A 101313-nucleotide genomic window follows, 5' to 3' on the forward strand; every position below is an offset into this window, starting at 1 on the left:
TAACCACTGTGTATTCATCAGCTATGGCTGTGTAACAAATGAGCCCAAAACTTAGCAGCTTAAAACAACCATAAACAGTTTGGATCTCACACCATTTCTATAGACTGGAAATTCTGGAGCAACCTGGCAGCAGAGGGCTGGGGGAAGGGGTTCTGCTGTGAGGTCTGTCATGAAGGGGTTCATGCCTTGAGGTCAACATGCCAGCCAGGGCTGTAGTCATCTGAAAGCCTTGGCTGGAGTGAGTTTCTAGAGCAGCTCTGTCACATGCTGGACAAGTCCAGCATGGTTGTTGGTGGGAGGCCTCCGTTCCTACCCACAGGGGTCCCTCCTCAGGCTGCTTGAGTATCCTCAGAATATGGTGGCTGGCTTCCACCAGTGTGAGCCATCCCTGAGAACAAAGCTGAAGGATGCATGCCTTTTTTTGACCTATCTTTGAAAGGCACACCCCTTCACTTCTGTCACATTCTCTTCCTTAGAATCAGGCCCCCAGTCAAGGAGAGAAGATAGGAAGCTCCCACTTCGGGAGGGAGGAAACCTGAGGCCTTGGTGGACATTAAAAAACAAAACAAAACAAAAACAGGGGCTCCTGGGTGATTCTGTGGGTTAAGCCTCTGCCTTCGGCTCAGGTCATGATCTCAGGGTCCTGGGATCAAGCTCCACATCCGGCTCTCTGCTCAGTGGGGAGACTGCTTCCTCCCCCTCTGCCTGCCTCTCTGCCTACTTGTGATCTCTCTCTCTCTCTGTATCAAATAAATAAAATCTTTTAAAAAAAACAAAACTAAACTAAAACCAAACAAAAAAAAAAACACGACAAATACTGTCCGTGTTGGAAAACAGGGAAGGAAGCAAAATAGGAAGGAAAAAGGAGACCCTGAGACAGTGAATAATCCACACACAGGACCCTGGATCACTACTACTTGCTTTTCATACCATCCACCTGGAGTGAATCGCTTCCAAGGTCTTCCCTGAGGAAGGAGTTTGCTCGCTGTGATGTGAGTTTTGTCCCTTGGGGTGGCACGGGTCCAGTCAGGGACCTGACGTGCTGTCCCCGATCAGCCATGCCTGCTCCCCATCCCCCAACCATGGGGCTTGCCTTTGCAATCCTGAGCAAGGCCAGTCGCCCTCTCTGAGCCTCCCTCTCGGGCTCTGGATGAAAGGAGCGCCTGCCTCCCAGGTTCCCTGGACTGAGCACGCTCTGTGATCTCTGAGCATTCCGCGCTGTGCCCCTTGCCCTTGGTTTTGGGTGACGCCAGATCCCACCAGAGGCTTTTTGTCCTCCCCTGTTCTGCCCATTTAATTTCCAACACACGGTGCTCTGGCACAGCAAGAAGAACCGGGCACAGAGGCCAAATCCCCAGCCTAGAAACAGTGGTGCCACTGTCAACGCCTCCAGCGACGGCATCCCCACCCAGCCCCACTTAACAGTGCGAAGCCTGATTTACTGTGAGCAGCTCATCTCATTGCTTCCATAGCAAGTTTAGTTTGCTGGGGAAGCGAGTTGGTGAAGTTTTTTTTTTTTTTTTTTAAAAGATTTTATTTATTTATTTGACAGAGATCACAAGTAGACAGAGAGGCAGGCAGAGAGAGAGAGAGAGAGAGATGAGGAAGCAGGCTCCCTGCTGAGCAGAGAGCCCGATGCGGGACTCGATCCCAGGACCCTGAGATCATGACCTGAGCCGAAGGCAGCGGCTTAACCCACTGAGCCACCTAGGCGCCCAAGGAGAAGTTCTAATAACACGAAGCCGCAGATAATACCAAAGAGAGTTTGCATTATGGTAACTTTCCAATTAAAATGGATTACTGGAGGAGAAATGGCAGCAGCAGTGTCTAGACAACATATTACTAAATCCTTGGAAAGGAGATGGAAGGGAGTTCGGGGGAACACAGGGAAGCCAAAGGCAGGAGTTGGAGGCACCCCGGGGCGGTGTGTCAGGAGGTACCCAGTGTGGGCCGCTTACCACGGGTGTCCCATCTGCTACAGAGCACATGCTTTCTGGCATTTGGGGGAACCGGCCCTGTAGGACCCCAAGGCCTTTGGGCTCTGGACCTCTTTAATTAAAACACAAATCATGCCTTCAGTTTCCCCCGGGGCTGATTGGCCCACAGCTACCTGAGAGCCAAGGAGGAAGGCCCCGGTGGGGAGTCCAGAGACCATAACAGACAGACAGACAGACAGGTCTGGACTTCTCTGCGGGATGCAAAACGGTCCCTCCCCATCTGTGCCAGTGACCCTGACTCCTGACCACTGCCCAGTGATCCGCGTGAGTCCATCCAGAGCCCCTCTCCCGGGAATCTGAGCATGAGACCAGAGAGAGCCAGGACTGGCGTGGGATGAGAGCTGGGGCTTGTTCCTGCAGGCGCTTCTCCTGGAGAAGGCCCTGGGCCCTGTCCGCTGAAGCCCAGCTGGTCAAGTCTCTTGTCATCCTGAGAGGCACCCCAGGGTCCACGTCCTTTTCCTTTGCTTAAGCTGACTAGCCGACTAGCTGTTTTCTGTTGCCTGCAAACAAAAGAAGTTTAATGAATCTATCATTTCTTCTCTGTGGGACCAAGGGGAAGTCACTGCACCCCTCTGAGCCTGTGTTCTCGAAGATGGGGATGCACGTATAGCTAGCTTGCGAGGTCGGTGGCTGTGCCCACTTTGGTACAATGATGTGTTGGTAGATCTCCATTTAGGTCTCTTTCGGGTCTGGAGTTGGGGGTTTTTACAAGTGGGTCCTGAAGAGGTTGGCTGGACCCTTCTGGGGCAGGAAGATCAGGAAGCCCGAGGACCATTATTTTTACCAGCATCATGATCTCACAGGGAATAACAATGAGCATCTCAATACCACACTGAGGGTCCTTGCAGAAATCCCCAATGCTCCCCCTCTGCTGGGGAAGGCTCTGATTTCCTGCAAAGGGAGAGAGGCCCTGAGCCAGGCCCTCGTGGGCCAAGTGCTGGCCATGTGCTGCCCCCTGCAGGCCTTCATTCTTATCAAATAGTCGAAGAAAACACCTGTGTGAGCAGGTACAACTCCCACGCACAGTGCTCAGCAAACACAGACCCCCAGTTTTATGCTCCCAGGTCCCTCGCCATCTCCAGATGGGTATGGAACTGCCACAGAAAACAGTACCCTTTATTCTGGGGATAAAGGAAAATATGAGACAAGAAAGAACCAAGGATAAAAAGATCACCACTTTCTTCATATTCAACAACACTCCACTTCATCTCACTTACACACACACACACACACACACACACACACACAGAACTGTGTCCAGGGCAGCCTTGAGGGGAAGGGAGAGGGGGTCATATTCATGCTGTGGGTCATGAGTCATCTTCTTATTATCTCATTGTTGTCATGATCTTTCAGGCAGGAAATACAAATCCCCATTTTACAGATGATGAAACTGAGGGTCAGAGTAGTTCACTTGCCCAGGGTCAAGAAGTTCCTAAGGATAAAGTCTGTACAGGGTCCAAAGACTTCCCTCTTCGACAATACTCTTTAACCTTTTTTTGAAAGTAGAAACTGTGTCCCCAAATGAAATCCTATGCCCAGGATATAAAAGGAATACTAAAACCAAAGCTCTCTAGTTGAGCAGGGTGGTGATCATCTAGAAGGAGAGAGATGGCTTGTCCAGCAATACCCACGCAACTTCCCATGTCTATGCCCTCCCCTGTCCTCGAGCAGTCCTTGGGCACAGATGCTGAGACCCTGTCTGGTTTAGGGGAGAACTGCTGCTTCCCTCCCAGGCATGTTTTATTGGAGGTCCAAGATCAAACCAACAACATTTTCCAATTAACTGACAAGAAAGAGCTCCAGCTTTGGGGATCTAGGTGGAAATTCTGGTTCTGCCATTTATTAGCTGTGCAATTTTCTCAGCTAACTGGAGCTTTCCCAGGATATCACAGTCCAGAGCCAGCCAGTAGAAATCTCACGCAAGCCACATGTGTAATTTAAAATTTTTCTAGTAGCCACATTAAAGGAAAGGTAAAATGTAAACCAGTATGACCCATATTTCTCTTTACCCTACTATGTTCAAAACATTACATTGGCATGTTATCAATATAAAAAATTATTAATGAGCTATTTCATACCCTTTTCTGTACCGAGTCTTTAAAATTCCATGCATACTTTACATGTTCTGTGCATCTCAATTCTGACTTTCAACTTATATTGGAAATCCTTGATCTTTATTTAGATTTCATAAAATTTATAGTTGAAGAAGTAAATTCACATAGCCAAGTTGTTCCAAACATGCTTAAAAAGTTTTCCAATAATTGGATTGACTAACAGTTTTTAAATAGAAATTAAAGTTAAATAAAATTGGTCTGGCTGGCAAGAAACAGAGACCCTCTCAAAATATCTTCCTATAATGGTCCGGGAGTGGGAAGGCTTCAGAAAGCTGTCGCAGGGACACAAAGATAGGAATTAAAGTCCAGCCAAGCCTCAGAGGCCCATGTTGAGTGGAAGGACAGAGCCAGGCAGGCCCAGCTGAGCCTGTGCTGTGGATACTAGGGGGGCCACAGATCCCCAGAGGCCTCTGACCCCTTATCCAGGAATCCCTAGGGCTTCCTTCCTGGGGCTGTTTCCCCAGTGAGTACTGCTGTCATAGGAAACATTCACGTCCACAGTGCCCAGAGAATATTTGTAGAAAAGACTAATTTTAGAGAATGAGCTCGTCCCCTGCTTATCTAGTTCCCTTTTTTTCCTTCAGTCTTTAAAAACTGATAAAATGGGGTGCCCGGGTAGCTCAGTCAGTTGGGCATCTGCCTTCGGCTCAGGTCATGATCCTAGAGACCTGGGATCGAGGCCCACATCGGGCACCCTGTTCAGCAGGGAGTCCACTTCTCCCTCTCCGATCATGCTCTCACTCCTCTCACTCCTGCTCTTGCTTGCTCTCTCTCTCTTTCAAATAAATAAATAAAATCTTGAAAAACAATCCCTGTGATAAAACACATAGCATAGGGCGCCTGGGTGGCTCAGTGGGTTAAGGTTAAGCCTCTGCCTTCCGCTCAGGTGGTGATCTCAGGGTCCTGGGATCAAGTCCTGCGTCAGGCTCTCTGCTCAGCAGGGAGCCTGCTTCCTCCTCTCTCTCTGCCTGCCTCTCTGCCTACTTGTGATCTCTCTCTGTCAAATAAATAAATAAAACCTTAAAAAAAAAAACCACATAGCACAAAATTTACCATTTTAACCACATTCATGAGTACAGTTCTGGGGCAGTAAATGTAATTACGTTGTCCTACCATGCCCACCGTCCGTCTCTAGAGCTCTTCCACCTTCCCCAATGGAAATGTTGTCCCCAGTAAACACCAGCTCCCCATCCCCCACCCCATCAGCCCCTGGCCTCGGCCATCTTACTTCCTGTTTCTGTGGATATAAGTCTTCCAGGTACCTCATTCAGATAAAATCATATAATATTTGTGAGACTCTTTTCAAGCCTGATTTATTTGACTTAATATGACGTCTTCAAGGTTCATCCATGTCATAGTACATGTCTGAATTTCTTGCCTTTCCAAGGCTGAGTAATATTTCCTTTTGTTGATAGCCTAGGCTTTGTTTATCCATTTATCCATGGACCCTTGGGTTGTTTAACCTTCGGCTCTTGTGACTAGTGCTCCTAAACACGTGAATATACAAATATCTCTTTGAGACCTGGCTTTCACTTTTTCAGGGGTCCATACCCAGAGGGAAATTGTGTATGGCAATTACATGTTTGATTTTTTTTTTAAGATTTTATTTATTTTTTTGACAGAGATCACAAGGAGGCGGAAAGGCAGGTAGAGAGAGGGAGAGGAAGAAGCAGGCTCCCTGCTGAGCAGAGAGCCCCAATGCGGGGCTCAATCCCAGGACCCCAAGATCATGAACTGAGCTGAAGGCAGAGGCTTTAACCAACTGAGCCACCCAGGCACCCCTATGTTTGATTTTTTGAGGAGCTACCACACCACTTTCCTCAGCAGCTGTGCCATTTTACATTACCACCAGCAACGCAAAAGTCTCTGATTTCCCCACCCCCTTGCCAATGCTTATTATTTTCTGGGTTGCTGGGATTTTTGTGTTTTGTTTTTTATAATAGCCATCCTAATGAGTACGTAGTAGTATCTCATTGTAGTTTTCACTTGCATTTTCCTACTGATAAGTGATGTTAAGTATCTTTTCATTTGGTTAACAGACATTTGTGTATCTTCTTTGAAGAAATGTCTATTCCAGTCTTGTGCCCATTTTTAAATCAGGGTGTTTTGCTATTGTTGCTGAGTTGTCAAAACTCTTTATATATTCTGGATATCAGCCTTAATCAGGTATATATAATTTGCAAATATTTCTTCCCATTCTGTGGATTGCCTTTTCACTCTGTCAATCGTGTCCTTTGATGCATAAGACTTTTTAATTTTGATGCCACCTTCTGTATTTTTTTCTCTCCTGTCTGTATTTTTGGTGTCATATGCAAGAAACCTTTGCCAAATCAATGTCTTGAAGTTTTTTCTTCTATTTTCTTCCTGGAATCTCTTAGTTTTAAATTTTACATTTAGGTCTCTATTTTCATTTTTGTCTATGGTATATGGGAAAGGCTCAACTTCATTTTCTTGTCCATGTGGATATCCTGTTTTCCCAGTGACACACACAGTGTTGTGTGTCAAAAAGACTGTGTTTTCCCCCATTCAATGGCCTTGGCACCCTTGTGGGAAACCTCTGGAAGGGGCAAAGGGTGCACTGAAAGGCCAGTCCTCTGGGTGGAGGACAGGCTCCACTGTGATGCTTGCGGCACCCTGCACAGCCTCTTTGCCTGTCTCCTCCTGTAAATAAAGCAGGGAGGACTTGATCGTCTCTAGGGCTCTTTGAGGAAGTCAGAGGTCAGGGAGGCAAAGAGAGTGTGACTGTGGCAGGAGTGAGGCTCTGAGCCTTTGCTAAGGAAACTCTCCATGATTTTCTGCAACTCATCATGTCGTTCTCCAACCCTTGTGGCTTTAAAGCAGTGATAAATTACTTGAACTAAAATTATTAGAATAATAACCCCTTACTCTGCCTCATGTAAAGGACTGTCACATCCATGGCTCAGTTTACAAATGAGGAAATGGAATCCCATGGAGGGGGTGTGACTCACACCTAGCTAGGCTAATAAATAGTGTCGCTGGTCTCGATTAAAATGAATTCCAGTTCAGCTGCCTAAAGGGCTGTGTGTCCACCCTTGGATAATGAGGCAGTTAGGAGAAAGGGGAAACAGAAGGAGAGAGAAAGAAAAAAACTAAGAAATTTGAATCATCCATTGATTTAATACAGGTAATTTTCCAAAAAGTCTAAAGGAAATGGAAAATCAAAAGGTGGACCCGAGATGTAATAAAATAATGCACAACTATTTATGGTAGTCCTGATTTGGTCCAAAAGGAAAGCCCAGTAACACCCTCGATGGCCATTCCAGCCCTGAGCCCCTCTGCCTCTCTGTGCCAAAGCATTTAGCTTACGAGTGATCTCAAGCTCACCCCTTCCCTAGCCGCTCTTTATCTGGCTGATTACTTCCCCCCAGGCCACACCCAAACTCCACCATGGCCTTTCCCGGTAAAATGCTAAAACCCAGGGCTCCTGCGTGGCTCAGTGGATTAAGCCTCTGCCTTTATCTTAGGTCATGATCTCAAGGTCCTGGGATCAAGCCCCACATTGGGCTCTCTGCTCAGCGGGGAGCCTGCTTCCCCCTCTCTCTGCCTGCCTCTCTGCCTGCCTCTCTGCCTACTTGTGATTTCTCTCTCTGTCCAATAAACAAATAAAATCTTCAAAAAAAAAAAAAAAAAAGCTAGAACCACAAGGTGACAGGTAAGGCTATGGATATAAGTCTGCACCATGTGGGAAAAGTAGAGACAGAGATTATGGGAGAGAGACAGAAAGTTAAGGAAATAGGAAGAGATGAAGACTAACACAAAAACCTTTATTTTCAAACAACATCTTTTTAAATTTTTTAGTTACATTAAGTTAGTTAACATACAGTGTGTTATTAGTTTCAGGGGTAGAATTTAGTGATTCATTAGTTGTGTAGAACACCCAGTGCTCATTCCCTCAAGGGTCCTCCCTCGTGCCTATCACCCAGTCAACCCATTCCCCTCACCTCTCTCCCCTCCAGCAACCCTTAGTTTGTTTCCTCGAGTTAAGAGTCTCTTATGGTTTTTTAACAAGGGTGTCAAGAACATTCAGCGGGGAAAAGAAGAGTCTCTTCCACAAATGTTTCCAGGACAACTGGATATCCACGTGGAGAAGAGTGAGGGTGGGCCCTTCCCTTCCTCCATGCTCAAAACTTAATGCAAATGGGTCCACAACCTAAAAATAAGAGCTCAAACTTCATAAAACTAGCAGAAGAACAAAGAGGGGTAAATCTTCATGACATTAGATTTGCCAATGGGCTCTTAGGCTTGACACTAGAAGCACAAGCAACAAAAGAAAAAAACTGATAAATTGGGCTCCACAAAAATTAAAACTTTTGTGCATCGGAGAATATTAGCAAATGATAAAAAGACAACCTACAGAATGGGAGAAAATATTTGCAAATCATATGTCTGATAAGTGTCTAGAGTCTATTAAGAACTCTGACAACGCAACAACAAAAAGACAAAAAGCCCACCTCATAAAAGGTCAAAGGATTTGAACAGACATTTCTCCAAAAACGGTGTACAAATCAGGGCACCTGGGTGGCTCAGTCGGTTAAGCATCTGCCTTCGGCTCAGTTCATGATCTCAGAGTCCTAGGATTGAGGCCCTCATTGGACTGCTGGCTTAGCAGGGAGCCTGCTTCTCCCTCTGCCTGCTCCTTCCCCTGCTTGTGCTCCCTCTCTCATGAGCAAATGAAATCTTAAAAAAAAAAAAAAAAAGGTATTCAAGTAGCCAATAAGCCCATGAAAAAATGTTCAGTAGTATTGGTCATTAAGAAAAGGCAAATCAGGGGTGCCTGGGTGGCTCAGGGGGTTAAGCCACTGCCTTCGGCTCAGGTCATGATCTCAGGGTCCTGGGATCGAGTCCCTTGTTGGGCTCTCTGCTCGGCGGGGAGCCTGCTTCCCTCTCTCTCTCTCTCTGACTGCCTCTCTCTCCGTCTACTTGTGATCTCTATCAAATAAATAAATAAAATCTTTTAAAAAAAAAAAGAAAAGGCAAATCAAAACCACAATGAGATACCACTTTTCACTCACTAGGATGGCTGCAATCAAAAGTATAACAAGGGCGCGGATTAAGGCTTACACTTGTCATGGTGACAGACGAGTGATGTATGGGTGTGTTGTATCACTATATTATACACCTGAAACTAGTAAACACTGCATGTTTAACATATATAAACTAATAAAACAATACAAACTAATAAAACACTCTATGTTTAACATACATATATATGTATAGTATTTTATTAGTTTTATATATTTATATTTTTATTTATATAAATATATATTTATTATTATATATAAAATATATATAATATATATATAAATATGTGTGTGTATATATGTGTGTGTGTGTGTGTGTGTGTATAACAAGTGTAGTGAAGATGTGAGGAGTAAGACCTCTCCTAACATTGCTGGGATGGGAAAAGGGTATGTTTAATGGCACAGCAGCTGGGGACAACAGTCTGGCACTTCCTCAGCAAGTTCAACGTAGAGTTATTGTACAATCCGGCGATTCAGCTCCTCGGTGTAGACCCAAGAGAAATGGAAACACAGTAACTTGTACACAAATGCTCATAGCAACACTGGCCACAATAGCCACAAGGTAGAAACCACCCAAATGCTCATCGGAAGATGAATTGATAAACCACTGATAGGTAGTCATACAGTAGACTGTGACATCGCTGTCACCAGGAGTGAAATGCTGGTAATTTGGAAGAAACATTATGGCAAGCGAAAGAAGTCAGACGTGACAGGGCACAGATTATCTGATTCCTTTTATATGAAATACCCCAAATAGGCAAATACATAGGGACAGAAAGTGGATGAGTGATCGCCAAGGGGGCCGGGGGGGGGGGTCGGGGGGTGGAGAAAGGGGCAGAGAGGGAGGACATCTGGGAACAGGGTGTTCTGCTGGGGACAGGAGGGGCTAGAGAACTTTGGAAACCGCAGACAAGTGGGAGATGCCTCACATTGTGAGTGCACGAAATCCCCCTGAAAGGTACACATTAAAATAGGTAAGCGAATGTTGAATGTCACCTCCATTTTTTAAAAAGTGACCGAGAAATAGTATATTGAGGCCAAGCCAGTGACAGGGACCTGGAGAGAGGGGTTGAGAGGGAAGAGACGGAGCAATCAGGAAAAGCTGCACACCATTACAAGAGATTCATTAGTTCTGTTCAGCAGGTTGCCAGCTAAATGTAATATGATCTATATACAAAGAAAATGCCTTATTCTACACAATGAATATTTAATCATGCATGGGTCAGCCAATTTTACAGAGGTAACTAAAAGCAGTCTTTTGTTTATTGCTCAAAAATGATAGCGACCCGCTGACCGGAGCTACAGACATAGTGACGTATTGAAAACATTACCTACTAACATGTTATTAAGGAGGAATTAGAGGTTGCTTTCTTCCTCTCCCCTTAGAAGCTTATCATCCCTAAGCCCTCCTGTCTGCTCACATGCGGAGCACAGTTCCAAGGGGAGGCCACCACCCACATGAGGTTAGAGAGCTTGACCAGCACCTCTTGATCTACAAACTTCCCCCCAAATCCATAAATTGAAACAGGTGAGCTGGATATTGAAGACCCCAGAAAGGAAACACTTCATGATGTGTCTTCTCTGTGGAAAGTTCTCTCCACTGTCTTCTCAATCTGGCCAGTTGCCGATTCCTGTCAAATCCTCTCCTGTGACCCTAGTCAGGGTACCCTGTTTCCCTGATTTGGCTCTCCACTGCCCCTTAGTGTTGTTCTTCCTGTTCCCAACTGCCGCTTCCAGTCAGCGAACGGGAGAAGAATTAGGCACAAACAAGCCAGCTGCAAGAGATTGGGAGCAGGGGACAAGAGTCGAAAAGACTGTTGCACCCGAGCAACTCCACGGTCTCACTTTTATTAGACAGAAACAAAAGCCAACAGAAGAACCGATGAAGGTCAAACATTAGTCACATGTCTTGTGGGCAAACAAGGAGGAGGATAAAGTTTATAGTTAACCAAGCACATTCAAAGGACTCATCTAACAACAGGTGCTTCTGGGAAGAGAAAGGAACAATAATGGAAAAGGGATCAGGCAGTATTTCGTTCTACCCTGAGCTGACCAGGCGGGCGTTCCTGGCTGCTCAGCTTCCCGGTCGTATATCGTCCTTCTCCCCAAAGACCTGTTGCCAGTATATGTTTTTCTTAAGGTCCTATCTAAATGTGCTTGGTAACTAGTAAAATCCTCCAGGGGTTCTAGTTTAAGGAACACATTGTTCCGAGGGGCAGTTGCATCTCCCCCTTGTTTGTGAAGAAGTAGGAAAGTTGCTTTTGCAGTTTGATTCTTCAGTCGTTGGAGAGATTTTCATGTGCTTCTGAGGACTAAGCATAAAAAGATTATAGCAATAAGAATAATCATTCCACCTCTATCACCGAGACTGGTTTGTTTGATCCAAGTACAAGGGTTTAAATCAGATAGGGTATCATTGAGTAAAACTCACTCCTGAACTGATTGTAATGATAGTAATACTTAGAATAGTATCTTTAAGTTTTGATATCTAAAGTTAGATTATCGCCATTAATGGTTAGTAATAAGCCAGCAAATTTTGCTCCAAGATATTTGTTTCATTATAGGCATGGGGAGTAACACAGAAGAAACATTCCAGTCACATAAAATATGAAGTCTAAGCTTTATATTCTGAAGATCATCTCCTATATGTATCATGGCTGTTTCTAAATCAGATACGTTCATGTAATTTTTGATCTATGATCATTTGTTGATTCCAGGCTTTGCTAGCATTCCCATGCCACTTCTGTACAAATTGTGTAGTTTGTACAGTTTGATGCCAAAGCTCTTTCTGCAGTGGTAGCTGTAGCAGTAATGGCTATAATTCCTAAAATAGCTGTTAGAAGCAACCTAAGAAATCTTTTTGTTTTATGGACCCAGTCCTTCAATACTGTTAGAAGTATGTGCATCTGGAGAGCTTTCCCAAACACGGTGGTGTTTCACCGGTAACCAAATGCCTGTTCTTCTTCTACCTATGAGAATGATGGAGTTGTCTGTCTAAACATTATCTACACAGGTGAACATTTTACAGTTTAGACAGTCTATTTCTCTACTGCTATGATCAAAAGTCATTTTTCCAGTAACAAAAACATAGGGATCTCTAACACAAGCTTTTACCCATTCTTCATCCAGAAGGAAAAAAGGAAATGCATAGTTATTGGACTGATGAATGTTAAGAGCAGTTCCAAACTCTTACGCGATTTAAAGCAGTGGTGACCTTCCATAAATTCTTCTGTCCTCTATGATAATAAAAGGAGATGGCATAGAAAGTCCTTGCCCAAGCCAGAGAAGAGGTGCATCTCCTGACGTTAAGGTTTGTGGTAAATTGGGATCATCAAAAACTTGCCATTTTAAATTTTGATGAGAGGAGCAAGGTTCCCCAGTGCAATTGGTGACTGCCATCGCCTCAGGGGACCAGTCCCATACAATTCCATAGGAATCCTTAATACTGGGGTGAAAAACTCGACAATCCTCCCATAAAGGGCGAATTCCCTCATCAGACCATATCTGTGTTGGTTTGCATTCAGGAATAGGGAATAGTTGGTTATAGCTAGGACCCCGATATTCATAGGCAAGGAATCCTTTAAAGGAATCCTTTAATCCTTTACTTAACTGAACTTCAGCCAAGTAATTGTTAGCAGGAAGGTCCACCAACCATCTCTGACCATCAGGGACAAGGCAACTGGAATGATTGCCAACACATAATGGTCTATTTTGATATCCAAAGTTAAGATTAATATTTGTGCCCTCCTCTAAGGGCAATAGCAGCAATCTAGGATCTTAAATTCCAGGTACCCATTTTGAAGCATTCAAATAAATTGGTATTGTATCTTCTCCCCACTCTACTGGATGGAGCAGAGGAGGATTGGGTATATCAGCCCAGTAAGTGAAGTTCTTTCTTTGTGCCCAACATCCAGAAGACTTACAGCCACAGTGATGAGGGTGATCATATTACAGCAGATGCAGAAACAGTAGTAGTTCTGATATGCTGCTAAACATATCCTGCATATAAAGAATCAGCAGAGTAAATGAAGAAATGTCTTCAAACAATGCAATAACCACCACTGATTGATTTCTTTTTAATAACAAAAACTGGTGAATTCCAAGGACTCTGAGATTCTTCAGTATGTCCTTTTTCTATCTGTTCCTCCATAAGGCTTGCAAAATAAGTAATTTCTCTTGTGTTAAGGGCAGCCTTTGCTTGAGCTAACAAATCAGCTTTATAGGTTTCTGTTCCTACTCCCTGGCATAGCTTAATATCATCTGTCAATGTTCCCTTGCCTTTAAGGAGTGCTATCAATTTCTTACCATCAGAATTAGCATTCTCATAAGCCAACAGTTGCATAATGGTATCTGCAGCCTCAAGATTTATCTTTTGACAGCCTCTTGTAATCTTGCAATAAAATCAGTATAGGGTTCTTTTGGACCTTGTACCACTTTTTGAGAAGAAGAGCACTTATCTGAGATTCTATTCTCTCCCAGGCTCTCAAAGAGCAATGCTGGAGCTGCTCAATAGCTTTATCATTCATTAGTACCTGGTCTTGCACCTGGGCCCATGGCCCAAGACGCATGAGCTGTTCCACGGAGACGGAAATATTATGACCTCTCTTATGGGCAGCTGCTGTTTCTGCATGATCTTGCCACCATGTTTTAAAGTTTAAGAACTCACTTGGAGATAAAACTGTTCTTGCTAGCAATGACCGATCAGTCGGAATAAGTCCATTGCTTTCTGTGATGCCTTGCATGATTCCCGTTGTAAATGGAGAATTAGCTCCATAGTTTTGTACTGCTTGTTTTAGTTCCTTCAATAATTTGAAGGGAAATTGCTCCTGCTTGGCCTCATAAACACCATTAGGGTTGTTAGGATCATGTATTGGAGCTACGTGTTCTGTAATAGTAACCGGAAAAATTAAAATTTAAGGCATCCAGGTCCCCCGCTCACTGTGCTTCAGGGAGGCCTTTTTGAATAGCTGATAGCATGTACTTTTCAACTTTTTCATTAAATGGTGCCTTCTTACAGAACCGCGGAGCCAATGGCAACAGTGCCATGGGCACCTTTTGTTCTGTTATTGGAGGAGGAGGAGGAGGCGTTTCCTCCTTTATGTATTCCCTTCTGGTGGCCTTAATAGTTTCTTTCTCCTCCTGGATGGCACTTTCAGGACGTTCAGGTTCCTCTTTTTGTTTCTCCTGAACACTGATTATCGCTCTCCGAATCAGGGGTTTGTAAAGGCTCCAAAATGGTGCAAATGAGGGTCCAAGTAGGCCATATAATAACTGGAATTGGTTTTCCTTTAGTATATGAGAGTTTTCAACTCATGACCTATTTTTTCCCATGTTTGTAAATCTAAAGTCCCTAAGGAAACCACGAACAATGTTCTTTAATTACCTTTAAAAGCTCTGTAAGTTGGCCCTCGCTGACTTTTGCTCCTCCCGCCTTTAGGAGCCTTCTCAATAACAAAACTTAAGGGCGATAATCATTTGTGCTCTCTAGATCACCCATACCCTGTGGTAATGGCCCACAACTCACCAGCGGGGGGGGGGAGGCACGACCGTGCAGAATTCATGCTGGGGCTTCTTCTCCTGTTTTGTTTCTGATCAAATCAGGTCTGGTCTGGTCCCTCTTCGGGCACCACTTGCTGCTTCCAGTCTGCGAATGAGAGAAGAATTAGGCACAAACAAGTCAGCTGCAAGCGATTGGGAGCAGGGGACAACAGTCGAAAAGCCTGCTGCCACGAGGAACGCCACACTCTCACTTTTATTAGATAGAAACAAAAGCCAACAGAAAAACCGACTTCATCGGTTAAACGTTAGTCACAGGTCTTGTGGACAAACAAGAAGAAGGATAAAGTTTATAGTTAACCAACCACATTCAAAGGACTCATCTAACTAACAATGGGCGCTTCTGGGAAGAGAAAGGAGCGATAATGGAAAAGGGAAGCCGGCAGTATTTCCTTCCACCCTGAGCTGACTGGCTGTTCCTGGCTGCTGGGTTTCCTGGAAGCAGGCGGTGTTCTGCCCTGGGTAGGCGTGGCATCCCCAGCTGCCCAGCTTCACGGCCCTATATCATCCTTCTCCCCAAAGACCTGTTGCCAGTATATGCTTTTCTTAAGGCCATATCTAAATGTGCTTGGTAACTAGTAAAATCCTCCAGGGGTTATAGTTTAAGTAACACATTGTTCCGAGGGGCAGTAGCATGGTACAATGGTATGGATGTACTTAATGCCACTGGAGTGTACTCTCAGAAAATGGTTCAAGTGCTACATTTTATGTTATGTATATTTTACCACAATAAAAAACAAATTAACTGCCATGAACTCAGTCATGTGGATGTAATTTAATGATGATAATATTAAGGAAGAAGTGTCCAAAGATGACATGCAACATCATGTCCTCTTTATAAAGTTAAAACCACCAAATTTAAAAATACACTTTTTGAGAAAACCTATAAATACAATAAAAGTGTTTAATAAGAAAGCAAGAGGGGCCCCTGGCTGGCTCAATCAGAGGAGCATGGGACTTGATCTTGACATTGTGGGTTCGAGCCCCATGTTGGGTGTAGAGATTATTTAAAAATAAAATCTTTAGGGGCTCCTGGGTAGCTCAGTTGGTTAAGTGTCTGCTGTCAGCTCAGGTCATGGTCCTGGAGTCCCAGGATTGGGTCCCGCATCAGGCTCCCTGGTCAGTAGGGAGTCTGCTTCTCCCTCTGACCCTCCCCCTTCTCATGCTCTCCTGCTCGCTCTCACTCTCTCTCTCTCTCTCTCAAATAAATAAATTTTTTTAAAAATCTTTAAAAAAATAAAATATTTAAAAAAAACAACAAGAGAATGATGAATTCAGGATGATGGTTACTTGGACTGGGAAAGAGTCACCTCATGGCTTGAAATGTGCTATGATTAAGGTCCTGTGTTTTGTTGGGTAGGGGAGTACAGGGGCTTATTACATTAAAAGAAATAAAATGGAAGGAAGAGAAGGGAAGGAAAGAGGAGGGGAGGGGAGGGGAAGCGAGGAAGAGAGTTGGAGGGTGAGAAGGATGCATGGAGGAGATAAAGGGGGACAACAGGAGGGGGGTCTCACAAATGTCTAAGATGAGACTATATCATAAAGTAAGGATTTTGGTTAATCTGATTCTGGTCACTTGGTCACTTGGGGTCTTTTTCTTTTCTTTTCCTTTTTTCAGGAAATAGTTATTTGTTTCTGTTTTTTTATTATGTTCCATTAGCCAACCCTTTTAAAAGGCTAAACTGAGCAATAAACTTTTTAGTGATGCATAGACATGCCAAACCCATTTGTAAAACATAAATGGATGATTAACAGAGCATTTAGGATAGTGGCTGCTCTGGGGTGAGGTGGGGGATATGTCTGAACTTCCCTCTCTGATCCTGGCACTGCATTTATTTAAACTCAGTCATGAATGCACGGTTGCTCATTTTATTATTATTCCAACTATTCACATAGTTTGTATGCACTCTTTTGTATGTGTGATTTACTTCACAATTAAAAGGTAAAGAAGGGGGGTGCCTGGGTGGCTCAGCGGGTTAAGCCTCTGCCTTCGGCTCAGGTCATGATTCCAGGGTCCTGGGATTGAGCCCCACATCAGGCTCTCTGCTCGGCGGGGAGCCTGCTTCCCCCTCTCTCTCTGCCCACTTCTCTGCCTACTTGTGATCTCTGTCTGTCAAATAAATAAATAAATAATCTTTAAAAAAATAAAAGGTGAAGAAGAAAGGGAGCATAAATTAAGGAAATAGAATGCAAGGGAACAATAGAATTTTGAGTTCTCTAAAAACACTAGCACATAATCAAAGCTCTGACAAGACTGATTCCAAAAAATAGGGAAGGCACATATATTCAGAATGCAAAAGAGCATACATACACCTATAGATACAGTTTAAACCCTTAAGAGAACACTATGACCAATTCTATGCCAATAAATTTAGAATAGACTAAATAAGTAAAGCCCTAGAAAACTGTACCCGGGTAGTAAAATGGGACTTTCTCCGGGCACCCAGGTGGCAGTCAGTTAAGCGTCTGCCTTCAGCTCAGGTCATGATCCCGGGGTCCTGGGATCAAGTTCCATGTCAGGCTCCCCACTCCAAAGAGAGTCTGCTTGTCCCTCTGTCCCTCTCCCCACTCATTCTCTCTCTCCTTCTCGCAAATAAATAAATAAAATCTTTAAAAATAAGTAAATAATAATAAAATAGGACTTTCTCCATCTCCTCCTCAGCTAAAGCTCCAGAGACCAAGAGTAAGACGTGGTGGCTGAACATTTCCCCATTCCTCAACGAGATGCCAAACCGCCTGGCCTCCAATGGGGCAAGCTAAGGTTTGTGAAACCAGTTCTGCCAGCGTGGGCCTCCACCCAGGTCTGGCTGCTGAAAGGAGAGGTCTGGAAGAAAGAAGGGTATTTCTGGAGGTAAGTGTGCAGGGAGGTGCTTCCCCTTCATCTCAAACCAAATGAGAGGGGCTTCCAGGGGGTTGTAGGGGTTTCCAGAACTGGGAGAGTCCTAAAGGCTTGCCCACACCTGAAAATCCTAAAGGCAAGTTCACACAGATCTGCCAGGCAGCAGAGAGAGAGTAAGGAGAAAGGGCTGCATTAGGGGTACTCTGCTGATGGTGGCCAAAGAAACAGGCATTTACCAAGGGCAATGGTGAAGAGGTTGAGGGGGAAAGATGTCTGCTCTCCAGGAGACAGGACCAGACAGAGAGGGTCTGACCAGGAGGACCAGATGGCCAGCGGAGTCAAGATGGCATCACACCACAAGATTAGCAATCGGAGGTCTCGATGGAGTGGATGGGCCTAGGAGAAATCCACAACATTACAAGCAGAGAAAGAGCCAGCTTTAGACTTCCAGAAGCCTAGGGAGCACCATTCCCCTTATAAATGCACCTATCTCCTAAGACTGTGCCCTGTCCCTTACAACCCCTGGTCCAGACAGTCCTGCAGATCAAATACGGTTCTCTCTCTCTCTCTCTCTATCCATCCATCCATCTGTCCTAGCCACATGCTGCTTATCCTGGAAATGCAAGGAAGGTTTAATGTCAAAAAAAGTGACTAATATAATTCACCATAGTAACAGAGAAAATGAAGAAAAACTATGTGAAAAAATTGTGGTAAAATGCAAACCTATTTATAGTTTAATTCAAAGCACATGTTAAAGACAAACATATCTCTCTCAAATAAATACATCTTTAAAAAAAAAATCTAAAAAAAGAAAATTTGGATGGGATGCCTCCGTGGCTCACTTGGTTAGGCGTCTGACTCTTGGTTTTGGCTCAGGTCATGATCTCAGGGAGGTGAGATCAAGCCGGGGTTCGGGCTCCTTGCTCTGCAGGGAGTCTGCTTGGGATTCTCTCCCTCTCCCTCTGCCCCTCCCTCTGCTTGTGTGCTCGCTTGCTCGCTCTCTCTAAAATAAATAATTTTTTTAAAAAAAAGGGTGTTCTTTAAAAGTATGCAGCAAAGGTACTTAGTGTTAAAACATCAGATATGTTTTCTTTAAAATGACAAATCATGTTATCTAGAATTAAATCTAACAAAATACTCAAGACTTATAGGAGAAAAACGTAAAGGTGTACTGAAGGGCATAAAAAGAGACTTAAATAATAGAGCGATATGGCACGTCCATAGAAGGGATATCTCTGTAGCATTAAAACAATGATCTCCCCTAAACCATGTCTGTAAGTTCAGTGCCATTCCAATGAAAATCCCCAAGGATTTTCTCACAGAACTTGATAAGATGATTCTAAAGTGGGGCACCTGGGTGGCTCAGTGGGTTAAGCCTCTGCCTTCGGCTTGGGTCATGGTCTCAGGGTCCTGGGATGGAGCTGCAAATCGGGCTCTCTGCTCAGCAGGGAGCTTGCTTCCCTACCTCTCTCTCTGCCTGCCTTTCTGCCTACTTGTGTTCTCTCTCTGTCAAATAAATGAATAAAATCTTAAAAAAAAAAAGATGATTCTGAAGTAATATGGGAGGAAAGAGGGCCAGCAATAGCCAAGGTAATTTTGAAATCCAAACCTGGTGAATAAGGAATTATTATAAAGCTATCTTCTGTAATTAAAACGGTGGTATTACTCCAGGAACAGATAAACAAGCCATGCAATAGAATCTATAGCACACAGACATAAACCCGTAAGCACAGCTTATGTGTTCTAGAGGTAGAATTACACATCCTCATAATGAATTCTATAAACAATGAAGATAAGTAATGAATAAAAGAATGAATTATTCTACAAATTGTGCTGGGAAAATGACTAATTGTTTGAGGGGAAAAAATTAAATTGAGCCTTTTCCTCACATTGTATGCAAACACACAATCCAAGGTGAATAAAGATCTAAATGTGAAAAAAAATTAACATTTCTAGAAGAAATAGGAGAAAAAAAATTTCCATGTAACATCAGTATGGGAAGAAAATTAATCAAGATACATTAACTACAAACTATCAAATTTTTAATTTTGGAATATATTAAAATTTAGAATTTCTGTCTGACAAAGGCTTTTGTAAATGAAATGGAAAAGACAAGTCACAGATTGAAGAGATACTTTGTTTTATTTATTTATTCGTTTATTATTATTATTTTTTAAAATAGGCTTCATGCCTCATGGAGCCCAATGAGGGGCTTGAACTCTCGACTCTGAGATCAAGACCTGAGGTGAGATCAAGAGTTGGACACTTAACCGATGACCAGCACCTAGGCAGCCCCACAAAAGCTATTTTAAATAACAAAGGATCAGTATCCAGAATACATAGAGAACTTCAACAAATCGGTAAGGAAAAAACAACCCAACAGACTTGGGCAAGGCTTAGGAACAGAAGGAAACAGGGTGGTGAATAATCACATAAAAATAAGCTTTATCTGGGGTGTCTGGGTGGCTCAGTGGGTTAAAGCCTCTATCTTCCGCTCGGATCATAATCTCAGGGTCCTGGGATCGAGCCCTGCGTTGGGCTTTCCGCTCTGTGGGGAACCTGCTTCCTCCTCTCTCTGCCTGCCTCTCTGCCTACTTGTGATCTCTGTCTGTCAAATAAAAAATAATAATAAGCGTTATCTCCCTGATAATCAGGGCAACAAATGGGAACAAGAGGATTCTATTTCATACTGATCAGATCAGCAAAATCTTGTGAGACTGGCAATGCTCATAAGCCCATGGCACTTTTATGCTTTTTGCCAAGAGACTGTGTGTGTACAGTCCCTTCGAGGAGGAATTTAAGACTATCTAGTAGATTTGAAGATGGTCAAATCCCACAATACAGCAAACCCAGTTCTAGGTAGCCACTCTGAAAAGTTTCAGGCACAAAAGGAGATGGGTACAAAAATGTCCATTGCAGTCCCATTTGTGATGGTGAGAAAGTGGCAATGAAGATCATTGGGAGAATGGAGATCTGCAACTGTTGTTTATCCAGATGGGGAAATGACACACAGCAGTTCCAATGGACCAGATGCATACATACTACCTCTCACATTCGTCCCCTATGCCATCTTTTCGCCTGGATGAGGCAGGGGATGCCTAATGGGCCTTCTTGCTCCATCCACATTGATCTCTGGGAGCCATCCAACAGCCAAAGGCACACCTGACATTTTTTTTTTAAGATTTTATTTATTTGACAGACAGAGATCACAAGTAGGCAGAGAGGCAGGCAGAGAGAGGGGGGTGGGAAACAGGCTCCCTGCTGAGCAGAGAGCCCGATGCAGGGCTCCATCCCAGGACTCTGTGATCATGACCTGAGCTGAAGGCAGAGGCTTAACCCACTGAGCCACTCAGGCGCCCCCCCCCTTTTTTTTAATTAAAGATTTTTATTTATTTATTTGAGAGAGCTCGAACATGGGGAGGGTAGAGGCAGAGAGAGAAGCAGACTCTCTGTAGAACAGGGAGCCCAACATCGGGCTCAATCCCAGGATGTTGGGATCATGACCTGAACCAAAGGCAGATGCTCAACTGATTGAGCCACCCACGTACCCGTGACATTGTCACTTGACTGCTTAAAACCCTCTGATGACTGTGGCCTACAAAAAAAGCCCCAAATACCTGAGCCGAGACCACTGAATCCTCGCTGGTCATCCCACCCACCTTTCCAATCCAGGCTCGCAGGATTATTCATCGTTGCCCACACAGACCAGCTTTTCAGCCACCTTGGTAATAGGTCATAGGACTTGCTTCCTCTGCCTGCAGTGAGATCTCCTTTCCTCAGCCCCTTCTCACCCACGTTGATCCCCGTGGCGAAGGGCATCTGTCTTCAAATGTCCATACTCAAAGCCCAGCTCAAGAATCCCTGTGCCTCCACACACCCACAGTCCCGATTCCCCACTCCTCTGTTTTCTGTAACCCCTCTGGCCACCGCTCAGGCACAAGACCAGGTTCTCTTCGTGGTAGGAACCACAGCAAGTCATTTCCCACTCAGAGCCCAAGCTCACCCCTGAGCAACAGCACTGATCTCCTTTCCAGCTTCCCATGTAGGCTGGTGCCTGTGGAGAGCCCCGGATGAAGTACAGAGGCCAGTTTTCCTGCCACAACACTGCTGTTCCTTCCCAGCCTTGACAAGCTGCATCGCTGTGCGTAGCTGTTTTCCTCTTTGCTTCCTCTATATCCCTGCACCAAGTTCACCCTGGGACCTGTACCAGTTTAGACCCAAGATCCAGGAGCTCTGCCTGCTGGGCTCATCCTGCGAGAACTTCTGTAGGAGAGAACCTCACCCAGCCCCACCCCAGGAGGTGCCCATGCCCCAACACTCAAAGTCAAACTCTGCATGTTCTCCCCCTCTTTCCCACACACGTGGCCCTGAGCATCAACCCAGAAGGAAGAGAAGCGGCCTGGATTGCAGAGGGAGGAAGACCACCGGGAGAGCAAGACTGGACAGAGCCAGGGAGGAAGGAGTGGCATCAAAGGCATGTTCTCTTGGGCAAGTTTGTCCAAAAGACAGCACAGGGCTCAACCTTGTGGACAATGAATCAGAATGAATCAGAGGCAGTGCTATCTCCCTGCCCCTGGCCGGGGTAGCGGGGGCGGGGGGGGGCCTAGGCCTGAAGCCTTGTAAAGCTTTTCAAAAATACTTATGATGACATTTTTTTAAAAGATTTTTTATTTATTATTTATTTGACAGACAGAGATCACAAGTAGGCAGAGAGGCAGGCAGAGAGAGGAGGGAAGCAGGCTCACCACTGAGCAGAGAGCCCGATGCGGGGCTTGATCCCAGGACTCTGGGATCATGACCTGAGCTGAAGGCAGAGGTTTAACCCACTGAGCCATCCAGGTGCCCCTATGATGACATTTTTTAATGGAAGTTTGAAGCTATGGAGTGGAGTCTCTCCACCTGGCGAGCATGCTGGCAGGTTTGGGCATGAGCACCTGTGGGCCAGAGCTCCTGGATGCTGCTGTGCAGAACAGAAGGAAAGGCATTTGGATATCCCTGAGGATGGAGGGGGAGAGAATCAGAAAAGGAGAGGAGAGGGAGAAACCGGTCAGTGGGGGAAGGTTGGGCAGCTGGGAGCAAGGCAGCAAGGCAGAGTTTGAAAATACTTAAGAGTGGTTTTAAGTCACAGCTGGGTGATGCTTGGTCTGACCCCCAACTTTTGGGTGGATGGGAGAGTCTGCACGTTCCCGGATCTTCATGTGTGTGGATCTCTCTCAGGAGGGGAGAACCAACGATGGGTCATGGAGGGGGGAGGGTAAAAGAGCGGGAAGGTTTCTGGATCTGCACCTTGAGAGCATCGGGTCCCTTAGTGATCTATGGAATTCTTTGGAGAGGTGGTGAGGCTTCAGGATGGGGATCTACGACTCATTGATCTAGATCTTAGGTGCCTTCAGCTGACACCTGCATCACTCTTGTTAACTGCATACCACCCAGTAAACCAAAAAAGCCATTCACCTTTTCAGAGTACACGCAAGTGCACTGACCACATCGTAGGTGGTGTTTAACACCCCCTCCCTGCACCTGGCCACAGCCCATGGTCACTCGGTTACAGAGGCCACAGAGTTAACCCCGGTGAAAGTCCATCTGCAGATGGAGCAGTGAAGGCCCAGAGAGGGATAGCAACTTTCTCAAGACCACACAGCTAATGGGTGCAGAGCTAAGGGTTACTTTTCACACCACCAGGTTTGGGCTTGGTCTCAGGGTACTGCAGCTGCTTGCGGGTTAGGCCAATTCGGGTCTGAAGGTAATTCATTAAAGCATGTCCCCAGAGTCAGAACAGGAGACAAGGAGGCCTTGTTTTCTAAGTGAATCTCCCAGGGCTATAAGCTCCAAGCAGACACATTCCTGAATGTTTGCCACCACATTTAAGACCTGAGCAGAGAAGTTATAAATGGGCTTTTTCTCTCTGCAGATAAGAGAACCACAGGACATCAGGTCTGGGAGAGATGGACTAGTGAGATATTTTTCTGTCCAGATTCTCCATATCCTAAGAATCTGAATTATCTACCAGACACCCTTAGAGCCCCACAGGCAGGCAAGCTGTGTGTGTCTCTATAACTTCTTCAGTAAACTCGGGATAGATTTCTAAATTGTGCTTACTTCTTTCATCAGAGAAAAACAATAGGCATGCAATGAATGACATTGAATGTTTGGCAAAAGTCTAATTTATTTCACTCTTCAGCAATCCATTTCTTCTTTTTTAAAGATTTATTTATTTATGGGGGGGTGGAGAGAGAGAGAGAATCTTAAGCAGACTCCCCACTGAGAGCAGAGCCCAACTCGGACCTCAATTTCATGACCCTAAGATGATGACCCAAGCCAAAATCATGAGTCAGCTACTTAGCCAACTGAGCCATCCAGGAGCCCCAAGAATCCATTTCTTCAAGAAATGACCAAATGTTAATAACCATTAAAATTAGTTTCTGGATATGTAGGGGATTCATTATACTATTTTCTCTATTTTTAATGTATGTTTTAAATTCAATAATAATAAGTTAAAACTATATGCATATTTTTGAAGTCTACTTGTTAAATCAGTATCAAAAGGACTTCCTTTGTAAACATTTTGCCTCTTAGTAAAAAAAAAAAAAAAAAAAAAAAAAGAAGTGTCAAATTGTTCTTAACAAACTCCAGCCTATTGCCCCATGCTGGTATCAAAGCTCTCATTTTAAAAAAAAGTTAGTAAACAAAAACCAACCTCCTAGATACAGAGAATAGATTTGCCATTACCAGAGGCAGGGGTAGGGCATGGGGAGCAAAGTGGGCGAACAGGGTCAAAAGGTTCAAACTTCCATGTATAAAATAAACAAGCCCTGGGATTGTAACGTCCAGCATGGAGACAATCGCTAGTAACACCGGGTGGCATGTGTGAGAGTTGCTACAAGAGTAAATCTTAAAAGTTCTCATCATAAGAAAAAGAAATTCTATAACTATGTATGGTGATGGTTGTTAACGAGGCTTATTGTGATCACTTAGATCACTAATGTTAAATCACCTTGTACACCTGAAACTAATATAATGTATGTCATGATACCTCAATTTACAAAAAATAGCTCTCGTTGGAAAGATGAAATTAAAAGTGCTTCATTGAAAGTGGAAACTGAAAAAAAAAAAAAAAAAGAAAGTGGAAACTGAGACTCAGTGCAGTCGGGGGCACTGTATGACCCCACCAGGCAGCAACTGCATCTGTGTCTCTCTTTGTCGCAAGCATGTCCCACTGGGTGTGTGCAAACGCACGCACACACCAACACAAACGCGACCCTGGTGGTGGGTTGCTGGGTCCCGTGCTAATCACGGCCCCGCTGGGCTCTCGCACCCCAGCAGCAGCACAGCCGCCTCCGCTATGCACCGGCCACGTGATGTTAGAGTCCCTCCCTCCCCATCCCTGTCCTCTGCTACCCTCCGGGCTCCTTGAAGGCGAGGATGAGGCCGGCCCTGAGCCCACACAGTGAGAGTAGGCACTCAGTAAATAAATATTAGATGATTTTTCAAGTCAAGCAGCATAGCATTCTGTGGTTGGAATCGAGAGTAGGGAGGAAGGCGGGAGAGAAATGACCCGGGAGGTGACACAAGACCCACTCTCCTCACTTCCGCTACAATACTTGTTATCCAAGGGGCCTCCATCTCTCTGTCAGCAAAAATGGGAATAAGGAACTTGATTATGAGGGCACCTGGGTGGCTCAGGCAGTTGGGCGTCTGCCTTAGGCTCACATCATGATCCTAGGGTTCTGAGATCGAGTCCTGCATGGGGCTCCCTGCTTGGTAGGGAGCCTGCTTCTCCATCTCTCTCTACATGCATTTCTGCCTACTTGTGATCTCTTTGTGTATCAAATAAATAGAAACTTTCAATAAATAATTTTTTTAAAATGGAAACAACTTGACTTTTCAGGGTTGTGGGGAAGAAGAGAGATGGCGGATGAGCAGTGCCGGGCACATAGTAGGTGCTAAATAAAAGGCTGCTTGTGACTCATACAATGACCCTGGGAAGAAGATAACGACTGATCCTGATCTTGGACCAAAGGTCAGTGTTTCCAGCCGGGGAATGAAGGGTTACCAGACGGACATTAGCCAGAAGTCTGAGATCTTTTTCTAAAAGCCAGGGAGGAGAGCAAATTCACAGGTGTTGAATGCTTTCTTATGCCGTAACTTTAATTAATCTGTATGTCAAGCTGGGAAGTGAGTGTTTCGTGATCCGGTCTACAGGAGGAAAGGAGAACATGTTGACTGAGACAGGTGCCGGCCGCTCACAAGATCTCAGGGCGGGAACTGGTGGAATTTCTGGCATCTGGGCCAGGAAGTAGTGCTGGGCTCCCAGTACTTTCCTTAGTCTCTTTAAATTAAATCAAGTCCCGGAAGTAGCTCAAACCTCACCCTCTTTGGGACCCAGTCTCTGTGCCTTTTTTTAACAGCAAACACAGTTCCATTCCAGGCTGGCCAGGTTCAGCTTCAACGAGGTCGTTGGCCAGGAGGTGCACTGAGCCCCTCTTTTCCCTCCCTGCTGCCCAAAGGACAGGACCCTTCCTCTCCTCCAGGCCTGGAAACTTGCTCACCATGGGTTCAGCTCTGAGTACTCCAGCCTTGGACACCCCTCCCTCCTCTCAGAACATGGTGTGACGAACTCTGAGGAGCTCAGAGTTTGGAGAGGGACCTTGCCCAGAGGGACCGTGGAGCAAGAGAAGGGCCAAACCTGGGTGGATGTTCCCAGCTGCCTCTTCATGGGCCATGGGATGCTTGGTCAAATGACTTCATCCTGCTGGGCCTCAGTTTCCTGAAAAATGGGGACAATGGTGGCCACCTCCCTTCTTAAGGGTTGCTGTGAGAATCTTTAAGATAAGATGACAGTGTGTAGAAAGTGCCTGGCCAGGAGCAGGTGCTCGGTAAATATCATGTTCCCAGTCTGGAGCCAGAGCAAGGTTCTGTGCACCACCAGTATGAGTCTCCTATTTTTCTATACGATGATTCACTTTTAAAACCCCATCTCACATGAGTATAAAGGCAGTGGCCCTTGGAAAGATTTTATTTCTTGGTTTCATCAATGTTTGTTGAGTGTTCACCATGTACCAGGCACTGTTGTGGGCTCTGGGGATACGGGAGTGAACCCCCAAACCCTTGTTCTCACAAGAGTACATTCCAGAGGGGGAGAACAGTGAACAAAGAGAGATAGAGTGTGACATCATGGACAGCATCCAAAAAAAGGAAACCAAGGCACAGGGTAGCCTAGAGACACAGGGTACCTGTTTCATTCAGTGGGAACAGTAGAAGCGGACTCACCCCAAAATAAATAAGGCTTACACCTCAAGGCTTTTTGCGTGGTCGGGTCCCTTCCTGTTCCCATTCTAGATACTGCCGTACCAAATTTCTTATTCCCAATCAGGGATGCTTTTTCCTAAAGAACACTCTCAAAAATTAAATAAGCTTCAGGCAGGCCCCACAGAATCTGGTTCTGGGCCCAGTGACCTGGAAAGCCCTCTCCAAGAAGGTGATACAGGAACCTAGACCTGAATCCATAGAAAGGAACCATTCAAATGAGCAAGACAAAATTCTCGGCCCCTCGGAAGCCAGTGATCCTGAAAGGCCCCAGTCTACCTACTTGGCTGAGTGGAAAGGCTGCATCTGAAATCCCACCTCCAGCCGGGTCTCCTTGGGGAGCCCCCTCCCCACAGGCTGGTGGCCTGTGCCAGGCCTGAGCATGGGTCAGAGAAGGCGGGAGCGCAGGGAGGACAAGGGGTGTGGGCCAGCCGTGGGCCCCGGGCAATGGCAGGGACTCAAGGCCAGGAGGAGGAAGGAACCCAAACAGAAATGTCAGATGCCGCGGGGAACTTAGAGCAATTGGAAACTTCACGCACTTCTGGTGGGAAAACAGTTTGGCTGTGTATTTTGCACATGACTCAGCAGTCGTCCTCCCTGGTATTTATTCTAGAGAAGTGAAGCCCTATGTTCAAACAAAAACCTGTACATGGATGCTCAGGGGAGCTTTTATTCATAACAGCCAAAAACTGGAAAAAAAAAACAAAAATGGCCCACATGTCCAAGAGCAGGTGAATGCATGAGCAAATTGTGCTCTTTCCCCACTGTGGAATCCTCCTTAGCATCACAAAGGCACAAATAATGGGGACACCCAACAGCACACTTGAATCTCACAGACATCATACTGGCTTTTGGAAGAAACCAGACACAAGAGAGTTCATCTGTAGGATACCGTCATGTGACATTCTAGCTCCAGGAGCAAAGGGCAGGTGACTGTGAAGGGACATGAGAAAATTTTATGGGGAGAAGGATGTGAATTGTGATTGTGATGGACACGTTGTCAAAACCCATTTTATTGGATACTAATTGCTCTTCAGAACGGGTGCATCTTCTTATATATGTTACAGCTTAATTGAGTATGACCTAAGAAAGTTGACATGAAAGTTACATCACCGTGTAGTCCAAGGGAAAGGCCCTCCTCGAGCTCAGCCTTCTGCCCCCTTCACTTTACACATCAGGAAACGGAGGCCCAAAGAGGGGAATGACTCTCCCAAGGTCACACAGCAAGTCTGGACCATTAACAATGAGCAACTAAAGGTTTACTTGAAGTTTACGGAATGTTTTCCAAACCTGCTCTGACTTAGTGTCCCAGATACTTTGTGAGGCTGCAGCACTGTCATTATGCCCAAGTTCTAGACTAGCACACTGAGGCCCAGAATGGTTGGAAGGCTCACCAGAGGTCACAGAGCCAGCTTCGTGATGACCTACCCTGTTGACGGAGTGGGAGTACAAACCCAGCTACTCTGCTCTCAAAACCCGGTCCTTCCCTCCTCCTCAGCACACCTCCTCTTGCCGACGGAACAGGCTGGAGACCCTTCACGGAAGTCCCCGGAACTGGACACTAAAGAAGGGACAGCATGAAGCTCCCGGGAGCTTTCCACGGTGGGGCTGCGGGCTGGGCCTGCCAGGGCACACCCAGGGGACAAAGGGGGGGTGGCAGGGACAGCCCAGGCTTTGCTTGGAAAGATCCGGTTTCCCCTGGATGCTTTTTCCAGCACGGCCTGGCCTGCTGGAGAGATTAAGATTATAGGGAGCAACATGATGCCGCTAGAGGAGGAAATAGTGGCTTCCAGGGTATTTGTCTCTCAGAAAGGCGGTTTGTTTGGGATCTGACTGCAAGCCACAGGATGAAGCCACGCCAGGCCCCTCGGGCGGGGAGAGGGAAGGAGGCCAGACCTAACAGGACCGGGGCTTTCAGAATCCCCAAAGGACCATGGAGGGGCCTCCAGGGTCCCACGTAAGCCTCCATTTCATCTGAGGCCGGGCTGCATTAACAGACTGCTGGTTTGCTGACCATCCATCTGGCCTTGACCTTGTACAGCCAGTCTAGAATGGGAGCAACGTGGATTTGTTTGCTCCAGAGTGAGAGGGCCTGGGCCCAGAGGGTAGGGGGCGGAGGGGAGTAGCCAATAGCAAGAAGGCTGGAGGAACTTTAAACAAAAAAGTAAAATGTGTAACATGTAACCTTAACTGAGGTTCTCACTGCCCCAAGCCCAGTGAGATACCGACTGTATCTTCAGTAAGGTTCCTGCTACCCCAGGGACTTTGGAGTGGGAGACCAAAGAGAAAGACTTAGCCCGAAGTTTGGGTGGGCTCCAAGGAGTAAGTAAGGGAGCAGCAGAATGGAAAAGTAGCACTCACAGAGGCAGGAGTCTGGAGCTAAAGTGGATGGGGACAATTTGCAGAAATTTGTATCTTAGAGGCTTTGTGTCCCCTGGGGGCTGAAATGAGAGTTTCAGTCTTTGTCATTCAGGTTTCCAGGGGCCGGGGCTCTGACATCCTTCCAAGTCACATGTGTTCATGCTGGACACGGCAGTGGGGGTGGGAGGGGACACAAAATTGGATGTGGCCTGTCTCCTGCCCTCATGGTACACCCAGCAGAAGTCCATAGTTAAGGCAAGCTGGCAGCAAGCTCTGGGGGGTGGGGACAGAGAGAGCATGGGGGGTTGTGCAGGGCGCAGGGGTGGAGGAAAAGGGAGAGAGGTGAATTTTTTTTTCAACCTGGCCACAGCAACCTAAGGAAGCCTTCTTTTTTTTTTTTTTTTTAAAGATTTTATTTATTTATTTGACAGAGAACACAAGTAGGCGGAGAGGCAGGCAGAGAGAGAGAGAGAGAGAAGCAGGCTCTGCACTGAACAGAGAGCCCAATGCAGGGCTCGATCCCAGGACCCTGGGATCATGACCCGGGCTGAAAGCAGAGGATTTAACCCACTGAGCCACCCAGGCACCCCACTAAGGAAGCCTTCTGAAGGAGATCACATTTAGGCCAGACCTTGCCAAATCAACAGGATATGGCCCTAGGGCTATGCGGAGAAGGCCCTTCAGGAAAACTGGCCTAAACACAGAGGGGTGAAGGCCCAGAGCACTGAGAAGGTGGGGCACTGGAGGCATGAAGGGGGAGCCCTGCGAGAGCACGTTGGCCAAAGGATTAAACTTCCCCCTTGTGGGGCATGCTAGGATCTTGCTTAAAGATTACAGTCCCGGAAAGGAAATGCCTATGAAATAGACCCATAAATAAACACAATGTTTTAAATACTGGTAGTGCTGCAGAGATCCCATTTCAATAAGGCTCTTTCCAAGCCCAGCCCAGAGAGCACTAGCTTGGTCAGGGCAGCGATGTCTGGGATCCGAGGGGAAGTGTGAGCAGAACCAAGGGGCGGAGGAAGGTGGGGCGGGGAAGAGCACACCTGGCCAGAGGAACAGCCTGTGTGGAGACCTCAGGGCTGGACAGAACACAGCACCATTCAGGAACTGGAGTGAGTTCCTCCTTGCACCTCCTGCCATTGCGCTGCACACCAGTCTGGGCCTTGTGTGCATTCCCGAATTCATAGTCTCCGACCGCTGCTAATTTGCTCCTGTGCTCATTCCTCTCCACAACTTACACTGATCACCTCGGGGCATCAACTGCAGACCCTCAGCTGCCTTTCTGAGGCCAGCTGGCCCTACGGCCACCAGATGCACACCAGCTTTGCTTAGTTTTGTGAAAGTGTGCCTGCCTGAGTCCTGCTTGGGTCCTCCCCACTCTCCCCTTCCCGTCCTACCAGGATGGCGAGACGTCCACAGGAACCCCCTTGTGCAACACAGGAACATCCATGGGCAATCCTGGATCAGAGGGGACTAAATAAGCCGTACCCCTTCTTGTCCAACAGCCTGTTCTGAGATTCATCTCATGAGGTTCTGTAGAAGGCTGCAGGAGACAGAACAGAGGCAAATCTGTCTTGTATCCAACAACACGCACACAGATGGGCTTTGCAGATGGCTGGGTCCCAAACCCGCAGCCTCTCTGTTCAGCTGCTACTCCCCTGACTTGACCACATTTGAACACCCACTCTGGTCCCCATGTTGACTTCTGTTCATAGCCAGTTGGCATGTTTACCAAGAATGACTTTCCAATGGCAGGGACAACATGATACATGATTTACTTTTTGTTTGGAAATTGCTTGCTCAAAGACTAACTGGCCACTCCACCAAACCTATCTGGTGACCTGTATTTTCACAGGCTGCTCCAATGCAGCTTGAGGTCCTGGTGTAGAGCACAGAACCACTGCCTGGGCACTCCCACCCAAGTTCGGCCATGGGTAGGTACTAGGTGACCCTACACAAATCCCAGGCCTCTTTGTCTCTTTCCTGTGAACTGAGGAAGGATGGACATTCTCCAGGGTCCTTCATGCCCCAGTCAGAGAATTATGCCCCCGCTCCAGTACCCAGAGAAAATCAAGTTCAGGTCTGCCTGACAAACCACCACCCAGTTAACGTTCTCCCTGTAGATCACTCCTTTATAGTACTTTTAATACCATGTATCTTTAATACTCTGCTTTTTGACTGGGATTTATGGGAGATGGGAGGTGGTAATTATGTGTATGTCCCCAAAATTCAATGCAACATTTTTTAGCAAAACAGGGTGTAGGAAAAGAATCAAGACACATTCCAAATACAAGTCCTAGAAGGTCCAAATCAAGTTGTATTTTGAAAAACATGAGAGCAGCTGGGGTGCCTGGGTGTTCAATTGGTTGAGCAGCTGCCTTCTGCCCAGGTCATGATCTTGGAGTCCTGGAATCAAGCCCCACTCCAGCTCCCTGCTCAGCAGGGAGTCTGCTTCTCCCTCTGCCTGTTGCTCCCCATGCTTGTGCTCTTTCTCTCTCTCTTTTTCATTCTCTCTCAAATAAATAAATAAAATTCTTTAAAAAAAAGAAAAACATGAAAGCAGCAACAAAGTCGGGGTGCCTCTTGGCTGTCACTGGCCCCAAGACAGGCCAGATTCCTATGTGGAGCAACTGCTTGTGACTGTCCATATTAAATAACAGGGTGACCAAGAAACTGACCCTGAAGCATTTGCCAACCTCACATGATTGTTTCTTGCATATAGAAGCATTGTACCATATTTTACAGTTAGATCTAGGATGTTGGTTGGGATTGGGGTTGACAGGTATGAATAAAATGTTCCCCCTTCAAAAATAATAGAAAAAACAAAAACAGAAGGAAAGGAAAGGAAAAGAAAGATGTTCCCAGAAGCATTTTTATGGAACAGCTCATTCTCCGAGACAAATTACTGACATTAGCCAGGAGGTATTGTGAACTCTTCACATTTGCATGGTAGGTAGTAGTATTCTGGGGAAATGCAGTGTATAGTAAAGCCTTGCAAATATATTTGGTGTTTATTATGTAAATAAGAGTTTCGTTTTTAGCTCAGATAATCATCTCCATCAATGTCTGGAGAGATAGTTCTAAAGTCACGTGGAATGCAAGACAATTCTTCATTGTGAGATGGACTCAGGCACTGCAAAATATCTAGCATCCAGCCTCTTCCCAGGCTCCCCAGTGCTGGCAGCACCCCTGTCAATACTGTGGCCACCGGAAATACCCCTCCCCCAGCATTTTAATCCCCTGGTGCTTTCCAACCTTCATGATGAAATGATCTGAAAGAATGCAATGGCCAAATGCACTAGGGTGGGTGAGGGCAGAGCATGGGGATGGCTTCAAGGACCCCTCCCTTCTTTCCATGGGCATTTTTCTTTTTCATTGAAATATTCACATACCGTAAAATTCATCCATTGAAAGTGGTTTCTTGTATATTCAAAAAGTTGCACACCTCTTACCACTAACTACAAAACATCTTTATCAGCCCAAAGAGAAGTCCTTGTACCCATTAGCAGCCCCACCTCCCCCTCCCCCACGCCCTGGCAAGCACCAATCCAAGGTTCACCTCTGTGGACCCGCCCACTGTGGACATTCAATACAAATGGAATCACAGAACACCCGTGGCCTTTTGGGTCTGGCTTTTTCACTTAAAACAGTGTTTTCAAGCTTCACCCACACTGTAGCATTGATTGGTACCTCATCCGTTGAAAGGCTGAATACTATTTCATTATATGGATAGACCACCATTCATTGGTAATTCATCCGTTGATAGACAGTTGAATGAGGGCTACTTTTTACTATTACGAATAATGCTGCTATGAACATTTGTGTATAACTTTTTGTGTGGTCATACATTTTCAATTTTCTTGGGTACATACCAAGTTGTTAGTGGGTCATATGGTAATTCTACACTTAAATTTTTGAGGACCTGCCCTTTGTTTGTTTGTTTGTTTAAGGGATTACACTATTTTAAAATCCCGCCAGCAAAGTATGAGGGTTCCAATTTCTCCATATCCTCACCAACACTTGTTCCTGACAAGGCAACACGTTTTGGAAAACAGCTAACCTGATAGGTGTGAAGTAACATCCCATTGGGGATTTTGTTTACATTTCCCCAATGACCAATGACATAACAGATCTTTCCAGGTGCTTTGTGACTATTTGTAGATGTTCAAGTCTGTTCAAGTCTATTGCTCGTTTTTAACTGTGTCATTTGTCTCTTGTTGAATTGTAAGAGTTCTTTATATATTACTGATACACATCCCTTATCAGATGTATGATTTGCAAATTTTTGTCCCATTCTGTGGGTTGCCTTTGCACTTTCCTGATGATGCCTTCGGAAATACTGAAGTTTTAAATTTTGATGAAATCCAATGTACTTCTCTTTCTTTAGTTGCACATGGCATGGGCCTTCGAACCAGCTGTGCCAGCAGCCCCACCTCCCGGTGCAAGGCCAGGGAATGGAGGCTGCTGGGATTTGAATGGGGGGCCACACCCTTCCCATTTCAAAGCCTCTTGCTGGGATTTCATAAACAGGGTTTAATTTCTTCAGATTAAAAAAAACCTCTGTCTCTGTTCCAATAAAATGTCCCCCAGAACGGGCAGCACCAACCCTACTAGTCATCCATACCTCAGAGGCAATGACCCTCCTGGCCCTTTCTTGAAGAGCAAACCAAGCTGAGGGTGTGAGGACTCTGAGCCCTGAGTGGACACTACATGAGGCAAGGGACACCAGAGGGGCAAACTGGACAGTGAGAAAGGTCAAGATCACTCTTTTGCAGAGGGAAGTCACCCCAAGCTGTGTTCTCCATGGGCCTCAGCTGGGAACCCGCCCCTTCATTACCTCAGGCCACGCTTGGGTTTCACAGCAAAGGGCCAGGCTAAAATGTAAATATGTCAACAGGTTGGGGACGCATTCCTGGATGGGTGATGCTGGACTATGCTGGGGAAATAGAGGAAATCCTGCAGCTGGAGAAATGGAGGCCCAGTGACAGCAAGGCACTCACAGTGAGTCCCTAGCTGGGGAGGAACCACACTCTCCTGCTCCCCCCGCTGACCTCCAGTGAGCATGTTGGCTGGAATGAGGTTCATGGGTCTCCAGCAACATGCAGGCCTGTGGGACATGAGTGGCTTGCTTGGAGATCAGACACAGGGAGGTCCATGTCCCAGAAGGTGAGCCCCTTCACAGAGCACCGGGGGGCCAGAGTAGCACCAGGACATGACCCCTTAGCAGGTAGGCATCTTGCCTCTTCGGGACAACCCTACGATCTGGTTGACTTAATAACAGTAACAGCGACCATTCCCTGGTGCGTCCTTGAGCGCCAGGTACCATGCTAAAAAATGTACATGCACATGGCACAGATCCTCCCGACAGCCCCATGAGTGTTTTCCACGAGGACACCCAACGGTTAAGTGACTTGCCCATGATCATGAACCATTATTGCTGAACAGGCTTTCAAACCCAAGCATGCCAACGCCAAAGTCAGGACTCATCATGGCCATACTTTCCGAGGGTCTCAGCTCTCCGGCTGAAGATCCTCGTTGGAGTGGATGGGTAGACTACTCCCATTAGCCGGCTTCATCAGGCTGAGCTTGGTTCTGGAGCAGTCAGATCCCTACTCTGTTCCCCCAGTGGAGGCCTGGGCTCTCCTCCGGTGTCACAGCGCCCCCTGCTGCTCACTTCTATACTCTTTGGCAAGATCTCTTAACTGCCCAAGGGCTGCCTGTTAGAAGCTCTGGGGGCTCCCCAGATGGGAGCCCCACTCCCTCACGAACACCCTATCCTCTTAAAGGTCCTCCTGGGGCCGGGAGCAAGTAGAGAGAAAATATGAATGTTTGTTTCTGGGTGCTGAGGTCCCCAAATTCCTCTAGTTTGCCAGCCTCCCATCACAAAGCAGGCTAGAGGAACCTGCACACACTGGAGGTCAGCGACCCCACTCCCGCTCTTCACATTCCTGCAGATGTGTGTAAACCGATCTCGGTTCCCTCAACTGCCAACGGATGACCAAAGCGCCCACTTCCGTACTGGTGTATGGCTAGGGTCCAGCACCTCATACTGAGTTCCTCCCATTCCTGAGCCTCAGCCTCCTCATCTCCTGAGGTTTCTTGGGCACCTGGCCTTCACCTGCATTACCTCACTCAATCATCATGGTAATGCACGAGGTGGAATAAGGAAATTGAGGCTCCGAGGAGTCAAGTAAGTTGCCCAAAGTCACACAGCTGGCAATATATGGAGCCAGGATTCCAAATCAAGCAGCCTGGCTCCACCTGTTGGGCTCATAACCACCATGTCACAGTGTCTTCCAGTGGCCGGATGCCTTATACACTATGAAATGTGCAGACTCGGCCTGGGGCTGGGGAGATCTGGAGGAGGAAGAAATTAGAAGAATTAGTAACTTGAAGAATAATGCTGCAGTAGGAAGACACCTGGACTTGTATCCATCTTGGCAGACTTCCTGGAGGAGGTGGGGGCTGAGCCAAATCTCTCGGTGTTACAGGGTCCAGTGGTCAGTATGACTGGTGGAAAAGGGCCTGGCTGCCCTCCATCTGCCTGTCTGGAATGGTGGGGGGGGGGCAGTTTCCCAACTGCACAGGAACTTCAAGACAACAGGCATGGGGGAGGCTGTCACACTAATGAACACACTAGCTGGGTGTCTCTGTGGGCCAGGCACAGTGCTAAGTGCTTCGTGTGGGTTATCTTGCTTAGTGTGGGTTATCTTTTTTAATTCCCCAAGAGCCCTATGGGATAGGAACCATTAATACGGCCCCTTTACACTTGAAGAAACTGGGCTTTCCAAGACTTTGAGTGGCTTTCCCGAGTCCTCACAACAACAAAGAGGAGAAGGCAGGATTTGAACCCAGATAGCCTGACTCCGTGTCCTGTGCTACACACCCAAGTCATAGAGCTACACTTTCCCTAGGAAGAAAGCCCCTAGCAGCAATCTTCACTCACCTTCCATCTCCGTGTGGACAGCCTTCTTAGATGTTCCTCCTTGAGACTGCTTTCAGCTGAAGCAAATCAAGAAGAAAAAAGCCTTTCTTTCTCTCCGTGTCCCAGCATCCAGAAGGTGTCAAATGGAGGATGCTCCCAGAACGAATGGTCCTTGCTTGGGGAAAGACAGATTATCAATGTCTCTGGCGCCCCCTGCTGCCCTAACAGAGAACTTCATGGGACCACCGCATAGGGGATCACCCCTGTGGAGGCAGGCAAAGGAGGTCAGGAGCAGGGCTTCCCAAGCCATTTGTGAAGAAAGATCAGGCTGGGTTTTTTTGGTTTTTGTTTTGTTTTGTTTTGTTTGTTTTGTTTTGTTTTTTAACTTCCAGTCTGTTGCAGACGAAGACTTTTTGTAAGGTGCAATACAAATGGAATTAGGGGAAAAATTAAATGAAATGCTTAAATATTACACGCAGCCATGTCAGATTGCTATAAAATCTTCTCAGTGTGACTCAAGGTTCTCAGTAAGAATTTCCTGGGCCTGTCTTCAGGTGACAATGGTCTGCGAGCCAGCATGGGCCCAGGGATCTCAGTCTGAGTAGCACGGTCCAAAGGGCCACTGAGCAAAAGGCTGGGCCGAAATGGATGGCTAGCTAAGAAGAACCCATCCCCTGAGGCGCCGCCTCAGCAAACAGCAAGGGTTCCTGTGCTGTTCGGAGACTCGGGGCTGCTGCCAACTAGGGGGACAGCTGTGCACCTGCAGTTGGGAAAGAAGGAGTAGCTTTGGTCTGAGCCCCAGGGACAGCGTCCCCAAGAGGGTGCCCAGAAGCCAGGCCCCGGGCTCTGCCCTCCCCACCTGTAAGCAGGAAGGTGATGCTGCCCAAGCCAAGGAGGCCTCTGGAAACAGCTCTATCCTCTAACAAGCTGGGATGGAGGTCTGAACCTGATGTGAGACCAGGATGGTGGATGCCCTAGTTTGTCAGCCTCATCACCTCCCCTCCCTAAGCTTCCTCTTCCACAAATATTAAAAATGAGGGGCTCAGATTGTCTCTGAGATCCCTTCCACATCTTGTCCTGGAAGATCTGCCTGTCCTTGGCGGGGGCGTTGTGGGGAGTGCCGCAAGGCTAAGGCACAGCCGGGAGGAGAAACTGGAGTGGGATGGAAACTCGCTGGTTGTGCATTGCAGACTGGCCCCAAGGCTTCTTGAGGACAAGGAGGATCCAGGGCCAAGGAGACTAGACCAGCCTTCCGGGAGGGGTGCGCACAGGGCCACCCTGGAGGGCAGAGGTGTGGCGGATCTGCTGGGCAGAGGCATTTGCTGATACTGAAGGAGCACTGGAAGAAGGTGAAAACAGCTCTTTCCCCGTTAGCTAGCAGCCACACACAGTCACACTCATCTTGTCCCCTCCCCCGCCAGTCTCAGCTCCGCTCCCTCCCCACCCCAGCTCCCCATCCCCCCTCTAAGCAAAGTAAACCCAAGCGCTTGAAAGAGAAAGAGAGCAAACAGCCTCGGAGCAAGGAGCCAGCTTCCCATCTATTCCCAGCCAAGGTGAACAGGCTTCGAGTTTGTTGACAGAGAAAAAAAGTAATCAATTTTTCATTACCCAGTGAAGGCAACAGAATGTCTCAGGATGTCAACAGTTTCCAGGCAACAAAGATGAACCAAATACACAGGCCCCTCACCTAAAAAGATGTTTCCTTTACAATCATCAGTTTGGATGGGGAGCCAGGGGAAGACGAGAGCCAGAGGCAGGTGAGATGACTGGGCAGCCACAGGGCTGGATCCAGATGCTGGAGGTTTGTGGCCCTCTGCAGTGACCGTTTAGCAGAGCTTGTCAGACTATGACTCAAACTGAGCCTGCCTTTTGGAAGCATTTAGGCACAAGACGTCAGAGCAAGACCCAAGAGATCAGTTGGCATGACTTACTTATTCATCCCTTCATTCAAAACAAACATTTCTGAGCATTCCTAGGGCCTGGAGCTCAGGCCTGAGACCCAGTCTAGCTGCAGAGATGCATACGGAGACCACTTCTCTTCACCTTACCAATAAGAAAACCAGAGCCAGAGAGAAGAAATGACTGTCCCAAGATCACACAACCACGTGGAGACTGAGCTGTCCTTGAACCCGCAGCTGAAGGTGCTCTGTAGCTGTGCCCTGGTCCCCAGGATGCTCGGGACTGCGCTCTTGGCAGGGGGCCCCACCAAGTTGCTGGGCCCAGATAGAGTCTTGTCCAGAATCAACACAGGGAGCTTTCAAGAAACCTTGAGCAAAAGAGTTCAGATATTGAATCTAAAAACTAAAAGGAGATCATTAGAATCTCTTGTGGTGGGTATATTATTGTGTTTTGTTTTTTTAAGATTTTATTTATTTATTTGACAGAGAGAAATCACAAGTAGGCAGAGAGGCAGGCAGAGAGAGAGAGAGAGGGAAGCAGGCTCCCTGCTGAGCAGAGAGGTCGATGCGGGACTCGATCCCAGGACTCTGAGATCATGACCTGAGCCGAAGGCAGCGGCTTAACCCACTGAGCCACCCAGGTGCCCCTTATTGTGGTTTTTTTAACTCTCAAGGTGGTCTTAAAAGAACCTTTGCGGGGCACCTGGGTGGCTCGGTGGGTTAAAGCCTCTGCCTTCAGCTAGGTCATGATCTCAGAGTCCTGGGATTGAGCCCCGCATCAGGCTCTCTGCTCAGAAGGGAGCCTGCTCCCCCGCCCTCCCCTCTGCCTACTTGTGATATTTCTCTCTGTCAAATAAATAAATAAAATCTTAAAAAAAAAAAAAAAAGAATCTTTGCTGAGTAAACAGAAGGAAGGCTTTACTTGAGAGTAAACAGAGCGAGGAGCTGGGCGCACCTGGAGGGCTAGTAGGTAAGTCTGCTGGCAGAGGCTATAGAGACATCTTCGAGGGGGGCCGTTAGGTCGGGGGCTTATCTAACGTTCAAGCAGAACAGATCTCTCTCCCCAGCAGCCTCTGCTCCCACGAGAATCCCACCTCTCTAGGGAAGGAGGCAGAAACCAAGACTGAAACGAGAACTTAGAGATGCACCTCCTTTGTGCAGAGGTTTCAGGAACTCATGACTTGACCTTCCCAGGACCATTTTTATTTTTAAACACGATTACAATGAAATGTAGCCTTCATGATGGTTCATCAGACAGCAGCAGGAAAAATGTCTTTGGTCCAAATAGGCCACCAGCTTTCTGTCTCTGTCGACACTCATTCAGTATTATTCTTGGTGGTAGTGGATAAGGAAATGGACCTTAGTAGCTGTTGATCTTTTGCCCACAACTTACCACTTCCTTCATGGCCTTATTTACATGACTGTCTCATTTTCCAAGTAAAGACACATTACTGTCTGAAATCTTTGACCCATAAACTTGTTGGGCTTGAAAACCCAAGTGCAGCCACTGACTTAAAATTATCTCAAATATCTTTTCACCAGAAACAAACAAACAAACAAACACCCTCAAGTATTCCACTTTTCATTTAATTTATTGATTCCTTGCCTCTTTCTTGAAAAAATATGGGAGTGTAGATTGAAGTACTAATATGCAGCAAAATCATTAAAAGAGGCACACACACATCTAAAATGTTTTAATTAGTCCCAAGAAAACAAGGAGGAAATATTACCCATCTTGGGTCCATTTAACTGCTGAGAATAGGCATTGAGCCTGGCTCTGTTTGTCAGTGGCTAAAGCTGAGAGGCAAGCCTGGTAAGTCACAGAATGCTTGTTATGATAAAAGAGGCCTGGCTAGCAATTTCTCAGAGAATACAAACTTTCTCTTGGCCCTAAATTTTAGAAGAATTTTCACATGAGAACCTGTAACAACAAAACGGCCTCCACAAGTTTTATGGCAAAAGCAGAAGTGGTTTCCATGTGGCTGTTTCTTCCAACAACCTTGGAGGAAAGCCAAGGGCACGCCAGATAGCACAGCAGCTCAGTAACGTGCTTTTCTGCTTTTCGACAAGAAATGAACTTGAGCCTGTGAAGAGGAAAAGTCAAACATTCTAAATAAATGACACAGGAGGTATGACCATATTAGATAAAGTGCGCTTGGTTTCCTCTTGGCGGAGTCACTGGTGGGCATACAAACTTGCCTCTCCTTCCTGAGGTGTGGATTGACTTGCTCACTCCTGGGCCAACAGCCCACCTTCCCAGCCTGCCTGACTCACACACCCCACCCAGCCCAGGTATGCTCTAGTAAGAAAAGGTTTCCTTACCTAAGTAGCCATTCCTACGATTGGCCACTATGGGCCAGCACTGAGCCAGCATCCGGAAAAAAACTTCCAAAAAAAATTCGCTTTGTAATGAGCAAAGCCGTCCAGCATATAAGCAAGTCTCCCAATCCACTAAATCCATTCATCCTGAAAATCCCACATTTGGCTGTTTCCACAAATATTTAAAGGTGGAAAAATAAAATAGCCCCTCCAATAGCAGAAATGTTTTCTGTGATTCTCTTTGCAATTTTTAAAGGGTCGACACATCATATAAAAACAGCAAAGATATACTAACATTTTTTGAACAGGAACCATGCTGAGTGTCTGACATGTACCATATCGTGTAATTCTGCAAGAACTCGATTAGGTTGGTGTCATTATTATCCCTATCGTGTAAGTGAAGAAACTGAGGCACCCAGAGTTTAGACAACTCGCCTAAAGTCACACAGCCCTATTCAGCAGCAGAGTGGGATTTGAGTTAATCCAGGTAGTGTGACAGAGAGCATTTAACCTACCTTCTTAAAGACCTGTGGCATCTCAGTCCGCACTCCTCCCAGAACCAGATATTGTATTCCCCATCATAGCCTCAGGCTAAGAGCCAGCAAAGTTTTTCCTTACTTTCCTTATTTTGAGCTAAAATTGTCTCCCAGTTGGTCAGAGTTCTTCCCTCCAGAACTACATAAAATAAGTTTTTTCTTCTATTTTTTTTAAAGATTTATTAATTTATTTGGTTGACAGAGAGCACAAACAGGAAGAGCAGCAGGCAGAGGGAGAGGGAGAAGCAGGCTCCCCACTGAGCAGGGAGCCTGATGCAAGGATCAGCCCCAGGAACCTGAGCTAAAGGCAGATGCTTAACTGACTGAGATACCCAAATGCCTCAAGTTCAGTTTTTCTTCTATATTGAAGACCCTTCATTTTTAAAAAATTAACGATAGTGTTAACTGTTGCTCCCCAACAACCATCCCCCCCCTCAAAAAAAAACCCAGCCCTGTGCCTGGAACAAGTCAATTTACAGATGTGCCCCATCCCATTCCTGCTGGTTAACAGCAACTGCTTGAATCTCCTGATGCAGAGGTTTAACAATAGATTAGTTACTTTAATTGGGTAACCAGTGCCTGAGAGGACAATGCCATTACCAAACCAGACATAAAAGCTATTAAAAGTAATATATGTCTGTGGTTTTTTAAAATCCAAGCAATATGGAATGGATAACTGAAATGGAAAATCTCACTCCCGTCCTCTCCAACCCTTCTCAGAGGTCATCTTTTACCTTTTACTTGTTTGTTTTCCTTTAACCCTTCCAGAATTTCCTTTACACATACAAACAGATACATGTGAATTTTTAAGGGTCGTATTACATACACTGGTTTTCAGCTTGCTTGTTTCACTTAACAAAGTATTCTAGATACCGTTCAATAGCAGTACTCCTGTTAATTGTCACATGAAAGCCTCCTCTCAGGCAATTTTCTTCTCTCTTACAAAAATGCTTCATTGAAATTATACATGTATTTTTTGATGGATTTCTGCAAGTGAAATTTTCGGATGAAAGAGCACTTTTAATTCTTAGAGATGGAACCCAATCACATTCCTTAAAAAGTGGTAGTAATTTACACTCCCATCAACAGTCCATTTTCTGAATGTGGTCAACGTGGCTTATTATGCAACTGTTAAACCTTCCTTCAGTATTTGGAGACAGTTATTAATTCATTATTTCAAACATGTACAAGATGCATGTTTATTATGCATCTTGTACTTGTCAGGCACAGCGTGCCCTAAACCAGGAGTTTCTAAAGCTAACCATCAGACTCTTTCTGGGACTGGTAAAAATGCAGAGTTCCCACCACCTTTCGCCTCCCCCCAAGCTTTGGGTTCCTCAGCCCGTGCAGCGTTCAGGGACCCAGGAAACTGGATAGCTGTTGCTGTTTGTTTCTTTCGGGTGTTTTTTGTTTTGTTTTGTTTTAACAGCTGCCCATGTGACTCAGCTGGATGATGAGTAGCCAAAAGCAGAACAAATCACTTCTTCTTCTGGGCGAAAACGCTTTCTGGAAATGAAGGTGCTGGGAAGAGTCAGTATCTACTTGCCTAAAGTTATTTATACAGACAACTAGTTGGAATGATATTAACTATCAATGCCCAACCGCCCCTTCCCTCGAAAACCAGCTCTGGGGCAGGAATGGGTCATTAGTCCCAGTTTACAAATATGCCCCATCCCATTCCTGCTGGTTAGGAGAAAGTGCTGGAATTCACGGCAGAGGGGTTTCACAACGGACTAATTAGTTTACTAACCAGCACCCGAGCCCGCGGAAGCTCCACTGAAACAGACTTAAAAAAAAAAAAAAACAAAAAACAAAAAAACAAAAAAACTATTGTGATGTTAATGAGCATGCGCAAAAGGCTCCGCTGACCCGCGCGCGCCCGTAGTGGTCAAAGGGCCTCGGTGCAATTGAGAAGTTCGGCTTCCCTGGGCCACCCTCAGCTTTTAGCCCCCCTCTCGCCCCGCCCTCCCAGCACGGACTTTGATTGGCGAGCAGCGAGCTATAAAAGCTCGAGCTGGGGCGCGCGAGTATCAGGCACCTGTGCGGCTTGAGGGCTCTCTCCCGTTTGGTGCGTGAAGCCAGGGCGGGCGGAGGACTCTCTTCATCCCGCCGCCTGCCCTCGGTTGCCAAGCTCGTGCCCCTTCTCCATCATCCTAGACGACGTGGACGTGACGGGGGCCGTGACAGATCACTGTGTACGGAAGGCAGTTTGCGGGCCTCCGGGGGGCCACACCTTTGCTTCTGTTGCCTCACCGGCTGAGAATTCCCGGTTCAGCACTGAAGCCTGGCTCTGGCCTCACCTGGGGAAATTTCCGACGCCCTTGCCTTCCGTTCACGGAGCCGGGTCCCGCGGGTTCCCACCTGAGGGCCTGGCCGCGCGCACCTGTGCTTGGCAACCTGGAAGGTGCGTACTGAGTGGGGAAGGAAAGAAAGGAGGGATGAAGGGAGGTAGCTTGCCGTGGGGGGCGGGGGGGGGGGCCAGGCCTGGTTTTGTGCCCCTTTATGGGCTGCTACGATGATAAGAGCATTCGCTGGTCCAGAGACTTGGGTTCCAGTTCTGCTGTCCCATTCCCTGCTGCTGAGCAAGGGAATCTCCTTGGGCCCCGAATTCCTCGTGTGTAAAAGGGGAGGGTTGGACAATGTGATGAATGCATATTGAGCAATGAGTCAGACACTGTGATAAGTACTGAGGATACAGGTGAGCAACACAGACAGCCCAGTCCCCAAGCTTACTGTATGGAGGAGGAAGATACTGACCAAACTATCACAGACATGTAATTATGCATCTACTAGAAGTGGTAAGACAGGGAACTTTCAGCAGAGGATATAATATAGCCTGGGGTGGACTTCCTAAGGCCTGGAGGACTAGAATTAACTGGGGTAGGTGGTCAGTGACCTGGCGAGAGTGGAGAATAGGAAGTACAAAGATATGGAAGGTGAACTCGCATTTTTCTTCTATTGTAATTGGATGTCCTAATAACCCTCTAAGTATACAAGCCAGAGGAGGTAGCTCTGGTGAGTTAAACTGAGTAGAAGTTGGAGGGTTCTTTGGAAGCCCATAATTCCTTGAGCATTCCTGTGAAAGAAAATATGGGATGGCCCTGATCCCCTGACCTGCTATGTGTTCGGGAGGATTGTTTTTTCTGGTTTTTGTTTGTTTGTTTGTTTTGTTTTTTGTTGTTGTTTTTTAAAGACTTTATTTATTTGATACAGAGAGAGAGATCACAAGTAGGCAGAGAGGCGGCTGGGGTGTGGGTGAGCAGGCTCCCCGCTGAGCAGAGAGCCCAAGAGGCTCGATCCCAGGACCCTGACATCATGACCTGAGTGGAAGGCAGAGGCTTAACCCACTGAGCCACCCAGGTATCCCAGTTCGGGAGGATTGTTGACTCAGCTCTGGTTTCATGATGCAGGCTGTGGGGTGTCTGCGATCTGACTCTGAGGGGCCTCTCTTGGCTGCTTCAGAAGAACCAAAAATACCAACTGGCCCATCTCTACTTTAGTGGAATTATCCAGGCTTGTTTGCAAAGATAAGGTGGAGAAGAGGCTTCTACGATGACGGGAAAAAAATCAAAGGCTCATCACTGTACCTTACAAAAGCACATGTGGGGAAGGGATGCCATGTCGCCATGTCGTGGTAGAATGAGTGGAGACAATGGAGGTGGCAGACCCCGCTTTGCCTGCCATTAGCTGTGTGAACCTGGCAGGCATTCAGATTCTCTGAACACCAGTCCAGTGTGTGACGAGGGTGAATTCACTGCTTCTGACATGGTCAAGTTCAGAACGGGAAAACCCATTGAAAGTTATTTCTAAACTCTAAAGCATTATGCGACCAAGCCCATAAACATCTCCTTCACTTTGTTCCCTCAGAATTTTACTATATATGCTCCTTCAAATTATGGGGAGAAAGGATTTGATATATTTTATTTGAATTTGTAGCAATATACCAAGTTGTTTTGTTGCATAAATATTTTGAATTCTTTCATTTTAATTAGAGTGTTTCTCTTTTCCAAAAGGTGGTTTTAGAATTTGTTTGGTTCGCTCATCATTTTTAGAATAAAGAGGGAAAAAAAAGGAGTAAAACAGTTGACAGGAGCTTTGGATTTTTTTTATCCCATTGTGCAATACATTCAGTGACAATATGAATTAAAAAAAAAAAATGTTGTTCTTACATGGTTTGTCAGTGAGCGAGTCTGTTCCTAAAACTCTCCCCTACACCTAATCCTGGCTCCTTGCTGATGCAAGATTATAAAAGGGGTGAGTGTGCAGCCATGGACCTGGGTATGCTTTCAGGGGCCACAGAAGAGAGTTGAACAGAATCAATATTGAACAGAACAATGGAACTTTTTAAACAAAATATAGAGTATGTTTGGTGAACAATCAGTAGCATGAAACCAGTCACGAGAAACCAAAGCTGCTGGCTGATTGTAGAGGTCTGGCAGGGAGGGGTCTGAAGAGCACAAGGCTTAGGCTGGCTAGACCCAGGGATTCTGAGAATCAGGCATGCCAGCTGTGTTCTTTGTACCTTACACAGAAGGGAAATAGCATCTGCATACCAACGAGCATTGATGGGCAAGTTCATTCCCCAATATAAACTAGGTATTATTCCCATTTTGCAAAGAAGAAATTAAGGGTCAGGAGAACTAAAAAGGCAGTGGAACTGGGCAGACTTTTAAACTCAGTGTCAAATGAATGAAAGGTTGGCATTTCTGCACAAATAAGTGGGCCTCCCACTTTATCAGATCATTCTTTGGAAAGGTTCTTAGCTCTAAAGTTTTACTACATTAAAAATTTCTTTTCTAAAGCTGGGCCCACCGATGGGGCCATGTTTACACTTGAGTCTTGCTATAGTGAACATTTGTCATTGTGTAGTTTGGATAACTGAACTTAGTATTTGTTTCCCAATTTACCACTTAATTTACAGCTGTTCTAGATTCTGTTTTCCTTTATCTTCTTAAGTGTTCTCTTTAATCCATTCAAGGTATTTCCTTGGTAAGGAAGTGTCCATATTCCCTCCTCACACTCAAGTGCTCTCAGAATGTAAGGAATTCATTATTTTGGAAGTCTCCAGAAGCCAGTGAGGCAGGCCTTATCATTATAGATGAGTAAACTGAGGCAGAAGGGGGAAAGGAGCAGGGGACATGGGGAAAGATGCTAAGAGCAGGCTTTGTAGAGCATTTTCTGAATCCGTCCACCCGTTTACTATTCTTTACCTCATGTTAACCTCTGAGCTCCCACTGACCCACCTGTAACATGGACTTGTTCTGCAGGATGACAGGACATGCTGGAGATCAGCACAGCACTGCTAGCTGATGAAGAGGAGTTACACACTAAAGTGTACATAGATCAATCTTTAGGTAAGCTCTTCACCCATGGGACTTGAACTCACAACCCCAAGACCAAAGAGTTCCATGCTCTACCAAACCAGCCAGGTGCCCCACACTTTATGATCCATTCTTCACATGCACAAAATTTTAATGACCGTAACAATCTACGTACAACTGTTTACTGCACGTCTTCTTTAAGGTCTTAAAAATGACCATCCCTTATCTAATCCATCCTGGAGCTTTAGGAAGAGGATAGTGTGCTGTATGCAGTTATCAGGACTGTTCTTAATCTAACCTTAAGAATTCCTGTATATCCACAGCTCATTTTCACTGCTCATCATTGAGGATCATTTGATTTTCAGGCTGATGGAGTTGAAGTTTTTCTTGTAAGTACTGCTTAAACGTTCCCAAACATGCATCCTCCTGTCCTTATGTAGTTTCTCTTGGGTAATAACACACAGAATTAAGGGATTGTGTTCAATTCTGTAAGGTACACCAGCCACTCACCCATCTGGTTCTAAACACTAATGGTTTTGGACAGTGGACAGTTGCGGCTAGGACATCCTGCATTTCACCAACTCGATCTCTACTAGTGAGGAAAGGACAAGATGTTCAGGGGCCTGGCACTTAATTGGTGCACTGAAGACAAAGTAATCATGTTTTATAAATCCAAATCTTAGGAATCTCCTGGCATTTTGAAGTGAACCAGTCTCCACACCAGGGCTCAGCCATCCCCTTCCTCAAAGCTTACTTTGTTAGTATCAAACACAGACTTGAATTTTGGTTTTAACCTTTGTGTAAATGGGGACCTGAATTTACTTTTTTTTTTTTTTTTTAAGAAAGAAATCAAGAGTAAAAGAGAAGCAGATTCCCCACTGAGCTCTATCCCAGGACCCCTGAGCCCACAGCAGAAGCTTAACCAACTGAGCCACCCAGGTGCCCCAACAAACCTGAAACTTCACCACTCCTTCAGCCAAGGAATATAGTAGTATTCTACCTCTGATGACTTGGCACAGCTCAAAAAACTTGTAGCCAGGATTTTAGTTGGGATTTTTAAGAGGCCTCGATTATACTAGAACCATGGACTCTTACTCCTGTCAAGGAGACAAACTGTGTGATCATGAACTCACACAGGTGACTCCGACAAGGGACCTGCTCTGATCCCTCTCCCACCTCTCTATGCAGTTCCAGATGCAATACTAGGTATTCTTGGCACAGCATCTGGCTGGTGCACTACTTCTCACCATGAGTTAGTGGTAGCAGGGGGGAAAACCAAGCTCTGGTGTCATACCAGAAAAGGCTGGCATCCAGTGCTACAGAAGGGAGATCGTCTGTACATTGCACATACCCAAACTGGCAACCAACAGCAACCAAGAGTTCAGCTTTTTATTGAGCAGCTTATACAAGTAGTTTAGTCAAAAAGACCAAAGCCCATGTCATCATCAGACTCCTCAGATTCTTCTTTCTTTGCTTCCACTTTCTTCTCCTCAGCTAAAAAAACAGAAACAGTCAATCACACACCTGCGGAGTATTTTAAACTCCAAAGAGCTCCAGGCCCTTCAACTTACTGAGTCAAAAATACCCTAGCATTGGTTCCAACCATGCCCCTGGGTTTAGGGTTTCTATACATCATCTACTCTTAACAAATTAAGTATTATAGGCAACACTGCTCTTTATCCCCACTCCTCCCTCCAATTAAAAAAAAAAAATTGTCTACCTGGGGCAGCAGTGGTGGAAGGAGCAGGACCTCCTGCTGGTGCAGCACCAGCTGCTGGGGCGGGTCCACCAGCTCCTACATTGCAGATGAGGCTCCCAATGTTGACGTTGGCCAGGGCCTGCAACACACATGCACACACAGATCGCACTCAGTTCTGGCTTTTTGTTAGAGCACTCTCCCCTGACACACACCAACAAAGGTACCCCCTCTTCTTGAAGTGACAACCAATTCCCAACACTATATTGTTCTTCCTTCTCTGGACTCTGTCAGATTTACTTAATAAATCAGTAATGTCCTCAAATTTGCTTCTCCACATCACTTTGCTGCCATCACCTTACCTTTGCAAACAAGCCGGGCCAGAAGGGTTCAACATTCACACCAGCTGCTTTAATGAGGGCATTGATCTTATCCTCCTAAAAAACAGCAAACCAAAGCGCAGTTTTTGTAAACGTCTTCAAAACACTGCCACTGAAAGTCACTCAAAACGTGTCTCCAGGAGCGCCTGGGTGGCTCAGTGGGTTAAAGCCTCTGCCTTCCGCTCGGGTCATGATCCCAGGGTCCTGGGATTGAGCCCCACATCGGGCTCTCGGCTCCGCAGAGAGCCTGCTTCCTCATCTCTCTGCCTGCCTCTCTTGCCTACTTGTAATCTCTGTCAAATAAATAAATAAAATCTTTAAAAAAAAAAAAACCCACAAAAAACCGTGTCTCCAAAACCATGTTTAATCACTTTACAGATTCCTGGATTTCACGTATGCTTATTTATTTTTTTAAATAATTTATTTATTTATTTGACAGAGATCACAAGTAGGCAGAGAGGCAGGCAGAGAGAGAGAGAAAGCAGGTGCCCTGCTGAGCAGAGAACCCGAGGTGGGGCTCGATCCCAGGACCCTGAGATCATGACCCGAGCCGAAGGCAGCGGCTTAACCCCCTGAGCCATCCAGGCGTTTACTTAAAACGAACCTTTCTTAACGCTCTTACGATCACCAGGAGCAAATGAAACGCACTCGGCCCCTCGCTGCCATTTCGCAGGCGGCGATTTGCCCAAGTCACGCCGCTATTTTAAGGTACGAGTCAGCGCGGGAGGTGGAGCAAGCTAACGTCCTCTCTCCAACAGGGCCTACTAAGAGGAGCACCGGAATTCAAGGCCACCAAACAGGGAGTGTCCCAGGAGCGGTAGGATGCCTACACGCCGCGGAAGTTTCGCTGAAGTAAAATACAAAGCCGCAGCGCGCAGCCTGAGTGTACTCCAGTCCCCCCCGGAAGCTGGAGCACGTGGCAGAGGCCGCCGGGCGCGCTGCACCTGGGCCCCACCGCTGGCCCCTTCTCCCCCGCCTCCGCCGGGGATGTTGATGGCTGCGGCTCCGCCCGGAGGGCCTGGCAGGGAGGCCCGGCAATGGGGAGAAAAACGGCCGCCCGCAGGCCGACCCCGCCGCCGACCTGGGCCCGCACTCACCGTGACCGTCACCTCATCGTCATGCAAGATGAGGGCCGAGTAAATGCAGGCGAGCTCCGAGACGGAGGCCATGGTGCTGGCGAGTGCTGAGCGGACGCTGCCGGGCGCGGTGCTAGTCGCCGGATGAAGTGAGGGCCTCACCCCAACACGGCCTTAGCTTCCTCGGAAGAACCGAGCACCTTAGCGGCAGCTGAGGAAAGGACGTTTCGCGCCTGCGCGCAGCCTCTTATACGGATCACGCGGACCAATCGATGCCTGGGCCTGGAGGAAGAGGCGGAGCGAGAACGGCCCGCCCCAACCACTGTTGCGCCTGCGCATAAAGCGCGACTCGCTCAGCGAGTTCAAAAAGTTGGTGGCTCTTGAGACTGCAAGATCGGCCAAAATTCAGGGCTCGTGAACAGTAAGAATATTTTTAGGAAAAAGATATCAAAGTAAATGGATTTCACCCCCATCTACTGTAGCCCGTGTGACACTGTTTGGACGTTTAATGACGTCGTCAGCCTCCCCGCGCTGTGCCCACCTGGAGCGCAGGAGCTAAATTTCAGCTTAGAGGCTTCTGGTGCTTAGCGCCGCGTCTCGGGTAAATTAAGCGGTGGAGGAGGAAATGAGAAGCTTGCAGCGCGACGATAGCAGTACCATTGGAGCGCCCACTGTGTCGCAGGCACTGAGTTACACTCTACAAGGATTCATTTAATCCTCACACAGCAGAAGAGGTAAGCACTGTTGTTATAAGTATAAAAGATCTATTGGGAATGGAGGGGAACTTTCCAATCAGTTTCAGTTTTTGTTAGCTAAGGCACTCCGTGTTTGGGTGGAAGTGTTTTGAAACCGCCCTTAAGATGTTCAAGACTTCGTGAAGCAACTGCTGTCTAGGTGCTGCATTGCCATTTTGTATCTTTTTTTTTTTTTAAGATTTTATTTATTTGACAGAGAGATCACAGGTAGGCAGAGAGGCAGGGGAGCGGGGTAGCAGGTTCCCCGCTGAGCAGAGAGCCCGATGCGGAGCGGGATCCTAGCACCCTGAGATCATGAGCTGAGCTGAAGGCAGAGGTTTAACCCACTGAGCCACCCAGGTGCCCCTGTATCTTTTGAACCTTAATAAAAGTTGGTATTGGATTCATATTGAGAGTTGGGCGTTTTTGGTTTTGTTTTTGTTTTTTGAGGTATAACTGATATGACGTTTTTATTTCTGGTGTATTGCATAATGGTTCGATATTTGTGTGTATCGCAAAACCTACTTCAACCATTTTTAAGTTCTACTCAGCAACGTTTAAATATAAAATACAGTATCATTAACTACAGTCACCATGTTGTACATTACATTCAGTGATTTACAACTGCAGGTTTGTAACTTTTGACCCCCTTCACCCTTCCACCCCTCCTCATAGATGTTTTGCGCATCTATGAGTTTGGTTTATTTATTTTTGTTTGTTGTTTGGATTCCACATATAAGTGCGATCATACAGTATTTGTCTTTCTCTGATTTGTTTTGCTTAGTATAATGCCCTCAAGGTCCATCCATGTTGTCTCAAATGGCAAGGTGTTAACACTTTTTTACACCTGAATAATATTCCTGTGTGTGTGCATGTGTCACATTTTCTTCATCCATTCAGTCATTGATGGACACTTCAGTTGTTTACGGAAACAACCGTGTGTCTTGGCCATTGTAAATAATGCTGCAGTGAACATGGGAATGAATATATCTTTTCAAATTAGTGTTTTTGTTGTCTTCTGATAAATATCTGTGAGTGGAATGGCTTGATCATATGGTAGTTCTATTTTTAATTTGGGGGGACCTCTGTACTGTTTTCCACAGCGTTTGCATCAGTTTATATTCCCAGCAACAGTACACAGATGTTTCTTTTCTTCCCATCCTTGCCACCACATGTTATTCTTGTCTTCTTGATGACAGCTCTTTTAACAGGTGTGAGGCAGTATCTCCCTTTGGTCTTAATTTGATTTCCCTGATGGTTGGTAATGTTGAACATCTTTTTCATGTGTCTGCTGGCCATCTGTATGTCTTTGGAAAAATGTCTATTCAGATCTTTTGCTCATTTTTAATGGAATTTCTGTTGATACTGAGTTGTAGGAGTTTTTTATTCCATTTTGGATATTAAGCCCTTTTCAGATATATGATTTACAAAAAATTTCTCCCATTCAGTAGGTTGCCTTTTCATTTTGTTGATGATTTCCTTTGTTGTGCACAAGTTTTCAGTTTGATGTGGTCCCACTTGTTTACTTTTGTCTTTGTTGCCTTTGTTTTCAGAGTCAGTTCCAAAAATCTTTGCCAAGACCACTGTCAGGGAGCTTACCACCTTTGTTTTCTTCTAGGAGTTTTATGATCCAGGTCTTACATTCAAGTCTTTATTCCATTTTGAATTAATTTTTGTGTATGGTGTAAGATAGTGGTCCATTTTCATTCTTTATTGTGTTGCTGTCCAATTTTCCCAACACCATTCATTGAGGAGACTGTCCTTTCCTGATTATATATTCTTGGTTCTTATATCATAAATTAATTGACCATATATGAATGGGTTTATGTCTGTCCCATTGATGTGTGTGTGTGTGTGTGTGTGTGTAAGATTTATTTCAGAGATAGAGACAAGCAGACTCCCTGGTGAGCAGGGAGCCTGACACAGGTCTCCATCCCAGGATCCTAAGATCATGACCTGAGCTGAAGCCAAGAGTCAGATGCTTAACTGCCCGTGCCACCCAGGCACCCCTTAGTATCCCAAACTTTTAAACAATTTTCAAAAACTATCAAGCTTTCTAAAAATAAAACTTGTTTTGAGTTTTCCTCCAAATTTAGAAACAGTCATAGTGGAATTTTGGTAATTGTGTGGAAAAAGGTAAAGCTATTGAAAAATTTGAACATTTCCAAAGCCAAAATGAATCAGTCTAAAACATAGTCATCCGCCTTTCTTGCCCCCAGTGTACTTCAAAACAAAACAAAAAACTGATCTGGCAAATATGATACATCAACACAAAACAAAATATTGCCTGTCTTAAACTATACTAAGAAGAAACCTTTTTAAATCAGTGTTTTGTTCCCCAAATTGTTTTATAACTATAATAGCAAAACCTGAACCTTAGGGTATAAGAGAGGCAAATTATAAATTCTTCTCACTTATAAACGTAAATACAAAAATCTAAAATGTGAATGTCAATTATATCAGTAAAACTGGAGAAACTAGAAGATTAATGAACTGAATGTAGTACTGTATATAAAAATATGGTGTACCATGACTAAGGATAGTTCAATGTAACATCTATTAAAAGTAATCCGTTAACAAAGAGGAAAATCTCATTGAAATTCTTTTTTTTTTTAATATTTTATTTATTTATTTGACAGACAGAGATCACAAGTAGGCAGAGAGGCAGGCAGAGAGGCAGGCAGAGAGAGAGAGAGGAGGAAGCAGGCCTCCCCCTGAGCAGAGAGCCTGATTCGGGGCTCGATCCCAGGACCCTGGGATCATGACCTGAGCCGAAGGCAGAGGCTTTAACCCTCTGAGCCACCCAGGCGCCCCGAAATTCTTTTTTTTTTTTCTTTTTTTTTAAGATTTTATTTATTTATTTGACAGAAATCACAAGTAGATGGAGAGGCAGGCAGAGAGAGAGAGAGGGAAGCAGGCTCCCTGCTGAGCAGAGAGCCTGATGCGGGACTCGATCCCAGGACCCCGAGATCATGACCTGAGCCGAAGGCAGCGGCTTAACCCACTGAGCCACCCAGGCGCCCCTGAAATTCTTATAGATTCAGAAAAACGACTTGATAAAATTAAGTAACTATTAACATAGACTCTTACAAAATTGGAAGAAAAGATAACTTTCATATCCTGATAAGATATCTACTAAAAATCTACAACAAACATCATTCTTTTTTTTTTTTTTTTTTTTTTTCAACAAACATCATTCTTAATGGTGAAACTTTAAAACCTACTCTTTAAAATCAGGGACAGGGCGCCTGGGTGGTTCAGTGGGTTAAGCCGCTGCCTTCGGCTCAGGTCATGATCTCAGGGTCCTGGGATCGAGTCCCGCATCGGGCTCTCTGCTCTGCAGGGAGCCTGCTTCCTCCTCTCTCTCTCTCTGCCTGCCTCTCTGCCTACTTGTGATCTCTCTCTGTCAAATAAATAAATAAAATCTTTAAAAAAAAAAAAATCAGGGACAAAGATGTGTCCTTTCTCTGCTTCTATTTCAATTACAATTTTACAGTTTAGCCATCTCCATAAGACAAGAAAAAGGGTATTAAATTGGAAAGTTTTAAACTCTACTATTCATAAGTAATATGATTATTTATTTACCCAGAAGTTCCGAGAGAATCCATAAGCAAACAAATCAACCTAGATTCAAGATTAATACACAAAAGCTAGCAGCATTTCTGTGTTCAGCAAAAGTCAGTTATAAGATGTAGTATTAAAAATTACACTACATACAACAACAACAAAAATCATATAGTTTCTAGGAGTAAATCTAACAGTTTATGCATGATCATTATTTTTAAAATTGTAAAATTTTAAGGAAGAACATCAGAAGCAACCTAAATAGAGTGATATACCATATTCCCAGATGAAAAGATCTTAAACTGGGTAATTCTCTTCAAATTATGTCATTTCAATCAATATTCCATTAAGGTTTTTGATGAACTTTGACCAGTTGTCCTTAAAATTTTCATGGAAGGATCAAGGACCAGTAAAAATGAAGGCAGTGTTTTATTTATTATTTTAAAGATTTTATTTATTTATTTAACAGAGAGACACCTCAAGCAGGGGGAGTGGCAGACAGAGGGAGAGGGAGAAGCAAGCCTCCCCAGCTGAGCATTGGGCTTGATCCCAGAACCCTGGGATCATGACCCAAGCAGAAGGCAGATGCTAAACCAGCTGAGCCATCCAGGCGCCTGGAAGACAGTGTTTTAAAGTAATAATAGAGGTTTACCTTAAATGTCAGTTCCATAGAGGGCATACACTTTGGTTTGCCACATTGATTGTGCCTAAAACGGTGCCTCGCACATAGAGGGCATTCAACTAAATACATGCTGAATGAATTAAAGCTGTGTTATTGATATGCAAGTAGATAAACAGAGCAATAGAACAGAGAACCTAGAAACCCACTGTCATACATATGGGAACTTTGTAAGTCAGAGGTATGACTTTATAAATGGGGAAGTGTAGTGGTTGGGGGAAGAGTGCCTTTTCAAAAAAAACCCAAAACTACTGGGACACTTAATTTCCTGTCCATATGGAAATGTGGAGAATGTTCTTAACTCCATCCTCATCATACATAATATGAAAAGGAAAACTAAAACTTTAGAGGAATACAGGAATTTACTATTATTAAGAGTATTTTGAAAAATTTCTTAAGGCACAAAACATAAAGTTTAAACATTTTGATAATAATAATTCTTGGAATCCATGAACACAGGCTGTCTTTCCATTTGTGTCTTTTTCTATTTATTTCAGCAATCTTGTAGTTTTTGTTGTACAAAACTTTCACCGCCAGGGTGCCTGGGTGGCTCAGTCGGTTGGGCATCTCTCTTCAGCTCAGGTCATGATCTCAGGGTCCTAGGATCAAGCCCCATGCGGGCTCCCTGCTCAGCAGGGAGTCTGCTTATCCCTCTGCCCAGCTCCCCGCCCTCCCACTTTTGCTCTCTCTCCAATAAATCAATAAAATCTTAAAAAAAAAAACCAACTTTTACCTCCTACGTTAAATTTATTCCTTAGTATTTTGTTTTTGATGCAGCTGTGACTGGGAAAGCCCTTCTTTTTTGTGTGGGTATGACCATTATTATCTTTTTCTTAGACTTGACAATCCTTTCATTGAAACATAATTGATACACAATGTTTTGTTAGTTTCAAGTGTACAGCAGATTTATTCCACAGTTCTGCACATTACTCATTGCTCACCATGATAAGTGTAGTCACTGTCACTACAGTGACATTATTACAACATCACTGACTATATTTTCTACACTGTACTTTTCATCGCTGTGACTTATGTATTTCACAACTGGAAGTTTGTACCTCCAGTCCCTCTTATTGTGCCCATCCCTCCACCCATCTCCCTTCTAGCAACCACCAGTTTGTTCTCTGTACTTGAGTCTGTTTTGTTTTTTAGATTCTACGTATAAATGAAATTGTATGGTATTTGTCTTTCTCTAACTTATTTCACTTAGCATTATACACTCTCAGTCCATCCAGGTTGTTGCAAATGGCAAGATCTCATTCTTTTTTTATAGCCAAGTAACATTTTCTGTGTGTGTGGGGTGTGTGTGTGTGTGTGTGTGTGTGTGTGTGTGTATATGTATATGTATACCTCTACTTTATTCATCCACTGATGGACACTTGGGTGGCTTCCATATCTTGGCTGTTGTACATGATGCTGCAGTGAACATAGGAGGGAATATGTCTTTTCAAATTAGTGTCCATTTTTTTTGGGGGGGGGTGGCTATCCAGTAGTGGAATTACTTGATCATATGGTAGTCCTATTTTTAATTTTTAGGGACCTCCATACTGTTTTCCACAGAGGCTGCACCAGTTTTTATTCTCACCAGCAATGCATGAGGGTTCTGTTTCCCCCACATTCTCACCAAATTTGTTATTTCTTGTCTTTTTGATACTAGGCATTCTGATAGGTGTAAGGTGATAGATCATTTTGGTTTTGATTTGAATTCTCTGATGAGTGATGTCAAGCATCTTTTCATGTGTCTGTTGGCCATCTGTATGTGTTCTCTGAAAAAATGTCTACTCAGGTCCTCTGCTCATCTTTAAATCAGATTATTTGGATTTTTTTTTTTTTTTTTTTGGTGTTGAGCTTTATGAGTTCTTTACATATTTTGGATATTAACCCCTTATTGGATATATCATTTATAAATATTTTCTCCCATTCACTAGGTTGCCTTTTTGTTTTGTTGATGGTTCCTTTCACTGTGCAAAAGCTTTTTATTTTATTTTATTTTAAGATTTCATTTGACAGAGAACGTGCACACAAACAGGGGGAGCAGCAGAGGGAGTGGGAGAAGCAGGATTCCTGCTGAGCAGGGAGCCCTATGTGGGGCTCAATCCCAGGACCCTGGGATCATGACCTGAGTGGAAGGCAGGTGCTTAATGACTGAGCCACCTAGGCACCTCAAAAGCTTTTTATTTTAATGTGGTCCCAGTAGTTTACTTTTGTTTTTGTTTCCTTTGCTTGGCAGATCTATATATATGTTGCTAAGGACAAATTCTTGAGATTACGGCCTATGTTTTCTTTTAGATTTTTATGGTTTCAAGTCTCTCATTTAGATCTTTAATCCATTCTGAGTTTATTTTTGTGTATGGTGTAAGGAAGTTGTCCAGTTTCATTTTTTTACATGTAGCTGTCCAGTTTTCCCAGTACCATTTATTGAAAAACTATCTTTTCCTCATTGTATATTCTCGTCTCCTTTGTTATAGATTAATTGACCGTGTGAGTGTGGATTTATTTCTGGGCTCCCTGTCGTGTTCCACTGATCTATGTGTCTGCTTTTATGCCAGCACTGTACTGTTTTGATTACCATAGCTTTGGAGTAGATCTTAAAATGTGAAATTGTGATATCTCTGGCTTTGTTCTTCTTTCTCAAGGTTGCTTTGGCTATTTGAGGTCTTTTGTGATTTCATACAAATTTTAGGATTACTCATTTCAGTTCTGTGAAAAATGCTATTGGTATTTTGATAGGGATTACATTGAATCTGTAGATTGCTTTGGGTAGTATGCACATTTTAACAATATTAATTCTTCTAATTTATGAGCATGGTGTATCTTCCCGTTTGTGTCATTATCAGTTTCTTTCATCAGTGTTTTTATAGTTTTCAGAGGACATGTTGTTCACCTCTTTGGTTAAGTTTATTCCTAGTAATTTGTTGTTTAAAGCCACTGTTCCCTTATGGATTTTTTGTCTGGATGATCTAGTCATTGATGTAAGTAGGGTGTAAAATCCCCTATTATTATTGTATTACTGTTAATTTCTCCCCTTATGTCTATTAATATTTGCTTTTATGTGTTTAGGTTTTCCATGTTGGGTGCACAGATACTTACAGTTGTCATACTCTCTTATAGGATTGATCCTTGTATCATTTTGTAGTGTTCTTCTTTGTCCTTTGCTACATTGTGTTAAAACCTGTTTTGTCTAGGGGCGCCTTGGTGGTGGAGTCAGTTGAGTGTCAGACTTGGGTTGTGATTTCAGGTTCATGAGTGTGCCGCATGTCGGGCTCTGCATGGAGTCTGCTTGAGGTTCCCTCTCCCTCTGCCCCTCCCCCCACACATGTGCATGCTCTCTCTCTCTCAAATAAATGAACCATGAAAAATAATAATAGTGAAATTTGTTTTGTCTTATATGACCATGGCTTTTTTTTGCTTTTTGCTTTCATTTGCAAGGTATATGCTTTTCCATCCCTTCACTTTCAGTCTGTATGTCTTTTAGTCTGAAGTGAGCCTCTTGTAAGCAGCACATAAATGGGTCTTGTTTTTTTAACCCACTGAGTCACCATGTGTGTTTTAATTAGAGCATTTCGTTCATTTACATTTAAAATAATTGTTGATAGTTATGTGCCTACTGCCATTTTGTTAATTGTTTTCTGGCTGTTTTGTGGCTTTTCTCTGCTTTTTTCTACTTTTCTTCCTCTTTTCCCTTATGATCTGATGGTTTTGTTTGGTGTTATGCTTGGAATCTTTTCTCTTTATTTTTGTGTATCTGTTACAGGTTTGGTTTTGTTTTTCTTTGTTTAGTTTTAAGATTTTATTTATTTGAGAGGGAGAGCACAAGTGAGAAAGCACAAGCTTGGGGGAGCAACAGAAGGAGAGGGAGAAGCAGACCTCCCCACTGTGTAGGGAGCTGGACCCAGGTCTCGATCCCAGGACCCTGGGACCATGACCTGAGCTGAAGGCAGCTGTTTAATTGACTGGAGCCACACAGGGCACCTGTTACAGGTTTTTGATTTGAGATTACCATTGGGTTCATGTACAACATCTTATGTATATAGCAGTCTGTATTAAGGTGATGGTCTGTTAAGTTTGAACACATTCTAAAACCTCTAAATTTTTACTCCTCTCTCCATGTTTCATGTATAAAGATGTCATATTTTACATCCTTTTGTGTATGCTTTGCTAATTTTTATAGAAATAATTGTGTTTTAACTTCCATATTGGCTTTATAAGTGATTAAAAGTAAAAATTCCATAAAGGTAGTTTGTTAGAGATTTTATGTATTTGACAAAGAGAGAGACAGTGAGAGAGGGAACACAAGCAGTGGGAGTGGGAAAGGGAGAAGCAGGATTCCCTCTGAGCAGGGAGCCTGATGTGGGGCTTGATCTGAGGACCCTAGGATCATGACCTGAGCCAGAGGCAGAGGCTTAATGACTGAGCCACCCAGGTGCCACGTAGGTTTGTTTTTAATCTGAAAGTTTTGCCTTTCATTATTTTCTTCTAGTTATACCCCCCTCCCAATTAATGAAACCCCTTTAACATTTCTTACAAGGCCAGTTTAACTTTTGTCTGGAAAACTTTATCCTTCATTTCTGAGTTATAACCTTGCTGGGTAAATTACTCTGGTTTAAAGTTTTTCCCTTTTAGACTTTGAATATATCATGCCACATTCTTCTGGCCTGCTTGGTTTCTGTTGCAAAATCAGCTGATAGCTTTATGGGTTTTTCCCTTTTGTTTTGTTTTGGTTTGCTGCTTTTAAATTTGTGTCTTTATCATTACTTTTTGGCATTTTAATTCTTTCGTATTTTGGTCTGGACCTCCTTGGTTCACCTTGTTAGGGGCTCTCTTAGCTTCCTGGACTCGGATGTTTGTTTCCTTCTCCAGAGTGGGGAAATTCTCAACTCTTAGTGATTCAAATGATATTCTGCCCTCTCTCTCTCCTCTTTGGGCACTCTATAATGTGAAATGTCATACTTGATGATGCCTTTTCTTGGGTCCAGTGAGCATCTTTATGACCATTACTTTAAATTTTTTATCAAGCATATTATCTCTGTTTCATTTAGCTCTTTTAATGGGATTTTGTCTTATTCTTTGATTTGGGGCATATTCCTTTGACTCCTCATTTTGTCTGTTTTTATGTATTAGGTAGGTCACTGTATCCTGGTCTTGAAAATAGTGGCCTTGTATAGAAGAGGTCCTGTGGGGCCCTGTAGTGCATTCTCCCCAGGGTCACTAGAACCAGATGTGCCCTCTTGTGACTGAGTCATGCATGATTGCCTTCAGCCCCACTGGATGCAGTTACCTGCCTTGCCTGCTGTGGCATCCTGGGAGTTGAGAGGCCTCTGCAGCAGCAGCGGGTTTCATTAGTGGACAGGGCTGTGAAAGGTCTGTTCTCTCAGTCTTCAGGTCATTTCTGGAGTTAGTCATATAGATTTAGCTGTTGTCTCAGTGTGTCCATGGAACAGGGTAAGCTCAGGATTCTCCTTCTCTGCCATCTTCCCAAAATCCCCTCAGGAAAAGTTTGTTTCTTTTTCACATGTTTCACACCTAGTGTATAGAAATGCAATGTAAATATGTTGGTTTTGTATCCTGCAACTTTATCAAAATCATTGGTTGGCTCCATCAGTTTCTTGGTTGAGCCTTGGGATTTTCAACGTACAGAATCCTATCATCTAAAAATAGTGACAGTTTTATTTCATTCTTCTCAATTTGGATGGATTTTAGTTCTTTGTCTTGCCTAATTGATCAGGCAAGGACTTGCAGTACTGTGTTGCATAAGAGTGCTGAGAGTAGAAATGCTAGTCTTATTCCTGATCATAGAGGAAAAGCTTTCATTTTTTTTTTTTCCCCTCCACTGGGTATGATGTTACTTGCGAGTTTGTTGTATATGGCCTTTTAATGTTTCATTTATATCTTATTTACCAAGGGTTTTTACCATGAAAGTATGTTGTATTTTGTCAATTGCTTTTTTGTGTCTACTAAGTTAATCATGTGATTTTTATCTTTCATTGTATTAATGTGATATATTACATTTATTGATTGGCATATATTGAACCATCCTTGCTTCCCAGAGATAAATCCCACTTGGTCATGGTGTATAATTCTTTTTATGTGTTCTTGAATTCAGTTTGCTAATATTTTGTTGAGGATTTCTGCATTTATATTAATCAAGGATACTGATCTGGTTTTTTTTGTGGTTCCTCATCTCTCTTTGGTATCTGGCCTTATAGAATGAGTTTGGATTTATCCCTGCCTCCTCAATTTTTTGCAAGAGTTTGAGAAGACTGTTGTTAATTCTTCTTTGAAGGTTTGGTAGAATTTGCTTGTGAAGCCATCTGGTCCAGGGGTTTTCTGTGTTGGGCAGGTTTTGATTACTGATTCAGTCCCTTTATTATTTATCCTTTCAGATATTCCATTTCTTCCTGACTCAGCTTGATGGATTGTGTTTTTCTAGAAATTTATTCATTTCTTCTCGGTTGTCTAATTTGTTGACATACAGTTGTTCATAGTATTCTCTTATGGTCCTATGTATTTCTGTAGTATTAATTGTAGTGCGTCCTTTTTCATTTTTTAATTGAGTCTTTTTTCCTTAGTCTGGCTAAAGATTTTGTTTACCATTTCAAAGGACCAGCCTTTAATTCTATTGATCCTCTCCATTTTTCTGGTCCTATTTCACTTATTTCCACTCTGATCTTTATAATTTCCTTCCTTTTGCTAATTTTGGGCTTGTTTTTCTATTCTTCGTGGGGGGGGGAGGTTATTTTTAATTTTTCTAATTCCTTAACATGTTTATTGCTATAAACTTTCAGAACTTTTACTACATCCTGTAAAATTTGATATGCTGTTTCCATTTTCATTTGTTTCAAGATAAATTTTTATTTCCCTTTTGATTTCTTTTTTGACACATTTGCTGTTCAAAAGTATGTTGTGTAGTTTCCACATATTTGTAAATTTTCTGGTCTCCCTCTTGTTGATTCCTAGTTTCATACCATTATGGTCTGAAAAGGTAGGTGATGTGGTTTCAGTCTTCATAAATTTGCTGCAATTCATTTTGTGCCTTATCATGTAATCTGTCCTGGAAAATATTTCATGAGCACTGAATAAGTATGGGTATTCTGCCTCTGTTCGATAGAATGCTCTAATAGGTCTGTTAAGTTCTTTTGTTCTATAGTTCAGTTTAATTTGTTGACTTTCTGCCTGGATGAGTTATTCATTGCTGACAGTGGGGTACTGAAGTCCCCTACTATTACTGTATTGTTGTCTGTTTCTCCCTTTAGATCTGTATTTACTTAATAAATTTTAGTGATCCAATGTTGGATGCATATATGTTTACTATTGTTATATCTTTCTGATGTATTGACTGTTGTATCATTACATAATGACCTTCTTTGTCTCTGTTTTTAGGCTTGACCTCTATTTTGTCTGTTATAAGTAAAGCTATGCCCACTTTCATTTGGTTTCCACTTGCATGGAATATTCTCTTAATTCCTTCACCTTGAGCCTGTGTGTATCTTAAAAAGTTGAGATGAGTTTCTTGTAGGCAGCATATGGCTGGGTCTTGTTTTTATCCATCAAGTTACTCTGTGCCTTTTGATTGAGGAATTCAGTCCATTTATATTGAGTATTGATTTGTATTTGTATTTTGTATTTATATTTTGGGCATAATAGTACTGCCTCTTATATTTTGCCTTCTGGTCGTTTCTTTTTCCCTATGTTTCTGTCTGCCTTTAAATTTTTTTTTTTTAATTTTATTTATTTATTTGAGAGAGAGAGACAGTGAGAGAGAGCATGAGCGAGGAAAAGGTCAGAGAGCAAAGCAGACTCCCCATGGAGCTGGGAGCCTGATGTGGGACTCGATCCTGGGACTCCAGGATCACACCCTGAGCCGGAGGCAGTCGTCCAACCAACTGAGCCACCCAGGCTAACGTGGTGGTTTTCCATGATTTGCTCAGCCTCCCCTTTTTTGTTTTGTGACTTTTTATGGACTTTTGCTTTGTGATTGCCATGTGACTAACATAAAATATCTAAGAGTCCTTTTTATCCTGATAGCACTTTATCTTCATATAAAGGTTCCACCCTTTTACTCCTCCCCATTTATATTTCCGATATCATAGTATACCTTTTTTTGCAGTGAATTCATTGAGGAATTATAGTGATAGTTTTGTTGTTGCTCTTTTTCTTAAGCCTTTATATTATAATTAAGTGGTTAACACATTATTTTAATATACAGTTTTCTAAATGTTATTTACTTTTGTCCATAATAGGTTATTTCATGTGCTTTTATGTCACTAATTAGCATCTTTCCATTTCAGCTTGGAGGACTCCTTTCAGTATTTCTTGCAAGCCAGGTGTAGTAGTGAGATCCCTCAGTTTTAGTAGGGAAAGCCTTTATTTCTCCTTCATACCTGAAGCATATCTTTTTCAGATAAAGTGTTCTGGGCTAGTAGTTCTTTTTCAGCACTTGAATGCACCATTCCACTTCCTCCTGGTGTGTAGAATTTCTGAGAAACCCATCAGTAAGCTAATGGAAATTCCTTTGTAGGTCACTTTCTTTGTTCCCTGGGTACTTTAAAAAGGAAAAAAAAAGGTGTCTTGGAGATCATCTTTTTGCATTGAGATAATAGTGTTCTCTTAGCTTCTTAGACTTCTCTAGTTCCTTCCCCAGGTAGGTTTGGGAAGTTCTGTTCTATTTCTCTAAATATACTCTCTCCTCCCTTTTCACCTTCTTCTGGTAGTTGTTTTTCTCATCATACATGATTAGCTCTCGCAGGTGTTTGTTTTTTAATCTTAGCTTTCCTCTCCTCAATCATTTCTAAATTCCTGTCCTCTAAGTCATTAATTTATTCTTTGATCTGATCTGCCTGATTTCTTTTTTTTTTTAAGATTTTGTTTATTTGAGAGAGATCACAAGTAGGCAGAGAGGCAAGCAGAGCAGGGTGGGGAAGCAGACTCCCCGCTAAGCAGAGCCTGATGCAGGGCTCGAGTCCAGGACCCCGGGATCATGACCTGAGCTGAACGCAGAGGCTTTAACCCACTGAGCCACCCAGGCGCCCCTGATCTGTCCTATTTCTTAAGCTCTCTAATGCATTTCTTCATCTTATTCACTGAATTTGTCAGCTCTAGAATTTGGCTTTTTTAAAATTTCCAATTCCTTGGTTAAAAAAACAAAAAAAACCACAAACCTCCTGTTCATTTTATTCCTAAATTGAATCACGAGTTTTCTTATAGGCTCATCAGATTTCTTTATAATCGCTATTTTGAATTGCTTGTCAGTAGTTTGCACCTGTGGTTCAGCAGAGGAATGTTTGGTGATTCCATATCACTGTGGTTTTTTATAGTGCTCAATTAACACACTGTCCTCAGTTGTCTACTTTGGTATAGTTCAACAGAGTGGCCATTGCAGACCTTTCTTTTGTTTTCCAGTAGGTGGTGCAATAGCTCAGGTTTTGGCTTCTCCCCAGTGGAGCTGGTTCTGGAGCAGCACTAAGGACTGCCTATAAAAAAAGCTAACCCAGAAGCTGGCAACAGAGGTAGGGGGTGAGGGGAAGTGTAGGCTTAGCATCGTGCTTTGGGGTTGCCTCTACGCTGTTAGGGGGAAGAAACCTGAAACAGGGTACTCCCAGAGGTCCTTGTGCAGACCTCCTACTGAAATCCTAAAGCAGACATGTTCCTTCAGTGTCCTTTGATAATTTTATTTGTGTGTTCCCCTTTCCTCTCTCCCCCCAGTCAAGGAGGTCCTTCCTCAAAGCTGCAAAGTTGTGCTGCTGAGAAGAAATGGGTCCCTGTTTTGAAACGGTTCCTTTGTGTGCTTTAATACAGGTAGCCCCAACATGAGAGAAACAAACGCACATTAGCTCAATGCAAAGGTGCTAGGAGGATGTGTTAAATGACTGTCACACAACTTTGTATTTCTTAGTGTTTATTTCAGTTCTTTTTGCATATCTAAAGGTCAGAAAGTAGATATATACATACAAAATTCAAAACAACTTCCTAAAATGGCTTTAGTGTTGGCCAGTTACTGACATCCTTATTTGAAAGTCTGAATTGTCAAATATGTCTAAAGTGCATTCTTGCAAGCTAATCTATAGCAGCATTTGTTATAAAAAAAAAAAAAGAAGTATTCAGAAAAGAACAGGAAAAGTCACACAAAAAAGTGATTTATGTATATTTTTCCTTAATCACCCAGGACAAAGCACTTGTGTAAATTAGTTATTAAGTATACAAGATATACAAAACAGTAGCATTATGGAAAAGTTCACATGGCAGGGCATAGAATATAAACAGTGTGCTGAAGCTTAGGTATCTTTGGAACCATAGGGGGAATCTGATCTGCACCAGTGCATGATGTATCTGGGGTCTGTGATATTCAACAAAGCTGAGAGGTGACTCAGAAGACTCCTGGCATGACTTTGGAGAAATCACCAATACAAATGAAAATGCTCTTTGGTTACTGAGACTGTTAGGTTTCTTATGCCTACAATGTGAAAACCAGCATTTAGTATTGACTTTGGCATTCATAGCAATTGGATCTCCTAGGAAAGGCTTTACGAGAACTCAGGTTTTATTGTGGGAAAGTTCAAATCCTGAGAAAGCAAGTAACGGTTATAAAATATGGGTATCCACTATTAAACTTAAAGAGCAGGATTCCTGCCTGCATCCTATTGCAGTGACTTTGCAACTTGCCTAAGGAATATATGTGTTAAAAATGGACACAAAGACTTGCATAGGTAAACATTTGAAAGGGGTAAATTAATATGGAAAAAGAATAGACCAGACTCTTGGGTATGTGCTTAACAGAAGGAAAGGTGAGATTCCTTCCCCTACCATAAATTCCACTATTCTGTTTTATTTTAGTGAACATTTACCACTATAACGAGATCAAGAGGCAAGTTCGGAGAAATGAATTACACGAAGAGATGTCATCCTTGACTAAGCCTTCAGCCTCCCTCCTTACAGGTGATCTCAGTCAGCCTCTGAGAGTGTTAGGAACACTCGCCAAGTGTGAATAAGCATGAGCAATCTCCCTTAACTCCTATTACTGCTCTCACTGAGCCTTCTGACATGCTCAGTCCCCCTGCTGCAGTCTTCTGATATGCTCAGTCCCCCTGCTGCAGTCTACTAGAGGGCCCAGCTGTTCCAAGGGGTAAACAAAAACCACGTATGTCCTCTTAAAAGTGGATGATAGGGAGATGGGGTGATAGTGGAAATACTGGAGGAGGAAGCACACGCACAGAAAGGCCCAGTTAGTCAGAACTCACTTGGGTTGTGCATGATGCTGATATCCAGGTCCCAGCTGAGATCCTGCTCTCATCTCCACAGCCACAGAACATGGATAAGAAAATTACAGAAGAGGAAAAGATCAGCTCCTCTAGTCTGTAAACACAGTTGTGCTCAGATGGGTTCATCCACGGTGGGGTCCCACATTGCTTTCTAGTGCAGCACAGACAGCTATGTTAACAGGTATGTGCAGGTTATTTGATATAGGCCACAAAAGATGGTGAGCTGGAAAAGTCTCTAGAGGTCATGCAGGTAATTTCCTTGAGAGGGTTAGTGGCCAGAGCTTGGCCTTCTAACGCCACCTACCCTTCCTGCACTCGCTCTAGAAGAGCCTCCCTTTAGCTAGAGTAACAATGAGTAACAGTTCCACAGGGAACTTGAGCTTCTGTGAAGATCCCCACCAATTTGATGTGAATTGTTGTTCTACAGTGATGCCCTCTGATTTGAATCTCCGGTCCTTTCCCTCTACACTGAAACCAGGGACCTTGAACCAGGGAACTCCTATAAGGAGCAGACCCAAACAAACATGAGAACCACGGCAGGTTTGTGGAGACAGGCCTGCCTATAGGCTGCACTGGCAATGTGAGATCAGACCCCAGCTGCTGCTGAGAGCAGGAAAAGCTGGAGCCAGGAGGGTTAAAATAGGTTGCCTTAACTTTTATAAAGCAGACGTATTTAATTTTTACCCCTACCCTGGTTTCAATATCAGTCCCTGATTCAGACTCTACCATCTGGTGGGGCATGTGCTGCTATGGAAGTTCTTCATTTTTGACTGTGGAGAAAGGGGAAACATGATGCAACAATTATTTTTGCATTTAAGAATAGGAAAAATACTAGAAATAGGACATCACTACATTCCTTCAGTTAATTAATGCTACATTTTATAGGATATTGTGTTCTGCAAGAAGCAGCAGCTAAGAAGTCTGTAGCCCTCTGAAGAGATACATCTGATGATCACTCACCCAGTTGTTTTGAAGTCTCAATATCCATAACCTGAACAGATTGTCTACCACCTCTTGTTTTATAAACATCACCCTGTAGCAGACAGGAAAGATAGGCATTATACTTTGATATAACTGAATGATAAACATGTATTTCAAACTGAACTTAAGATTCTCCATGAAACAATAAAGAAAGTCCTATTCACAAGTGCTTCAGACTGTGCCTATTAAAGTACTTCAGAAATTATCTCTCAGTAAACAAAAGAAGTCCAGTGCAATAAAATCAGTAACATTTTCAAATTGCAAAAAAATATGTATTCCTTTTTGTTCAGTCTATAATTTAAAAACTACACCAAGGATCAAGAAATCTACCAGAAATTTCTAAATGTTCTAAGGCATTATACTTTCCTCTGGATATACCACTCCGCTCATTTTACAGTCTTATTTGTAACTCTGGTTATAATTAAGAACCATCCTCTAAATTTTTTCTAATTGGCTTTTCTCTGATTATTCACTGACTCTGATCAAAGGATAATTTTTCTATAGGCTAGGGAAGGGAAAGGGATCTGGGTAGCTCAGTGATAAGAAATGTTGATAGATCGCATTTTAACATGGGCTTTTTATCTGGAACTGACAAATGGTAGTTCTTAGGATCTGCTTCTAAAGTAGTGGCTGAAACTAACTCTACAGTATGTTATAGATTTGGAGTTCCTTGAACAGAATCCTGAGGACCTGAGCCTCGTTCACTAGAGAGCAGCTAACTTAGTGGGAGTTTAGCAGATTTACAGCCTGAGCAGTTCCTTTAGTTTTCTAACGGACAAACAAAAAGGTTCTATCAATACCCATTCATCTTTGTTGATACTGCCTGTGAGTCATCAAAGGAGGAGAACAGTAAGTGGTTTTTTTGCAAAGCTGACTTTCTGTATGTTTTTCGTCCTCTGTCAATTTGTTTTTGCCTTGATTAGTTTAGTTTCAATCTCCTAGTCAGAGACTAGTTCCTGGGGGGTCAGCATGTACTTCTCACACTTAGCTAGTGCCTTTTCATTTGCAGCAGATACTGTGATGGCAGGACGGACCTGTGGCTGCATGAATCTCTCAGTTTGCACGTTAGAGGCAGGCTTATGATCTATCCATCTGTCTCCTGCAGAGGGAGATCGTCTGTGGCGGAGGTGAACTGGTGGTACGTTCTGATCAGGCAGAAAGAGGAATCAAGAAACAAGCATAACCCAGAATTAATTTAAGGGTATTATTAGAAGTCAGCAGGTTTGGCTACATTAGTTTATGACAGTATCAAAACAAATGCATAAACCTTTTCAAAAGCTAAATATGTTATTCAGATAATTTAAATGTTCTCTTTGTATTTAACCACACAACCAACAAACATCTTTTAATACTGCTTGTTTAGTATACATTCTACCAAGGAATGCTCCTTTCAACAAAACAATGTAAGAAAAAATTCTGGCTATGCTGCTGGGCTTTCCTGTGTAGGTGGTTTTACATTCTCTATCAAAACCATTATTTGTGCCTCCTATTTTAAGGTAATCTGTTAGGTCCACAACTATGTTAAAAACTTCAAATGAGGTCAGTAAAAAAGCTCTAAACTTCCACAGAACACTCCGTATACAAAGACAATAAATAAGCAAAAACTAATGAACTTTATGGTACATAATGCTAAAGAACATAAGATATAATAAGAACCCTATGTATAAAATGATTAAGAGACTGACTATAAATGAAATACTTCTGACTATTTTGAGATCTTAAAATCTCAAGTAGAACTTCTTGACAAGTTCAAACACAATAATGGCTAAAACATGCCAACTATTTTTTTCTCAAATATTTCATAAATATTCCAAGAACCAAACCAAATGTAGTATCAAATCAGTCTGTATCAATCATACAGTTAAAAACTTGTTGCTTCCAGTCAACTATCATGTAAATCCGGGAAAGTTAAATTTGGCATGTTCAGTCTAAGGAAATGCATTTCACATATAGGACATAGTTCCAAAGACAACTCACTGGTTGAGATGTCTCCTGTTTGTATAACTGAAAGCAGATTAAAGTCTGTCACATGCCAAATCCTCCCAGCCTGATCACAGACAAAGATCCTAACTTTAAGAAGTCTGTCTGGAGAACTGAAGCATTTTCCCTATGTAATCACAAGCAACAGCTGTTGGTGCTAAGTCATTGCTACTATAGAACGTGGGCCATAGAGTTGGCCACAAAAGATGCCCACACTGCCAGCAACCCAGGAAATTTTACCTTCTTAAAAAAAGTGACCTGATGTTGAACAAAGTCAGGCTCTCGTGACCTACCGTTTAGCAAAGGTGATAGTTTTCCTGAACACATTTAGCAATACGCACATTATGAAACTGGCTTCAGAAAGATAAATGACTACAATCTTCTATTTACCAAATCAGATATTTTCATCTTCTTCACTGAAATATAAATTCAGCCCACCTAACATAATTTTTGGCCAACAAACCTGGGAACATAGATGCTAGCCTAAACTTTGCTGCACTTCTAAAGAGATTTGATTTCAAGTGAGAAGTTAAAGGCTCTCTAGTAAATCCTCTTAAATATCTGAGAGCAGAATTAGTTAACTAAGCATAAGCAAGCCTTGAATAGTGTTCACTTCACTCTCTAAAGTTTCATGAAAAATAAAGGGAATTTATTAGAGTTGATCAGAAAAATCAGTCACAATAATTTGCTCCCTAAAAAGGTTTCAAGCAAAATTTGTAAAGAACTTAGTCTTTAGAGTCATCTGTTGTCTTGGTAAATACCTTGCAATTCATCATTATCCCTTAATAAGCAAAAGTATGGGCCATCTAAATGAAACTCATCTGTACCCTAAATTATACAAGAAAATTCAAAGCAAAATACTATTAGATTAATTTGTTAAAAGACAAATTCTAAAATAGCTATAGTAAGATTTTACTAAATATAAATCCACATTAACTTGGTCCATTTATTCAGAATCAAAGGAAAAACTTTACCTTAATCCTTAAGAAGAAAATTTAAACACGAATTTCTTTAAACACTGTTGACTGAGGCCAAGTCCTTATAAATTGAGATAAAGGTCTTGAGATTAAAAGCAATTTACTAGACAGGGAAACCTTCAGTAGTTACAAAACAATAGGCCTGGACTATTGCAAAACAGTGTCATGATAATCAAAAAAAGGGTGTGGCGGGGGGACTATTTTATATTAAAAGAGATTGAAGACACATAATAACCACATGGACGTTGTGAATAACCACATTCACTTTGTTAGGATCATAGATTAAAAACAGAGGCTATTTTTTTGGGACACCTGGGTGGCTCAGTTGGTTAACAGCTGCCTTCGGCTCAGGTCATGATCCCAGCGTCCTGGGATCGAGTCCCACATCCGGCTCCTTGCTCGGCAGGGAGCCTGCTTCTCCCTCTGCCTGCCATTCTGTCTGCCTGTGCTCGCTCTCTCTCCCTCTCTCTCTGATAAATAAATAAAAAATCTTTTAAAAAAAAAAAAAAAAACAGAGGCTATTTTCAATTAATGTTAACTTTCTTAGGTTTGATAAAACTGTTTATACAGGACAGTATCCTTAGTAGGACTAAAAGTCACAAAGTATAGGGACTTCCCTTCAGAAGTTCAAGGAAAAAATGACTATATGACAATTGGTTTATCCAGGTAAGGGGAAAGGATATTGTACCATTCTTTCAACTTTTGAGTTTGAAACTATTCAAAATAAGTTTGATGAAGAGCTAGGCCTCAATCTCAGGGTGATTTGTCAAAGTAAATAACAGAAAAATTAGCCCTTGTTTATATTTGGAGCTCACCCATCTTTCCATTGAACTTTCTAAATGAATCAAGTCACAAACCGCCCCCACCACCAGCAAACCCGCAATTCGCTACAGCCACCAGGCTTTAGGAGAATGCCGGCACTGACCCTGCAGCAGTGGTCCTCTTCTAGTTCTATCTCATTTCTGAATGTGGGAATCGCCTCCCTGCCTTCCGTCCAGTACATCCCTTGCCGTCTGACACAAGTTTTACTTTGTCCTGGCTCCTGCTGCCTACGCCTTGCAATAGCAGTGACATGGATAGGTGTATTATACGGAGGAATTTTCTGTTCCCATTCCGAAATACAGGAGGCTACAGAAATGCAGCTGCAAGAATTAGAGCGCCTATGTAGCTGTGGCTGGTTCAGCAGCTGCTGGCTGGTGGGAAGCTGAGCAATATAGTTACTAGAAAGCTAAAAAATGGAAGAGAAATTAATAAGCAAGACTGAAAGGAACAATTCGCTGCTTTTCTATCATTTTTAGCCCATGTTAGAATCATTTTTACTGAGTCACTCCATGTTTTATTCTGAATTTGCAATAAATTTATGTTTATGCTAAATTCAGAAATATTTACATATAGAAGTTAGAGAAATACAATAATATAAAACAAATGGAACATCCTAGAAAGTTACCTAATCTGAACACATTTTCTCTAGTGCAAGTGACTACCCCACCATGAAAAACTTACAGGTACTGGTGACAGAGAGGCGGCTCTTTGAGTGACTTTTTCCCTGGTCCCACTCCTGGGAGGGGCTTTCTGGCTTTCTGGCTTTGGGTTCAGTAACAATAGCCTTCAGTTGTTTCAGTTTCTCATCTTTGACCCAGAATTTATTTTGCATCTCCAGCTGCTTGGCTGCCACCCAGTGCTCCTAGGTTAACAAGAGGAACACACGGCTAATTCAGTCACACCAAACAAGCATCCCAGACCACCCAGCTGCCTCGTTTCCTAAGAATGACAGTCTTCCCAGAGTCAAGCACATCTTGTCATGTCGGCTCTCTGGTCAGCCATTTTAAGGGCAAAGAAAGGAGACAGAATGTACTGAATGGTGGCTCCTGCTACCACCACCACCAAAACCCTAAGCCTAGGAACATGGATTCGGAATACCTCGGGTGGAAGTCAGCCACCATCCCGCAGGAGCGACACTCACGCATTCTTTCTCCCACTTAATGGTTGGTTGTCACCATGCCTTGCTTGTAGCCTGGCTTCTAGTCTGTGCTTGTCAGAAAACTGCTGCTAAAGGTTCTGGTTCTGAGTCTCGAGTTCCTGTTGCAAAGTACGCTTGTCGTCTTCATAGATCGTAGTTGTCTTCTCTAAAATCTCATTCTGGGAAGGCAGACCACTCTTCAGGATCTGGCTTGTAAACACTGCACGTAGCTGTGAACTGACTGCTTTGGTGGTTTGCTCACGCAGGTATAGCTGTGGGAAGAAAAATCATGGAGAAAGCAGTTCCCTCTACAATGTTATCTGAATTCCTACCTCCATGCCTAGAAGTGAGAACTTCTAAACAAGGGCCTCACCGAAAAAGACAAAACTTAACTGACTTCATGTGAAAATGATTTTCCCCTAAAGTTTGCCCTGAATTTTGTTTTTTAGGCTGTTTTCAGAAGAGAAAACACTATATTGGTTGCAATGAGCTTCTGTCCAGAAGGAATGGGTACCCTTTAAAGGATATAGAGAAAACAAACCTATCATCCTAAGTCAAAAAGCAAGCTGTAACCAGAGCTAAACTCATGAAAGCCCTCTAGAAACTCACTTGTTTGATTCAAGAACATTCTCTCCAACTGGTAAAGCCTAACTTTGAAAATTAAAGAGTACATTACCCCTCTAAAGCTCTTCACTCACATCCCTTCTCTTCTAGGGTGAGGTGTAGGGAGCTGGGGCTGCCTCTCCCCCAGTAAGCAGTAGTGAAAGGCTGGGAAGGCGAACAGCTAGGTCAGAGAGCAGTGCTAACCAGCCAGCATGCACATCCACTAAATCATGCCAAAACAAACCTTATACTCTAAAGCTTTGTTTTTCTTCTCCAGTCATTCTATTTCTGATTTCTGTCCTGAGATCACCCTTTCTTTTTCATGTAGTTTTCCTTGAATGTAGTTTTCTTTATTTAAAACAGCACTGTCAAATTCTTAATGCTTTAAACGTAATAGTGGAAACAAAGCATGCAGGTCAAGTTTACCCCAATTCCAAAATAACCAATGAAATCAACTTTTATTAACCAGTATATAGCTATTCAGCAAATCATGACAGCCTGAAGCAGAAAACAAGTCAAGAAAGAAATCAAGAGTTTGGTTTCTAAATCTATATGAGAGATATTCCTAGAAAAGCTGGTTTTTACGGAAAAGGAGAGTCTTTCATTCTGCACTACGGCATTCCCTTGTCAGCTCTTACAGGTAAGTAATTTGGTTCAAAACAACTGCAAAAATAGAAATAACAGATTTAGGATCAGCTGGATGCAACTTGAAATCCCTGGAACACCAAGTACTAGTTATATGACAATTTTTCTGAGCACATTTCTTCCTTTCAAAATGGAGATATAGATTCCACTTATCTCACACCTTTCCTCTGAAGATTCAAATGAATTGATGATGATAAAAACCATAGACCTACTTACTGAGCATTTGTAAGTACCAGGCTATTCACTGTTCTACATGATTCTCACATATTATCTCATTGCCACAACACCCTCTGAGGGAAGAACAGTTAAAATCCTCATTTTGCAGATAGGGAGGCCAAGAAATGGAAGATGAAATCATTTGCCCAAAGACATTTTTAAGATGTAATATTTATGAAGTGCCTTCCAAGTAACTAGTAGGAACTAAAAGCAAAGTAGCTATTATTCCCTTGTGTCTATTTCTGTAGATTTAAAAAAGGGAGAGAATACACACATACCTGTTTCTTCTGTTTTACGAGCTGTGGGAAAGTTCCTTGTCAGTCTAATTTAACAGTCCTTTCAGGACTACAAAGTGCAGAAACAGATAACCCTTCCTTAAGATCTGCCCCACCAGGGGGCGCCTGGCTGGCTCAGTGGGTTGGGCCTCTGCCTTCAGCTCAGGTCATCATCTCAGGGTCCACGATGGAGCCCCGCATCTGGCTCTCCACTCGGCAGGGAGCCTGCATCCACCCCCCTCTCTGACTGCCTGTCTGCCTACTTCTGATCTCTGTCAAATTAATTAATTAATTAAAAAAAAAAAAAAAAAAGATCTACCCCACCAAAGAACTCAAATTTGTTAAAATTTCTGTAGTTGAAATGACTGCAGACCGCTTTTGGCCCTTACATTGTTTGTGAAATTCATCAATCATCATCTGCCATAGGTGATGTCATTTCTCTAATGCCTCAGTCGGTCTGGGAAGAGTCTGCTCATCGTTGATATCTAAAAGTTCACAGGACAGCAGAAGTGGAAAACTCTGTAAAACCACTTCTGTAACAAGTGGTTCTGCGTTGAATTATAAAAAATTACAAGAAGTTACACAGGAGAGAAAGCTTATTTAAACAAGTTGATACACTTGTGATTAGAACCCCTAGTTCAGTGAGCCATGTGCTTTCTTGAGTTGTCACAATCATACCTCCTTAAAAATGAGTTTTAAAAAAAAGTGGGGAAAGTAAGTTATAGTATGTAACCAAAAAAGACTCATTTATACTTTGGTCTTTGTTTTTTTGTTTTTCCTTTTCTTTGCACTTGGTTCTTGAGAGGAAGGGAAGTAAGTAGTTCTCTACTGTGAAATCAATCTTAAGGAGAGAGACTGACAGACATCAGCATGCACATGTTGTGACACAAATCTTACCATCTCCAACTGGTCCTCCCCAAGCCTGATTTTGGTATCTCCTTCCAGGCGTCAAACCACATATATTGCCTTGTCCACTGGTCTTGCCACTTCAACTTCTTGGGTCACTTCTGCAAATCTTGTGACTTGCTGGACACAAAACATATCAGAGGGAGTTTTTGGTTTTATAAATCAGCATATTCAAGTCTTTCAGAAATTACTCAATGAAACAATAATAAATTGGTCATTAGTTCACTTCTGTAACTAATGGTTCTGTATCAGTTTTAAAAATATTTAAAATGTCATTCTTCACATCCAAATAGTTGTTTTCACCATAGAAACGCTGAGACTTTATAAGATAAATACATCAGAATTACCAAGCACTCTTCATAATCTTCAGCCTTTGGATTCACACACACGATCATGCTTACTTTACCTTCCCCATCAAAGTAGTTCTTGAACAGATGGGTTAACTTTGAATCTCGGTATGGAACCATCTGTAAATACATTAAAACCCAAATATATAAGGCACAAGAATGCACACAAACAAAGCTCTGCAAATGATGACTGGCTGTTGCTTACTTTGTTCCGTATATTTGGTTCTCTCTCAGGACTTCCACACATGTTCTTAGTGTCATTAATGACTGATTAACGTTACCTGACAGGAAAATACAGACAGAAGACATTTGAAAACAATACAGTAGCTACAATGTGGTCTGTCTGCCTATAAAATCCCCACTTCATTGAAATACTATATGGAAATTACAACTAATGGGTTTTGGTGGCTCAGTCTCAGGAGCTGTCCCTACATGGCCTGGCCTGGCTGTACTTCAGGAGTATTTTAATAGCAGTGTTTCAGGAGGGGGTTAATACCATCCTTCAAGGATTCTATCAAAAGGACTGTCTGTGGAATGCACCATTATAGATTTCATGGCCCATAAAGTTTCTTCCAAATCTTGAACTCTGTGAAAAAGTATATTAAATGCAGATGTTTAATATCCTCATATTAAAATATTATCTCAAAAGCATCAAGCTTCATCAGCACTGAAATCCCACCTCACCCCTGCCCGCAGCACCCAGAGGGGCTCCGGTCTCCAACTAACTCTGTCCCCTCCACATCCAAACAAGGAGTTCACTTTTTGGTTTTGGTTTTAATCTCTACACCCATTGTGGGGCTTGAATGCACAACCCTGAGGTCAAGAGTCTCAGGATTGCTCTATTGAGTCAGCCAGGTGCCCCCAAACAAGGATTACTAAGGCAATGCAGCTGTTAATTCTGACCACTCGTTTGGATTTCTGAGCCAAGGCAAGTCTGACCCATTCATCAAGCCTCCAGTGATGCAGGAGAGCTCACTTGCAGAGACTCCCCCCCCCAAAACATTAGCTAACTCCAACTGTGCTCTCATCCTTGGGTCACTTCTCAAAACACAGAGCTCATCTGTGTCTCCATAATGTCCCATGATTCATGATTCTTCTTCCTTGACCCCAACTCCCAGAGTCCTTCCTGCTTCCACTGTGCTCTCTGGAGCCCAAATTCCTGTTACCGGACATCCGTATGTCTTCACACCTCTCACAGAGAGCTCTACCCATCTCTAATTACCATGATTTCTTAACCTGGGGTCCATATTGTCCATTTCAGGAAGTGTGTATACTGGATGGGAAATAAATTATACCTTTTATTTTTTCCAGACTTCTGAAATAGCATTTCCTTTCAATTATGAATGTAGGCCAAAACACAGTATTAGTGGTATCTGTGATTTTTGTCAGTACGAATCACAGGTAATTTTACAGCACCTTACAGTGCTACAGATAGTTATGTTCATCACTACTTTGAAATTACACAGTTATAAGACCTACTGATACATCTTTAATTAAGGCATTAATAAAGAAGCATGTAAATTATTACAATGACAAGTGCCTTAAGAATACTTTTGGGGGGGCACCCAGGTGGTTCAGTCAGTCAGCCATCGGACTTTTTTTTTTTTTTTTTAAGATTGATTTATTTGTCTTAGAGCCCAGGTGGGGTGAGGGGCAGAGGGAGAGGGAGAGAATCTCAAGCAGACTCCCTGCTGAGGGTGGAACCTGAAATGAGGCTCTATTTCAGGACCAGGAGATCATGACCTGAGCTGAAACCAAGAGTCAGACACTCAACCAACTGAGCCACCCAGGCGCCCCAGGCATCCACCTCTTGATAGCAGCTCGCCCTGCCTTGGGCTCCACGCTGGGCGTGAAGCTTACTTTAAAAAGGGAAGGGATGGGTTGCACCTGGGTGGCTCAATCAGTTAAGCATCTGCCTTCAGCTCAGGTTATGATCTCTGGGTCCTGTTATCAAGCCTTGCATCAGGCTCCCTGCTCAATGGAAGTCTGCTTCTGCCTCTCCCTCTGCCCCTCCCTCTAATAAAAACTTCTAAAAACACATTTCCATCTAATCAGCTTCCTTTGTAATTCTACATATTTTATGTCATTCACTCAGGGATATAATGCAGCCGAGGTGTAAAACCTCACAGGATTATCCTGTCAGAAGGATAGTGCTTCCCCTGGCAGCACAAGCAAAAGTTGCTTGTTTTCTGAAGCCTGACATTTATAAGGATAGTGAGCAGAGGAGGCCAGCAACATTCTCCTAGTCCCTAGCTGCTGCCCTTCCATGTTCCCCAGCATGCCTGCTCCTGGGTCATTCTGGTGTCTGTGAAGACTGCTCTAATGTGCTGCCAGAGGACTCCCGCTCCCTCAATTCCAGTCAGTCTGTCTGCACCATGCAAGCTGCACAGCTATGCCCACACCCTGAACCTTTATCACTCAGAACTGCACTTCCTCTAGAATCCTGTGGCCCAGCTACAATCTCCTCCTCTTCCCCTGCTCATGCCCTCGTTTTTATCTCAGCTGTTGCCCATCCATATCAACACTGCTAGTCCTTTCTGGTTTCCTCCCAAAGCATCAGAACCCTCAAGTTTCTACTTTCTTCCACCGAGATAAACCCTCTCCCCATCAAGGTGAATCCTTCCTCTTGTGATCTAGATCCCAGATTCTCTATCTTAAATACACATATACAATGTGGAGGGTTTTTTTGTCCTCTCACGTGGCTACCATCTTCTTTCTCCTTCCCAGGCTCTTTCAGTCAATCACCGCAAGCATCTGTTCCTCAAGGCTCTGCCCTCAGCCTGTTCCCATGTGTCCTCCATGAATAATCTCATCTCCCCTGTTGCTTCTATAATATTGGCAAAACCTAAACTTATGTGCCTCCAGTCAAATCTCTCTCTTTCCAAATGTGTGGACATCCAGTGACTAGGCAGTTCCCCTGGACTAAGCTGAACACATCCAACAGACTCTTCAACGACCCACACCTGCACCTCAGACTGTTTTCTCCTCAGCCACAATCTTGGACCTGCCCTCCTCTCTTGCTTCCTCTCCACATGCAGGTGGATTTCCTAACCAGCTCTCCCTTTTCTCCCACCCTTGCGTCCAGGGCACATGATTGCTCCTCTGAATTACTGCAAAAGGCTCCCAGCTGCTTTTCCTATCACTAGACCTGCCTCAGTACATTAATTCTCTATATGGGAAAACAATCTTTCTGAAAGACTAATTCTTCATTTCCTTTCAGGGGAGGCTGCATAACAGCAGAAAGACACAAGTGTTGAAAATCCAGCCAGTCAGGGTTAAAAATCAGGCTCGGGTCTTGGGAAGTTGACGTAAACTCTCCCAATCCATTTCCTCATCAGAAAATGGGTATCACATAATCCTGAAAGGTCAGAATCAGGAAATCAAGCCCATGCATAGTAAACACTGTGATACACACTAGTCCTTTAATAATTGGCAATCACCATTATTCCTTTAGGACAAAATTTAGACTTTTTAACATGATAGATGAGTCCTCATGGCCTTGCTGCCTCAGTTGTCATGGGTCAATAATCCATACCCTCCCACTTCAGTGACCTTGACCCTGCCATATTCTCTCAGTTTACAAGTGGCTGCCTCCTCTGTCAAGTATAACTCTAACCCTGTCTTGCATATAACTCACTCAATTTAAGTGTCAACTACATGAACTTCCCCACTAAACTTTCCCTCACTTGCACCCCCAGACTAAATGAATGTTCAAATACTGGCACACAGTACGTATTCCGTACATGCTATTAGGTAAACCACAACATAAACAGCTACACTAATGAAAGATTAAAAAACAAAACAAAACATAGATTTCCTTCCAATTTGCTTTTGTATTCAAAGTTTTCCCATTTCCAGAAGCCAATTTTCACCAGTATGAATGTTGGAATACCTGTTAAATCACTTAAGTTTAAATGTATAGTTTATGTATACTATAGTATACATAATATATACATATTATATATAACATATATATAATATACTGATACCAAACCAACATTACTAAAGAAACATCAATGACCACTAAACTTAACCTCAGGTTATCAAAATTGAAGACAATTATGCTTAAACCACCTATCAATAAGCAGGTGACAGACTGGCATTGCAAGTCTTTGGAAGTTGTAGCAATAAACCAGTACTATGCTGTGCTCACCAGCCTCACGTAATCTGTTCCCTTCTGCTTTTCTCTAGTTCATTCTTTCACTTCCAGCAAGATCTAACAGGGACAACTGACTTATGGTGATTTGTTCCTTTTCCTGAAGAGAAGATCATAAATACAATAACATTAGGTCTAACTGGTTTACAGTGTTTTTCAAATATATTCCAATCAACAAATTATTAAGTCTTATAAATATCACATTTGCACAGTACAAAACTGTAGGGCCAAAGGATACAGGTTTTGGTGGAAGAGTCTGCTAAAAGCATAAGCTCAGTATACTCATGATAGTCTCGATGATTTGCCTGTTATCTGGTCTTCCACATTATACTCTAAGCCCCGTGAAAGCAAGGACTGCCTCTCAATCAATGGTCTCATCTCTAGCACCCTGCACAGCACCTCACTGCAGGATCTCAATCTGTGTCTGCTAAGTAGTGACTCTAGAACAGGCCTATCCTAAATTCTTCTATAACCGATACTTAACAATTTTATAATTGTGAAAAATTTCACAATACTCTAATTGTATAAAAAATGAAGAGGTACATAACTGATTTGTAATATTAAATGTGTTCAAAGGACAGGAAGTATATATGGAGGCTTGACTTAAAAGCGTTTTCTAGCTAGTATGCGTACCTACTCTATATAAGTCAGGCACTGGCCTAAGAATTCTACGTGCAGGGCGCCTTGGTGGCTCAATGGGTTGGGCCGCTGCCTTTGGCTCAGGTCATGATCTCAGGGTCCTGGGATCGAGTCCCGCATCGGGCTCTCTGCTCAGCAGGGAGCCTGCTTCCTCCTCTCTCTCCCTCTGCCTGCCTCTCTGCCTACTTGTGATCTCTCTCTGTCAAATAAATAAATTTATAAAAAAAAAAAAAAAAGAATTCTACGTGCATTGCCTGCTTTAATCCTCACAGAGGATTATCAAGAGTTTATAACAGTCAGAGTTTATAACAGTCAGACAGCTAACAAATTAATAGGACTCAGAATTCGAATCCTGGTGGTTTCCAGTATGCTGCCGTACCATCTCATCATGCCATGTGGAAACCTTCATGATGAGGTTCAAATGGAATTACACTTTAATAACAAGTTATTAAATGATTCCTATTCAGGCGCAAATGCTTTTACTAATTGATGTAAGCCTTGTAGTATGACAGGCCCAGCAGTAAAAGATGATCTGCAGATGGGAGGCCTACTGGCCTATCAGCCGAAAGAAGAACAATTTAGAACTGTCATCTCCTAAACTGTATCTACCCTGGAAAGTTAACCGCTGACATTTTAAAACCATTAACTGAATTCCCACATACAAAATGAGTCTTCAGAGATAAAATAATGACTCATACTCATCTTATCTCCTTTATTAAAGAGATTTATAAAGATTTGTAAACCTTTTTCACAGCACAATTCTAGGTTCTTAGATTCAACAGCCAGCTTCCCAAAACTATACTCTTTAATGGAACAATTTTAAAAAGTCATCACCCACACTTAATAATTCTAGAATAGTCTTCACTGCAGTCAAACTTCCCTGATTTATTTCAAGTTCCAAAAACTAACGGTTCAGTTAAAACAAGAAAAACTCCACACAGTACAGGTTTACCTGTAAGACACGGTCTCCATCTGCATCCAGGGGAGTCTAAACTAATTTAATGTTGAACACGCTATGAGAATGTCTGGATTCACGATTCAAATGTGTGTTTGGCCTGTGATGACAGAGACATCATTGATCAAACCTGAACTCAGTCATTACAGTATACATGCTTTCTACTAAATAGTACTGCCATCAAATTACAGTAGCAACTCTCAGGATTTTATTTATTGTTTCAGGTTTTCCTAACTTTAACTTGGTTTCTAACCTCTACAGAAAACTTCGAAAGCCTCTTCAGTTGACTTCACTTCTTCTGTACATCCTGCAACATACATGTTATGGTTCTTATCTTCACAAAGCAATTTAGATTGTGGTGGTCTGTGAGAAAGAAAGACATCAGTCTCCTAAATAATGAGATCCTAATATCTCAACTTAAGACTAGGACTAAACTGGCAGGCCACCTGACATCGATTCTTACAATGGGAATAGGCCTAGGCAAGAGCTCAAAAAAAAACCAGGAAACTTAGGTAAGTATAAGGGTATACAGTCAGGATTAGTTACTGTAACAGGGTCACAGGAACCTATGTTGTTCTAGAAGCTTTGCTCTACTGTGTTCTAATAAAACACACAAAACACTAAACAAGTAGAGAACAAAACAGTATTACATATAGCAACACCACATGCACAGGTTAAGCCACAAAATCTAGCATTTCCCTAATTTTAAAAATTGAACAGAGCTGGTTCTCACATCAGAGTCAGCAAAAGACAAATTCAGAAAGAGTTTGGTATATACCAGGAGTGGCAATCTTTTCAAAGTGGCTGGTCAAGTTTTGATCTGCATAGTAGGATAAGGATGGAAAGGGTGCTGCCTGTTCGGCCTTAGTCTTGTGAGCAGTGGGGGTGGAAATGTGTGTCAGCCACCATCATTCAGTACAGGGCAGATTCCCCAAGCAGCAGGGAGGGGCTCAGAGGTAGCAGCCAGTGCAGTACCAACGAAAAACCACCTACATTCAAACATGCCACAGATGCCAACCACTGGCATAACTGCACCCTTTCTCCTTAAGAGTCAATGTCATCACATACACAAAATCTGTGTTTCTCATGGGCGTGCTGCAACTGTTCCACTTACTAAAGGAATAAGGTGAAAGTTATTACAGCAGCCGGGCTCAGTCCACAGTAGTGATAGTCACGAGTCGGTGCTTAAAAACCCTCTACTTGTAAGTATACTTAAAAAAAAAAAAAAGGTTAAAAACCACCCTAACCAATTAAATCTGAATTCGATGCCAAATATGCACCCCGTGAGTTCATTCAAGAGTTACCAGAAAGGTTACAAGGCAAGCAAGGCACATTTATCAGTCTTCCTTTTTTCTAAAACTAAAACCAAGAGAGGCTTCTTTGAAAATAATCTCTTTTAGAACAAACCAAACAGAAATGTGGCATTTGTGTAAAAAAGTGAAATGGATTGGTAGCAATGAATCATCACAAAAGTTGAGGAAAGGGGCACCTGGGTGGCTCAGTGGGTTAAAGACTCTGTCTTCGGCCCAGGTCATGATCCCAGGGTCCTGGGATTTGGCCCTGCATGGGGCTCTCTGCTCAGCAGGCAGCCTGCTATCCCCGTCCCGGCCCCCCACCGCCTGCCTCTCTGCCTACTTGTGATCTGTCAAATAAATAAATAAAATCTTAAAATAAAAAAAAAAGTTGAGGAAAATGGGTACACATAAATTGGAATAGAAGTAATCTATAAATTGCTTAATTTATTAAACCTGTTCTCAGTCTAATGGTTTTCTAAGTATCCAGCTGTTTCTCCAATAATGTTCAGTTAGTCTTCGTATTATTTATGTTCTGAGAGGCCCTAACAAAGACAGCATTGAAGATAAGCATTTAGCTTAAGAACAAAACCATCGGGGTGCCTGGGTGGCTCAGTGGGTTGAGCCTCTGCCTTCGGCTCCAGTCATGGTCTCGGGGTCCTGGGATCAAGCCCCACCTCAGGCTCTCTGCTCGGTGAGGAGCCTGCTTCCCCCCCTCTCTGCCTGCCTGCCTGCCCACTTGTGATCTCTGTCTGTCCAAAAAAAGAAAAAAAAAAAAAAAAAACCATCACCTTAAGAACAAGATACTAATCCCCTCTGGCACAAACATGGATTGTGAGGCCAGGCTGTTCATTACTCTTCAGTCTGAGCTGGAAGACCCAAGGAAATCTAAGGAGTTGTCTTTTAACTCTGGTGGAATGATGTTACAGATGTCACTTCACATTAATCAGTGATGAAAGATCTGTATCAGTTGTACAGACAACAGCTTTGGGCTCTGCTCTATAGCGATCACCAATTGCATATGGTTAACATGGCTACAAACTCCCAACATGAAGCGTTAGGTTCTTGAAGAATAACTCCAGGGAACCCACATGCATAGGACACTTCCTTGCACAATTATAGTGTTTCTCAAAATATAGCCCCAAGGCCAAGAGTTCTCAAAAGTATGTCTAAGATGAGGATTCAGGTCTCTCTTCTCCTTAGATGCCTTAACCCACTGGTTCCCTAATATAGCTGCATATCTGGTTAAGAATAAAACTATGCATTGAACACCAACTGCATGATATATTATGCATATTATGTGTATTAAATATATGCACATCATATTTCATTGGGAAAACAAAGGCATTATCACCTTTTATCACTGAGAAAACTAAGGCTCACTGAGGTAAAGTGGCTTCCCCAAGGTTAAGCAGCTGACAAGGGACTCTCTTTGCTACTTACTTAGGCTTTATGGGATCAAACGGCACCTCTCCCAATAGATCATAAATGTAATTACTATATATTTCGATACAAGAGACAAATACACCATAGACACGATCTTCATCAACCTCTTCTGCTTTGCAGAATTCTTATACATTTATCATATCTGCAAACTCTGGGTCTACTTGTCGTCTGAAAAAAGAAAAAAGCCAAAAAGTCTGTTCTTACGGAGTCAGCATCAAAAGTAAATGATCCCAAGGGGAAACTAAAAGATTTAAGTTAAATGACCTGTCACTACAAGCAGTCTATTCATACTTGTGGTGAGCCAACAGAACCTGCCATGTCCTCCCAGACACACAGCTTTTCTACCCTCTTCCACCCAAAGTGGCACCTTCTCTAAATAGTATTTCAAGGACCGTGTGCTCAAAACCTAACAGAACTAAGCAAATAAACTTAATGAAGAACATTCCTCAACTTTGATCTCACTACAGTCAACTGTCAGACCAGTTCCCCTTCATGTTCGTCATTCCCTATGCCTGAGAAAGCCACCAGACAGAGTTCCCCTTAGGCCAGTGTCACACTGAATGTAATTATTTGCTAGAGGGAGTCTTTGGATTGGGCATGGCTTCTCTTTTCTGCCGTTCTAACAAGGCATCAACTTCACACTGGTTATCCATGCTATTCCTGTCATTAGATTTAAAAACCTGAAGTGGGGGTAAAAATCAGACCATGATTTTTTTTAAGAATTTAGCTTAGTTTTTTAAAAACATATTTAAGACATAAGAAACATTTTTATTATTTTTAAGACATATTTAAGACGTAAGACTATGACATAGGACATTTACTTAAGACTTAAGAAACATTTACTACTTAAGGTTTCAGAATGTAACCAGTGTATTAGTATTAGTTTTCCTTTAACACTACTGTATCCACAGGTCTCTTGGTCCCTATGCCCTCAAGTGATACAGTCACAACTCAAAAAAAAAAAAAAAAAAATTACACTTACATATTGTTTAGCTTGAAATGACCCTATACTGTTAAAAGATCATGTCCAAACAACGAGGAAGCAGACCTCCTTCTCCTGGAGAACCAGTCATTGTGTGAGTTTTTCCACTTCCTGTCACACCATATGTGAAAAGGAGACCTACAATGTAGCAAGTCACATGGACTTACATGTTGAAGGTCACACTGGGTTATATCTTAAAAGTCCTCCACTTTGGGGGCACCTGGGTGGCTCAGTGGGTTAAAGCTTCTGCCTTCAGCTCAGGTCATGATCCCAGAGTTCTGGGATCAAGTCCCACATTGGACTCTCTGCTTGGCAGGGAGCCTGCTTCCTCCTCTCTCTCTCTGCCTGCCTCTCTATTTGTGATCTCTGTCAAATAAATAAATTAAAAAAAAAAAAAGTCCTCCACTTTTATATTTCTTCACTGTATTAAGAAACACTTAAAATTAACCAACTCAAAAAGAAGGCTGTAAGGGCGCCTGGGTGGCTCAGTTGGTAAAGCTTCCGAGTTTTTATCTCAGCTCAGGTCTTGATCTCAGGGTGGTGAGCTCAAGCCCCTCATTTGGCTCTACGCCCAGGCTGGAGCCTACTTAAATAAAAATATTTTTAAAAGTAGGTTTTATACCACCCTAACAAATCTGAATTCAAGGCCAAACATAAACAAATATATAAGTATCAAAAAAGTTTTTTCAGAGGGGGACAAAAAAGAAAATGTAACAAAAGCTTCAATAATCCTATCATTTTTGCCATGAATGAGGTTCACTACCAAGGGATTAGCCACAACATCAAAGAGCTCCTTCTGGGTGGTATGAATGCCAAATACTTGTTTAAATGAATACAGTCTGTGAAGAAGGAAAAAAATTAAAAGCATAGGAATGGAACTTCACTCTAAGCTAGAAACACATCTGTTTAAATGTATTCAGATGTTTCTTAGTGAACATTTAAGATCTAGACAACCCCCCTCAAAAATGAAGTCTTTAAACTTGGAACCCTTAAAGTCATGACAGAACTCAAGTTATACCCCTTATAAACAAAATGTAGAAGTTTTAAGTCCACTAATGCTTCACAGATCCAGGCTGATTTGGGGCAGCAAAGATCAAAATCATCATGAAAAAAAAAAAAAGATCAAAATCATCATGACTCAGTCACAGACTTGTGAAAATCATCAAGCATTACTCCATATACTAATTTACCACTTGCTCTTTTAAAATGCCATAGCAGCATAAAATCAAGTGATTTGGTGTACTGTCTTAAAATCAGAAATGACCTGTAAATAAAATCTCATCTGAGTTTGTCTAGGAAATAAATTTTAATTGTGACCCTTAAAAAAATCAGTACTTCAGTTATCAAATCTCTATCAATATATGATTATTATAACACTATATTACCAAAAATATTACCAAACTCTTACTTGGAAAATTTGATTGGGGACTGAGGTATATATGAGTATATTTTCATGTAAACTAAATTGTCCTTTTTGTCCAGAGGCTGGAGTTCAATTATTTCTGTCTTTGTTATTTTTTAGTTTTTCTGAATTACAGACATTGCAATTATTTCTGTAACCTTCCTGAATGTCACAGCTTTTGTTTCATGAATGTCAGTACATGAGCATTGTTGTTACAGGAGCAGTCACTAGAATTTATTGTGGATTTTAGCCTTTGTCAAGTAGTACCCTCTTTTCTGTTTTATACCCTTGTCCTTACATTCAACCTGTACAGATATCACTATCATGAACCTTAGGTTTTTAAAATTAGCAGTTTTGTCCTCCCACAAAGGGGACATGTATAGATTAGTACTCAAACATACACTAACACAACATGTGCTAGCCTTAGCCTGGCAGCGAATCATTTCATTCTTACCTTCAATTACATACTATTAATTATTGTGCTCATTTTATAACTTGTTAAAAGATCACACACCTACTTTAGCTAGGCTCTTACTTCGTGGAAGGTTTTACCCCAACCCTGTAAAACAGCTATAGAGTTCACAAGAAGAATAAAGAATCTTAGAACAGAAAGGATACACATAAAATAGTGCTGACAGATCAGTCAGATGACCTCCAAGTTCTTGTGAACAAATCCCTTCTTACTAATAAGAAAACCAAGACCCAGAGGAGGAACTTGCCCAATCCTCCGGTGCTGACTGGTATCCCAACCATTTCCAGGCCAGCACTGCCTTCTGTGACAAGGCGGTGAGAACTGCTAATCCCCACCAAGATTTCTGGTGGGGATGTACTTATACATAGGAGATTAATCTAACAGAGAAATCTTATAGAGAAATGAAGTTCTTCACAGTAAGGCAGTTCTCAATTATTTGACATCTTTGAAGCCCACTCCTCCATGAAGCCTTCCCAGACTATTCATTCATGCTTCATCCATATTCATTGAAAGGAGAACAGGACAGATAAGGTGCATATCCCCCTGAAGCTTACATTATAGCAGGGAAAAGAGACAAATCTCTTGATGTGCTAAGTGCTATCAAGGAAGCACATAAAGGGCAGACCAGGACAGAAGGAGGGAAGGGTGCCACTTCTGATAAGGTAGTTCTGACACTCTGAGGAGGTGATGTTTTAGCTGAAATCCATAGATGAGGAGCCATCTGTGCTAAGAGCCAGGAGAAAGAAAAGTCCACACCAAGAGACTGCCCTGAAGCAGGATCCCGGCTTATCCAAGGAACTCAAAGGACTGGATGGCTAGCAATAGATGACCGTGGACAAACAGGAGACAAATTAAGCAGGTTCTTGCTCGTTTAAAGACTTTATGCCTTGAAAAATTTTAAACAGGAAACTGGCCAGATCAGATTTACACTTTAAAAGATCTCTCTGGTGGCTCTGTGGAAAATGGAGAATAAGATTCAGATCAAAAGCAAGCAGTCCAGTTAGATTTCAAGTATGGTCAGCAAACCAGCGCCCCTCTGAGAACTGTTTTGTTTCCTGTCTAGGAGGAGAGAATTAGAGAATCTGGAGTAAGTTTAGAAACTTTTGTAGCCATTTGACATGGCTGCCACATCCCAGTATGACATCACTGGGCTCATCTCATTGAACATATTATCAAACCACTTCTCTGTGGTCTAATTCAGATGGCAAAGCTACAGCACGAAATTATCGGTCACGATGCACTGAAAATTTTAAAAAGCTGTTCCTTCACCACAGATCATTTGAGAATCATTAGTCCTGGCTAAGCAAGGCTAAGATGGGTAGGGGCAGTAGAGATAGAAACAAAAGGACAGTTTCGCGTTGGAACAGAACGGATAGAATGTACTGGTGAATGAATGGCATTATGAGCACACATGGTGCTATCATTTATTGAGAGAAGACAAGGGAGGAAATGATTTAGAGTGGGGAAAGAAGAGTTCTTTTGGACACACAGAATTTGAGATGCATATATGACATCCAGTGGATGTTCAAATTTAGAGGTGAGTAAAGGGTTAGACAGAAGATTAAAAAGACCCTCCAGAATCACTGTATAACCAACATTTAAAGCCACGGGAAAGTGTAGAGAAGAGAGTCCTGGGTATAGCCAACCCCAGTACTGAGAGGTTGGAAAAGGAAGAGGAGCCCACAAAGAGGGGCCTGTGAGAGCCAAGAACATGAAGACTTGGACAGGAGACAGGAGAGGGCTTCAGGAAGGACAGTCCTGCTAAGAAATGGATTATGAGGACAAGAGATGTCCATCTAATATGAGCAGTCCAGAGCCCACTCGTAGGCTTCTGACAAGCCTGCAAGAGCAGGGTGCACAAGAGTGAAAGGCCGCTGGAAAGTAGAGACAAAAGCCTGAATCACTGCTTCCTCCTGCATTCCCATAGTCCATCTCGTTCAGCACACCAGTCTGTCTTCCTTCTGTGTCCCCAACTCAGCTGTAAAGGCAAGGATTGTGCCTTACTCATTTTTAAAAATCTCCTTCTGCCCTGCAGCTTTCATGTAACGTACGTTAACTGAACTGAACTCACTGCTCAAGATTTTACTAAAAATAACACTTCATACAAATACACAATGCCTACTGCTAATCTGCACATGAAATTATATCTATGTGTATGTGTCTGTGTGTATAGCTACACAGCACAATCATTCATTAAATGATCCCTAACCTAAAATAGTCTAGTACAAGAAATTAACTCATGAAAGCAATCCTCTAAACTCGGTATACCAAACGTATGCCTAGCCACACTTTATATCTGGTGGTTACAGGGAAGTAAACAAGTTTTTCAAAAAAGTGGAAACGTGAATTGTGTTATATGTAAAAAATGTCAAAGCCCTTCAGGAGAGAACATCTCAAGTAAAAACGGCTTGGTTCCAATGGGAATTACCTCCTCATAGTCTCCATTTTGGTTGAGTCTGTAACCCTCAGGAGTATGAAGCTGAACAGTTGTATTATGATAACTTATGCAGCACTCTTGATCAGGAAGGCTCAATAGGCACACCCTACAGTACACCTGAAATTACAGGAAGGAGCTTCCAGAATAAAAGTTGACTACTTTTCATTTAAGCTTCCCATTCATTCATCTGACACTTGGTCTCTCAACAGAAGAGACTTATATGAACTTAATGCTACGAAAACAAAAACTTGCTACCAGAAAGTGTCAGATGTAGATGTATCAGGATTAAAATCAAGGGATTTTAAATACACATACAATTAAAACAAACTTGGGATAACAATAGCACCAAATCACACAGCTTCTCTTCACTATTATACTGGTACCAATTGAATAAAGCTGTATACAACCACTAATACAAAGATCTCTAAAATTAATAGCATCATATGATGAGAATTATTTGAAAAGCTGTTAGAATTCTTTGAAACTGGATGTCAAATAAAATTTGGCCGCTTAACACTTAATATACAAATAAATATAACATATACATATATACAAATAAGCATAATAATATACAAATAAATGACCACAACATCCAAAACACGGCTTCTTCATTAGTGATAGGGTTAAGGAAAAACTGTTCAGATGTATGTGCAAAGTACCTGGTTCCCTCAACTTAGAACAAGAGACACATTCCAGTGCCAATGGAGAGAGAGAAAAATATCCCAGAATAAACCAACCTTCTCTTATTTGCCATCTGCCTCTAAAAGCCTGAAACTCGTGAAATACATGCAATTATGATTAGTTATTGGTCTGAATCAAACTGTTCTACACCAGCGTCTTTATGAAGCGAGTCGTCATTTACTGTTTAACAGTCCTGAAGATGGGAAAGAAGGCTCATCCAAGCAGAAAGTTCCCTGCCTTCTGAGAAAGCAGGAAGAATTCTCCAGGACAGTTGAAGAATATTCTTCATTATCTAAGTTTTCAAATTATAATTAGTTACAGGAGTTATACAGTTGACAACCAAAAACTTCATTTTACTGGACTAATGAATCCCACATAGAAACAAAATTTTAAACCTGGAACCAGCCTTACCTATTTCACCAAATGCTTCCACATCTCCATCTCTTCCAAGCATACACAGAAGACAGAAAAGGACTGAAGAAAACACACACACACACACACACACACAAATTTATAGGTAGACCTTACCCCAACTGGGTCTTTAAGACTTGTTTGGGATCCTTTCTTCCTTAAAGTTTCCTGGGTGTCTTAGTCCACCTGATCATAGATTAAAAAACATTCAGTTCAAAATAACATAAAAAACCTCACCTATAATTCATATAGAGACAACCTTCCTAGGATTTATAAAGTTCTCCCTTAGCAGTTCCAAAACATTACACCCCAAATAACATAAGAATGAGCTGCATTAGAAGAAAATATGCGGCACACGAAGCAAAAGTAAGCAAGACTGGTTTCAGGAGATGGTTTCAGTACTAGGTAATAGTTCTATATTTAAAATAGCTTGCGTTTTTTCTGGAAGGACTATACAGAAAGTTGATGAGTAGGATCAGGTGGAGTCATCCAATCAGTGGAGTACGCATATTGTCTCGGTAGCTACCAAGGAGTGTGGGCCCTGCCTTTTGGGTGCCAATTCTGACTAAGGAGATAGACTAGTTCAAATAGCTACTATGGGGTGAATTGTAATTCAATTGTAATTCAATTGGTCATGTTGAAGCACTGTAAGTTTGAAAAATCTATAGGTAATTGACCACGCTTATCTTGAAAGCATTTATATACGTGCACAAACACACACACACAGCTCCAACAGCCATTGCCCAGGCAGACTGACTTCACCAAATGATAAAAAAGCAGGTGGGGACCGTGGCCATTGCTGCTATAAACATTAGGGTACAGATGGCCCTTCTTTTCACGACATCTGTGTCTTTGGGGTAAATACCCAGGAGTGCAATTGCAGGGTCATAGGGAAGCTCTATTTTTAATTTCTTGAGGAATCTCCACACTGTTCTCCAAAGAGGCTGCACCAACTTGCATTCCCACCAACAGTGGAAGAGGGTTCCCGTTTCTCCACATCCTCTCCAACACATGTTTCCTGTTTTGTTAATTTTGGCCATTCTAACTGGTGTAAGGTGATATCTCAACGTGGTTTTAATTTGAATCTCCCTGAGGGCTAATGATGATGAACATTTTTTCATGTGTCTGATAGCCATTTGTATGTCTTGATTGGAGAAGTGTCTGTTCATATCTTCTGCCCATTTTTTGATGTGTTTGCCTGTTTTGTGTGTGTTGAGTTTGAGGAGTTCATTATAAATCTTGGATATCAACCTTTTGTCTGTACTGTCATTTGCAAATATCTTCTCCCATTCCTTGGGTTGCCTCTTTGTTTTTTTTACTGTTTCCTTTGCTGTGCAGAACTTTTTGATTTTGATGAAGTCCCAAAAGTTTATTTTCGCTTTTGTTTCCTTTGCCTTTGGAGACGTATCTTGAAAGAAGTTGCTGTGGCTGATATCAAAGTGATTACTGCCTATGTTCTCCTCTAGGATTCTGATGGATTCCTGTCTCACGTTGAGGTCTTTTATCCATTTTGAGTTGATCTTTGTGTACGGTGTAAGAGAATGGTCGAGTTTCATTCTTCTACATATAGCTGTCCAGTTTTCCCAGCACCATTTATTGAAGAGACTGTCTTTTTTCCACTGTATATTTTTTCCTGTTTTGTCGAAGATTAATTGACCATAGAGTTGAGGGTCGCCAAACTATGGAAAGAACCAAGATGCCCTTCAACGGATGAATGGATAAGGAAGATGTGGTCCATATACACTATGGAGTATTATGCCTCCATCAGAAAGGATGAATACCCAACTTTTGTAGCAACATGGACAGGACTGAAGAGATTATGCTGAGTGAAATAAGTCAAGCAGAGAGAGTCAATTATCATATGGTTTCACTATGAGAAAAAAAAAGCAGGTGGGGAAAATCCCACTTGATTCTTTCATCAAGATCTATCTACGCTTTTAAGGAACAATTGTTTTCTCCAAGTTTATCATCCTTTGTCCCCAAACAAAATTTAGTCGCCAACCTGCAATTTCTTGCTCTCTTGGAATCAAAATAAAAAGATATTTTGACTTCACCAATTTCACGAAAGCATGCGGCTTCCCTCCAAGGCAAACCCCACATTTATCTACAGTGCAGATAAACATTTCACAATAAAATTGAGTGTAATTATTGGCGTGGACTTTAGATTATTAAAATATTTTCACAACACAGCCCGAAATGAAACAAGCAAACTAAGTGTTTCCAGTACAAAATATCATGGTGCATTTCCTTAAGTTTTTGTTTTTGTTGTTTTTTTTTTTAAAAGATAAAAGATTTTTACTTTGGCCCTTTCAGAAAACCAGCTGCCTTGGCAAAGTATTGCTTTACGCAGGAGCGGTCCGGCCCCGGTGCACCTGTCAGCACGCCGCGTTCGCGGGGGGCCAGGGCCCTCCAGGGACGGAGGCCACCCGGCGCCAGCAACACCAGGGCACAGCCCACGGAGCGACCCCCGCCCGCACCACCAGCGTCAGAGTGCAACCTGGAAACGCCGGTGGTCGGGCGGGAAAAGGCCACTTCGTTAAGGGCTGGGGGCGGCGCCGGAGCCAGGCGGGTGGAACCCGAGCTGACCGCAGCCCACCAGGCTCTGGGCTCCTGGTTTCTCCCGACGTGTGCTGGCCTCTTCTCTCTGGAGGCCCGGAGCGGGACGCCGGACTCCAGCGTGAGGGGAGGTGGGGACGTGGAGGGCGCGCCGCGGACCGGTCCCCGCCAGCCAGGCTCTCCTTAGCGGCCCACGCGGGAGCTTCCACTTTGGAGGCCGCAGTCCGGACAGCAGGGGACTCGGTGCAGACCGAGGAGACGCCGGCCCCTGCCCCGCGGTCCGGTACTCACGCTGGCTTCATGGCAGCGGGCGCCGTGCTGCCGGGATGCGCGAGCGGGGCGCCGGGCTCGATCCGGCGGGCTGGTGAGGGTGGCGGGCGGCGGGCCGAGGAACTGGCCGCGGAAAACGGGACTCGGCGGCTGAGGCGCGACGCTCGGAAACGCCGGCAAACGCCACCGCGAACCTGAGCTCGCGCCCGGCGCTTTTTTATACGGGCCAATCAGCGCCCGCCCGCGGGGAAAAAGGCGGGGCCTCAGAGGAAGTAACAGCTCGGCCGGAAATGGTGCTGGTCTCCTAGGCGACCGCCTGGAGCGCGCGGCGTCCAGGATGCAGGGCTGCAGGGCTGCAACCGGGACCTCAGACGTAATAAAATCCAACCCCGTCCACTAGGGTTTCTTTTCCTACAGCACAAGAAGGCCAATGGAAGGACAAGTCCAGGGTCGACTCAGAGGTCACAGGTGTTCCGGAAGGGAGTGTCCTATTCTTGTCCTGTGCCCTGCATCTCTCACTCCCTCCCTGGCTTCCACATCACCACATCATATTGGATTTCGTTCTCTCCTTCTCCTTTCCGGGGTTCTCCTTCTCAGGTACCTCCAGCTCTTTCGTACATAACACGTTGTGTTATGAAATTCTTAATGTTTGATCCTGGGCGTTGTTTAAAAGAAAACCACAGGCCCAAAATGGAGTCCCTCATGCTAGGCCGAGTCACCAAACCAGGCCCTACTCTCTTACCTAGGTACAGTTTCTACTTCACCCCAAAACATAGTCTGAACCGGTCAATCAGGAGCTTTCCCGTCTCAGCACGGGTGACGTCATCTCCATCTCCCCCTCCCCTGCTCCCTGCCCCCCACCAATGGCAGATGAGATGATCCTCGAAGACCCCCTGCCCTTCTCCCTGAGGGAAGGTGACCTGGCCTGAAACAATCCTATCTCTTCTTTCAGTAATGGTTTCCTTTTCCCACCCTCCTTCCTACAAAAACCTTTAATTCTGTACAGCTCTCGGAAGCAGGTCTTTGTTTGCTAGACAGGATGCTGCTGTTCACCTTAAAAAGCCAAGTTGATCTTTTACTCAGTTGAATTTCTGTTTGACAGCATACGGGGATGAATAAAGTTTTGTCCTTGCCCTTCAGGAACAATATCCATAACAACTCTTTAATCCGATGAACAGATTCTATGGCACATCGGTTTGCCCCTAAACAGATGGCGATCAAATATGCATCTAATCTGTGCTCTCAGGGGGATCTGCTCCCCTGTCCTCAACCGCAGCAGTTAAATGGACATAATTTCATATCCTTGGCCCATATTGTTCTACATAACAATTTTTTTCCTAATGACCTAATTGCTTTTTAATAGATGAGTCTTTGAGCCTTCAGAACTGTTATTAAATGGCAGTTGAGATTTGTATTATTTAGGAATTAGGCATGGCTGCTGGCTACTTACCTCTTAGTTACCCTGCAGTCTGGCTTGGCCTCAGTCTCTCCACTGGAACTCTTCTCACTGAGACCATCACCTCCTTGATACTAAACCAAATTTTCCTCCTGGACCTCTCAACAACACTAAAAATATTTTCTTCCTTTTCCTATGCCCCACCTTTTCCCTTCTAGGTCTCTAAGCCCCTCTTTCTCAGAATTTATTTATGAGGTGTATTGTTCATTTTTGGCGTTTCTTGTTTTTTGTCCCTTTGTAAGGGCCTATTTAGCCATAGCGGCTCCACCTTGGTTGAACAGCCATTTTGTTGTTTATGCAGTAAAACTTAAACTGACCACCCCCCACCCCACCCAGGGGAACTAATAACAGAGCCCAAATACAAGGGTAGGTCAGGTCAGGTGGAGATAACAGAGCCCGAATGCAGGGATGAGTAGGATCAGGTGGAGTCATCCAATCAGTGGAGTACGCATATTGTCTCGGTAGCTACCAAGGAGTGTGGGCCCTGCCTTTTGGGTGCCAATTCTGACTAAGGAGATAGACTAGTTCAAATAGCTACTATGGGGTGAATTGTAATTCAATTGGTCACCCGTGTGTGACCGAGCATGACTGTGCAGCTTTCTCTGTGTGTTGCAATCTCATTGGCCACCTGTGTGTGGCCAGGCTCAACCACATGGCCTTTGCTCTATAAAGGTTAGTCTGTGAGGCTGGGAGGGGTCACCCTCTCTGAGGCAGCCCAGAATGGTCAGTTTGATTCTTGATGCTGGGCACGAAATAAAGCTTTGCTTGACTTTCGCTTTGTATCAGTCTCATTCCTTTGATTTACGGACCCGACACCTTCAATGTTGTAGCTTAGGGTTTTGACCTGGTTGCTAGCTGAGACGTCTCCTCGGGCGCTCCTGGTCACTCCCGTGGCTTCACATACCATTCGAATTTGTTCTCAGCTACAGACCCAGCTGCTGTCGTTTCTCCATTTGGGTGTCCCACAGCACCCACTTGGGTGTCATACCTACCACACCCTAATCTCTTCCCCTGAACCTGCTACCCCTCAGTGGATGGTATCATCGTCTACCCAGTCACCCAAGCCAGGGTCCCTGGTACCATCTTTAACTTTTGCCTCTCCTTCTATTCCAACATCCACTCACCCCATCTTGACAGTTCTATTAAATAGCCTTCGAAACTCTCCATCCACTTCTCTCCATTCCCTTGGCCCCTACCATGTCTTGTCTGGATGACTGCAACAGTAACCAAACAGGCTTCTCTGTGGCTACCCTCCCAGGCCACTTGTAAACCACAGATCTGGTCACATCACCCTCCTACCTGTAGCACCGCAGTAGCTCCCCAGGGCTTGGCAACCCCCACAGGGCCCCGAGGCTCTTCCTCTCCAAGCTCATCACTTATCATTGCCCCTGACACCCCTCCAGGCACATGGCCCTTCAGTACCCTGGGCTCATGTAGCCAACCTGCTTTCCTCCGACACTGCCTTCTTACTCTCAGTTCTCAGCAGATCCTCATCAACGACCTGGCACTGGATGCTGGACCCCTACTCCACACCCCCAGTCTCCTGCACCCTGCGAACACCTGTTGCTTTGCTCCAGATCTCCCATCCCAGTTTGGTCACTCTTCCTTATGGCATCCTTTACCCGCTTATCCCCACAGCCTCGCAAGGTGGCGCTGTTGCACCCCAGCGCCCAGCAATGGAGGCCCTCTTGTAAATGTTTGGAAGGAATGGACAAATCCATCCCAGCTGAGGACCCAGGTAAATAATAGCCCACAATTTAAGTGGAGTCCCCCACTCCAGCGTTTCTTCTTCCTCACCTCTACCCATACTAAAGCTTATTTTCTTAGGGGAAAAAAGGTAAAAACAAACAAAAAAACAGGCATCTCACACCTAACACGTTCTTTTTTTTTAAATGATTTTATTTATTTGACAGGCAGAGATCACAAGTAGGCAGAGAGGCAGGCAGAGACAGAGGGGGAAGCAGGCTCCCCACTGAGCAGAGAGCCCAACGCGGGGCTCAATCCCAGAACCCTGAGATCATGACCCGAGCCGAAGGCAGAGGCTCCAACCCACTGAGCCACCCAGGCGCCCCCACCTAACACATTCTTATCTCTACCCCCAAAGGGTTCCCCATAGCCAGTAAAAGATTTGCACTTTCCCTTAGAGATCCACACCAGGGATAACGGTAGTAGACAGAGAGGTAGAAGAACAGGGAGGCTTCTACTAAAGTCAAGTTATGGAGTATAATTTAGGTCCAGTAAAATCTACTCTTTTCGGTTGTGCAGTGTATGTTTGTATGTGACAAACACAGCACCCTGTAGCCATCATCACTGTCAGATGTGTAATACCCCCAACACTTCAAAGCCTTCTTTGTGCTACCCCTTTGTGGTCATCACCTTCCTATACCCCCAGCCCTCGGCAACCACTTTCCTGACTTCCTCCCTTAGAGTTTCCTCTTTTCCAGAAGGCCTCTTCTCTAGCTGGGCAAAATGCTTTTGAGATTCACACATGCATTGCACGTATCAGCAACATGTTCCCTTTTTACTGCTGAGTAGTAATCCCTTGTATGAATGCATGACAGTTTATCCATCCACCAGCTGATGGACAATTAGGCTCTTCCTACCCTTTGGCAATTATGGTCTAATTATCTGCAAAAAGGTCTTTAAGAAGATAGGGATTTTCATTTCTCTTGGTGGGATGGTTTGTTTCATCATAAGTGTCAGTTTGACTTTATAAGAAACTGCTAAACTGGACTGAGAGGGTCCTATGCAAAACACAGGGGAGAGGCTGACACTTCAGCTGATGGGAACCATAATTAACTCAAATACCTAGCTACGCGAGTCCAGCTGTGGGAACCATATAACTACTAGTGACCAGATACTGCCAAAGCCTAGAGTGTTTGAGGGAGGGTGGTACAACGAAGACAGGACGCCTATGGCACTTCCAACACACAACACTGGGACACTCTCTTCCGGGCCCAGCTGTTGACTCCCATCAGCTGTGGCAGCATCATCTCACATCCACTGGCCCTGGGACTCTCCCCAGGCCTGAAAATGAATGACTAGATGTTAATGTTTTACAGACTCAAAAGACAATAAAATCAGCAAGCTTAGTTTGGGGGGGAGCATGGGGGGCTTGTAAAATTGATACAAAAAGAAACAAATGATCTAAACCATATTTCAAATGAATAACATACACAGAAATGGGCCATAACTAACCCAAGTAATTTAGACTATTGAGACCATATGCCCTCAGGCTCAAGACAAAAAGAACCTGAAACATATATCGAATTCTAATTAGTAAGCCTTTTTGCAGACATGGGTTGGTAATTCTGAAATGACATGCTGTACATTCTAAGATTGAGGAAATAATACATTGCGATAATAAGAGCCATGTTTCTCACTGTTGGAGAAGAGAGTTATAGAAATTGCCAAAGGGGGAAGGATGAAAAGTACTTGAGAAGTCTCTTTTTCATTAAGATTTTATTTTTAAGTAATCTATACTCCCAACATGGGGCTCAAACCTACAACCCTGACATTAAGAACTGTGCTCTACCAACTAAGCCAGACAGACACCCCAATACCTGGGAATTCTTCATACTATTTGAAAACATTTTTCCAAATGTGGAAAACAAAAAAAAAAGAATGGTTGGAATACACCAGTGTTTCTTAAACTCCCTTATATTAAAAATCACTTGGGGCTTTTGTTTAAAATTTAAAACTCAAGAACTACTTTTCCCTCCCAAGGTTTTCTGCATCTGTCCATCCGGGCCTGAAAATGTGCATTTTCCAACATCACATTTTCGAGAGGCTGGATTAAATTATCTTTGAGGTTTCTTGTTCCACGCTCTACAGTAGGCCAGAATTAAGCCAATTTTAGAAATCTGTTGCCCTGAGTGAAAAGAATGGGTGTGGCAACTCTGTCTTTGTCTGAAATACATCTATTGCAGAGTCGAAGCATTCATACAAATACCAAGAGGCCAGAGGAAAACCCCTTGCACAATCTCCCAGGGAGAACATCCAGGAGAAATTCCAGAATTGTTCAAGTCAAGTGACCCATACATTTTCTAGAGTTAATACGTTTCAGGGATGAGTGGCTTGATTTCCATACTTCCAACAGGACAAGTGCCTCCTGGACTTGGGGCCTTTGCATATTTGCCACATCAACCTAAAACACCAGCCTCACAACGTGCTGGCAAAGTGGACCCTTTTTACCCACTGAAGCTCTCCTCAGCTGTCAGCTTCTCAGAGTGGCCATCCAATCTCCTCTGCCCTGTCCCTCCCACCTCCATTTCTCCACCAGGCTTATTCCCTTTAGCGTACTCCCCACGATCTGACCTCATCCCTCTTCCCACTGACCATCAGCACATTTCCTCCACGCAAGTGAGGTGGGTTTTCCTCACTTCTCTTATCCCCAGCCCCCAAAACATCATTCATTCTATATGTATCAGGACAAAAGAAATATCCACAGAATGATTTAACAACGCACAGATGTGTAGCAATCTTCTTCTTACGACAAACACGTTTGCCGTGTGATAGGCGAAACATAACCAAATCAAGGGGGAAATAGGACTTTATTATAACAAATAAATTTTATTTTCTTTCTCCCACACAATTTAAGAAAACTAGACATTGCTGTAAGTTGGAAGAACATCTGAGTTTAGAAATGGGTCTTTGCCTTTTTGTCCATGATGGATTGTTGGCTAGAAAATCAGAGGCTGGCATTCAACTAAGAGTTATAGAGCGTCATCATACAGTGTTAATAGGTGTTTCATATAGCGAAACATATAGTTTGGCCATGGCCTAGAGAAATTTGGGGCACAATAGAGCCACACAAAGGGTTTATCCAACACATGTGACCGCCCTGTTCTCCAACTTGCCTTCCCTAGAACTTCTCATGTGAGCTGGGTTCCACAAAAAGCACTTTGAGAAAAACTGCAGCAAACCAAATATTTAGACCACTTTGTACTCAAATGATTTCTAAAACCTCCCACTTCTCATTCAAATCCACAGTGACAAATTCGCTTCTCTCTAAAAAGTGAGCAATGGAAAGTGAAACTCTTAAGATGAAGGTGAAACTCTTTTTTTTTTTTTTTTTTTTTAATTTGTCAGAGAGAGGGAGAGAGAGCGAGCACAGGCAGACAGAGAGGCAGGCAGAGGCAGAGGGAGAAGCAGGCTCCCCGCCGAGCAAGGAGCCCGATGTGGGACTCGATCCCAGGACGCTGGGATCATGACCCGAGCCGAAGGCAGCTGCTTAACCAAATGAGCCACCCAGGCGTCCCGAAGGTGAAACTCTTAAGGTAAAGGTGAAGCTGATGACGTGGCCTCATTCACACACATTCATGTTTTATCGCAACTGTGGCGTCTGGGAAGTTTGGGGGTAGTGTTTCTCAAGAGGGGGAGGAAGAACAGGGACATCCCACTGGGAGTCTGTCACCCCTTTTGAGGCAGTGCCATGGCAAGAAGTCACCACCAGTGGAAGTATGGTGTGTCTCAGGGGCGAATTGAGACACTCAAAAAACTCAAAAAAAGCACCACTGAGAGGCGCTACACGAAAAGACATCTTCCCAGTGAGGTCTTCAGCTCACCCAGTGCCAGAATTTTTGACTTTCTGGGATGGCTTAAGCAAAACTCTAGCCCCATTACTTTTTTTTTTTTTTTAAATTTTATTTATTTATTTGACAGGCAGAGATCACAAGTAGGCGGAGAGGCAGGTAGAGAGTCTGGGGTAAGCAGGCTCCCTGTTGAGCAGAGAGCCCGATGCGGGGCTCAATCCAAGGACCCTGGGATCTGACCTGAGCTGAAGGCAGAGGCATTAACCCACTGAGCCACCCAGGCGCCCCTAACCCCAGTACTTTTTTGTTTTTTAAAGATTTTATTTATTTATTTGACAGACAGAGATTGCAAGTAGGCAGAGAGGCAGGCAGAGAGAGAGAGGAGGAAGCAGGCTCCCTGCTGAGCAGAGAGCCCGATGCAGGAACTCGATCCCAGGATCCTGGGACCATGACTTGGGCCAAAGGCAGAAGTTTTAACCCACTGAGCCACCCAGGTCCCCCTAGCCCCAGTACTCTTAATACCTAAGGGTAATTAATATATGTGAACCCACTTCCCACATCTAGAAGCTTCCAAATCAGTATATTGGAAACTGTTCTCAAATTTTAACTTGTAACACTGTCCAAAAGTATACCATGGGACTAAGTTTACCAAACATCTAAAATCATTATGAATCACGGCTCCTATTTTGTGGATCTAACATTTCTTTTTCCGTTGTGAAGTATGGTGAAAAAGCCACATAACCCAAAATCAAATAATTTAAATGTCCTTCAAACGAATCACCTATTGTCTTTCAACTATTTCTGAGCTAAACAAAAAACATTATTTTACTCTCTCTAAATAAGATATATTAAAAAGCTTCATGTCTTTGTCATTACTAGAATAGGGTATTTAAACTTTGTACTTCTCAGCATAAAATTGCAGTCACAGCAAGATGAAAAGGGAGCCCACAGACCCTGCTGGGGTAAAATTCCACTAACAATGTCAGATTGTGGCCAAAAACTAAATTTTGTCATGCAGCTGGCAATTAATGTACCAAAAATTTACCAGCCCATATAATTTTATCAGTCTACCTTCCCCAGAGGAAGTAAACAGATAATAAAACTAATGAAATCACATTTCTTGACCACTCTCATCCAATATAAATTTTTACTTGTCCTTAGAAGATTGGACAATGAACTATTCACAAGGCCATTTCAGTTTCTGGGCCCGTTAACCATAGAGGAGTATTCTAAGATACGGGGGTGTTCCTAAGTCAGCAAAGAAGATCCTGCTTTGTGATGGACAGCCCCTTAAGTCATTAGCAAGTGCAGACCAGGGGTTGATGGGCCTCTGTTAAAAACTGGTTTGCATCAGCATTTCTATACTCTCCAAAAACACCATGAAATACTAAAATTTAACTCTTGATGCAAAAGATGAGAAATTGCTCAGTCTCATGCAGAGTAGAAAACAAGGGGCTACATCCTTAGGTGGTAGGTCAATGAAAACTGGGTCAATCACAGCAAGCTGATAGGCCCAATGCCTTCTGGAATTCATGAGGAAAGCATCTCTTCAAGTTTGGCCTGGGGCGCTTCTGCATTAGAATCACCTGGGGACTTACCCAGATTTAGGGCAAATCTCCTCTAAAAGACCTACATTTTAAACAATAAATGCAGAATCTCCTGGAAATCTGCATTTGTCACAAACCCACCAAGTGTTTCTGATTCACAATAAAGCTTGAGAATCACTACAGTTGACCGGCGCAATAACAAGGTCTTAGCTTCTCCTGCACATGAACTCTAAGATCTGCAACGTATTTAGAAAGCTGAAGTAACATCAAATGTACAACATCCCCAAATGTTGTGATGACGTTGGTTTAAAAGGTGACAGATGAACCCAGCCAACAGAACTTAAGTCAGCCAACTCCCACACCCTACACATTTGACCCATACTACACAATATGGTGCAGCATCAAACTGGCAACATGAAAACATTAAAAAACAGAACATGGACAGCCATCCATGTGGGTGTTCTGATGACATGGGAATTGGCACCATAAGGTAGAACGGACTTGTGGAAAAGAGGACTCTTTTCTATTCATTCCCTTCACTAGGTGGGGAAAGGAAGAAGACCCTTCCCCAAACCAGGTCTCTCCT

The 101313-nt window shown here is 43.5% G+C and overlaps 1 protein-coding gene and 3 long non-coding RNA genes across 4 annotated transcripts; 2 read left to right on the forward strand and 2 right to left on the reverse strand.

Moving 5' to 3' along the window:
• Nucleotides 1–42946: 42946 nt before the first annotated feature.
• LOC122894242 lies at nt 42947–49139 on the forward strand. Its single transcript, XR_006381754.1, has 4 exons — nt 42947–43300; nt 46164–46250; nt 46541–46606; nt 49052–49139. It is a non-coding gene; the product is annotated as an uncharacterized LOC122894242 (long non-coding RNA).
• Nucleotides 47593–49593, reverse strand: LOC122894240 (60S acidic ribosomal protein P1). The gene is made up of 4 exons (XM_044231800.1): nt 49391–49593; nt 48276–48350; nt 47938–48055; nt 47593–47711 (listed from the first exon to the last, which is right to left on the reverse strand). The coding sequence occupies exons 1-4, from the start codon at nt 49460–49462 to the stop codon at nt 47632–47634; spliced, it is 345 nt and encodes a 114-aa protein (XP_044087735.1). The 5' UTR covers nt 49463–49593; the 3' UTR covers nt 47593–47631.
• Nucleotides 49594–49673: 80 nt separating this feature from the next.
• LOC122894241 lies at nt 49674–66748 on the forward strand. Its single transcript, XR_006381753.1, has 3 exons — nt 49674–50103; nt 65177–65278; nt 66487–66748. It is a non-coding gene; the product is annotated as an uncharacterized LOC122894241 (long non-coding RNA).
• A 4554-nt stretch (nt 66749–71302) lies between these two features.
• LOC122894243 lies at nt 71303–74673 on the reverse strand. Its single transcript, XR_006381755.1, has 3 exons — nt 74492–74673; nt 74136–74264; nt 71303–71771 (listed from the first exon to the last, which is right to left on the reverse strand). It is a non-coding gene; the product is annotated as an uncharacterized LOC122894243 (long non-coding RNA).
• Between the last annotated feature and the right edge of the window lie 26640 nt (nt 74674–101313).

Source organism: Neovison vison, chromosome 13, assembly GCF_020171115.1.
Source record: "Neovison vison isolate M4711 chromosome 13, ASM_NN_V1, whole genome shotgun sequence".
Lineage (NCBI taxonomy): Eukaryota > Metazoa > Chordata > Mammalia > Carnivora > Mustelidae > Neogale > Neogale vison.

Bases quoted from the DNA above. Each gene is read 5' to 3' on its own strand.
- LOC122894240 (XM_044231800.1), bottom strand. From the start codon at position 49,462: ATGGCCTCCGTCTCGGAGCTCGCCTGCATTTACTCGGCCCTCATCTTG. The intron at 48,351-49,390 runs GTGAGTGCGGGC...GCTGTTTTTTAG, and splicing joins ACGATGAGGTGACGGTCACG to GAGGATAAGATCAATGCCCT. The intron at 47,712-47,937 runs GTAGACAATTTT...CTGTTTTTTTAG, and splicing joins TTCCACCACTGCTGCCCCAG to CTGAGGAGAAGAAAGTGGAA.